This window comes from Schistocerca serialis, chromosome 2, assembly GCF_023864345.2.
Source record: "Schistocerca serialis cubense isolate TAMUIC-IGC-003099 chromosome 2, iqSchSeri2.2, whole genome shotgun sequence".
Taxonomy (NCBI): Eukaryota; Metazoa; Arthropoda; class Insecta; order Orthoptera; family Acrididae; genus Schistocerca; species Schistocerca serialis.
The window spans coordinates 263,747,235-263,891,413 of record NC_064639.1 but is presented as its reverse complement, the minus strand read 5'-3'; positions in this window follow the sequence as shown (position 1 = coordinate 263,891,413).

The window sequence follows — 144,179 nt, the reverse complement described above, 5'->3', positions numbered from 1 at the left end:
GAAGGGGACCAACGACAACTGAAGAGAATCGTTCAACGTGACAGAAGTGTAACCCTTACGCAAATCGCTGCAGATTTCGATGCTGGACCATCAACAAGTATCCGAGTGCGAATCATTCAAGGAAATATCATTGATATGAGTTTTCGGAGCCGAAGGCCCAATCGTGTACCCTTGATGACTGCACGACACAAAGCTTTATGCCTCGCCTGGGCCCGTCGACACCGACATTGGACTGTTGATGACTGGAAACATGTCGCCTGGTCGGTTGAACCTCGTTTCAAGTTTTATCAAGCGGATGGACTAGTACGGGTATGCCGGCCGGAGTAGCCGTGCGGTTCTAGGCTCTACAGTCTGGAACCGCGAGACCGCTTCGGTCGCAGGTTCGAATCCTGTTCTAAATTCTAGGGGACTGATGACCTCAGAAGTTGAGTCCCATAGTGCTCAGACCCATTTGAATCCTTTCTGTACGGGTATAGAGACTACGTCATGAATCCATGGACCCTGCATGTCTGCAGGGGACTGTTAAAGCTGGTGAAGGCACTAAAATGGTATGGAGCTTGTGGAGTTAGAGTGATATGGGACCTCTGATACATCTAGATAAGACTCTGACAGGTGACACGTAAGCATCCTGTCTGACCACCTGTATCCATTTATGTCCAGTCTGCATTACGAAGGACCTGGGCAATTCCAGCAGGACAAAGCGACACCCCACACGTCCAGAATTGCTACAAAGTGGCTCCAGGAACACGCTTCCGAGTTTAAACACTCCCTCAGACCATCAAACTCCCAAGACATGAACATTATTCAGAATATTTGGAATGCCTTGCAACGTACTGTTCAGATGAGATCTCCAATTCCTCGTACTCTTACGGATTGATGTACAGCCCAGTACAATACATAGTACTACTTCAGACGTTAGTCGAGTCAATGCCACGTCGTGTTGTGGCACTTTTGCTTGCCCACGGGGCCCCTACACGTTAGTGTACCAGTGCATGAGGTGTCAGGCGCGAGACACCGGGCTATACGCTTCGCGGAGGCGTGGGTGTGAATTGACACAGATTCGCACAGGCTCACGCATCTGACTGCGCTGACTTCATCAATGCGACGTTCTTCTCTGAGAGTGCAGTGGCTAACCAATTACACCAGGTAATTACTCTCCTGTTCAATGAATTGCGTGTTAAGACGTGCTAGAAAAATATGCATCATGATCTTGTTTAAGGTCATGATGCATAAGTAAAAGTTAAAAAGTTCCCAAACACGTTTTTGCTACATCGCTGTTTCGATGTGAACAGCAATTGCTGGTTAGCATACTGGACTCGCATAAGGGTGGACGACGGTTCAAGTCCACGTCCGGTCATCCTGATTTAGGTTTCCGTGATTTCTCTAAATCACTTCACGCAAATTATGGGAGGGTTCCTTTGAAAGTGCACGATCTACTACCTTCCGCATTCTTCCCTAATGCGATGGGACCGATGACCTCATGTTTGGTCCCCTCCCCTGAAGCAATCAACCAACGAATAGTAATTGCTATCACTCTTCATTAATGATGTAGTTGCCACTACCTGCACTATGTTTTCTAATTGTAATTCCCTTTCATGTCTTCCTCTCCCTTTATTTCTTTGCAGTGTTCCTTCTACAACTTCACAAGGAGCATGTTGTGGTGCACTGTGTTACCTATCCACTCATGTTCTCTTCCACTGCTTTTCCCTAATGTTCTGTCTTACGGAATGAGAAAATCTGTAACATCTACGAAACTCAAAAGCTGGAATCTATGTATGTTTTGCCGAGACAAAGCATGTTACTGTGTTAAATTCCTTGAGGACAGACGTACGGCAAGACGCATTCTTGTACGTAAACATATATCTCTTCAAAAATATTACAGGTAAAATATTAAAACTAGACACTATTTTTGCAACATATCCTGTGCTATTTTTGTTTGAAAATGCGCATCGACATACGTCTTATAAGGATTTAAATCTTTAATTACCATTGTTTCTATAATGTACCTTTTTTCGTAAACTAATCGAGCATATGATTGCTCTGAAATTAATTTTTCACTTTTGTGTTACCCAGGACTTCTCTACTTTTCTCAAATTTAAAAGGAAAACTTTCCTCAGAGTAAAGATAAAGGAAAAATGCTCCAAAGATTCATTCAGTAAGTAATTCTTAAGAACTATACCGAATTTCACGATGTTGAGCTTTATAGTCCCTGAGAAATGATACGTTATATCTCAAACAATTCAGATTGCGGCAGTTCTCATTCAAAGTTTTTATTTCAAATTTTGACAATATTTCCATCCCTCTAGTGACTAATGCTGCCCATATTCATAATATTTATCTCTTTCTCGTCTTCCTGAAGTAAACTCTTCCCCTGCCTCCTTTGCTTAGTTGCATTTTTTTCTTCTACTGCCTGAGATTTGTACAGTCGCACTTCATCGAAGCTTCTGAGTATTTTCAGTGTGAATGCATCTGGATGGAAGCCTAGTCCCTGCAAGCACTTTATCCTAATTACATTTCCACTCTTGAACACTAGACAGGCATCACAACCAGCTGCCTTCAGAACAAATGAGGACACAAATACGGTTTTTGAACAACACATCCATATAAGGTGATTATAGCTCTCATTTGTATTCTGTGTTTACCTGTGTACACACTTTTTCAGTAGTTAATGAATGGCTAAGCACCTGAAAGTTGGTTTTATAACATCTAAAACAGCAAGTGGTAAACGATGTTTGTGGGTGTATGGCTTTCCACTGGCTTCTGCCTGAAGATGTACGTCACAAAGGGAATATTGAGGATCATCATCGGTGGGAAGTTTGTGAAAGAATATTGCCCACACAGCTTGCTGCATTGTTTTCGCATTATGTAGTAGTCCCTGATAGCTTTTCCATAATATAGTTGTAAAGTGTGAATTTCCTTGTCAGTCAGTTGTTAACACCTCCTAGTGGCTATCCATCTCCTAATTTTTGCCCTTCATTTTTCTTCAGTCTGAGAAGTCTGCGTCCCATTCGCATTTTATCATGCCCCACACATTCCAGTTTTCAGTTTTAGTTTATGAGCCATAAGGAGTGCTCTCTAAAACAGTCTTAAAAACACTGGAATCTCCATCACCAAGATACTACAAGTTTATGAAAGAATATTGCCCACACAGCTTGCTGCATTGTTTTCGCATTATGTAGTAGTCCCTGATAGCTTTTCCATAATATAGTTGTAAAGTGTGAATTTCCTTGTCAGTCAGTTGTTAACACCTCCTAGTGGCTATCCATCTCCTAATTTTTGCCCTTCATTTTTTCTTCAGTCTGAGAAGTCTGCCTCCCATTCGCATTTTATCATGCCCCACACATTCCAGTTTTCAGTTTTAGTTTATGGGCCATAAGGAGTGCTCTCTAAAACAGTCTTAAAAACACTGGAATCTCCATCACCAAGATACTTCAAATACCTAATATTGTTCAACTGACTTTTGGAATATTAGTTTCATCCCAGCTGCTTCCATCCCACTACCTGACCCCTGGTAATTCTTGCTACACAGTTTCTTGTGTTCCTGCTGTCGCCTTTCTTCTTCACTGCCATCATTGTTCTTTCTTTGTCACACTGAGATAAATATTTGCTCATTACTTGTAAGTACAAGATTTTCCCTGTTTACACAATAAAGACATATTGTACACCATGAAGTGATGTATGGCCCCTATTCATCAAAGTTATGTTACAAGAGGCACACAGATCTGTCTTCAGTACTTAGTGTCCTTCTTCCCCTACAATGTTAATACCTACAGCTTCCTCAAGTGCTGCTTTCATGTCCTTCTTGCAAACAACTTAACAAGCCCACTGAGGAGTGCTTTCTTGTAATCACTGGTGTAGGCACGTTTATCAAGTCACAAAACAAATTTGTGCCTTCTCTGCCTACACCTAAGCATCTCATGGCGTAACACAGTCTCGTATTTGCCTCACACATCTTGCCATGGAGAGCAGAAGTCTTGAACTGAACATCATATTTACAAACTTTACACAGAATATGTATATTACTTAATTACAGTGCCTATTCTGTCACTGCCATCATGCAATCTGAGGCCCTTTGACCCACAGTTATCACGTGCACATGAAACATTAATCATAAGGGCAAGCAATTCTAACTCGGCTAACCTAAATCCACAGGAATACTCGTCTTTGGCACTGTATATAGCATCACCAATTTCTTCACTAATTTTCTTCTACGATGAACTCAGTGACTTCGTCGAAAATAGGCGTCCACTATTACGACTCATTTCGAGCAAAACAGGTTAATATGTGGAAAACTAAAAACTGAAATAAATTTGTAGCAAGTACCATTAAAAAAACATGTTGCAACTAGAGTAACAAGCAAAGATAATGTTTCTCACACCCTTCTGGATTCATTTGTGGTTCATTTCGATTGTGTTAATGAATAATTAACGCCCAAAAAATTGCTATTGTATAGAAGGTGTGGATCACAGCATAGAAAGAGGGGGGCGTGGCAGGCGCAGGCACCCAAGCAAGCTTTTTTGAAACATATTTCTAGCCAGAATTCGGTTAGGAAACTTCGCGATGTTGTTATTCTTAAATCATCAATCCAATAAATTACGTAACAAAAAAAATCTAATTTTTTTAATAATTTTGCCCTACATCTCCATTTACAGTACTAGCGAGTAGCGACAATAGGTTACAGAGTTATGAACAACGTTCCGCTTATCTGGAAGCTAACATTAAAGCTCAACATTGAAGATATCGTTAGGGGTAAGCTATCGTGACGTAACTGGTGGCAGTTCGGTCGAGACAACAAACGAAGACGGAAGGGGGAGTGGTTGCGAATCTCATCTTAGCACGAGCCGATGTTGAAGATGGCTTACAACCTCCAGGAGGCTGCTACAACGCTCCTGCCGGGAAGAAGCACTCACTGATTTTTCTGTGAGGGAGAACACAACTAAGGAAACCTATAGCATGAACAGATGGGATGGCTACAAGTTTCCGAACGGCTTGGCTACCAGAAGTCTCAATATGACGTGCCGCGTATATTTGCGGACTGGCAGCCGCAGAACATAAAGGTTCAAAAATTTTCATATGTGTGTGAATTCCTAAGGGACCAAACTGTTTAGGTCATCGGTCCCTAGAATTACACATTACTTAAACTAACTTATGCTTTTATTTACTTAATCGTATGGCTAGGGCAGGCTGTTCGCCGGGTGCCGGTCTTTCAATTTGACGCCACTTCGGCGACCTGCAGTCGATGAGGATGATAGGGTGATGGTGAGGACAGCACAACACCCAGTCCCTGGGCGGAGAAAATTCCCCGACCCAGCCGGGAATCGGACCGGAGCCCAGAGGATTGACAATCCGCCACGCTGACCATTCAGCTACCGGGGGTGGACAACTTATGCTAATAACAACACACACACCCATGCCCGAGGGAGGACTCGAACCCCCGCCGGGAATAACAGCGCAGTTTGTGACATGACGCCACAAACCGCGCGGCCACTCCGCGCGGAGCATACAAGTTCAAACGTTTTGAAACTGTGTAAATAAACGACCGCAAAACAACTGCCCTTCAGCATCAACGTCTGGCTGCAGGAAAATACTATGCCCAGTTATATAAGCTGATGAATCACTCTTGCGTACCAAATCACCTGCTAGAGTACGCCCACCCTCTCATAGAAATCTACATTTAGAACTGCTCGTTGACGTCCCTGAAAATGTGAAGTCGTTAATAACCCGACAACCGCCATAACAGCAAGTACACGGAAGACTACCCCCAGACTCTAGCACCTAATAGCTAGATTACCACTGTCCAGACATTGACGGTATAGTTGGATAATGTTTTTTAGTGACATGGCGTACACCCAAAATTACTTTATTAAAATCCATAAAATGTATTATGAGATGGTAAGTCTGTTGGCGTACAATATCGATTACGATAGTTGACTGGACCAACATTTGTGAAAATAAAAGTATGTTAAGTACCATCACACATTATTTTTAGTTTAGTAAGTTTTAGTTTAGTTTACACACAGAAAGAAAGATTTATTTGATTATTGTGGAATAATGAGGAGAGTATATTCTGTTCGTTTGGCTACTGACAAAAATGCTCACTTCTGGCAACACAAAAGTTTGTCACTCTCTCATTCCAATGGTCCCTCGAACTACCTCACGCCACAACCTGACCACAAAATCTAACAAAAGCCTCAGCCATCATAAACCTCACAACCCACAAAAAAGCAAAATATATCTAGTAATACGTTCCACACCCATTTCTGCTCGAAACCTCTCTCAATCCCACTCAATCCCACTCAACCTCAATCTCATTGACTCCACTCATTTTCGCCGATGTCAAGCAGGTGGGTGAATGTGACGTACAGTGGAGCACGTTAAGCAGGAATTAAGTTCCCCGCCGATCATCCAGTTACACAAAACCTTCCTTATCCCAAATAATCCTTATGCGCTTACTGAATCCTCATCCACAATAGACCATCACATCAATGACAGAGCCTTGATCTGCTATAGCTGCAATTGTGTTGAATCATCTAAATCGCAACCAAAAGCTTACCGAAGTCAAAATGTTTCCAGTGTGTCGATTATCTGACCCAGAATGGCAAAAACCATCTGGCCTGTCCCAAGTCCAAAAAAAGTCACCCATGTAAACTGTGCACAAATGTACAGTCCTTGCAGAAAAGTGTCACCTACACAGCCCCTATTCATATGTTGCAAAAAAAAAGGAAAGTAAAGGCAACATTCACTACATTGATCTTACCATCCTTACCTTGACAACTCCATGCATTGCATCCCCATCAACAAAGATGTAGAGTTCAGAACCACAGTCTTCAACACCATCCAGCCGAACTTGTGTTGCATCCACACCATCAAAGACATCCAGTTTAAAACCACTGTCCTCCACGACATCCAGTCTCTTTGAACGACCACGTATCGTCCAATACATAACCATAACAGACCCAATAACCTTCCATGTTAACATCTAAGTCACCTTCTCCTAAAACCAATTATTCTTTGTCTTCAGTAAGGCCAAAACATTAGCTTAAAAGCCTTACCTAACCCTATTTCATCACATAATACATCAAGACATACCAGCAGCATAACATGCTATCCATTTGTCTGTTCTCTCAGCTACAACAGACCTTCGTCACCCGCATGTTATCTCAGTTCTACATCCACATCTTAATAAAAGTTGGTACAGTGACGCTACAGAATACCATTGTCTCCCTAGACTCTCCAAAACACACATAATTCCTACAACATACCATTAGGTAAGGTTGACATTGCTTGCATGTGAGATAACCTGATTCCAGCACCTCGTCCTAACCATTTACTTGAAGAATCCAATATCAATTTGTGAAACTACCCATAGCTGACCCTACGACATCCTCACCCACATTCGCCACATCATCTTTACCCACAGTACTACCACACACCTTAATGTCCATAGCTGCTGCTCTGCCAAACTTGTGTGGTGGTGTCAGTTTGTTAACAGCCTGAAAAAATTTCTAAGTGACATTATGTCAACACACCGAACCTGAAAGCTACACCATCCTCCCTACTGTACTTGCCTAACCCAACTTCCTTGGGTGCATCACTGCACCTACCTTCAAACCAACTGGAAGTGATCATCCCCTCCCAGCAATCCTCTGCATCAAACCCAACAGACTCAAACCCATCCAAACACTCCTAAAATTCACGTAACACATTTTACACATCAATTGCATCGCTTACTGGGACTCCACGCATGCCCACTTTGAAAGCCCCCTGCTACCTAGTGCCGTATCTCACCACATTCACCATTCAGGTTAATTGTTTCGGTCCACAATTCCCACACTCCCCTCAAATACTACAGTCCTCTTACAAGAACCCCGTCGGCTCCACCGACTCTTTCGCGATGTCAGATGACTAGATAGTCTTAAACAGCATTGCTAACTCCAGCGAAACACCTGTATCCCTCTACAGGCCAGTAAATCCTGAGATTGTTGACGTACATTAACAATACCTACACCACACTTCCCCTAAACTCAACAATGTATTGAAAAGCATTACTTGTCCCCATTATCCTCTCACTTATAACAATCACAGATTCCCAAACAACCTCATCAAGGCAAAGTCAGTGTCTCATATCTCAGTGTTCTCACTGTACCTAGTGACTGCTTGAAAATTCGGTAAATACAATGGCGCATAAATGCGACCACCGCATCTCTTGCTCACAGTTTACAAGACCTGTCGATAACTCTACAAAACGAATTCAACAAAGCATTTACAACGGAAGACTGTAAAACGTCATATTCCAGAAAATACAGTTCATAATCCGCTCGGGACTCCATTACTTTCAGATTAAGTCACTTACGTTGTATGACGGCATACTATATACGAGTTTCTGTCACTGGGTTCATCCATGATCGATTCCCACTTCTCACGCCTGGCGTGAAGGTTCCACCTGTTCCCGCCTCTATCGTTGCGCTGCGAGAGCTTCGTTATTTGTCATCATTGTCGTGTGAGTCGTTGTAAGTGTCACATTGTTGTTTGTCTCTTGGCGCCTCAAATTTGTGATTCCATTTTGACGCCCCATTGTCTTGCACCGTGATGTCTGCGACTTGCGACTTGACTCCCGAGTCCCAGACCACCTCTCCGGAATCACATGAGGTTAGACCGTTTCCGGAGCTCCGTACAATAATTACGGACTTACCGGACATCCCTGAATCTGTAGCGTATTACCATCCTTCTTCTGCGTCCCCGGATGAAGAATGCTTACCACAAGCCGCTGCTGATAGAACCCCGATCGGCCCAAGTGTGCCAGCGGCACATGTGGTGATGGTAAAAGACGTACCGTCAATTCCCGATTCCGTTGAATCACAGGACCCGTACCGCCCACCCCGTACTTGAAAATGGAATTTCCGCAAGACAACGCCCCCCCCTTAGCACCGTTCTCCCATGCGGCAGTGGCCTTTCCGCACACCCGCGACAAAGAACGTTTTAACCTGAGCGCGCGGCATAGCGAAAAAAACAAAAACCAGAAAGAGGCGAGTATACAGAGATCCGCTTCTTTACGTTCAGATTCATCACTTGTCTCTGCCATGGATTGTTAACGGGCATTTGCAAGTAATCAACTGAATATTTTTGGTAATCGATGGATGCAAGCCTATACCTGTCTTACCTTGAATTTTAACGGAATTGGTTCCGAACTTAGACTTGCGTCGCTGCGACAATTTATTTACGATTCGGATGCTGATATGATATTTTTTGCAACTAGTGTTACTTGAAATTCTGTCTATTCCGGAGTTTTCTACGTTCTTTAATGTGGCTCTTGAACTATCTACTGGTACTTTGTTGTTTTACGGAAAGGGAATACCGCTGACTGATTTCGACTTCCTTGATAACGTCCGAGGACTAGGCTGCACTTTTTGTGACCTTACTTTGATTCTTCTACAAGCCCCTCCAGGGTCTGGTCGTTCCACGGATCGTGTCGCCTGCCTTGGATGTTGAACTCTTCCCTCTTAAAGGGTCCTTCCCTCGAGATTATCGTTCGAGAGGTTAGGCCCGTAGCTTGTGTTCGCTGGACCGCTATCCTTCTCTTCTGGAATGGTGATCAGGGCACGCCAGATATTTGCTCTGGAAAGCGTTAATGCGGTATGGCGCTGAAAGGACGAGGGATCTCGGTCGGACCCAGGAATTTTATTATTCCGTGTTCATTCAACTTCTTGGCTGTGCAAGACTAGCTCCCTTACGGATTAGTAATGTCCGCCATGTTAAGGCGAAACTTCTTCAGTTAAACAGGCGTCAACTGGAGGGTCTCTGGGTGGGATCAAAAGTCCGCTCATTCCTACAGTTCCCAACTTGTATCACATTATCCGGTTGCGGACGCGTCGCAGACGAGAATGTATCACGTCCCTTACTCACACCTATGGTCACATACTGACGTCGCAACATGACATCTCCACTGCGATCTATAGTTACTTTACTCACCTTTACGATGACCGTGATACTGATACAATTGTCCCTGATAGGTTTACTCATCTCTTCGATTGCGTGGTTACTCCGGCATTAAACGATTACTTTCTAACTAACTTCAGTTGCCATAATATACAGGGTTATTATAATAAAAGTTAAAGTTTCAAACTGCTGTAGATATAACATCACTCGTCAGAGTGACGTCAAATGACAACGGAATATTATCGGAGAAGGCGGGAAACGTATGGCAGAAGAAAACTAAATAGTTACAAAATGCAGCAATAGATGACGCTGTAAGCATCATAATTTAATAGTGGTCAACTACAAATGAGAAATGAAACGTACAACAATGCCTAAGGTGTACGTTCGACGTCAAGCAAACTGTACTGCTTAGTTTGTATGGGTGTACAGGTGTGATGCTGTTAATTACGTAAGTCCACCACGGCGGCAAGGTCATATGGCATCGGATTATTAATTTCCGTGCGACTGAAGCTAAACATGTTCAGTATGCTGTTTAGTATGCATGAGTAATTTCGAACAGATAGCAAAGAAGGATGTTTCGTGGGATTTTACTCACTGTGCTCACGGGTATGTCCAATGTTCGAGCAATTCTCCTTGCATTTCATGTTTGCACACCACCACCCTTCTCCTCCTACACTGCTGTGACTACTGCTTCCACTAACGACGAATCTTTCGTTTCCTCCCTCTACCAGGCTGCACACTAAAAGAACCCGTCTTTTCGAAGTTTCGAATCATTTTCTCCAGACCCCACAGCAGTCACCGGACCAACGCCTTTTTTCAAACCCTTCAGTGTTCGGAACTTTTGCAGAGCGCCGTGTGAACAGTCATCATTCCTGTAATACAGCTTTACAAGCAGAGCGCGATCCTGCATTGGGACAGTCATGGCAAACGTCGCAGACGCGAAAGAAGGTTACGCCGTGTACCCGGCTTGTTTATAGTAACTTGAAATGGGTCATGCGCATGACAGGTGTTTTCGTTTACGCATCCTGAGACATCGAACGCCATCTATTGATCAATTTTCACACTATTTTTTTTCTTCTGCCATACGTTTTCCCCTTCTCCGATAATATTCCGTTGCAATTTGACGACATTCTGCCCAGTGGTGTTATTTCTACAGCTTTTTGAAAGTTTAACTTTAATTATAATCACCCTGTGTATTGCCTTGTTGTTGATACACCAACGGAAAAATCGCCGGCACTTTTTGTACATTTTAGCCTCTTATAGGTGATACCATTACGTCACTGGTAAATGAGGTGATCCAGGGGGGTTTGATTTCGGACCCCTCCTGGTTTGGTAAAATCATTCTAATTCCGAAGAAAACAAGAGTCCAGACATTGATAATTTCCGCGCGATCACACTACATAATTTCCATTATAAAACTGTCACCCGGGTGTTCATTGGCCGTACGTTGAGACTGCTAGAGAGAATTCTTGCTGTCCAGTAAAGATGTGTGCCTGGGTAAAGGATTCTGATTTCCCGGTGGCGGCAACGACTGTTGTCTCTGGAGCCTTGCATTTTGTTGATTTTAGTACGGCATTCGACAGGGTCAGTCGCGGTTTCTTGATGCAGGTGCGCAAGGCGACCGGCCTCAATCATAATGCGTGTCAGGTATTATCCAATCTTTTTACTGATATTCACGTATCTGTCGTAGTGAATGGACAACTTACTAGCCCAGATGACCATGCGGCGGGGCTTACCGCAGGGGAGCCCCTTCTCCATGTCGCGTTATTCTTGTCCTTAGAACCTCTACTTCACCGTGTTGTGTCGCTGATTAATTAAGTAGCTGGAAGGTATTAGGAGAAACCCTCTCGGTATGAGAGGACGTGGATGATGTTATGGTAATGCTACGTCATGTCGATAATATGTCATTGCTCAAGGACATATTAGATTCATATTGTTTTCTCTGGGTTCCGCAAAAATGAACGGAAGTGTATCGTATTACCATTGCAGGGTTTTCAACACGCTATCATTCCACACATTCCACGGGCAACGGTCGTTGCTTTCCACAAATCGTTGATAATTACCTTGGATCGTTGTCCTATGAAAATGGCTGCACTCAGTTGGCGGGAGGAGACGATTCGAATTTGACGAGAAATTCGTGATCACGAACGCCATTCCCTTAGTCTTCTTCACAAAGTGCGGATCATAGATTGCTGCATTTTGTGCAAAGTGTACCATGTTGCACAGATATTCCCTCTCCCCGCGATGATGGCGCGCAAATTGATGCTGCTGTCAGTCGTTTCCTTTGGAAATGTCATATTTTTTGACTTTGGTATCAAGTGGTTGCAAGGCCCCGTCCCATTGGAGGGTTGGCTTCAGTACTGTTTATACAGCGTATCGTTTTAAAATCTACTCGAGCAACTCATTCTCATATAGCCCGCTTATTTAAGTGTCTTCGACTGGCCATTCTGATTCCATCTGCCGATGTTGGCCGCATCAACTATAAATTGGGGCACTTCCGTGGATTTTATGATACATTAAGCGTTCTGGGAGCCGACATTTTATCAGTGACAAACCTTACCACCAATTCCTTGCTTTCTGATTGGAGAGTTCATCATCCCTCTCCCCAATTGAAATGGCTGCGCCATTGGTATCCTGGAACACAGTGTGATTTCACATTAGCCTTCCTATCCTCCAGATGGAAGTCGCCTCATCGTGGTGTAGGGTCATTCGCAATCTGACCCCGACCACCAAACGCCTCCATTGCATTGGTCTTAATCCCACTGGTCTTTGCGATACATATCAGCAATCTGATACATTGCCACATAAATTTGACTGTTGTGGACGAGAACACTGGCACTGGATACTCCGACAACTGGCTTTCCTTATCCGATCAGTTGAAGCTGCATTCTCCTACTCCGTCGGACCAAGACTAATTTGATCACATGGTTCTTCGGACATTATGCCAGCTATGTAGTAGCGCGTGACAACGATTGCGACCCCTTTCTTTTTCACCAATATATGGTGAATGCTCATTCGATGCGGCAGAGGCTTCAACGTTACTGGATGATTGGCTGATCTGGCCTTCTAACAATAACAAAAACGGCCTTGATGTGCTGGTACTGCGAACAGATGAAAGCAGGGGTGAACTACAGCCGTAATTTTTCCCGACGGCTTGCATCTTTACTGTATGTTTAAATTACGATAGCATACTCTTGGGTAAAATATCCCGGAGGTAAATTAGCCTTCAATTCGGATCTCCGGGCGGGGACTATTCAGGAGGACGTCGTTATCAGGAGAAACAAAACTGGAGTTCTACAGATCGGAGTGTGGAATGTCAGATTACTTAATAGGGCAGGAAGGTTAGAAAATTTGGAAAGGGAAATGGATAGGTTAAAGTTAGATGTAGTGAGAATTAGCGAAATTCGGTGGCAGGAATAACGAGACTTCTGGTCAAGTGAATACAGGGTTATAAATACAAAATCAAATAGGGATAATACAGGAATAGGTTTCATAATTAATTAAAAAATAGGAGCTCGGGTAAGCTACTACGAACAGCATAGTGAACGCACTATTGTAGCCAGGACAGACACGAAACTCACGCCTACTACAGTAGTACAAGTTTATGTGCCAACTAGACCCGCAGATGATTAAAAGATGTAAGATATCTACGATGGGATAAAAGGAATTATTCTGATAGTGAATGGTGACGAAAATTTAATTGTCACGGAGGACTGGAATTCGATAGTAGGAAAAGGAACAGAAGGAAAAGTAGTAGGTGAATACGGAATGGGGGTAAGTAATGAAAGAGGAAGCCGCCTGGTAGAATTTCCCACAGACCATGACTTAATCATAGCTAACGCTTGGTTTAAGAATCATTAAAGAAGGTTGTATACGTGGAAGAGGCCTGGAGACGCTGCAAGGTTTAAGATAGAGTATATAAATAGTAAGACAGAGATTTAGGTTCAAAATGGTTCTAATGGCACCAAGCATTATGGACTTAACATCTGAGGTCATCAGTCCCCTAGACTTAGAGAACTACTTAAACCTAACTAACCTAAGGACATCACACACAGCCATGCCTGAGGTAGGATTCGAACCTACGAGCGTAGCAGCAGCGCGGTTCCGGACTGAAGCGCCTAGAACCGCTCGGCCACAGCGGATGGCAAAGATTTAGCAACCAGGTTTTAAATTGAAAGACATTTCCAGGGTTAGATGTGGACTCTGAACACAATATGTTGGTTATGAACTGTAAATTAAAATTGAAGAAACTGCAGAAACGTGGTAATTTAAGGAGATGGTATCTGGAAAAACTGAAAGAACCAGAGGTTGTAGAGAGTTTCAGTGAGAGCATTAGGGAACGATTGACAAGAAGAGGGGAAAGAAGTACAGTAGTAAAAAAAAAACGTAGGTTTGAGAGATGTAATAGGGAAGGCAGCAAAGGATCACGTAAATAAAAATACGAGGGCTAGTGAAAATCATCGGGTAACAAAAGAGATATTGAATTAAATTGGTAAAAGGAGGAAATATAAAAACGCAGTAAATGAAGCAGGCAAAAAAGAATACAAGTGTCTGAAAAATGAGATCTACAGAAGTGCAAAATGGCTAAGCAGTGATGACTACGGGACAAATGTAAGGATGTAGAGGCATATATCACCAGGGGTATGATAGACACTACCTACACGAAAATTAAAGAGACCTTTGGAGAATAGAGAACCACTTGTATGAATATCAAGAGCTCAGATGGAAAGCCATTTCTAAGCGAAGAAGGGAAAGCAGAAAGGTGAAAGGAGTATATAGAGGGTGTGTACAAGGGCGATGTACTCGAGGACTATATTATGGAAACGGAAGACAGTGTAGGTGAAGATTAAAAGGGAGATACGATACTGAGTTAAGAATTTGACAGAGCACTGAAAAACGTACGTCGATACAAGGCCCCGGGAGTAGAGAACATTCCATTAGAAATACTGATAGCCTTGGGGAGTCAGCCTTGACAAAACTCTATCATCTGGTGAGCAACATGTATGAGATAGGAGAAATACCCTCAGACTTCAAGAAGAATGTAGTAATTCCAATCCCGAAGAAAGCAGGTCTTGACAGGTGTGAAAATTATCGAACTATCAGTTTAATAAGCGACAACTGTAATATACTGACAACAATCTTCACAGACGAATAGAAAAACTGGTAGAAGCCAAACTTGGTGAACATCAGTTTGGATTCCGTAGAAATGTTGGAACACGTGAGGCAATACTGAATCTACGGCTTATCTTAGAAAATAGATTAACGAAACGCAAACCTACGTTTCTAGCATTTGTAGACTTAGAGAAAGCTTTTGACAATGTTGACTGGAATACTCTCTTTCAAATTCTGAAGGTGTAAGGGGTAAAATACATGGAGCGAAAGGCTATTTATAATTTGTTCAGAAGCCAGATGGCAGTTATAAGAGTCGAGGGGCATGAAAGGGAAGCAGTGGTTGGGAGGGGAGTGAGACAGGGTTGTAGCCTATCCCCGATGTTAATCAATCTGTATATTGAGCAAGCAATAAAAGAAACATAAAAATTTGGAGTAGTAATTACAGTCCATTGAGAAGAAATAAAAAAACTTTGAGGTGTTCCCATGACATTGTAATTCTGTCAGACACAGCGAAGGACACGGAAGAGCAGTTGAACGGAATGGACAGTGTCTTGAAAGAAGGATATAAGATGAACATCAACAAAATCAAAACGAGGATAATGGAATGTGGTCGAATTAAATCAGGCGATGCTGAGGAAATTGGGTTAGGAAATGAGACACTTAATGTCGTACATGAGTTTTGCTATTTAGGTAGCAAAATAACTGGTGATGGTCAAAGCAGAGAGGATAGAAAATGTAGACTGGCCATGGTAACAAAAGCATTTCTGAAGAAGAGCAATTTGTTAACATCGACTATAGATTCAAGTGCCAGGCAGTCTTTTGTAAAAGTATTTGTATGGAGTGCTGCTATGTATGGATGTGAAACGTGGACGATAAATAGTTTAGACAAGAAGAGATTAGAATCTTTAGAAATGTGGTGATACAGAAGAATGCTGAAGATTGGATGTGTAGCTCACATAACTAATCAGGAGTCACTGAATAGAATTGGGGAGAAGAGGAATTTGTGGCACAACTTGACTAGGAGAAGGGATCGGTTGGTAGGACATGTTCTCAGGCATCAAGGGATCACGAAGTTAGCATTGAAGTGCAGCGTGGAGCGTAAAAATCATCGAGGGATACCAAGAGATTGATTCACTAAGCAGATTCAGAAGGATGTAGGGTCCTGTAGTTACTTATAGGTGAAGAAGCTCGCACAGGATAGAGTAGCATGGAGAGCTGCATCAAACCAGTCTCTGAAATGAGGACCACAACAACAACATGTTGCACCTTGTCTTTAATCGTCAAGAAATATGGTAGCTTTTTTTTTTCTTCTCTGGATGCTTCTCTCATTGTGTTCCTCCCAGAGAAAGTATTTGTTCCTTTTGAGTCCAGGAACTGTCGAATTTTTGTGTATCAGTTTTTCTTTTCAGAAATCAAATAACAACAAAAATGAAGAAGAAATTTAAGAAAATACAAAAGAAAGAAAAGTGAAATAAAAACAATCCACCCTAGTACCATGTGTATGTGAGGGAACAGTACAGTGACAGGTGTGGTCGTGGGGAGGGGTGGGGGTGGGGGAATGGACATCGTGGCCAGGATTCACATTTCGACCCCTGCCCACCTAGCCTCCACCTGAGTTGAAGCTGACTGTTTGCACTAATAAAAAAAGTGTATGTCCTTGTTTACCACGTTAGAAACTTTGTTAAGACAAGGACAAGCTTGTGTATCATGCCTAGCGAAAAAAATAGGTTGTAAGGGTAACGTATTTGATTATTAATCAAAACGTCCTGGTACCTGAGTTCGAACCTCGTTACTGCTTAAATTTAGAATAAAAATCATCACTAATGGCGGATGAGGGAACTGGGAACTGTTTTGCCTTTGGGGTGAGAAACTATTTCTAAAAGTCAGAAGAGTCGGCAATGCTCAAAGGCATGAGGATGCATAAGATAATGGAGACCACAGCATTAAAGACACGCCAAGTGTATCCATAGGATATGTGTTCCGTAACTAAGCGTGTTGTAACGATTTCTCTATTGGTAAAAAATTCAAGACTAGTCCCCCATTTGGATCAACGGGAGGGGACTACCAACGGGCAAGTGACCACGAGAAAAAGACTGAATAACCAACGAAAGGATGTTGTTGTTGTTGTGGTCTTCAGTCCTGAGACTGGTTTGATGCAGCTCTCCATGCTACTCTATCCTGTCCAAGCTTCTTCATCTCCCAGTACCTACTGCAACCTACATCTTTCTGAATCTGCTTAGTGTATTGATCTCTTGGTCTCCCCCTATGATTTTTACCCTCCACGCTGCCCTCCAATACTAAATTGGTGATCCCTTGATGCCTCAGAACATGTCCTACCAACCGATCCCTTCTTCTGGTCAAGTTGTGCCACAAACTTCTCTTCTCCCCAATCCTATTCAATACTTCATCATTAGTTATGTGATCTACCCATCTAATCTTCAGCATTCTTCTGTAGCACCACATTTCAAAAGCTTCTATTCTCTTCTTGTCCAAACTATTTACCGTCCACGTTTCACTTCCATACATGGCTACACTCCATACAAATACTTTCAGAAATAACTTCCTGACACTTAAATCTATACTTGATGTTAACAAATTTCTCTTCTTCAGAAACGCTTTCCTTGCCATTGCCAGTCTACATTTTATATCCTCTCTACTTCGTCCATCATCAGTTATTTTGCTCCCCAAATAGCAAAACTCCTTTACTACTTTAAGTGTCTCATTTCCTAATCTAATCCCCTCAGCATCACCCGACTTAACTCGACTACATTCCATTATCCTCGTTTTGCTTTTGTTGATGTTCATCTTATATCCTCCCTTCAAGACACCGTCCATTCCGTTCAACTGCTCTTCCAAGTCCTTTGCTGTCTCTGACAGAATTACAATGTCATCGGCGAACCTCAAAGTTTTTATTTCTTCTCCATGGATTTTAATACCTACTCCAAATTTTTCTTTTGTTTCCTTTACTGCTTGCTCAATATACAGATTGAATAACATCGGGGAGAGGCTACAACCCTGTCTTACTCCCTTCCCAACCACTGCTTCCCTTTCATGTCCCTCAACTCTTATAACTGCCATCTGGTTTCTGTACAAGTTGTAAATAGCCTTTCGCTCCCTGTATTTTACCCCTGCCACCTTTAGAATTTGAAAGAGAGTATTCCAGTCAACATTGTCAAAAGCTTTCTCTAAGTCTACAAATGCTAGAAACGTAGGTTTGCCTTTCCTTAATCTTTCTTCTAAGATAAGTCGTAAGGTCAGTATTGCCTCACGTGTTCCAGTATTTCTACGGAATCCAAACTGATCTTCCCCGAAAGGATAACGTTCTACAAATTGAGTTGTGGAATGTCAGAAGTCTGAATGGGTTAGGAAGCTATAAAATAGGAAATAGGAAATTCTAAGGCTCTGTCTAGATGCAGTGGGTGTCAGTGAAGTGAAATGGAAAAATGACAAACATCTTTGCTCTGCGAGTGTAGAATAATATCAACAGCATCAGAAAACGGTGCAATAGGAGCAGGATTCGTTATGAATAGGAACGTGAGGCAGAGAGTGAGTTACTGTGAACAGTTCAGTAACATGGTTATTCTCATCAGAATCGACAGCAAACCAACACCGAAAACGTAGGTTCCTGCATACATGCCGACGTTGCAGGCCAAAGATGAAGAGACGCAGAAAGCATATGGGGATACTGATGGGTAATTTAGTACGTAAAGTGAGATAAAGGTCTAATAGCCATGGGGGACTGGGATGTGGTTGTAGGGTAAGGAGCAGAAGAAGCGGTTACGGGAGTATATGGGGTTCGTGCTAGGAATGAGAGAGGAGAAAGTAAGTTTTGTAATATATTTCACTAGTAATAGCGAATATTCTGTTCACAAATCACAAGAGGAGGAGGTGTCCGTAGAACGGACCGGGATACATACGAAGACTCCAGTTAGATTACTTCATAGTGAGGCAGAGATTACAAAATCTGGTATGGGGTCGTAAGGCGCACCCAGGGGCAGAAGTAGATTCAAATCACAATTTAGGAATAATCAAGCGAAGGCTGACTGTTAACAGACTAATTAGGAAGAATCAGTGCGCCATGAAGTGCGACATGAAAGTATTAACGATTGAAGAGATATGCTTGTAGCTCTCTGAGACTATAAACTCTACGATAAGGAAAAGCCTAGTAGGCAGCTCAGATGAGGAAGAATGTTTAACTCAAATAAAGACAATCACAAAAAATTGGGAAGAAAAACATAGGTATAAGGAAGGTCACAATGGATAAAAGAAGAAATACTTCAGTAGATCGACGAAAGAAGGAAGTACAAACAGGTTCAGGGAAACTGAGAAATAAAAGTCACTTAAGAATAAAATAAATGGTACGTGCACGGAAACTAGGGGGACATGGCTACCTGAAAACTGTGAAGAAAGGAAAAAAAAGATGCGATTGCGGGAAGGAGTGTCTCAGCATTTACAAAATAACCTTCAGTGAAACCAAATTAGAGTGCAATGTGAATTTCACTGTTAAATACAATGGAGAGAGCGGATAGGTGATAAGATTAAACTGAAGACCTCTATGAGGATAAGGACATGTTTAATGACTTGACAGGAGTAGAAACAGGAGTCGATAGGTATGAGATAGGGGATTCAGTATTAGACTCATAACTTAATAGAGCTTTGAGCGAATAGAGCTTTGGGCGACGTGAGATCGAATAACGCAGGAGGGATAGAATGCGTGAGATTGGCAATATACCAGCAGACTTTCACAGAAACATCATCCGCACAATTCCGAAGTCAGTAAGACCCGACAGATACGATAATTATCGTACAATCAGCTTAATAGTTGATGCATCCAAGTTGATGACAAGAATAATATACAGAAGAACGAAAAATAAAATCTAGGACCTGTTAGACGTCGATCATTTTGGCAGTTAGGAAAGATAAAGGCATCAGAGATGCAGTTATGACATTGTAGGTGAAACTGGAAGAAAGGCTGAGCAAAATCAAGACACGTTCATGGGATCTGTCAACATGAAAAAAGCAATCGACGATCAAACATGCTGCAAGGAGTTCGAAACTCTACGAAAAATGGGGGTAAACTGTAGGGAAAGACGGGTATTATAGAATATGCACAAGAACCAAGAGCGAACAATAACACTGGAACACCAGGAGCGAAGTGCTCACATAGAAAGGTGTAAGACAGGGGTATAGTCTTTTGCCGCCACCGTTCACTCTATACATCTCTATTCATCAAAATGGTTCAAGTGGCTCTGAGCACTATGGGACTTAACATCTATGGTCATCAGTCCCCTAGAACTTAGAACTACTTAAACCTAACTAACCTAAGGACAGCACACAACACCCAGTCATCACGAGGCAGACAAAATCCCTAACCCCGCCGGGAATCGAACCCGGGAACCCGGGCGCGGGAAGCGAGAACGATACCGCACGACCACGAGCTGCGGACTTCTATTCATCAAATAAGCAATGGTGAAAATGAAGGAAAGGCTCAAGAATAGGATGAAAATTCAGGGTGAAAGGATATCAGTGGTAAGATTAGCTGATGAGATGAGATTACCACCCTCAGTGAAATTCAAGAAGAATTACAGCATCTGTTGAAAGGAATGGACCATCTGATGAATACTGAATATGGCTTGAGAGTGAATCGAAGAACGGCGAAAGTAATGAGAAGTGGCAGAAATGAGAACAGCGTGAAACTTTACAATTGGGGATCACAAAGTAGATGGAATTAAAGAATTCTGCTACTCAGGCAACAAAATAATCCATCATAAACGGAGCAAGGTCATAAAAAGCAGAGTCGCACTAGCAAAGAGTGCATTCTCCACCAAGAGAAGTCTATTAGCCTCAAACATGGGGCTTAGTTTTAGGAAGCAATTACTGAGAATTTACGTTTGTAGCACAGAACTGTAAGGCAGTGAAACATGAACTGTGGGATAACCGGAACAGAAGAGAATCGAACCGTTGGAGATATGGTGCTACAAAAGAATGCTGAAAATTTGGTGGACTGATAAGGTGAAAAATGAGAAATTTCTTTGTAGAAATCGGGAGGTAAGAAATACATGGAAAACGCTAACAAGAAGAAGGGACAGTATGATTGTACATCAGTTAAGACATCAGAGAACAGCCTCTGCTGTACAAGAGGGTACTGCAAAGGGAAAAAACTATAGAGGAAGGCAGACGTTGGAATACATCCAGCAAGTAATTGGGGATGTAGGTTGCAACTACTACACTGTGATGAAGGTCATGGAAAGCAGAGTCGCACTAGCAAAGAGTGCATTCTCGACTGAGAGAAGCCTTAACAACATCCAGTATGGTCACGTTCACAAGTATCTGCTTTTCCTATAAGGAGCAAAAGCGGTTGTGCTCATTTTTCATTCACCAGAAAACGAAAAACTTTTGATGAAATATGGCAAGGAAGTCGCATATTTACACTCCAAATCTATATTGTCCCGATCAATTATCTCTGCCGCATTGCTTCTTGTCTGACACCTCACTCATCTTTTGTCACTGTAAATTTTGCCCAACAGCATATCTTGATCTGTCTACAGGAATGCGTCAAGAATCAAATCTGTACGTTCTCTATGTCCTCTTCAAAGATGAAATACACCAGCCAGCTGCTCTGTCAGCTCCATGATGCCGACAACATTGCCTTCCTTACCCCAAACCAGACTTCCAAGTTTCCTTAGTTCTCTCCGAAACTTCACCTCTTGGTGTAGCCCCTGCTGCATCAAAATCATTTATGTTAGAAACACAGTCAGTTTTGGTGGTAAATACTGCCAGTCATTTCTCTCACCCTGTCTCCCACCGTACCACACACAAAGATGCCTCCCTGGTGGCATCCGATTCGAAGGTAAGCTGGTTCAAATCCAGGTGGTGAAAGATATTTCCAACGCTAGTATTTCCCCAGTAAAGGGATGGGGCTGGAAGTACTAAGTTTCCCATCACCACCTCCTCCGTCAGTGTCCTAGATTAAATTATATCTCCTCAGTGTCTTATGCCATGTGAGCCTGTGACGCTGTTGAAGGTGACATGTGTGGTGTCATGATTGCGGCAAATCCTTAATCAGCCTCCGCAGACGTGCTGTATTTCTAAGTGGCATCGTCAGTCGCCAGTGATAAAGAAGCAGTAAGGCACTCCTCCCACAGCCACGAGGCACCGTGCGGAACGAGTGTTTCCTGTTCTGCCGGTGTCTGGTAAGAGATCTGTCGGAGTCCACTCTGAGTACTGTTCTATCTACGAGTGTATGGGAGTTCCATCACGAGTGCAGATAAGCGACGAAGTTCCACTTCTGCCTTCAGAGGGCAGTGTCATCGTAACATTGCTCAGTCAAACCTAGTCCCGGCATGCAGGTACAGAAATGTCGAGGACCATCAACAGTCACGTATCCGTCACGGCTGCAGTAAACGTTCAGTGTTCATTAGCTGCAGACTCATACTGTAATGCTACTCAGTGTTTTCAGCTACTCATGTGTAAATGAATCTCAATTAATACCACACGTGCCCCCAAAGCCACAGCAGCGAGAAGCTAAAACCCAGTACATCGCTTTTGAATCAGTAAGGCGTTCTGCTCATTGACTGTTTCATTTATTTGCTTGTAATCGTAGGACGCAAAAACATGTCTCTCAATTGCGGACGTTGAGCTGTTAACGCATCCATTACAGCCACCTACATTCAACAGATACATTATAGTCACAATTCTCGCATAATACAAGGTTAGTGCCCAATGTACGAGGAGGAAGATAAGCGTTTTTAGTTGGGTGGCAGACCTGCCCTCCACTTCTCCCAGCCAACATGGACACACGATTCTCACGCTCTTCCTAATATCTTGGACTAATCAAACATCCCCAGTCTATAACAGACTCGAATTAAGACAACAGCAAATTGGCCGTATGTGGAAATCCCATAATTCAACCATCCCTTATACATAGGAAAACCCACTGAACGAGGCGATGCTGTTGTACAACGGTGGCTTAAAAACCATTTTTCCATCAAAATTAATTTCCCTGTATGTCCCTAAACAGCTTAATGTTAATGATACGACGGTTCCTTTGGAGGTACACAGGGACCTACTTCCCCGCTCGTCCCAATTTCTGCTGATGCTCTGTCATCAACAGGACGTTAGCCCATAATCTCGTTTCTTCCTTCGTTTTTCCAAAACCTTTAACTGTCCCAGCCTTACTTCCACCAACATAGCTTGGATATCTGTAGCCCCAAGAATTGACCTTACAGATCTAGGACTCCATGCACTCTGTATCATCTTTCCCCTCTCAAACGCAGTACTTACTAGATAATTAGATTGCCCTCTCTTCTCAAGTTCCGCAAACTTTCTCACAAACTCTGTACAATCCATAAACGTCTGGTTCAAAACCATATTTTTCTCCTCAGTCGTCTGCATACCTGGGCTTCTTCTGCGCCTATACCAACATGTTACACCCTCCTCCAACCGCCCCCTTTCCATATCCTGTTCAATGAAAAGTTAGCTGGCTGATTCTGCTAATATCATAGCAACATCCTAACACTCACACTTGCAGCCAGCTATAAACCTAGCTTCTATACATTCTCCCTAGATGAAGGCTTCCAGTTCCAGTTTCCTGACCACTACAATCCCTCCTTCACACTTCCCTTTTACACACAGCTTGTGAGTTGAATTTCCCAGTCGACTCCCACATCATGTAATTCACACACCCTTCCTTGCCCACACCTCCCTCATACTAAGTTACCCTCTTAGTAGTTATTGGGACCGGCCTCCCAATGATTTGCCAGAAGCACTAGCTTCATCTTCACCATAGCACCATCATCAACATCCACGTCTGTATGTTTTTTAAATTTATTTGAAACCTTTCATTTTATTCGTTCTGTCTATTAAAAATATACAGGTATTTTGAACGTCAATAGTCTGAAGAGAAACAACATATTTGCAGCTTGACCAGCACCCCATCGTATGGTGGGAGTGAAATGAATAATAAAGAAAATGAATTGTCAACGTCAAAGTCGTGTTTTCGGCCTTTCACAGAATCTACCTGTGTATAAGTATGTTTTGGAACCTGTTCATCCTACTGGGTCTACGCTTGCGCTCAACGTGCCAGTGAACTATCTATAGTGGATGGTGTATGGTGTATCAGTAGCATTTTTCTTTGAGTTGCATTCTGAACGTGAATGGTGCTCGAGAAAAACGACGATGAGGACTTCTCAGAGTGTAGCAGGTAACGAAGATCTCAAGCTGAATATTGGTTTGGTCACTGCAGTGCTTCGCCAGCCATGGTGCTACTGCTGGTAGTGATCACTGGCCATCTTCCTACATTTGAAGTGGCCGACCCAGTTAATTGTTGTGAGACTCGGTGCATTATTGCGTCTCCGAACCAGGCTGCAGTTCCGACATTTTCGACTTCGATGAATCAGTGTCGCAGGTGGAAGAAGTGATAAGCAACAGAAGAAATGTCAGGAGGAATCCCTGAATCCCAGATCTCTGGAATTGTAATCCCACCTTCATCCACTCAGAATCCGAGCAAGATGTGTCCGAATTGCAATAATTATTGTTGCGTTATTCTTATTACACAAGGAGTATGAGAGATACAGTAATACTTTTCCATTGCTCTGCTTGCTTTTTTTAATTTATGCTAACAGAATATTAAGAGTACACCGTTCATTGTGGTAAAAGATATTTCCTGAGTCGTCAGCTACTGGAGTTTATTATGCTTTTCCTCGACAACCTCGCACTGACGAAACAAACTGGTGACGCATCTGCTCCATCACTTCTCTTAACTCTGCGTGATGGGGTCACTAGTTTATTGGAAAAAACTGAAACATCATAAAGACGGGAGTTCGGCCTACATCGTCTTTCTTTGTACAGCACGACCGTAAGTCCCCGAGTGCTTAGGTCAAAACAATGTGTTCTATATTTAAGTGCTTAGACATAAAAACTACGTATCCAGCGCATCAGTATAGGAACGATCACGCCTTACAAAGAGATCTATGTGTCTATATATCTTCCTTGATATGTAGAGGATTCGAAAGGCTTCCTCAACACTTACGTTCAATTTTCTATTAATCTTGTAGCGTTGAGCCACATGGGACTTAATTATTCCTCATATTGAGATGCTGGCGCGATAAGGTCCGAAATTTGTCTTGGCCATTTCCAAGGGTTGTTGACATGGGAATTCGTGGTCACCATTTTAATGTGGCTTGAAATGTCCCTCACCCGATCCGATGCCACGATGTTCGTAAAGTAACTCACGCACTTGGGGAGTAGCAAAACGTACTCAGGCTTCGTCCTGTTGTAACCACACACGATCCGTGACTGCCTTGTCATCACACTGAGGTACTAAACACTTCTGCTGGACAGTCAAATGGAAGTGCCCATTCACGTATGCTTCAAAAAAGAAGTGGTCCAACCAGGTATCGTGAGTCCACCCTGGCCCACATAACATGAGGTTGGTTCCTTTACTACTCTTGCCGATAATGAGGTTTTTCCCGAGACCAGAAAACAATGTTTCACTTGTGCAAACTGCGAAAAATCGCACATTTATTAGAAAACTATGCTCTTAAGCGAGGCTTGGCAGACTTTGTCACAACGATGTACGGTAGGATGAAACTTGTTGCTTCATATTTTTGTCAGATAACTCAGTAACAAACTACCGCCTAAATCCTTTCGTGTGGTCGTGCATTGTTTACCGCCATACTTGAACTCCCACTGCAATTTTGGACAGGGCTTTCATTGGAGACTGCTCAGTTGATCAAGAGTTTCCTCTCACGTTTTATTGCTTCCAATACGTGGCATGTCTTTGAGACTGTCTGAAAAAAGGAAGAAAAAAAAAAAGAAAAACATTTCTCTCAATCAGGCAGAGCTGCTGTACGAGGTGGACGGTGGCAAATGCTCTCGTCCTCTCTTTCACAGTTTTTCCTAGCTGTGGATGTTCATTCCCCCACAGACACTCCACTTATCTCTGCTTTAAAATGTAACCGTTTGCCGACCGGAGTGGCCGAGCGTTTCTAGGCGCTACGGTCTGGAATCGCGCGACCGCTACGGTAGCAGGTTCGAATCCTGCCTCGGGCATGGATGTGTGTGAAGTCCGTAGGTTAGTTAGGTTTAAGTAGTTCTAAGCTCTAGGGGACTGATGACCAAAGCAGTTAAGTCCCATAGTGCTCAGAGCCATTTGAACAATTTTGTAACCGTTTGACAATTGATCCACAACTCAAAGAGTACAGTACAAAATAATACAATGTTTTTGTCGGCTTCAAAGCAGAGGTATCAATAAAACCTATTTATTTCCTCAAATGATCTAAGTCAAGAGCGATGCAGGGTTTTCTTGGAAACCCCGCAGATGAAATAGACTTGCATATTATTCACTCAATGAAACTCTGATATCTGTCTTTCTCAGTACTCTTAACTTGTGTTGACATGCCGCCTTACGTTATTCCGGATAGTGAACACTGGATATTTGTTGGTTGTGACCATTTCTAATCACTGATCCTCGACGATTTAGGTAAACAATGCCCAATCATATCATCCAGTGGACACTTTCAGTTCAGCTACGTTTAGTGTATGAGCATGACCTACTTACTGTAATTTTTTTTGCAGATGAGGAGTGGCAGCTGGAGGACAGAAGCAACATTACGCTCTCGGTGGATACTAACTGCATGTACCTGTTGGCGAACGCCCTGGACCACCCCACGTGTCCGCTGGAAGACCTGCAATTGGAAGCCGTTAAGCAGTCCGAGCAGTGCCGTGTGCAGCTGTGGGACGACATGGTTCAGAGGTCGCCCGACATACCTGTGACCAGCTACCTGGCTTACACGCAAAGGGCAAACGTCAACCTCTGTTTGCTGGCCTGGATGGCAGTCACTTCATTCAGCATTTGTCAGGATATCCCATTTAGTATGATACAATCCGTGCACGATGCTCGCTGCTATTTCGATTGTCCTGACGACCAATCGTGTCTGGAATCTAACGCTACAGATGCCATCTGCGCTGTTTCCAGAGCTATTCTGTTGCTGAAGTGTCGCGACTTTTCCTCGTTTAAGCCTCCAGAGAAGTGTGGCGTCAGACTTTACCCAGATGAATCGTACTCAGTGATGTTTAATATAACGAACCTTTTTGGCCGCGAAGAACATCAAAAGCCAACAGAAATAGCTCTGAACTACAAAAACAGTTTAATCAGCGCCACCTTGAAATACAAGGATTTCAAAATAGACCGCTTAAAGCCTTTAGAAATCTCATTTATATCGGTAAATATTATTTTCCGCTTTTTGACTGCCGCAGTATATTTGTACCTTCCCAACTTTGCCAGGAAAGATATTTTTGGCGTTTCAGATAACCGGTATAATCCAGATTCTGTGTTCTGAGGTCGTGTATCGTATGGCTGGTTTCCCTGACTTATCTACAGCAGTGCTGATCGATAGCGCCCTCACACTTCTCAGCTGTATCTGGCTAAACTCATTCTGCTACCAAATGTATGCTTGTGTTCGTCACCTTAAGCTTCCTAACGACCTACTGCCTGCCGAAGTAACGAAGGTATTCCGTCTTCAGGTGCTGTGTGCACTAATACCATGGAGTTTAGCATGTGCAGCAACTTCTGCTTTGGAAAAGGTTAACAAATATTATCTGATGTACAGTCGGATAATATTCCTCGTAGGGATTTCACTCTCAGTAGCTTTGAATTTGGTTTTTATTGGACTGGTGGGATACATTTACTTACGTAATAAGAAATCCATGACTCGACTCAGAATCTACAGTAACAAAAAATATGGCTCAAAAAAAGAAATCGTTTTTATGTTAGTTAAGAGTGTGTTCTTGAGCGGGATAGGTGTGATTATTAGGATAGGATTTCATCAGGCACAAGGAGTAGCACAGTTTGTGTACTATGTACACATAACTACGATGATGCAGGGACCACTCCTGTTCGTATTTTTCATTTGCAACGGTACAACGCTACCTGTACTCAAGAATAGGTTACTAGCGTGGCTGAACCCAAACATCACCATTCCAGAGCATGAGCTGTGTTCGGCAGCTGAGAGAAATCTGGAAAGGAGGAGAAATGAACATTCTCTGGCTGCGAGACCCACGTTGTAGTCTCCATGAGTATTCATCTCTTCATTGTAGACCATGCTAAGGCCTGTGATTAGCTATAAATATAGAATCTGTCTGAAGTGACAAAATTAACAGCGTCCGCTAACAAATAACAAGTGACTCGGTTTTCCAATTTACCCTTTATATAAAATCATGTGCTTATTTGAACATGGTAGCATCTGTTTGTGTATAGTAAAGGACTCTAGTAATTAATTAGTTGTGTGAAATATAACCCGAAGTGAATGCAAAGTGTTAAAGGACGATGTTCCACGAGACTAGAGTAATGGCGTTAATGAGTCGGGATGTTGACTTGATGAGTGAGAGATACATGAAGGTACTGTATCGTACGTTAAAAAGTAATGTGTAATCTGTCTGCTAGTCTTAAACAGGGAAGAACATTATGTAAAAAGGCATTTATACAAACAGTATTCTGATAGGAAGGACTTGTGCCGGAATTTGAACTATAAGGGCTTATGTTCTTCCAGAAGTTAAACTATAATGGAATATTATGTACAGCTTACACCGAGGTGAGAGAAGTCATGGGATGCTTTACAATATCGTGCCGTACCTCCTTTTATCCGGCATAGTGCAGCAACTTGCGTGGCATGAACTCAACAAGTCTTGGGAAGTACACTGCAGAAATGATGAGTAATATTGCGTCTACAGCCGTCCATAACTGCAGAAGTGTTGGCAGTGCAGGATTTTTTGCACAAACAGACCTCTCCATGATGTCCCAAACATGTTCAATGGGATTCACGTCGGGCGATGTGGGTGGCTAAATCATTCGCTAGAAATGTCCAGAACTTCCCTTAAACCAGTCGTCAACAAATGTGACCCGGTGACGTGGCGCACTGTCATCCATGTAAATTGCATCGTTGTTTGCGAACATGAAGTCCACGAATGGCTGTAGATGGTCTCCATGTACGAGGGTCAGTCAAAAAGTAATGCCTCCTATTTTTTTTTTCTACGTTTAATTGTCAGGAAATTTAAATGCAATTACATAGGTTGAAAACCACAACATTGAGGATCATTTTGTCATTTTTCAATGTAATCTCCGCCCATCTCTACAGTTTTGGTCCATCTTTGAACAAGGGCATGTATCCCAGCACGGTAAAAATCACAGCTCTGCTTCCTAAGCCATTGACGCATGGATGTTTTGACGGCCTCCTCATCTTCAAAATGAATCCCACGATGAGCTTCTTTTAGTGGCCCGAACAGATGGAAGTCTGATGGTGCCAGGTCAGGGCTGTATGGGGGATGAGGCAAAACTTCCCATCCAATTTTGAAAATCTCGTCAGAGGTGTGACGACTGGTGTGTGGTCTTGCATTGTCATGCAAAAGAAGAACATCTGCCATTGATTTTGTTGGGCGAACTCGCTGAAGACATGCTTTAAGTTTGTTGAGGGTTGTGACGTATTGAACAGAATTTATTGTGCATCCCTGCTCCAAAAAATCAACCAGAATCACACCCTCTGTATCCCAGAAAACTGTTGCCATAACTTTCCCTGCCAATCGCACAGTTTTGAATTTTTTCTTCCTCGGCGAGCTTGTGTGACGCCACTCCATTGACTGCCTCTTTGATTCGGGTTCAAAAAAATGCACCCATGTTTCGTCCCCGGTCACAATTTTTTTCAGAAACTCATCTCCCTCCAAACGGAAGCGCTGCAAGTGTTGGGAGGCTATTGTTTTCCTTGCCTCTTTATTCTGATCGGTTAACATTCTTGGAACCCACCGTGCACAAACTTTTGAGTACCCCAATTGTTTAATAATCGTGATCACACTGCCTTTACTAAGAGAAATAATGCGACACACTTCATCTGCAGTCACCCGACGGTCACCACGAATGATGTCATTAACTTGCTGAATGTTGTGTGGAGTCACTGCACTCACCGGCCTGCCGCTCCGCTTTTCGTCAGTCAACGGTGTTTGCCCTTCAGCTTCCTTACAACGACGAACCCATCGTCTAACAGTGCTGACATCCACTGTTACAACACCATACACCTTCTTCAGTCTTTCATGAATGCGTATGGGCGTTTCACCTTCTGCATTCAAGAATTCAATCACACAACGCTGTCTCAAACGAACATCGATGTCGGCCATCTTACAAACTTCTGCTGTGCTGCCACCTGTTGACACAGAAAGTTACTACTGCAGTGGATTGCAGAAGAAGGTTTGAGGAATGGCGCCAAATTCAAATTTTTCACTTAACTTAATTTCTTTAAGTAGAAAAAAAATGGGAGGCATTACTTTTTGACCGACCCTCGTAGTCGTACACAACCATGTCCCATGTACACACAGCCCATACCATTATGAAGACACAAACAGTATTCACCGTGCCTTGTTGACAACTTGGGACCATGGCATCGTGGGGTTTGCGCATCCTCGAACCCTACCATCAGCTCTTACGAACTGAAATCGGGACTCATCTGATCAGGCCACGGTATGGCAGTCGTCTACAATCCAACCCAAATGGTCACGAACCCAAGAGAGGCTGTACAGACGATGTCGTTCTATTACTAAAGTCAATCGCTGCACTGTCTTAACACATATGTTTATCATCCGTCCTACATTCTCTTCTGCGATTTTTTCAAGCCCTTTCGCTTGTCTTTTAGCACTGTAACTCTACACAAAACCGTGCGAGGTAGAGCAGTGGTTAGCACACTGGACTCGAATTCGGGAGGATGACGGTTCAATCCCGCGTCCGGCCATCCTGATTTAGGTTTTCCGTGATTTCCCTAAATCGTTTCAGGCAAATGCCGCGATAGTTCCTTTGAAAGGGCACAGCCGACTTCCTTCCCCGCCCTTCCCTAATCCAATGAGACCGATGACCTCGCAGTTTGGTCTCTTCCCCCAAACAACCCAACGAACCCCTATGCAAACGTCGCTGCTCTCGGTCCTTAAGTGAAGGTCGCTGGCCATAGCCTTGTCTATGGTGAGAGGCAATGCCTGAAATTTGCTACTCTCGGTACACTATCGACACTGCGAATCTTGGAATTGTTGAATTCCCAAACGATCTCCGAAACAGAATGTCCCATGCCTCTAGCTCTAATTACCATTCCGCTTTCAACGTCTTTTAATCCCAGTCGTGCTGCTGAAATCACGTCGGAAACGTTTACACATGAATCACCTAAGTAGCGCCAATGCACTGCCCTTTTTTTACCTTGCGTACGCGCTGCTACCGTCATCTGGGCAAGTGCGATACTGCTATCCCATGACTTTGTCACCTCAGTGAAGTGTGACATGTTATCAATAAAATATCTCACATTTGTCCAAATAAAAACTGAGTGAGAGAGTTATGAAAATGAAACTTGTGTCAATGAGAATTTATTATCCATCCCAAATAAATACCTTGCCATAAACAGTACAACATATATCTGATTTACCGACCACTCATAATCTTAATAGCAAGTTTCGATACGGAGGAGTTGCCATATTGGACGCAGTGGAACCGCAGATCATAACGTCATTCGCCATCTTCTTACGTCACAAGGTAGGTGTCAGGAGGATCTTATGACAACAGAGCTGAACGACACTGAGACTCGCTGAACCGTTCCTTCTGTCCGTTCTTTGGAGCTTCTGCAGCGTCACGCAGTCACATTCGGGACCGCCGCCAGACTCCAAAACACTCTAGGTAATGTGCGGAATGCTAAACAGATTATGTGACGAACTGCCTTGAGGATTTAGGTGGAAACGTTTACTGGCACGCTCGCATGAGTTTTCTAGACTGCTATACATGTAAAATAAGTGCAAAATAAGGAGGATGAGAAAAGAATACCTACAGCCTGCTGCAGGAAACTGGCCGCGGTGACTACAAAATTGAAAAATTCAGTCCACGTTGGTGGGCAAAAATGATTGTTTACAATGTGTGCACCCAGAGTGCAGCGTCGTGAACAATTACTATTTTAATTGCAAATCACAACTAACACGAGAGACGATATCACATGTTGTAAAGATTCAGTAGGTACTCGTGAGTAGCTTGAGCCTCATGCGCCACCTACCGACTTGGAACTAGACGGTCAGGAAACGTGGGGAGGCGAGGTCTACAGAGGTATACACTGTGGGCCACCTAAGGTTAAAGTCCCGGACCATTATGTACATGTAGAAAGATTCCGAGCAGGATCTCTGGCGGACAGAAGTAAGTCAATGTGGTTCTGTAGCGACGGAATATTCCTAAAACACCGACAAGTAGGCTAGAGAAAGCTGCATTTACATAGGAACGTCCTTTGAATGGTGTACGAAGGAGAAGCCACACGCCGTAGAATGTCAGTATCGAATTAGTACTCACGCAGTAGTCAACGAGCACCCAGCGACACGCCATTGTGCAGTGACGCCTAGCAATAGCTACTGATGCGGCAGTGGAACCCTCAGCTACGAGATGACGGTAATGTTCTGGTGGACACAGAGACAACTGTTAGATAAGTAGCACTTTATGTTTTTGTTTTCATTGAAATATCGCTGAACGGAGACTACCAGGATTTGACAGTTAATAGTAGGAACAAGACACTGATTGCTGCTTGTCCCCTGTAAGCTCAATGTCTGTTAAGGACCCAACGACCATTAGTGACTTAGATCAAGGAGCAGTGATCGAATATTTAGACAAAGGGCCCAGTGATCGATAATTTAGGCTAAGGTCCCATTGAGTGAATAGTTAGACCAATGGGCCAATGATTCAGTAGTTAGTAGAAGAAGCGATAGCAAATGCACTTGCCACTGATAAAAGTTATGGACTTCATGTATTAAGAGAAGTACTCTTAGAAGAGGTGCCGACAATCCGTAAGAATTTACACCTCTTTATGCGTTGTGAATGTAGTCAAATTAAATCGGGTGATGCTGAGGGGATTAGATTAGGAAATGAGACACTTAAAGTAGTAAAGGAGTTTTGCTATTTAGGGAGTAAAATAACTGATGATGGTCGAAGTAGAGAGGATATAAAATGTAGACTGGCAATGGCAAGGAAATTGTTTCTGAAGAAGAGAAATTTGTTAACATCGAGTATAGATTTAAGTGTCAGGAAGTCGTTTCTGAAAGTATTTGTATGGAGTGTAGCTATGTATGGAAGTGAAACATGGACGATAACTAGTTTGGACAAGAAGAGAATAGAAGCTTTCGAAATGTGGTGCTACAGAAGAATGCTGAAGATAAGGTGGGTAGATCACGTAACTAATGAGGAGGTATTGAATAGAATTGGGGAGAAGAGAAGTTTGTGGCACAACTTGACTAGAAGAAGGGATCGGCTGGTAGGACATGTTTTGAGGCATCAAGGGATCACAAATTTAGCATTGGAGGGCAGCGTGGAGGGTAAAAATCGCAGAGGGAGACCAAGAGATCAATACACTAAGCAGATTCAGAAGGATGTAGGTTGCAGTAGGTACTGGGAGATGAAGAAGATTGCACGGGATAGAGTAGCATGGAGAGCTGCATCAAACCAGTCTCAGGACTGAAGACCACAACAACAACATGCGTTTATCAAGGGGTAACTAGTCAAATGACTTCGTATTTAAATGTGTTCAGATTTGAATGGATCTAATTAAAAGAAGAATATGACCTAGATTTTTCGGTAAAATTTTCCTGCAAAACTCAATCCCTGTTCTCGGGCATTCTAAGCAACAAAGGAAGTTCTTCTTCGTCTCATCTCCACTGCAAAGGTAAGTTAGAATAGCACCACGACCTCCAAATGTTGTCAACGTCCATACTTTTGCCACAGGGGCCATACCAACACTACATCGGTGGACAGGGCTTGTGCCGGACGCGGCAGTAGCGAGCATTGACATTTTGAACCATAATACATATTAAAGACTTCCCTCTCGTATTTAATGAACAAATTATTTTAGAAACAATCTCGCAGGTGAAATTATTTGATCAGATAATATATTTCCGTAGTAGGAGTCCCCAACCAACACAGCTAAACCGCAATAGACCGGTGATGCTGTAATGTAACATATCACTAAAACAATAAAAGGCAACTGTGTGTGAATGTGCTTCAGGTTGGATCCCTGAAAGTGCCATACTGCCTCAGCAACACAATTAGACCGCAATAGAACGGTGATGCCGTAATGTAACATATCACCAAAAAAAAAAAAAACTGTGTGTGGGTGTGCTTCAGGTTGAATCCCTGAAAGTGTTATAATTTATACGAGTGCGTTACCGTGTCGTATCGTTATAGTTTTTGCACCGCCTAACACCGTTCGTATATCTACTATTTCGGCGTTGGTTTTTTGGTAGTTATTACCCCAGGATAGCTGGTAAGTTTTTGGTGCGCGCAGTCCTCTCGTGCCGAGCCCCTGGCCATGTCAGGCGGACCCGCGTCCACAATGGAGAAATTCGCGGAGCAGCCTTCGCGACCCTCCGACTCTTGCACCGCCGCCCTTCGGGGAGAAGTGCGTCGGAAACGCCGCTCGTCCCGGCCCCCGTCGCGCATAATGCCCTGCCCACCTCGCAACGGGCGAAGGATCGCTTGAATCGCGCCAACCGCCACAAATCGCCGTTGGACACCACCGGCACTGAAACCGATCATCATGAAGACTGTCCACCGTCGCGTGTCAGGGTCCGTTCATCCGCGTCGTCGTCGTCGTCCGACGATTCACCTGACCGCCCAGTAATTGATCCTTCTCGTAGTGAGGCGGCGAACACATCGGCTCTGTCTGACCACCACCCGGCTGTACCTGCACCTCTTTCTACGCCGCCCCGCCACCGTGGCGAGTCTTCTAGACACCCCGACCCAGTCGGAAAGTCCTCTGGCCGTCGCTCCAGACGCCCCTCCGCCCACGCGGGCTGTGGTGGCAGCGGATCGTGTTCCGATACCCCCCTGCCGGGGGACGCCGCACCGGATGGTCCTGTGGATGAGGAAATGACTCATGCTCCCAACCCTCCCTCTCACGAGATCCCGTCAAGCCCTCTGAAGAAAGAGAGGATAACCCCCATTGTGGTATATAATGTCACTAATTACACGAAACCGAACACTGAGCTCCAGCGGCTCATTGTCGGCCAATTGAGAGCTGTTTACCAAAAAGATCACGTGAAATACCTGCTTGACAGTAGGGACGACTATCTTACCATTCTCGATTTCGTAAAATCAAAGGCGATGCCTTACTTTACCCACCAGACGTCGGGTAATCGCCGCACCAAAATCGTCATCAAGGACTTGCCACCAGAGTTTACGGCAGAGGAGGTCAAGGAGGAACTGCTTCGACTCGATTTCGAAGATCCTTTGGTCCACCAGTATAGCAAGAGGAATCCTGAGACCAGGGCATTGATCCCCTGCCCTACCCACGTCGTCTCCCTTTCCCAGAGGGAGGACATAGAGCGCATTTACCAAATCCGGTATCTTCTGTACACGAAAGTCCGGATTGAATCGTACGAGGGCCGCAACGGGCCAGCCATCTGTCGCAAATGCCAACGTTTACGACATACTGGGAGTTACTGCTCCCTGCCGTTGCGGTGTGTTAAATGTGCTGGCCCACATTTAGTGGAGAACTGCACACTCCCTGCTTTGGAGAAACCTACCTGTGCCAGATGTTTGGGAACGACGCATGATCCCCACCACATGGCATCCTGGAGGAGGTGCCCTGTTTACCAGAAGGCACTGAAGTCTTCTCGTCCACCCAAAAAGAAACCAAGAACAAATCGACCTTCCCCACCGCTACGGGACATGACCAACTACCCTGTTTTTCGGGGTCAGCCTGGTGCACTGTCCTCAGCAGCCACTCTGGTACCAGCCACTCAGGCACCAGATGGTTCGGTGTCTCCTGTGCCCCTTCCTGCCCAGACTCCCACGACATCCTTTGCTGCTGCAGCCCGGTCTCCTCCTCATTGTCTGTCTTCTGTAAAGGCTCCCACTGCTCAACAACTACAGGAGCCAGCTGCAGCTCCCACCAGTCCATCTGTGGCTCTGTCTCAGCCCTCTGCCCCTACCCCCACTCTGCCTACTACTACACCTGCTCCTGCGCGCCGTAGGGGCAAGCAGACCACCCGGGACCCTGCCCCAGTGGTGGAGGCTGATGCGTCCTTTCGGGCGGACATGCCTGAAATCCTCCAGGTCATCTCCTTTTTCACGAAACCCCACATCCGGGCTGTTATTCGTGACACTGCACAAAAAATCCGTCAGTCGGAGGATGGGCTCTCCAAGATCATCGCCCTAGTGGAGGGGCTTTGTCAAATATTGTTGTAATGGCGAATGGACCTCCACACCACCACCAGCCCCCTCGGGATCTTGTCACTTGCATTTTTAATGCCAATGGCATAAAACGTATGAAGATGGAATTGAACACCTTCCTCCATGACTATCGTGTGGATGTTTTACTGGTCACAGAAACACACCTCAAACCGGCAGACGATTTCCGCCTTCACAACATGGTGTGTTACCGCTCTGACCGCCTCGACCGCCGTGGTGGAGGCACAGCTGTATTCCTCAACAAAGCTCTTGTCCATACCCAAGAGACTCTCCAGCCAATGGAACACATAGAGGCCACAGCAGTTACCATTTCCACACACCTTGGTGCCATTACCTTTGCAGCAGCGTATTTGAGCCCAAACAAGCCACTGCTGGAAGCAGACCTCCGCACATTGTCATCCTTTGACAGGCTCATCATTGGGGCAGATCTCAATGCCAAGCACCCAGCTTGGCATTCTCGTGTGTCTAACCCCAAAGGCCGGCTCCTCCTTGACTTGGAGGATACTTTAGCACTATCAGTCTATGGCCCCCAAGAACCTACCCATATCCCAGTCCGTACTAACTGCCAGCCAGACGTTCTGGATGTGGCCATCTTCAAAAACATCACCGCTCAGTTTTCGCTGAAAGTTCTCCACGAACTGGCCTCTGACCATGAGCCAGTACTCTTACACCTCACCAATGCTGCCCTTTCATTTGATGCTCGTTCCACTGTGACCCTCACCAATTGGGACAAGTTTACCAGGGTACTTAATAACACCACTCGACACGACCTCGATTTGACAACACCGGCCAATATAGTCCGTGCTGTGGATTACCTTACCGCCAAAATACAGAAAGCAGTGAAACTCTCCACCTCCACTGCACCTCGAAATTTAACACCCCTGGACGACTTGCCCCCTCTGTTACGAGAGCTGAAGGTGCAAAAGAACCGCTACCGCCGGAGGTGGAAGCAGTTTCGTGACCCCCAGGACAAACGCCAAATGAGACGCCTCCAACGTGAATTCAGCCACCGGCTCGCCGAATGGAGGTCTGAACAGTGGGAGGACAGGATGTCCACTTTCCTGCTCCACCAAAAATCTGACTGGGCTGTCATTCGCACCCTGCAGCGTTCTAAGCCAGCGACTGCCCATCCTATTCGCACAGCAGCAGGCTTGTCATATGATACCCTGCAAATTGTGGAAACGCTGGCAGATGCGTTCGAGGCCCAAAACCGCCCTCTGGTCCAGGACCTTTCTCCGAACGAACTACAGGAAGAACATGAAGTCCTGACAGCTGTTGCTGCTTTCCGCAACCGGCCACCCGAGTCTGCTCCCCTTCTTACGTCCATGGCAGAAATTCAGCGCAACCGTCGACGGAAACGTGGCCGGTCGGCCCCTGGATTGGACGGAATTTTAAATTAACATCTTTGCCACCTTCCCCGCACACCACTCATCTTGTTCACCAAGATTTTAAACTGTTGTCTCACGTCTGGCCTTTTCCCCCACTCAGTGGAAACAAGCCAAGCTGACTGCGATCCCCAAGAGGTTCAAAGACCCTACAGTCCCCACCAACAACAGGCCCATCAGCCTCCTAAACACTATGGCGAAGGTCCTTGAATCTGTGATCCTTCACCGACTTTCCCAACCTCTTGCAGCAGCTGGGACGATCCGTCCTGAACAATTTGGATTCACTTCGCACCTCTCTGCTGAACTTCAGGTCCTACGAATCACTGAACACATCAGCAAAGGCTTCAACACTGCCAAGTCGACAGCTGCCGTTTTTCTGGACTTGCAAAACGCCTACGATAAGATCTGGCAAGACAACCTCGTACACAAGATGCTGACACAGACCCCTATACCAGATATTTATATGAAGATCGTGGATGACTTCCTCCGTGGTAGGACTTCCCTAGTGGCTCAACGGGGAATGCGTTCTGGCATTCGCCAGTTGTCGGCAGGCACTCCGCAAGGATCGGTGCTATCTCCCATCCTATTTAATATCTATGTCAATGATATGCCGGTCATCCCCGAGTGCCACCTTGGACAATACGCTGACGACACAGCGCTATACACCACTGGCCGCATTACTGACGCCGTCGTCGCCCGCCTCCAGCGACAGGTGGACGCCACTATCACCTGGTGCCGGACAAACAAAATAGCTCTCAATGCCGCCAAAACTACGGCAGTTTACTTCACGAAACGGCGCCCAGTCCTCCGCCGCAATATCTCGATTGCAGGTGTGCAGGTGCCCTGGTCCCCGACAACCGCCTATCTCGGGGTCCAGATGGACCACAAGTTGCTCTTCCACTGTCATGCGGAGTATGTCACCAACAAGGGGAAAAAGCTAACAAGGGCTTTGTACCCGCTCTTTCGCAGTAGGGAACTTAACCTGCGTACCAAGATCCGCATATACCGAACAGTGATCCTGCCTGCCCTCACGTATGGATCTGCTGCATGGGCCACGATTAGTGTCACCAGGATGCGGACATTGCAGCGCCTGCAGAACAAGGTGCTCAGGTGGAGCCTGCACGTCCCGCCACTCACGAGAATTGTTACTCTCCACGAGGAAGCGGATATCGTCCCCCTAAAGACGACCATACGCAACAACGCGCGGCGGCTCTATGAGAAAGTGGATGTCTTGCGGGACACTGTCCATGGGTTACACCACGTTGGGACCACACTTCCACGCCGCTGGCATCGACATCCGGTTCCCCTAACCATCCTAGAGGAAACGGATTCCGACCATGGCTAACGATAGGTCTGACACGCCCACCACGGACGCATCCTTTGGCGGGACTAGCCCCCATTCTACGTCCAATACTTTCCAATCATACCTGCCCATGTTAGGCTAAATTTTTCTGCCTGACTCATGCAGTACTGTCACCGTCAGAGGGTGGTACGGGACTACAAGTCCCACCGCCACACCTCCAAAGTGAATTGCAGTGACGCAGTCACTGCCCCGTGGAAATTTACTGCCTCACCAACACAGTTAGACCGCAATAGACCGGTGATGCTGTATTGTAACATACCACAAAAAAAAAAAAAAAAAAAAAAAAAAAAAAAAAAAAAAAAAAACTCTTTGTGTTCTGCCAGACCACATCTCACCCCAAAGCCATGATGGATCTTCAGGCATTCCTAGGAAAGATAGCCTACTATCATAAATTCCTGCCGGCGGCAGCCACATTGACCTACACATTACATGCCTTGTAAAGCAAGAATGTACCTTCTTGCTGAGGACTGGATTGCGAACGTGCGTTTTGAAATCCAAACTACTCTCGGTCCCTTGTTAAGCACACAATACGTTTGGCGGTTGACATCTCGCAATATTGCCTTGACGCAGCTCTAGTGCAACGATATGCCGACGGCTCTGAATGTTCCTTTCGCCTCTAAATCTCTCACCCCGTCACAGTAGCGTCACTCTCAGATAGAAAAGGAGGCTCTTGCCATAGACAATACTACCCAGAAATTTGATGTTATTTTTTATTGGTTCCAAGATTCACCTTATTACTGACCGTAAGCCATTGGCTTCCTTGTTTAACCCTCGAATTTCCTTATCTGGAAAGGCAGCACACGACTTACAACGCTGGGCGCTATTGTTGTCTTGCTGCAATTACGAAATCCATTTTCGACTGACATCTAAACATGTCAATGCAGACGCCTTGTTCCACATTTGTGTGGGTCCTGATTGAGACTTTGATTGTGAACAATTGATTTGCTTCCATTTTGATATGGAAACTCAGGTTGCGCTGCCACCATTCCGGTTCTCCGCCTGGTGGATTGGTTTGTTCAACAGAAATGGCCAGATAAACCACTGGGTCGGGCTCCAGACAGCCTGTGCAATTATTTTTCCTCTGATGGTGTTTTTCTGTTGCCTACAGAAGACCTGTCTCCCCGAGTAGCCATTCCCGCCACGTTACAGTATGAGGTTCTACGCCCTTTCCACCAGGACCTTTGGTGAGTTTCGTACACTAGACTGTTAGTTAGGATATATGTTATTTGGCCAAGTACTGATGGCGAAATTGTCCGTTTTGTCGTGGCTTGTGACGAATATGCCGGACAACAGGCATCTCCCAGACCATCTCTGTATCCCTGGCCTGCTCCACACGAGCCATGGGGAATCATTTTGAAGACTTTATGGGTACCTTCTTGAATTCCTATTGGCTCTTGGTTATAGATGCATTTTGAAAACATTGTGACAAAAGCTGGGGTCACAATTCATATAACTTTCAGAGTTTTTTCTACGAAGGGGTTTCTTTGCACCTTAGTTTCTAATAATGGTCCCCAGATCGTTTCTCACACCTTTAAATTGTTTTGTTCACGTCATGGCATTCGTGATATTATGGTCTGCCATTCCACCCTTAATCAAATGAAGAGGCAGAACGACTAGTGGTATGTTCAAGTCCCAAATGGAAAAGTTTGTTGTTGATTCTTCGTTGGACGTCACCCTTCTCCGTTTTTTGAGCACCTATCACTTCACGCCTGTGGGGGAGCGGAGACCGGGTGAGTTGCTTCACGGCCAGTGGCCACATATCCTACTCCACTTTCTGCAGCCTGCACCCCATCTATGTTTGTCCAGCAGCTTTGTGTGTGGCTCGCCAGAGTGTGAGCGAGGATTTGGCCACTGGCACAAGTGGATATTGGCCACTGATGTCCAACACCAGGTACGCTGTCTTGTGACATGCGTATGGCCAACTGGATGTTGGCGCGCCACTTTGGTCAATGAAGCCCCCACTCGCCACCAGAAGTTACCAGTTTGTCTATGTGGCCCCCAATGCTGCAGCCCACCATGCTGCCGTCCGCTTCGAGCCCGTTGTCGCCTGCTGTGGAAGCGCCCCTGTCCCACTGGCGGCCTCCTTCACATGTAGCATCCTGCAGCTCCACCTTCCCGGCACTGGGCTCCAGTCTGTCTCTAGCCTTGTGTCCATTGCTTGGGCATGCTGCTCTGGTTGGGCCACCTCCCCTGGCCTCCGTCATCAATGCTGGTTGGTTCAGCTCGTCTCCTCCACTGGGACCTGCCTGCTGAAGACGACAGAGAGATGACGATGGCATCCTCCTCATCGAAGCTGTCATGTGCATTGCAGGTCCTTGTGCATGTCTGCGTCTCTGCATGTTCTGGCCGTATGCTCTGGTGGCCACCCAGCATAGTTTTCCTCCTCTGGCAGTGGCACCAGTTGCCACAGCTCTGGATCAGATGGATGTCCCCCTCACCAGATCAGTGGCGTCTCCTCTGTCCATGGGCGCATTCTTCACACAGGGGAGAGATGTGCTGTACACGACTACTATTGCGTCTGAGAGTGAGAGTGCCGAGTGTAGTATCGGCGCGAGTGTGTACTTAAATCAAACGCCAACCATATCAGAGTGGGCCTGCCACTAAATGCCATCTACAGGAAGTGCGTACATGTCACGGTTTCTGGCGCACCGTCTGCTGGCGACCCGCGCCTGCAAACGCGTGGATCATAGCTGACACACTATGTTCTTTTAGTTTGTACCACTGACATTAGTTGTTCCGTGTATCGCTTACGTTGCAACTCGTGTGTGATTTTTTTGTCTTGTTGCGTGTGGAATCACTAGAGGATTCTTTCTGTTACTGTTCAGAGGCTTATGAACAAAGCCGTACTTGTGTTACTTTGATTGGTTTGATGCATTGCTTGTTTACTACTGTTTTTATGTGTGAAATCTTACGGGTCTTAACTGCTAAGGCCATCAGTCCCTAAGCTTACACACTACTTAAGCTAAATTATCCTAAGGACAAATACACACACACACACCCATGCTCGAGGGAGGACTCGAACCTCTGCCGGGACCAGCCTCACAGTCCATGACTGCAGCGCCTGAGACCGCTCGGCTAATCCCGCACGGCTACTGAATTTGTGACTCATTTGTTCTAACTTATATGTTTCTACATTTAGAGCTAGCTGTCATGTTTATAGTAACGGCTGCACTACGCTAGGTTGCGGATATTAGCAGTCGCTGCATGGGGGCTCCATCAAATTGTGTTGGCAGGGTATTACGATGTCTTACTCACAGTACCCTACCTACCACTAGATGGTCTGAAGTCAGCTGTGTCGTTCGAGTTGTTTTGTTGACTACGTTAGTTTTCGTCGCATTTTTGTGCCTTATTGTACACTATTGTTAACCCTGCTTACATATCACAGTATTTTTCTACCTTCTTCCAAACGCAGATTCACTTATGTGTTTAGTGTTATTTAGTCGTGCTCAAAAGTATCCGAACGACCTGAATTTCATTTCACCTGATTCCGATAGAACCCTCATAACGCAGCTGTCTAGCAGCTCCTCTAATCGGTCCTTGGTACAGTCGTTTTACTATTGAAAATGGTTCCAACAAATCACCACTAGGAAACACTGCTCTGTACCGCAATAACTCAAGATGAAGAGTAATACCACGAGACTACAAATAGCAGGAAACACCTTATCACAGATAAGACTGTCCTTAAGCTCACATTTGTTACAATAAATGACATACCTGAAATGTTACCACTCTCATTATTACATCACATAAGTAATGCACGTAGAAAGTTCGTCGTATTCATGATTTCCTCTTCAAAGTAACATACCGTACTTATTATTTAACACAAAATGAACAATACGAGACTGGAATAGAAGGGAGAACCGATAGAGGTACTCAAGGTACCCTCCGCCACACACCTTCAGGTGGCTTGCGGAGTATGGATGTAGATGTAGATGTAGACATTAAAAATTTAGGTTGATCACGAGCTTCTAGTTGAGAATATGTATGAATTTCAAATGACAGGACGAACCGCCTCGTTCTGCATATGGATTCAAACCCAGGTCATGCAGACTAAGAAATGATTTCGTGACTGACGGAAACTAACAGTCATTCCTGACAAGGCACACAGAGAGTGATATACCTCGATTTTAGACAGTATCAGTTAGGAAATATCAACTTTAAATTACATATCGTAAACATTTTTAACGGACGCGAATTCCTACCCAGTATCTATTGTCCCTGTTAAAAAACTACGAGACATGTCAAATATTGTTTCTTCACAAGTAGCTTACTTGAAATGCCGAGAGGTAAAGCTTTGTGTTGGACAGGGATTAGAACCCATAACCTAATCGGATTGATATCGAAGCACAATCAACTGTGATAGATCGGATTTCCTCGGCAGTAGCAACATGTTTTAACTGAAATGACGAGACGAAACATAATTTTTTTTCCTTCCCAGGACTCCAACCCGGCACCTATCGCTGTTATATTCTAGAGAAAACGAACGTTAAATATGGGTTTGTTACACCAGCAGCGACATGTGCGCATGTTTGAACTACAAATAATATGACGAAGAGTTCAGTGCTGACTGGTAATCGAACCCCATACATATCGTTGTTGACTGCACACAAAGAGACGTAGGTTACCGAATTTTTCTCCATCAACAACTCGCAATAACATCCTTGTACTTACAGTGATCTCGCAAATATTTCTGTGTCTCACTGGGAGTGAGAAACGTCAGATATCGCTTGTGTTGACAACGAATGAAAATACATCAAAAATCAAAATTACACTCCTGGAAATTGAAATAAGAACACCGTGAATTCATTGTCCCAGGAAGGGGAAACTTTATTGACACATTCCTGGGGTCAGATACATCACATGATCACACTGACAGAACCACAGGCACATAGACACAGGCAACAGAACATGCACAATGTCGGCACTAGTACAGTGTATATCCACCTTTCGCAGCAACGCAGGCTGCTATTCTCCCATGGAGACGATCGTAGAGATGCTGGATGTAGTCCTGTGGAACGGCTTCCCGTGCCATTTCCACCTGGCGCCTCAGTTGGACCAGCGTTCGTGCTGGACGTGCAGACTGCGTGAGACGACGCTTCATCCAGTCCCAAACATGCTCAATGGGGGACAGATCCGGAGATCTTGCTGGCCAGGGTAGTTGACTTACACCTTCTAGAGCACGTTGGGTGGCACGGGATACATGCGGACGTGCATTGTCCTGTTGGAACAGCAAGTTACCTTGCCGGTCTAGGAATGGTAGATCGATGGGTTCGATGACGGTTTGGATGTACCGTGCACTATTCAGTGTCCCCTCGACGATCACCAGTGGTGTACGGCCAGTGTAGGAGATCGCTCCCCACACCATGATGCCGGGTGTTGGCCCTGTGTGCCTCGGTCGTATGCAGTCCTGATTGTGGCGCTCACCTGCACGGCGCCAAACACGCATACGACCATCATTGGCACCAAGGCAGAAGCGACTCTCATCGCTGAAGACGACACGTCTCCATTCGTCCCTCCATTCACGCCTGTCGCGACACCACTGGAGGCGGGCTGCACGATGTTGGGGCGTGAGCGGAAGACGGCCTAACGGTGTGCGGGACCGTAGCCCAGCTTCATGGAGACGGTTGCGAATGGTCCTCGCCGATATCCCAGGAGCAACAGTGTCCCTAATTTGCTGGGAAGTGGCGGTGCGGTCCCCTACGGCACTGCGTAGGATCCTACGGTCTTGGCGTGCATCCGTGCGTCGCTGCGGTCCGGTCCCAGGTCGACGGGCACGTGCACCTTCCACCGACCACTGGCGACAACATCGATGTACTGTGGAGACCTCACGCCCCACGTGTTGAGCAATTCGGCGGTACGTCCACCCGGCCTCCCGCATGCCCACTATACGCCCTCGCTCAAAGTCCGTCAACTGCACATACGGTTCACGTCCACGCTGTCGCGGCATGCTACCAGTGTTAAAGACTGCGATGGAGCTCCGTATGCGACGGCAAACTGGCTGACACTGACGGCGGCGGTGCACAAATGCTGCGGCCAACACCGCGCTTCCTGGTGTGTCCGCTGTGCCGTGCGTGTGATCATTGTTTGAACAGCCCTCTCGCAGTGTCCGCAGCAAGTATGGTGGGTCTGACACACCGGTGTCAATGTGTTCTTTTTTCCATTTCCAGGAGTATATTATCCGCCAGCACATAGGTGTTCTCATGCTAGAGCCTGGTAACACATAATAAAACTTGAGTGTCGGGCCAGGATTCGAACCCATTCACGTGCAATATGTGAAGATGTTGAGGAATCTGCAGTTTTGAACAAACAACAAATTGTAGTCGAGCTGTATTGTCACGAAGCGATCAAGTTGCGCGTTAAGGGCGGTCTGAGTTGCATTCCCAGTTCAGAACCAATTTTATCGACATACAGAAGCTCAAATAAAAGATGGAATAAGTGTCCTGTGACCCTACATAGCGTTTGTTTCGTCACTAGAAATAAATAACTAGTATAAGAAGGGTTACTGCTGATGGAGTTTCTACATGTCGCCATTCATGACTTTATTGTGGTTCAATCTAATGTCTACTTGGTAGAGAAGGAATATCATGTTTAATGGGAATCTCAGACCACAATGCCATTATACCTTCTTCACTTGGAGTAGAATCTTTTTCTCCCTATCAAAAATCATCAGCAGAGGTTGGAATCGAACCCAGATCACGTTTGTATGAACCTATCAGCAATCCAACAGACCACCAAATCCTCTTCTCTGTGGCACAGTTTTCTATTGTAAAGGCATTGCACCACACTGGATAAGAATTCGGACACACAGGCTCCTTGTAGTGTTTTGCAGCTTGTTCAGTACATTCATTTACTTGGTTGACCAAATCACCATGAACTACCTGCCTCGGCTACCCAGGGCATACATTCGATTCTATTCTGTAATCAGTGAAATAACATCACGTATCTGCCACCTACACAGAACTGCCAACAGTGTAGGATGCAGAAATTTAAATAAGCTGTGTTCCTTTTCACTTGAGATACTCTATTGCGCAATCTGTTTGTTGAAAACGTCGTGCAGTGCAAAAGAAAAGCTGTAACTGTCTGTCTCTCAGAAGTCTACAGCCAGCCTTATGCATTATCTCACAACACTGTGGAATGCGGAAGTTCTGGATGGATTGTGTTCGACTTCTGGAGATGCTGTAGTTACGGTTCAGCTAGTAGTGTAACGATAAATGCAGTGCACCGTAGACAAAACGTCGCGAGTTCAAATACATTCAGTGCTACATTTTTTAAAACGCAAGTCTGCTGCCTGCTGAAGTTATCAATCTAGTGGAACTTTGAACATAATACCCTTCACTTCGCAACCCAGAAAAGGGCCAACTATTGCGACATTTTGTTCTTTTCGGGTTTAATAGAAGGCCAGGCAGCAGATGCATCTCGAAACATTTGCATTACGTATGGGGAGAGCGCATCGTGCCAAAATACGCCAGGAAAGTATTTTCTACATTTGCTGTCGTGTGGTAGTGGCATTTTATTCTTCTTCAAACTTTGACAGCTTTAACTCAGAACAAGTTTTCTACATGCATGTAATCAATAAACTGCATGTGCATTGTCAGACTGTTACAGATAACATCAGAGATTCGCAATTATCGTTGATGATTCATTTCTCTCTCATGTTTACTATTGTTTAAACACCACTAAAAGAAACCCTACGAAAATTGTGCACTGTATTATAAGAAATGAAATTAAACTACCCACGATAACCTGACGACAAAAGTCGGTTTCAATACAGCTGAGTATCTGTACACATGCGTGCCTCTATCGAACCGAATTAGTAAAATACTACTCACTTAGATTTCGATTTTTAATTGGTATGGTCTGTCATACTCAAGAGGTATGCAAATGTAGCATTTCATACATAAAGTTGTTGCTGTTGTTGTGGTCTTCAGTCCTGAGACTGGTTTGATGCAGCTCTCCATGCTACTCTATCCTGTGCATGCGTCTTCATCTCCCAATACGTACTGCAGCCTACATCCTTCTGAATCTGTTTACTGTATTCATCTCTTGGTCTCCCTCTATGATTTTTACCCTTCACGCTGCCTTCCAATACTAAATTGGTGATCCCTTGATGCCTCAGAACATGTCCTACCAACCGGTCCCTTCTTCTTGTCAAGTAGTGCTACAAACTCCTCTTCTTCATTGGTTACGTGATCTACCCATCTAATCTTCAGCATTCTTCTGTAGCACCACATTTCAAAAGCTTCTATTCTTTTCTTGTCCAAACTATTATCGTCCATGTTTCACTTCCATACATGGCTACTTTCCAAACAAATACATTCAGAAACGACTTCCTGACATTTAAATCTATACTCGATGTTAACAAATTTTTCTTCTTCAGAAACACTTTCCTTGCCATTGCCAGTCTGCATTTTATGTGTTCCTAAAAACCCAAAATTTGCTTGTCAGCAACGGAAAGAGGCGTTACCGCTAGTGCAGCATTGTAATCTTTTCACCATTGCACTATGAGCCGAAAGTATTCCCTTGCGTTTTCCTTATCGATGTTTGATCTGACTGCTTGTAGCTCTTTCACAGAAGGGATAAAAACGTCACAGTCAGGGGGACTGGAACCGCGAACCACAACAGACGAAAATCGCTGTTTAAAGGACTAGATTATTTGCGATTTCCACGTGCAACGACTTTCCTTGTTTGAAAACCGTTAATTCACAATCTTTTGTTACACCTCAACCGATAATAACTCAGATTGTTCAATGGAAATGACAGGAAAAATCTAGTGGACTTTGAGGCTTAATTCCGTGCATATCAGGAAGTAAATCGTCGAGCACAGAGTTGCCAAACATACCTTGCCTTGCTGCCAAATCTCAGTTACAGTACCAGCAGGAAGAAAACAAACTGATGTGTTCCTTCAGTGCGTTGGGAAGTCATCATAGCTGGCATCTCAAAGACGCGGCTGGCACGGCGTGGAATACGCAATGCGTCTGATTCGCATTTCTGTAACCAGGTTTAGGGACTGGAACGTATTTACTAATAATATTCAGAACTGACTGTAAACTAAACATCATAAGTCAGTAACTTTTATGGTTGTTTTATATTTCTTTCGTAAGTGTACTCAAAACTAAGAAACTCATTCATGGACGTTTTCGTGCCTGGCCGATAGTCGAGCACAACAAGGAAATAAAAATAAAAAACAATGTTTGTGTGTGTGTGAGGGGGGGGGGGAGAGAGAGAGAAGAGAGAGATAGAGATAAATATAAAAAAGAATGAGAGAGTAAATAATTGTTGTAAAGAAATTGCATCATGGTATGTAAAGAAATATTTCATTAAAATGACATGTTCCACACCATTACGAAATGTCGTATTCATGATCTATGGAACAAATATTAATCTAATCTAATCTAATCATATTGCTGACTTGCCATGAAGAGTCATGAATTAGCGAAATTTTCGCCAATATCAGTAACCAAATCTGAACATGAAAATAAAAGACCACAGTTTTTGTAATAAACCAGGACTCCTATCAAGATCCTTTCGTCCCTGTTAACTAATCACGAAAGATGTCTGATAACAAAGTGTGCATGCATTTAAAGATGAAGCGCATGATGTGAAATTCTGTGACACTTAATCGGATATTTAACTAAATAAAATCAAATGTTATGTATCGGTTTTTCTTACCAGCTGCTAGGTGTTTGAATCTAAAATAAGGATACAAATTTTTGTGCCTGAGCGAGAATCGAACGGCACATCTACCGTCCTTCTTTATCATCCACGAATATAGCTTAAGTATCAGTTGGTTACTCACCAACAGTCAGATGTGTGTGTTTTTGACCAGAAATAACTACACCTATTGCGAATGTTGGCAACACATGAACAGACATTAAAAATGCATGTTAATTTCCACTAGCTGGCCGGTGTGCAAGTGATAGGGCTTGAAATGAAATTATGAATATTTTTGCACTGGATCAGTATTCGGACCCACAGACTTAAGTTTGGAAGAGACCTAGAGAAGATTGCAGTCTTGGGAAAAGGAACGAAATGATTGAGCTATATTGTTCCGAGAGACTGAGATCCTCGAGAGAGGAGATACGAATTCAAATCACAGTCCAGCACCACAATTTTCAACATCTGAAGTTCAATAAACTGCAAGTAAAGTAAGAGCCCTGGTCCTTGAAATGGCTATCGGTTCATCAAGTAAAATAAAATTTTCTAATGTAAGTAAGTTTAATGACGACAGTATTTCTGTTTACCACGACTTCCGCCTTTGTCACTTCCCAACGTAAACCGACTCTGCCCAGTTGGTAATGAAGGAACGTCATGTTTAATGCGGATTAGGAATTATAAAGTATTTCTCTTGAGGTAACCAGAGGTAAAGTAAATCTGTTTGTGCCATTTAAAAGTAAATGCCTGAACCCACGCATTTCACCTGTGATAGTTCGTTACATCAGGCCATTGTGGCCACATTTTCCAGCCCAAGGAGTGTGCTGTAATGGATCATATGATTACCTTACAAAACTAGCCACTATGAAAAAAATGCGAGTCTATTAAATGGTTAAGTAGAAGCAAGCTTCTGACACGGAGATTCTGCTATTCTCATGTCAGCAGGATGTAAAGACTCTTCTAGGCATCATATACTCGATGTGAGCCATTTTGCAATTTTCACTAATTCAGCACATTTCTTTGTTCGAGAAAATCCAATGTGAAGTGTGAAGTTACCGCATAATCCGACTATTACCTGCATTATTACGATAATTTTCTGCATAGCGCTGCTGGAACATATGTGCTTGAAGATAATTTAATGCCTTTCGGTCGTTACAGAAGTATTTGCCCAAGAACAGGTTCTTTCCCTGTCTACGGAATTCTTTTCATGTTAATATCAAACATTAACAATTACTCGTAGATTACATTAAAACTGAAGTAATTGATGAATATGTCACTTTATAACAAAAACGCGCTGTCTTTCTTAGTTTACTTGTGCATAGAAATGGCTGCCGAATAGTGCCAAACCAAAAGCCAAGGTATCTTACTGCTTTCTGATATACGTCGCTGTCAGTTCTTCAATATGATTTGGTCGACGTGACCTGTTTCAAGTTGTGTGTGACAGAGAATGTTTTAGAAAATCAATTGTTTTCCTTTGCAATAAACAGAAAGATGTTCATTGTAAGCTATCCAAGTTGAAAATTTTCGCAATACTAGTTCAAATTTAAAATTCGCTCCTGTAACGTGGGAAAGTGTTTCACAGTTGCAAAACCCAGATCCGACCCATTGACCTTACACTTAGTCGCTAACCATAAATTCTAGCCCAGAGTGACACCAGTTTAAGGAACCTAATGTAGTGAAGACTGTTTGCCAGTGCTCTTTCTCACCGGAAAATAAGCAATTAACCCATTGGGCTCCATAAGTATACTGTAACAGAAATTTCTGTGTGTATGCCGTGCATATGGATTGTAGAATTTAGTGGTGCTCTCTCTTCCATCTCTGTGTACAACATGTCTGATCTAAACGGGCCCTTTATCATTACAGGCCCTGGGCAGTGCAACATCATACTGACAACAGTAATGTGTTCTTACCGGCAATCCCACTGTTCGTTTTACCTGATTTTGTAATCATTTAAATAAAACAACGTGGCCTTCCAGTGTATGTTTTTTTCTCGTAAGACGCATAGTGCAATGAAGACTGAGGCATCAAAGAGAGACCATTTATGTTGTTTAATTTTTCTCCTTTTCTGTTTATGCCAACTGGAAGACACTACATTCAATTCAGTTCTCTTTACTTTGGTGCAGGGACGCGCAAGTGAGAATGCAGGCACAAACAAGAGATACTTAATTGTAATGCCAAGCGGAAGCAACAGTGGTGGCTACATGGCGGCAAAGTGATAAATAGTTAGTGTACGTGTACGAATGTCTCGGGTTCGATACCTGGCCAGTCCCACGAATTTTATCTACCATTTTACACTTATTTCCCCTCGGGCAGTGTTTGTTGAAGTGAAAAATGCCGAGTTGCACTGTGGTCCGAAAGCCACGTTAAACTGTAGGTTCCCCTATTAACTGTCTAGGCAAGTCAACTCAAAGGTCGGGGGAAAGCAACAGCATACCACCTCCAAGAGGACTGTGCCTATTAAAGCACCCTAGTGTTCAAACCCATCTTCTAACTGATGACTGATTTACTTTACTATGGGTTCCAAAGTTGATGATCTTCAGGTTACTAACATTTCTGTGTTTTCACGCTGCAGCTTTGATACCAGTAAACGTAAGTAACCGGTCGTGCACTGTCACCGTTCTAGTTGTCGAGGTGGTAGACGACGATGCTGTCGACCCCAGTTAAAATCTCGTTCATGGCTATGTATCAGTAGAATACCCCTTTGTGCCTTTCTGTGTGTTTCAAGATATACTTTTATACACTTGGTACGCATCCACATAGATATCTGATAGAGCTGTATTAAGCAACATGAATCAGATATATTTTCCGAACAATATATCTGACAATGCGTCAGTGCAGCGTGATTTCGTTTGTGTGTTGCGCATGGTGCAAGAAATATTTGTGTTTTGCTTGCTTCTGTGATAGGCTTCACCCCACTGAATGCGCGCAAGCTCACGAATATACTATCAATAATTGGAATTACGCAATAATACACTTAAAGGATGTATTTTTCCATTATATAACCCGATGAAAATAACTGTAAATAGATTATATGCCTGCTTGCCTATTACTCGCGCTTCTTGGTGCTTTCCTCATAAAATTAAAAGAAAAAGAGAGAAATAGAGACAGAGAGAGAAAACAGAAATGTATTTCAGATATCAGCTCGGTGACGCCATGTTCGTCTCAAGATGTAAAGCAAGGATAGTTGAGAGTTAATATCTCGTTGTACTACCGATATGTATTGCTGCAGGGTTATCTCTCTTTCCCCTCTGCAAACAACCAGAACAGAATTCAGTAACAAAGTGGTAAGAACACCTATGCAGTGCGCCAATTGAACACTCAGCCTTTATTGGTTATTTTGTTAATCGTTAACAATTGTCTGTAATGCGGTAAATATCCTTGATTACTGATTTGTTACTACTACCTTCGTTATTGTTATTCGTCATCTCACAACAACTTTCCTATCACTGATTGCTGCCGATGCACGTAACGAATGGATCAGGATTAATGGATTGTGGGATGTTTCGTCACGGAGAATATACACATTTATCTCGGCGTCTTGTGTTCAGGGTAATATGAAAATCTCAGTAAGAGCAGACGACAATGGGATGTCGGTGATGCAGGCAATAATACCCGACTAAGTCTGTCAACTTAATAGCACGACGACGGACAAACTGGTGTCTCAATGTATTTTGATTATACCTCGTTAGCTTTCATGCGACCTCGTTCTAATACCTCGTGGGAGCAGGCATTACATTTTGCTTTTTGAACACCGAACAATAACACACAAGGATGGTAGATGGAAGGATACAAATAAACAGCCAGACTCATGGGTGTGGATCCAGTTCATTATCAGAAGACTAAACAAGAGGGAAACAGTACGAAAGCAGTGAATACGCTGGTTAGTATGCATTATTTGTATAGATCTGAAGATGAAAAAGCGCAGATCTGCACAGTCCCCGCATCTGCACTTTAGTTTCTGTCTTAATGGGCTTAATTTTTAGTTTCTTCTCTTCTGAATTTTCAAATGTATTGATTATTACGTGGCACAGTATAATTAGTTAACTGTGTTTCTCATAGCTCCCATTCCAACCAACATTTTTCTGCATTCTCGTGCAATTCATGAAATTCTACTTGTATGATTACAAGACTGCACATAGATGCCATCGATTTCGAGATGCTAAGTGTTTGTTGTCTTACTTTACGTGACAGTTGGACAAAGTTGATTTCCAAAGACCTTTTATTGTACTATCACAAAGTAACAGGGTAAGTGATTTATTCGTATATATTTTGTGGGAAACTGTAATCGTGATGCAAGTTTATACACCTGAATGTTTGACGCGACTGGTAGGGATAAACGCTGCATATTAACCAAACCCTGAGCCTCCTCTCCGTATCCTGCTATGACACGAGCACAGGATTCTCCTTGCATACTTCTACAGAGCTGTTCCTAGCACGATTGAGAATTGGCAACATAGTCACAAAAATTTGGCAATACTGTGACAGTGCAATCACTTCCAAGTATGGTACTGAACTGACTCACTAAATTCACTTGATATTCCCTTTCCATTTGAATTACTCGAGGTATACAATCCTCATGTATACTAAGACACTGAGACTGAAAATTAAAATTTTTGGCTAAAGAAATGCTATTCTTCACATAAGTGACAGGTTTTATTATCTTTCACGATGTGTTATGAGGCTGAGTGACCAATACCATTATGAGAGTGGAGTGCTGGCAGCAGTGTGTTCGTAGCCCCGTGCCCCACCTGTATCTCGTGTCACACCGGTTCAATGAGTCGTCAGTTCTAACTGTGGCAGGGATCAGTATGTGCGACCTTTTTTCCTGATTTATTTTATGGAGCTGCGAATTTCCAGAAAAAATTCTGTTACGAAATCGGAAGAAAACCTTTACACATCGAGTGCTCTTGGTAGCTCGACACAGCAAGTTGTGTTAATGGTCATAGATCTCGGCCTTCTCACTGCCAAGATGCTTCGCAATACAAGCGTCTCTGAAGAAATTCGAATCGACCGTCAATGATACGAATTTCAATATTTTTCTTCACTTAAGACTCACATGCCGGGGTGATAAGTATGAAGGAAGTGAACTTCTTGATTACTACAGGGCCTGTATGCTACATTTCCACAGTAGCAATTAGGAATTCTCTGCAGACATTTGCTAACGGCGGCTCTAGCAACTTACTTTTTCTCTGGGTAACTTCAAATATGGGCAATTTTGTCGCCTTAAATCCAATTCAATATTTTAAATATCACTTTTGAACAGCGTTCACTTCTCAATTAATTAATGTATGGACCTCAAAACCAGAAATTTGCCTGAGTAGCTATAGAGCGGGTTCTGAAAGATATTGACACAGTGTTTTTACATCCATTTCCCATAGGGAATCAAAGAAAGAAACCAAACACATTACTTTGCATTTACTCTCTGTGCCTTGACTAACACATATGAATCCATGACAAAAATGAATTATTTGAAGAATCTCATATGAAAGGAAAAAGAACAGGATGTGATGCTTTAATTACAACACACTTGATCAGGATCAATGAAATTATTTATGTGCCACACTGATGTATTGCACACTAGTGTAATACATCAAATGAAAACGGTTTTGTGCCTCCGTTGCAATCGAGTGTGAAACACGAATTGCAGACAAATTTTATGGGTCACAACACATCAACATTAAAGCATGTTCCACCATCAAGAGTGAGGAGTGGAGCATACATTGTGGGCAGAAGGCGAGGCAGCGCAGTGCTTCAGCCTCCGCCGGTAGGCATCAAACGGGTCCCAGAGAACTCAGACACATGCGGTGTTCAGAGGCAGACTGCCGGCCAAGAAATCTCTCGCTAAAATAGTGTTGAACCAAACTGTTATTACCAATGTGACAGAAACTGAAATATATTGTAGATTCGCTTGAATTACACTCATAGATTCAGCACCGAGAGGAAAGGGACGATAAAAGTTTTGTCAACATATGCTTTCTGTTGACAGATGTCGTATTAGCTAGTCTCGTGTTTTACCTCAAGACTATGGTCGAAGTCAAGACTGATGTACTCAGAAAGCAGACAAGACTTCCTCCAGGAAGTGCCGTAGCCAACAATGTTGACAGATCGAGCATATTGCTGAACATACAATTCTGTGGGGCGCACGACTGTGTTGTCCACCCTACTTGAACGACTCGATGGTCAATTTTTTTGTCTAAGACTGTATCTAGAACACATATTGCACTCTGATACCCAGAAGAATTTAAAAAAAAAATTAATTTATGAGAGCAACGTTAACTATATCGTTTGAAGTTTTCATATTATTGTATAAATGTGTACGCCTTCCAGTGCCCACTCAAGGAAGAAAAGGATATACAGTCTAGTTCAATATTATGAACACGCCTCAGTTTGTGAATGAACTCAGTCTTAGATTGATAATCATTTTGAATACTTAGCAGTTACTGTTGTCAGTCTGATGTTCCACTGCCCAGGGCCTGTAATGATAAAGGGCCGGTTTAAATCAGGCATATTGTATACAGAAGTGGAAGAGAGAGAACCAATAAATTCTACAATCCATATGCATTGCATACACACAGAAATTACTGTTACAGTGTACTTATGGACCCCAATGGGTTAAATGCGTATTTTCCGGTGAGAAAGAGTACTGGCAAAAAGTCTTCACTACATTAGGTTACTTAAACTGGTGTCACTCTGAGCTAGAATTTACGGTCAGTGACTAAGTGTAAGGTCAATGGATCAATCTGGGTTTTGCAACTGTGAAATACTTTCCCACATTACAGAAACGAATATTAAATTTGAACTAGTATTGCGTAAATTTTGAACTTGGATAGCTTACAGTGAACATCTTTCTGTTTATTGCAAAGGAAAACAATTGATTTTCTAAAACATTCTCTGTCACACACAACTTGAAACAGGTCACGTCGACCAAATCATATGGAAGAACTGACAGCGACGTATATCAGAAGGCAGTAAGATACCTTGGCTTTTGGTTTGGCACTATTCGGCAGCGATTTCTATGCACAAGTTAACTAAGAAAGACAGCGCGTTTTTGTTATAAAGTGACATATTCATCAATTACTTTCGTTTTAATGTCATCTACGAGTAATTGTTAATGTTTGATATTAACATGAAAAGAATTCCGTAGACAGGGAAAAAACCTGTTCTTGGGCAAATAGTTCTATAACGACCGAAAGGCATTAAATTAACTTCAAGCACATATGTTCCAGCAGCGCTATGCAGAAAATGATCGTAATAATGTAGGTAATAATCGAATTATGCGGTAGCTTCACACTTCACAGTGGATTTTCTCGAACTACAAAATGTGCTGAATTAGTGAAAATTACAAAATGGCTCACATCGAGGACATCATGCCTAGAAGAGACTTTACATCCTGCTGACGTGAGAATAGCAGAATCTCCGTGTCAGAAGCTTGCTTCTACTTAACCTTTAATAGACTCGCATTATTTTCATAGTGGCTAGTGTTTGTAAGGTAATCATATGATACATTACAGCACACTCCTTGGGCTGGAAAATGTGGCCACAATGGCCTGGTGGAACGAACTATCACAGGTGAAATGCATGGGTTCAGCCATTTACTTTTAAGTGGCACAAACAGATTTACTTTACCTCTAGTTACCTCAAGAGAAAGACGTTGTATTTCAGAATCCGCATTAAACATGACGTTCCTTCATTACCAACTGGGCAGAGCCGGTTTACGTTGGTAAGTGACAAAGGCGGAAGTCGTGGTAAACAGAAATACTGTCGTCATTAAACTTACTTACATTAGAAAATGTTATTTTACTTGATGAACCGATAGCCATTTCAAGGACCAGGGCTCTTACTTTACTTGCGCTTGATTGAACTTCAGATGTTGAAAAATGTGGTGCTGGAATGTTATTTGAATTCGTATCTCCTCTCTCGAGGATCTGAGTCTCTCGGAACAATATAGCTGAATCATTTCGTCCCTTTTCCCAAGACTGCAATCTTCTCTAGGTCTCATCCAAACTTAAGTCTGTGGGTCCGAATACTGATCCAGTACGAAAATATTCATAATTTCATTTCAAACCCTATCACGTGCACACCAGCCTGCTAGTGAAAACTAATATGCATTTTTAATGTCTGTTCATGTGTTGCCAACATTCGCAATAGGTGTCGTTATTTCTGGTCAAACACGCACACATCTGATTGTTGGTGAGTAACCAATTGATACTTAAGCTATATTCGCGGATGATAAAGAAGAACGGTAGGTGTGCCGTTCGATTGTCGCTCAGGCACAAAAATTTGTATCCTTATTTTAGTTTCAAACACCTAGCAGCTGGTAAGAAAAACCGATACATAACATTTGATTTTATTTAGTTAAATATCCAATTAAGTGTTGGGTTCGTACCTTCATCACAGAACTTCACACCATGCGCTTCATCTTTAAATGCATGCACACTTTGTTCCTTCTGAATCGAAGTATATCTGACATCTTTTGTGATTAGTTAACAGGGACGAAAGGATCTTGATAGGAGTCCTGGTTTATTACAAAAACTGTGATCTTTTATTTTCATGTTTAGATTTGGTTACTGATATTGGCGAAAATTTCGTTAATTCATGACTCTTTATGGCAAGTCAGCAATATGATTAGATTAGATTAGATTAATATTTGTTCCATAGATCATGAATACGTCATTTCGTAATGGTGTGGAACATGTCATTGTAATGAAATATTTCTTTACATACCATGATGCCATTTCTTTACAACAATTATTTACTCTCTCATTCTTTTTTATATTTATCTCTATCTCTCTCTTCTCTCTCTCTCTCTCTCTCTCTCTCTCTCTCTCTCTCTGTCTCCCCTCACACACACACAAACATTGTTTTTTATTTTTATTTCTTTGTTGTGCTCGACTATCGGCTAGGCACGAAAACGTCCATGAATGAGTTTCTTAGTTTTGAGTACACTTACGAAAGAAATATAAAACAACTATGAAAGTTACTGACTTATGATGTTTAGTTTGCAGTCAGTTCTGAATAATATTAGTAACTACGCTCCAGTCCCTAAACCTGGTTACAGAAATGCGAATCAGACGCATTACGTATTCCACGCCGTTCCAGCCGCGTCTTTGAGATGCCAGCTATGATCACTTCCCAACGCACTGAAGGAACACATCGGTTCGTCTTCTTCCTGCTGGTACTGCAACTGAGATTTGGCAGCGAGGCAAGGTATGTTTGGCAACTCTGTGATCGACGATTTACTTCCTGGTATGCACGGAATTAAGCATCAAAGTTCACTTGTTTTTTCCTGTCATTTCCATTGAATACTCTGAGTTATCGCTCGAGGTGTAACAAAAGATTGTGAATTTACGGTTTACAGCCAAGGAAAGTCGTTGCACGTGGAAATCGCAAACAGTCTTGTCCTTTAAATAGCGATTTTTGAGTTCTAGCCACTATTAGCCCAGTAATAGGAATTCCTGGAACATACCACTCCGCTAGCTCTATAGTAACACGTGTACATGTAAAAAAAAAAAAAAAGTGTTGCGGTTCGCGGTTCCAGTCTCCTTGACCGTGACGTTTTTATCCCTTCTGTGAAAGCGCTACAAGCAGTCAGATCAAACATCGATAAGGAAAACGCAAGGAAATACTTTGGCAATGCTGAAAAAATTACAATGCTGCGGAACAGGTAACGCCTCTTTCCGTTGCTGACAAGCAAATTTTGGGTTTTTAGGAATACATAACTTTATGTATGAAATGCTACATTTGCATACCTCGTGAGTATGACAGAGTATACCAATTAAAAATCGAAATCTAAGTGAGTAGTATTGTACTAATTATGTTCGATAGAGGCACGCATGTGTACAGATACTCAGCAGTATTAAAACCAACTTTCGTCGTCAGGTTATCGTGGGTAGTATTATTTCATTTCTTATAATACAGTGCACAATTTTCGTGGGGTTTCTTTTAGTGTTGTTTAAGCAATAGTAAACATGAGAGAGAAATTAATCATCAACGATAATTGCTAATCTCTTATGTTATCTGTAACAGTCTGACAATGCACATGCAGTTTATTGATTACATGCATGTAAAAAACTTGTTCTGAGTTAAAGCTGTCAAAGTTTGAAGAAGAATAAAATGCCACTACCACACGACAGCAAATGTAGAAAATACACTCCCAGAAATTGAAAAAAGAACACATTGACACCGGTGTGTCAGACCCACCATACTTGCTCCGGACACTGCGAGAGGGCTGTACAAGCAATGATCACACGCACGGCACAGCGGACACACCAGGAACCGCGGTGTTGGCCGTCGAATGGCGCTAGCTGCGCAGCATTTGTGCACCGCCGCCGTCAGTGTCAGCCAGTTTGCCGTGGCATACGGAGCTCCATCGCAGTCTTTAACACTGGTAGCATGCCGTGACAGCGTGGACGTGAACCGTATGTGCAGTTGACGGACTTTGAGCGAGGCCGTATAGTGGGCATGCGGGAGGCCGGATGGACGTACCGCCGAATTGCTCAACACGTGGGGCGTGAGGTCTCCACAGTACATCGATGTTGTCGCCAGTGGTCGGCGGAAGGTGCACGTGCCCGTCGACCTGGGACCGGACCGCAGCGACGCACGGATGCACGCCAAGACCGTAGGATCCTACGCAGTGCCGTAGGGGACCGCACCGCCACTTCCCAGCAAATTAGGGACACTGTTGCTCCTGAGGTATCGGCGAGGACCATTCGCAGCCGTCTCCATGAAGCTGGGCTACGGTCCCGCACACCTTTAGGCCGTCTTCCGCTCACGCCCCAACATCGTGCAGCCCGCCTCCAGTGGTGTCGCGACAGGCGTGAATGGAGGGACGAATGGAGACGTGTCGTCTTCAGCGATGAGAGTCGCTTCTGCCTTGGTGCCAATGATGGTCGTATGCGTGTTTGGCGCCGTGCAGGTGAGCGCCACAATCAGGACTGCATACGACCGAGGCACACAGGGCCAACACCCGGCATCATGGTGTGGGGAGCGATCTCCTACACTGGCCGTACACCACTGGTGATCGTCGAGGGGACACTGAATAGTGCACGGTACATCCAAACCGTCATCGAACCCATCGTTCTACCATTCCTAGACCGGCAAGGGAACTTGCTGTTCCAACAGGACAATGCACGTCCGCATGTATCCCGTGTCACCCAACGTGCTCTAGAAGGTGTAAGTCAACTACCCTGGCCAGCAAGATCTCCGGATCTGTCCCCCATTGAGCATGTTTGGGACTGGATGAAGCGTCGTCTCACGCGGTCTGCACGTCCAGCACGAACGCTGGTCCAACTGAGGCGCCAGGTGGAAATGGCATGGCAAGCCGTTCCACAGGACTACATCCAGCATCTCTACGATCGTCTCCATGGGAGAATAGCAGCCTGCATTGCTGCGAAAGGTAGATATACACTGTACTAGTGCCGACATTGTGCATGCTCTGTTGCCTGTGTCTATGTGCCTGTGGTTCTGTCAGTGTGACCATGTGATGTATCTGACCCCAGGAATGTGTCAATAAAGTTTCCCCTTCCTGGAACAATGAATTCACGGTGTTCTTATTTCAATTTCCAGGAGTGTATTTTTGCAGAATCTGGAATTACAGTTAACTTGGAAAAGTCCGAATTTGGTAGGACAAAGGTGAAGTTTTTGGGACATATTATTTCTTCTGAAGGCATTCAGCCGGATCCTGAAAAGTTAGAAGCAATCAGAGCCATTCCAGTTCCATCCGCAAAAAAACAAGTCCGCAGTTCTCTAGGTCTCGTAAATTTTTACCGTCGTTTTCTGAATATGCAAATTCTAGTTACACCAAAACTTTGTTCTCTCACTGGAAAAAATACTATTTGGAACTGGGACGAACAAGCACAGTTGGAATTCAATTCTTTGAAAGAAGCGTTACTTAACGCGCGAATACTAGCTAATCCAGATCTGTCACAAGATTTCTGCCTTAGCACGAACTCTTCTAAAGTCGGTCTTGGTGCCCATTTATTTCAAGAAGCCATAGAAAATGACACTACTGTTCCGAAAACCATTGCTTTTGCTAGCCGAGTGCTAACAAAATCTGAAAAAAATTATTCTGTTACTGAATTAGAAGCTTTAGCTATCGTTTGGGCATTTAACAAATTCCGTTTCTTTCTTTCTGGTAGGCACGTAAAATTATTCAGTGATCATCGTGCATTACAATTTCTTAAGTCTTCAAAATTAAATCATGACAGGTTAAAACGTTGGACATTGTTTCTGCAAGAATTCCACTTCACAATAGTCTACATTCCCGGCAAGGAGAACATTGTTGCGGACGCACTGTCACGCGCACCGGCTGGGCTTGAGAAATGTAACACAGAAGGCAACCTCGAGAAAAATTTCAGTATTCTTTACATTCAGAAAGTCGCCTTTGAAAACTTCATCACCACATCTTTAAAGGACATTGCTCATGAAAAAGATAAAGATCCGATTTGGAAAGACATCAAAAGTAAATGGCATGAAAAGACACACACACAGATTCGGCATTATTATCTGGTTAGAAACAACATACTGTTCAAACGCTGCACTGTTGATGACAAGCTATGGGTACTTTGCATTCCAGATGATTTTGTTAATAAGCTCATTTGGTACATTCATTTCAGCTACGCACATTTTGGTCCACGAAAATGTTATCATATTCTTCGGACGACTTGTTATTTTAACCATATGGAAAAGAGAATTCGAAGAGTCTTGTCTATTTGTAAACTTTGTCAAAAGGCGAAACCATCTACTATCTCACATCGTGCTCCCTTGTTTCCTATCATTCCTTCTAAATTAAAAGAATTTGCTGCTGTTTATCTCTTGGGACCCCTTGTCAGAACATCGAATGGCTTTTCGTACGTTCTAGTCGCTGTTGAACTTACTTCAAAATTTGTTTCTTTCACTCCGTTATGTAAGGCCACTGGACGGTCTGTATCCAACGCCTTTGTTAAAAATTTCTTACGTGAAGTTGGCCACGTTGCTAAAGTCATTTCAGTTAATGGACCGCAATTCAGATCTGCTGTTTGGTCACGCATGCTTCGGAACCATAAAATCAAACCTGTTTTTATTTCGTTGTACTCACCACATTGTAACCCGTCTGAACGGATTATGAAAGAAATCAATAAGCTTTGTAGACTTTATTGTCACAGAAAGCATCAGCATTGGGACAGATATTTACACTTATTTCAAAATGTGCTGAATGAAATGCCTCATGACTCCACTGCTTTACCACCTACTCTTGTACTGAAGAATGAAGAACCACCGAACAGAATCAGAGAGCTTGTACCTTTCCCGAATACACGTAAACTCCGACACAAAGACATAATTGATTTGGCTATTAAAATATAAAATCTGTAGCAGACAAAAGGAGAAAACTACACGGTAAAGCAAATGCAAAGAAATTATATTTTGGTCAGAAAGTTCTCATTAAAGCTCATTCACTGTCACATAAGAAGAAACACTTGAGTCACAAATTCTTTTTAGTTTGCAATGGACCTTACAGAATCCGACGTATACCACATGATAATTGCGTTGAAGTTGAAACTCTGCGTACTAGGAAGAGTAAAGGTTTACACCACATTTCACATGTAAAACCGTTGGTTGAGAGATAATCTGCTTTTTAACTTTGTTTTTGCCATAAAACTTTTCACTTCACATTTCTAGTATGTTTTGTCAGACTTAAGAAACTGTTACCATGCAACAATGTTTGAAGTTAAATATCCAGTCAAGAACCTGGGCTACTTATTTAGACAGTAATTACGAATGCATTGTTATAGTGAACAGACGACACAGTGTTATACATTCTAGCAACAAGTTGCACGATTACATAACGACTACAGGCTTACATACTTACAACTTATGCTGCTAATGAGATTTTAGTGTAACATTTTGGTTTACTTGAAAAGATACTCTTTATTTGAAGTACATTCGGTGAGATTAAAGAAGACTTAGCATTTGATTTTTTTGATAGTTACACGATTATATCATGATGCTATTAATATGTGACACAATTTACATTGTTGCTTTTGCAGTGTATCTGTTTTATATCTGCACAGTTTTTCTGTATTATTCTGGAAAGTAAAACATGTTTTAGTAGTTACTTTTGTTGTATAGCTACAATGAGACAGCCTTTTTCGTAGCACAACAATACATCACATTATAGTACTTCCTTGATCACAGTAAGGTGTGTAATAACTACGATATATATACGCAAAGCATTTCACTTTCGTTTATGATGAGGTAAGTACATTGACTTCAGCAGAACTTTGCTTAAATTTTTAATGTCATTTTGTGTTAAATAATAAGTACGGTATGTTACTTTGAAGAGGAAATCATGAATACGACGAACTTTCTACGTGCATTACTTATGTGACGTAATAATGAGAGTGGTAACATTTCAGGTATGTCATTTATTGTAATAAATGTGAGCTTAAGGACAGTCTTATCTGCGATAAGGTGTTTCCTGCTATTGGTAGTCTCGTGGTATTACTCTTCATCTTGAGTTATTGTGATACAGAGCAGTGTTTTCTAGTGGTGATTTGTTGGAACCATTTGCAATAGTAAAACGGCTGTACCAAGGATCGATTAGAGGATCTGCTAGACAGCTGCGTTATGAGGGTTCTATCGGAATCAGGCGAAATGAAATTCAGGTCGTTCTGATACTTTTGAGCACGACTGTACCTACAAGCGGTGGAACACTGAGAGGCCCGCTAAACCTGCAGGGCAGAACAGGTGATTAGGATTGTGGAAAGGGCGGAATAAGGAGTCGGTCAAGTTCACTCAAATTTAGTAACACCTTTAAACCAAAACGAGACATATCCGAACCTTTAGAACTAACAGTTTCAGAAAGGCACGTATTTCACGGCTGAGGACTTCCAGATAAATTTAAAAGTCAGCAAAATAAAAATGCAGTTAAATGGCTCTGAGCACTATGGGACTCAACTGCTGAGGTCATTAGTCCCCTAGAACCTAGAACTAGTTAAACCTAACTAACCTAAGGACATCACAAACATCCATGCCCGAGGCAGGATTCGATCCTGCGACCGTAGCGGTCTTGCGGTTCCAGACTGCAGTGCCTTTAACCGCACGGCCACTTCGGCCGGCAATGCAGTTAAAATAGCAAATAAAATAATTAAAATATAAATGGTATCAGAGCTAGGCTGAAAGCCTCGAGACAAAAGTAGATATTACAAACATATGCAAGGTGGAATACAAGCGGTTGAGGGCCACAATTAAATATATTACCATAATTTTTTAAGGCAGAAGGCCGCAATGTTTTTGCTTAAAGGGTAATTTCAAGAATAAGGTTTTAAGCGGCTTAAGGTCAACAATTGATTTTTCAAAATTCTAAGTAGGTACATAAAGTGCAGTAAAAACAATAATTTTTAAATCATTAGCTATGATACACTACTAAAAGACAGTTAAACACCGGTGAGACGGACAATAAAGAAAACAACACTCAGAAGGCTCCAAGGAGGTCAAACCTGCCCTCGTTCACTTAGGTGAGTCAGGTGGTGAGCTCAACTATACTTAATCCGTCGGAACCGAACCAGGGGACAGCGACGGACCGACTGACACAACAAATTGCTTGCCACCAATCAATACATGAGAACTCAAACACAAAAGTTACGAACGTGATTATCCACAGTGAAATATGTATTAGCTGTCAAAACTACACACCATGTTAGACAGCGAGAACAGGTGAATAAAGGACGCTGCCTGAAATTACACTAACGGCCACAAGGCAGAGAATTCTGCTGGTGCACTTGGATTGTAGTCAACCAATATAGTTAACTGCACCGCATGGCGGCTAAATTTCAGCAATAGAAACACTCGGTGTTGCTCACAGGAAAACCTCCCCAACAGCGAACCAGCGAAACGAACCACACAACATGAATGGACGTGCCTTGGGTAGTTGAAACCACTACTCAACTTTGACGTCCTGTATCGGTGAACCATGAAGCTCGTAGCGATCGGACAGCTAAGTTCGAACACTGCGCAGAGACCGCCAAAGGACCCAGTCGACGGCACCGCACCGAGATATACTCCGTGGTCCACACCAACCGACCGATTCCTCTCAGAATGCCGACAACATCTAAAATGGTCTTCACTGGAAATAACGCTAACTACACACACAACCTGACAAACACTTGCACAAAGACCTGAACGATACCCAACAGTAATTAAGCACCCACTAAGACAAATTGGGAATCGATGCACGCACAGACAGGCGACTCATGAACGATCGGCGAGCCAAAACGCGTCGTCCGGTAGAACGACACACCGACGATCCATCAAGTCCGTGGCCCGGCTCAAGTGACGCGTGGCGGCGATGGTCGGGCGAGCCATGTCGACGCAGACCTCACTGCTCCAACCCGACTGCACTACAGACTGCGCTACAGACACCTTCCAACTGACTGGCAGCCCGAACTCGCGACCCGAACTCCTTACGACAGACAACGACCGGGAAGTAATAGCAGTCGAGCAAAGATACTACGACAGGGGATATATCGATACGCGCTGCTAACGCGGCTCACGGTCACGCAAAGCAGCAACTCAGTGACAGTAGTAATTTAAATTAACATAGTGAGGTGGAAGTACGTTAAAAACCGGAAGTAAAATACGTGATAGCGGGAACACGAACCACGCACGGCTCAAAGACATTCACATTTTCTCTCTTGCACCACTTGTTAACGACGGAAGCTCGCTACCGGACAAGTGAAGTGGCAGATACCTGTATAATATTTTGCAATGGTTTAGCAAATTGACATAGTCTGTAAGCCCGTACCCTCTACGACGAGAAACATTCACGGCGCAGAGTGCACTCTGATAAGATATTCGGCAGACTTTCCCTGCGTCTGAGGGACACAGATGCCTTTGTACTTCGGAAGACCGACAATGGAAGGCTCCTTTTAGTCCTAACGTCTGACGTGGAGGAGCGTGTGCTACGTTTGGTAGGAGAACCTGCTGGGGCCAGTGCGCGACGAATATCAGCAGCAGAATGCGTGTTTCGCTCTCTTATCTGAGGGTACTTCACGGGAAATTGCTGTCCAAGGCCGAACGGTGTATTCGCGCGGTTTAGGGCTTCTTGTCATGGTTCTCGCGGTTCCCCCCGTCGGCGGTTCGAGTCCTCCCTCGGGCGGTGTCGTTAGCATAAGTTAGTTTAAGTTTGATTAAGTTGTGTGTAAACTTAGGGACCGTTGACCTTAACAGTTTGGTCCCATGAGATCTTACCGCAAATTTCCAAAAACTGCTGTCCACAGCGCATTCAGGCCTTTAGGTCACAGGATCATCATGGCAGATGGTGGTTCTGTCAATGGCTGTTGCAGAAGTATGCAGCAGATCCACAAGTCAGATTCTACATTTTATTTTCCGATGAGGTTGGATTCACAGGGCATTGTGTTGTGAATTTTCATAACCATCATGTATAAAGCATATGTAAATCCCCAAGGAAATCAGGAAAGAGGCCATCAACACCTATTACCGATCAACATATGGGCAGGAATACTTGGTGTTAGATTAATAGGGCCATACGTGTTACCACATATGTTAACTGGGGCGCATGATTTGGACTTTCTCATTAACGTATTGCCTACCTTGCTGGAGGCTGCGCCATTGTAGGAACGAATACAAATATCGTCAATGCATGATGGTCCACCAGCACACTTTCGTCACAATGTGCGCGAACATCAGACGCAGACGTTCCAGGACCGTTGGATTGGTCGGGGTCCCCACACCTTGGCCTTCTCGTTCCCCAGACGTCACTCCCCTAGACTTTTGGTTATGGAGGCACTTGAAGGAATTTGTCTATGCCATGCCAATCAACGATGTGCAGACACTCCATGGTAGCGTCTTCAATATGTTCCAGCAGGTACAACAACAACTGGATGTACTTCAAAGGGTGTGTCATTTCTTACGCCGGAGGGCAGAGGGGTGCATTGTGATGAATGGACGCTACGTTGAATACCTTCGGTAACCTGGTTTTTAACGCAAAAAGTACGCATTTCCAGACCCGTGTTTATTCTACTTATCTCAGAAAGTGTGAATTTCCGGGCCCACGTTTACGGGATTCACGTTTCGATGGGTACTAACACCTCTAAAAGTATTCGACTTTTTTTTTCAACGCCCTGTATAGAGAATAATAGCGGTCCTATCACACTTGTCTGCGGTACACCTCACGATACCCTTGTCTCTGACGACACTCGTCATGGAGGACAATGTGCGGGGTTCTCTTGCTTAAGGAGTCTTCGAGTCACTCACATCTCTGGAAAGCTATTCCGTGTACTCATACCTTCCTTAACAGTCTGCTTTGGGGTACCGTGTCAAATGCTTTTCGGAAGTATAGGGATGTGGAATCTGCCTGTTTCCCTTCATCCATACTTCGCAGGATATCGTGTGAGAAAAGGTCAAGCTCAATTTCGCACTATTGATAGTTTCTAAATATGTGTCAGTTCGTGGACAGAATCGAATTAATAATATTTTCACGAATTCTGCAGCAAACTGATGTTAAGGATTTGGTCTGTAATTTTGCAAGTCAATTCATTTAGTCTTCTTATACACAGGAATGACCTGCGCTTTTTTCCAATCGCTTAGACTTTGCGCTGGGCAAGAGAATCACGATGATTGCAAGCTAAGAAACGGGTGACCGTTTTTGCAGTACTCCTTGTAAAACCGAGTTGGAAGTCCATCCCGATCTGGTGACTCTCTTGTTTTCAACTCCTCCAGTTGTTTATCTACGCGAAGGACGCCTGTTACTGTGTCATCCCTAAGGGGTTCTGTGTGATGCTCAAAGGACTTGCTGCGAACTACATTGTGTGTGTCATTTTCCTCTCCCTTTAAATCGAAGACCGTCGTGTGCATCGTCACGGCACTTCGTGTCGAGGATCATCTGTCGGTACAGTCATACTGAGGGGGAGACAGCGGGGAAAGACCAGCCCACGTCTGCCGAGGCTGAGGTGCGTATCCCAGGCAAGACTGCAGGGATTCGCGATTAGGCCGCAGGAAATCTAGATCGTCACGTTCCCAACGTACAACAACAACTGTCAACACACTAATATCAAGCAAAGGACTCTACCTTCACCAAATCTCCAGCAACAAAACGAACTAGCCAAGAACAGATAACAAAATACCTACAAACAATACATGCGACATTCTAAATGTCATAATGATCCACCTACGTCCTGCCTCGAACATCTAAGCGAAGACCTTTCCACTAGTGAAACCTCCTAGTCTCACCATCAAGAATATTTACAAGCGGTTACGTACCAATGTAAATCCATCCCGCCTAACACATCTTGCAGCACTCTGACAAACCTTGCAATAAGCAACAAACCGAGAGTAATTATTTTAGGAAATGTAGGCGCAAAAAAAAAAAAAAAAACAAAAAAAAACGCCAAATCAGCGTACACCGCACCAGGAAAATTTAGTCAGATTTCGAAACACAAGAAGACAACTGGTGCTACTTGCCGACCTGAAGCAACCACAAGAGCTATCACATCGCGTAGCAAACTGCAAGCAGAAGAGAAACCACAGTGGATCAGTCTCGGTGTCCTGATAACCGACTTTGACCGTTGATATCACAAACGAAGTAATAGAAGGGGAACTAAAACTACAGCTGCACTATATAGAAAAGGCACTGCTCATCACTTCGCACGTCGTCACAAGATCTATTAAAAACACGAGTCACGAGGGTTGTTCGGAAAGTAAGGAACGATCGGTTGCGAAATTGAAACCACGGTGAAATCCGATGACGTATTGCACAGGTGTGTTGAGCAGTGTCTTTAGTTTGCTCGTCGATCGCGTTACGTCGTTCTTTTTAGTTCTGAGCACACAGGGATCACGTATAGATACCTACAACAGTAGTGTCTCCCGCCAAGTATGAGGGCCTGGTGAGAAATTTCGCCTGAAGCAATGCAGCCAACATTACATGACTGCCGTGCGTTTTGTTCTTCAAGACAATTCCCAGTCGCATTCTGCAGGGCCAATGAAGATGCTCCTGCACCTTTTTCATTTGGAGATGCTTGGTTACCCAGAATACTGACCATAATTGTCTCCCTCTGAGTTTCATCTCTGCTCACATTGAAACGTCCCCTTAGAAAAATTACTGACACACAATATTTTTTGGCGCAACGCAATCTGACTTTCAAAAATCCATACAAAAGAATGGCCCTGACTAACATTAACCTATACCTTTCACAAATCATTTACCTCACAAAAAGCTTCGTTACTCGAACTACTGCAATACAACGAGCGCCACTACTGCCAGCTAAATAAAAGATTCAGACTACGGAAGGCACTAACTACTGATAGGCACAGTTAGCATATGAAAGATTTTAATAGAGAACAAACAATGTACTTACCTTAATAGTCATCAAAAGTCATAATATATATAGCAGTTCATGACATCCAGTCTTACAAATTTCAAAATTCCGCCATTTCTCTCCCCACATCCACCACTGCTGGCGGCTCACCTCCAACTGCGCAACGCTATGCGCTGTTCGCATCCAGCTGCCCAACACTACAATGGCAGACAACAATGCAAACTAGCCACAGACTGCACACAGCACAGCCAGTGATTTTCATACAGAGCGCAACGTAACATTGACAATAAGAAAATATTAACAGCCTACTTACATAGCCCCCATGCTCCCCACAAAAAATTTTACAAATTGTTTTGGGCAGTGGCCAATACAGATCTGTTAAAAAAATTTTTCACAATTACAATAACAAAGAAATCATATGCACACACTTATTTTCTCAAAGTCTGAGCAGTAAAAGACAATGCACACGGAAGTAGTGGATTTCAATGCAGTCTTGAAGAAGCAGTGTTGTCCTTCCAACAGAAAGACAGTGCTAACCCTTGACATGCAGACAGGGAATGGTCCACAACAGAGCAAACCCACAACAGAGTCAGTCGAAGTTTTGAAGAATATTGGTAGGTGCCTCATCACTGAGCAGACCCATTGCAGTCCTGGTAGAGATTATGGTATTGTTGGGCCATCAGAGGTGCAGACCCACTGCGGTCCTTGTAGAAATAATGGTATTGGTGGGCCATCAAAGATGCAGACCCACTGTAGTCCTCGTAGAGACGTCCAGCAACCATCTGTTGCGACTGTGCAGGTGCACAATCACCATCGAAGACTCTTGTGGACAATATAGCAAGTCCATAAACCACCACTTGTGCACTCACAATTTTTTTTAAATGTCCTCAGAACCAGCAATGCTGTTATCCAGTCCATTGCTGAATTATTAAAACACGTGCAAACACTAACAGTCCCTACTTCTCACATATTGTCCATATACTATGACCATCAGAAACGTGTGCAGTGAAATGTAACTTACAAGTTAACAATATGATGAACTGGTGTCAATTACAATTTTATAACATGAGAATACAATAACAATGGTACAAAATAAATCATTAAAGAACATAAAAATACAGATAACATTTGTAGTAATAGGGGCTTTACAAAAGAATAGAAATAAACATATACATCAGTGTTACAGGAATTATGACATAAGTACATACATAAAATAATGAGAATAGTTTTCGAAACATTAATTTCACACATGACAATTGAAACAGAACAGAATAAATAATGTCTAAACATCATTACAAAGAAAATAACATAATGTTTGAAAAATTCTGCAACATAAATCTTATTAGCTAAACACGTAAAGACAGGAAAAAAGAAATACACAAGGGTACATAAACACATAGCGGAATAATACAATAGGTAAGACAGGGTTCGTTTTCTGTGTAACATTTGGTGCTGCAGTCCAACCCAAAACTTCATTCCATAGATCATTCCTCTTATTTCAATATCTGTTTCCACCAAAAAAATCCTATCCAAGAATGCTTTCTGTATTTATATGTTCACATATTTCTTACCTCATTATTTATTTTGCGTTATCTTACCTCATCATGTATTTCCAAGAAAATCCTACCTAAACCTGTTGTCCGTAAACCCTACTTTTTTTGTTCATATCCTCCTTCAAAAATACTTTTTTGGCCAAACCATTTTCTTATAGATTCTCAATGCATTTCTTCCAATTCATCCCAGCTTGTTCTCTTATAGGGCCTACCCCATCTTAAGCTAACTTAAATCTACTGAGCTCAGATGCTAAACTAAGGGACGAGGCAATGCAGCAGCACAAATCAATTAACACAAACAGCAATGACAAAAAATGCCAATTGGCAAAGCAAGCAGCAGTAAATCTAAATTACCAAGCAAATGCAACATTACAACTAAGATGAGCCAATGTGCAGCAACAAGAAAAATAAATCAGTAGTAAAACTGGTTTAACAGAGTAATACAAAGAAATTTAGTAGCGCTATGCCTGGCAAACATCAGCAGCAAATGCAATAACTTTTACCTAAACATGACAAAGCTCAAGCAGAAAAAATATTAAAGTAAAAGTGGCCATGTTTAACACCTGTCACATCTTAACACTAGAGTGATGCATCACAATAACTTAATCTACCAAAAAAATTACCAAGTAGTTGAAAAGAAAATTATGTATGCAGTTATTGTTATTAATCCCTTCTTATTGTTATTTCCATTCCAAGTGCTCCTTTTTCGAAGAATATGGATCATAAAATTGTTATTTAATAGATCTGTTGGCAGAAAGGGTTCACATTAGCAAATGCACTTAATTTTATTTTATAAAGCCAATGCTGCAACACAGCTGGAAACCAGATATTAAACAAAATGAGCAATCTCTCAACTAGAAAGACAATAGATGTAAAATGTTTCTCATCATTTCATTAGGCATTTTAGTAAATATCATAAATTAAGAGCTTCACTGTTTAATCATATGTTTTCGAGTTTGAGTGTGTCGTATTTGCCATGCTTTTGACAAAGAAATGTCAATAGCGAGGAAAATGGCCTCTTTTTTTTCCACCTAATGGCTTTCTTTTGTCGGATGACTATCTCTCAGCTGGGCGCCCAAAACGCATTACGTCAAGTTCACTTACCTTTCTTAACGAAATATTTACAACAGCAGTTTCCGCTACTGTGACAGTCTCACATAAAATTTCACAGGTTGAGAATTTTCGTTACAAATGTGTAGAAACAAAATCCTGTAAATATAACAGTGTCCAAAAAATTTTCGTCAGCATTGTGGTACATTCACGCATTTACACATTTCATAACTCTTATTGTACGATTCTTGGTTTCCAACATCATTTTTCACAAGTCAGAGTCCCTAACCACTACTCATTATTCCTTACCTTGTTACACATATAAATATTCGTCGACACTTCTTCAATATTTCATCATAATAAATAGATAGCATAATCAAATTCCTCATATAGCATCAGCTTATTGATAATAAACATACCTCAACAGCATAATACACATCGTCGTTGTAAAAATAACATCATTACACCTCAGTCAAATCTCAAAAACGTCGAAACTTTCTGCAATAATTTTAAAACCTAAAATAAATTCTCTGCTCATTTCAGTAGTGTCATCTACCTCAAACATACTTTAAAAATCGTGATCCCACACCAAATACATCATTCAAAGCTCTCATAGTATCACAATGGTTCCGAAAAAATATGAACAGTTCACAAAGTACAGACAAAATACAGTTTCATAAGTGTGAAGTTATTCAACTGTGTAACTACGTAAACATCTGTCACTGATGTAGTAAAATAAATATTTCTCTCTCCCAGTTATACGATCAGATAGCTGTGTAATCTATGTGTTAGAGAAATATGGTACCGATGTGTAAAGTTGTATAAGCAAATACCATATTAGCTAGGGCTCCTTGTGCTTGCCAAACACATGATACACAAAGTAAGCGTGTACCTCCCTAGGATTAATGTTATTATACCCTCAGGTGTTACAGATTACACCAATGGAATGAAATGTATCACAGAAAACTTTCTTTGTAATTCAAAAATCTTAAAAAATAAATGGTTTAAGTACAAAATTAGTCACTCAAATGCGTGTCCTGTAGCGCTAAATGTGCCTCTTGCTGTAAGATAATTCTGTGGAAGTGTCGTAGTTATCGTCCTCTGTAAGCAAAGTTCTGCTGAAGTCAATGTACTTACCTCATCATAAACGAAAGTGAAATGCTTTGCGTATATATATCGTAGTTATTACATACCTTACTGTGATCAAGAAAGTACTATAATGTGATGTATTGTTGTGCTACGAAAAAGGCTGTCTCATTGTAGCTATACAACAAAAGTAACTACTAAAACATGTTTTACTTTCCAGAATAATACAGAAAATCTGTGCAGATATAAAACAGATACACTGCAAAAGCAACAATGTAAATTGTGTCACATATTAATAGCATCATGATATAATCGTGTAACTATCAAAAAAATCAAATGCTAAGTCATCTTTAATCTCACCGAATGTACTTCTAATAAAGAGTATCTCTTCAAGTAAACCAAAATGTTACACTAAAATCTCATTAGCAGTATAAGTTCTAAGTATGTAAGCCTGTAGTCGTTACGTAATCGTGCAACTTGTTGCTAGAATGTATAACACTGTGTCGTCTGTTCACTATAACAATGCATTCGTAATTACTGTCTAAATAAGTTGACCAGGTTCTTGACTGGATATTTAACTTCAAACATTGTTGCATGGTAACAGTTTCTTAAGTCTGACAAAGCATACTAGAAATGTGAAGTGAAAAGTTTTATGGCAAAAACAAAGTTAAAAAGCAGATTATCTTTCAAACAACGGTTTTACATGTGAAATGTGGTGTAAACCTTTACTCTTCCTAGTACGCAGAGTTTCAACTTCAACGCAATTATCATGTGGTATACGTCGGATTCTGTAAGGTCCATTGTAAACTAAAAAGAATTTGTGACTCAAGTGTTTCTTCTTATGTGACAGTGAATGAGCTTTAATGAGAACTTTCTGACCAATATATAATTTCTTTGCATTTGCTTTACCGTGTAGTTTTCTCCATTTGTCTGCTGCAGATTTTATATTTTAATAGCCAAATCAATTATGTCTTTGTGTCGAAGTTTACGTGTATTCGGGAAAGGTACAAGCTCTCTGATTCTGTTCGGTGGTTCTTCATTCTTCAGTACAAGAGTAGGTGGTAAAGCAGTGGAGTCATGAGGCATTTCATTCAGCACATTTTGAAATAAGTGTAAATATCTGTCCCAATGCTGATGCTTTCTGTGACAATAAAGTCTGCAAAGCTTATTGATTTCTTTCATAATCCGTTCAGACGGGTTACACTGTGGTGAGTACAATGAAATAAAAACAGGTTTGATTTTATGGTTCCGAAGCATGCGTGACCAAACAGCAGATCTGAATTGCGGTCCATTAACTGAAATTACTTTAGAAACGTGGCCAACTTCACGTAAGAAATTTTTAACAAAGGCGTTGGATACAGACCGTCCGGTGGCTTTACGTAACGGAGTGAAAGAAACAAATTTTGAAGTAAGTTCAACAGCGACTAGAACGTACGAAAATCCATTCGATGTTCTGACAAGGGGTCCCAAGAGATCAACAGCAGCAAATTCTTTTAATTTAGAAGGAATGGTGGGAAACAACGGAGCACGATGTGAGATAGTAGATGGTTTCGCCTTTTGACAAAGTTTACAAATAGACAAGACTCTTCGAATTCTCTTTTCCATATGGTTAAAATAACAAGTCGTCCAAAGAATATGATAACATTTTCGTGGACCAAAATGTGTGTAGCTGAAATGAATGTACCAAATGAGCTTATTAACAAAATCATCTGGAATGCAAAGTACCCATAGCTTGTCATCAACAGTGCAGCGTTTGAACAGTATGTTGTTTCTAACCAGATAATAATGCCGAATCTGTGTGTGTGTCTTTTCATGCCATTTACTTTTGATGTCTTTCCAAATCGGATCTTTATCTTGTTCATGAGCAATGTCCTTTAAAGATGTGGTGATGAAGTTTTCAAAGGCGACTTTCTGAATGTAAAGAATACTGAAATTTTTCGCGAGGTTGCCTTCTGTGTTACTTTTCACAAGCCCAGCCGGTGCGCGTGACAGTGCGTCCGCAACAATGTTCTCCTTGCCGGGAATGTAGACTATTGTGAAGCGGAATTCTTGCAGAAACAATGCCCAACGTTTTAACCTGTCATGATTTAATTTTGAAGACATAAGAAATTGTAATGCACGATGATCACTGAATAATTTTACGTGCTTACCAGAAAGAAAGAAAGAAACGGAATTTGTTAAATGCCCAAACGATAGCTAAAGCTTCTAATTCAGTAACAGAATAATTTTTTTCAGATTTTGTTAGCACTCAGCTAGCAAAAGCAATGGTTTTCTGAACAGTAGTGTCATTTTCTATGGCTTCTTGAAATAAATGGGCACCAAGACCGACTTTAGAAGAATCCGTGCTAAGGCAGAAATCTTGTGACAGATCCGGATGAGCTAGTATTGGCGCGTTAAGTAACGCTTCTTTCAAAGAATTGAATTCCAACTGTGCTTGTTCGTCCCAGTTCCAAATAGTATTTTTTCCAGTGAGAGAACAAAGTTTTGGTGTAACTAGAATTTGCATATTCAGAAAACGACGGTAAAAATTTACGAGACCTAGAAAACTGCGGACTTGTTTTTTTGCGGATGGAATTGGAATGGCTCTGATTGCTTCTAACTTTTCAGGATCCGGCTGAATGCCTTCAGAAGAAATAATATGTCCCAAAAACTTTACCTTTGTCCTACCAAATTCGGACTTTTCCAAGTTAACTGTAATTCCAGATTCTGCAAAAATATGTAACATGCTGTTGAGGATGCGATTATGTTGTTTCCATGAGGCTTCTGCTATCAGAATATCGTCCACATATAAGGTGATGTGACGTTTTAAGAACTCAGGTAATATGGAATTTAGCCCGCGAATGAATGCTGCCGAAGAAATGTTCAAACCAAAAGGAAGTTTCCGAAACTGATAACAAACGCCGAAACAAAGGAAAGCTGTGTATTTTCTACATTCTGGATGAAGTTCGATCTGATAAAAGCTGGATCTGAGATCAATAGAAGACAACACTTTTACACCATTAAAATTTTGAAGAAGTTCTTCCAACGTTTGCGGCCTGTCTGTTTCAGGAATGATGATAGCATTGATTTGTCTCGAATCTAAGACAAGCCTGATCGATCCATTTTTCTTCTCAACAACATGTAATGGATTGTTGTATGAGCTTACTGCAGGCTCATCAATGCCCTCGTCAAGCGTAGATTGTATTTCTGTTCTAACACGGTCCCTATAATGTGCCGAAATTACATATGGTCTAACACAAAATTTAGTATGCTCATGAACACGAAATTGGTATTGAAATCCCTTGATTGTTCCTGTTTTGTGAGTAAAAACTGTGGAATGTGCTTGTAAAATCTCAAAAAGGTCTTCCCTATCAGTGTCATTACAATTCTCAATTGTGTGAATTTTATTCTGAATTAACTCATTAGTATCAAATGCGCCATCGAAATCATCTCTGTCAGTACTTGCAGAGTGATTGTTAGTGTCAAGTTCCGTCGATAATTCCATACTGTTGTCTAACAGGAGGTAAAGCCGATTAATTTCTTCGTCATGGTTTGAGAGCCAATCTTCAAATTTCAAAGCTATTGACTTACCTTCTTTCTCTAAACTTATTTCAGCATCGTGAAAGTTTAAGATTGCTTTGTACTCATTAAAAAAGTCTAGTCCCAATATAATTTCCGTCGACAATAATGGGACAATAAGAAAGTTCATAGAGAAGCTGTGGCTTTGACAACAGAATTCTAAGTTGGTTTGTTGGCGTACATCTACACTTTTTCCAAAGATTGCACCTTGTAATTTAATCTTACATAACGGAAGTGTAGGGCAATCGTTCGATTTGTTGCATTTGCTAAAGACTGTTTCACTAATTACTGAAATTGGACTGCCAGAGTCAAGTACTGCCGTAAATTTCACATAATTTACTGTAATGTGAATCACAGGATATGCAATGTTGTTATGTTTTACGTCGTGTTCCTGGAGTAAGATGTCTCTAATGTCTTCCATTTTTACGTAATTACTATCTACGGCAGCTGCGTTGTAAGTTTCATAAGTACGTTTTGTGGCTGCCAGCGGTATGAGTCATTGCCTATTGTCTCTTTGATGGCGCGCGTCGATATTGGGATTTGGAGACCTAACTTCTATAAATTCACCTTGTCGAGAGGGCCATGCCCTGTTGGAATCCCGCCAGTTCTGATGCAATTCAGGTCTGTCGTTACGATCATATCGTCTGTCGTCATGTCGATAGATTCCATAGTTTCTTTCTTGTCGGTCACATGGTGGAGAATTTCTCCCAGAATCGTAACTATGCCCTGGACCGTTGCATCTAAAGTTATTCTGTCTCCCTTGGTAATAATTATTTTGGTTCCCATATTGTCTGTTTCTCTGATTGTCTCTGTGATAGTCACTACCACGGAGAGGTGATATTTCCCTGTAATTATTACTACTCTGCCAACGGTTGTCATACGGGTGGTGTCTGTTTTGGTCGTCGTGTCCAGTTATTATTTCTTTCATCGCGGAATTGCGGCGGATGTTACCTGTAATTGTTGTGTTCCTGTTTTCGCGTTCCGCGATTGTCAGTGTCAATTTCTAATTCTTGTAAGAGTCCCTGAAAAGCCTCAATGTCGTCTTTGCAACGTCCTGCTACAATAATCTGTCGCAAATGTTCAGGTAATTTGATTAAGCAAATGCGGATGAGTTCTGAGGGGCTGTATGGGTTTGACAGGTACTGATTCTTGTGCAACATGTCTTCAAAATATTTCACAAGACTGGAAAATTCAGATTGTTCGAAATGTTTCATCATTATGATGCTATGTTTTACTCGGTCTTGTGTAGCTTGAGACCAATATGCTGAGAGACAGGCATGATAAAATTCTCCTTCACTGTGGCAATCGCGAATGACCGATCGCATTCTTACAGCTGGTTCATTCTCTAAATAGCCACACATAAATTCTAATCTGTGCTCTAATGACCAGTTGGGAGGAAAACAACGAGAGAATTGATGGAGCCACGCTTGTGGATGAAGGTCGTTGCCAGAATTCTTAAATGTTTTGAATTTACGTGTAGTAATGAACAGCTTATAGTCAAAATCATCATGTCGGCGAGTCGCATGTCGGTCATTGTTACGTCCTTTCGGCGGTTCCATCTCAAAATTCGGTGTACCTTGCGAATTTCTTTCATAATTTCCGAAGTGCCCTGAATTATTATTTTGTGGCTGTTCCGTATTTCTATGTCCCTCTTCCCATATTGGAGCGCGAGTAGCCTCTAACATATGTAATTCCTGTATTACCTGTGTCAACTGATCTTGTATTTCCCGGATTTCTCTTTGGTGTTGCGTATTAATTTGATTCTGATTTTGTTTGAATTTCCCAATTTGTTTGCACTCTTCTGTGTCATTAAAGACTACCGGTTTTGGGTCATTCAGATTATCATCTACCTTCGTAGATAAATTATTTAGCGGATCCGAAAGTTCAACTACTTTCTCTGATAATGAACTAATTTCGTCCATGTGTCTTTCTGAACCAATTTTCAGAGTATCTACTGTGTCCTTTAAGTTTTCCTGAGTTTTTTCAAGTTGCGTAACGGAATCGGTAGATGCAACTGAGTTAATTTTAGCTTGCAAGGTGTCGTGATTTTCATGAACTATAGTTTGCAGTTCCTTTATGGCTGCTTCGTGATTCTGTAATGCATTTTCATGACACGAAAAAATAGGCTGGAAATGCTCACAAATTTGTGTTTTTACGTCATTACAGACTTTTTGACATTTCGATTCGATTTTATGTAACTCAGTAGTTAAATCTTCTCGTGTTTGTTCAAGTGTGGTGTCTAACTTTTGAAGATTTTGTTCCATTGCGTCTAAATGTTGCTGTGTTTGTCTCTGGTGTTGTTCCAATGTGTCTAACTTTTGAAGATTTTGTTCCATTGTGTCTAACTTTTGAAGATTTTGTCCCATTTGTTTCCGATTTTGTTCAAGCGTTGTGTCTAACTTTTGAAGATTTTGTTTCATTGTGTCTAACTTTTGTAGGCTTTGTCCCATTTGTTGCATTAACTGTAATAACAATGCACTGGTGTCTGAAACATGTTCCTCAGTGCTTTTCGGCAGTGAAGTTGCACCGGCAACATTCACGTTTTGACAAGCAGAAAATGTGTCTTGACTTATTTGAGAAAACGGTGAGGTCCCAAAACCTGAATCTGCAGTATTTGCAAAATTGCAAAATTCCCGATTCCTGAGGCTGGCTGTTGCCGACAGATCGATCGATAATGCTTCCCTGTTCACTAATTCTTTCACTGTCTACACCATTGTTTGCTGTCCGCTCCATTTCCCTATGCACAATTACCAAATTACTACTTTGAACATTAGTTAATTCATTACACGGTGGCGCTAACACACTGCTTTCGTCTTCACTGTCATTTCTCAGTTTACTTTGGAGTCTAGTATTACGTTTTTCACACGCCATTATTGGCACAATATTTCACACGCAACACAGGAAAGCACAATTTGAAGAGCAAAATAAGAAAACACATTAACATAGCATTGAAAATGATATCTCGTTAATTGCTAGCGCAGCTGCGAAATACTTGGTGCAAATCTACATGCATGTCACAACTGTTTTACTGTACAAGAATGAAAAACTACAACTACAAAGGAAATTCTCTCTACAATTACGCGCTAGCAATAAACAAAAGCTACACTAATTACACAAACTACAAGAAAAAATCAGAAGATTCCAGTCAGATATCCTCGGCTAAGGGTCGACATATAAAACGTCCCCTTAGAAAAATTACTGACACACAATATTTTTTGGCGCAACGCAATCTGACTTTCAAAAATCCCTACAAAAGAATGGCCCTGACTAACATTAACCTATACATTTCACAAATCACTTACCTCACAAAAATCTTGGTTACTCGAACTACTGCAATACAGCGAGCGCTACTACTGCCAGCTAAATAAAAGATTCAAACTGCGGAGGGCACTAACTACTGATAGGCACAGTTAGCAAACGAAAGATTTTAATAGAGAACAAACAATTTATTTACCTTAATAGTCATCAAAAGTCATAATATATATAGCATTTCATGACATCCAGTCTTACAAATTTCAAAATTCCGCCATTTCTCTCTCCACATCCACCACTGCTGGCGGCTCACCTCCAACTGCGCAACGCTACGCGCTGTTCGTATCCAGCTGCCCAACACTACAATGGCAGACAACAATGCAAGCTAGCCACAGACTGCACACAGCACAGCCAGTGATTTTCATACAGAGCGCTACGTAACGTTGCCAATAAGAAAACATAAACAGCCTACTTACAACATGAACCGCTGGCTATGAAGACAACGAGCTGTAGGCCAGCGTAGAGAATTGGTGGAAAGCACTGGCGGTTGCCTTCTATAACTAGGGTATTGCAAAGTTCGTACCACGCTACGACAAACGTCTAAGTCGGATTGGCGACTACGGATATAAGCAGCTGGAAGTTGTAGCTAACTGTTGCAAATAAAACAGTTTAGATTTTCACTGTGGTTTCCATTTCGTGACCTGTCATTCCTTACTTTCCCAATAGCCCTCGTATATCTAATCGCAAGTAGTAAATTTGCTAACTGTTTCAAAATACACTCTGTATCTCATAAGGTAGAACCATCTAAAACCCTACCCCATCAACCAAGGCAACACAGGAGTTGCAGAAGTTAGAGACGCACCTCGAAAATCTGCTGATATAGACGCAGTGGTGGGAAATTCAGTGGACTACACATAATTTTTAATTGCAAAGTTTATCTGTAAAAAGACACACCAAAATGCAGCAACTGCAGCGATGGTCACTCTGCTACCAAAGTGAAATGCAAAGAAAGATCCGAACAGCACATCATTGCCCCCAAAACTGTAATAGTTAATTGTACTGACGAAACTATCACTCCCTGGGATCCACAACAGCAGGAATGTAATCAGACGGAAGACTTTCTGCGCGCTTTCACAAGAGCTCTTCCCGGCATTATACTATAATGTATGACAGTTATAACGGAAAGAATAAAACCAATTTCTAAAAACTTCGTGCGACGTTATTTGAAGATCATGCACTTCTTGAATATCATCCAGGTCTATGTCTGCAAGCCGACAGATAAAGAGGCCTAAACCTAATCCTACACGGGACATCAAGAAACAAGACTTAATATTTTCGGTCACTGCCACTTCGTGTTTTATCAACGCTAAGGATTTCTGCACGAAAAAAGAAATTCTTTGAAGACCTAATAAGAGAAAAAGTCATTGCCGCTATACAGGGTGCTGTGCGTAAATCCTGACAAATGAAACATTATTTATAAGAAAATTTATTAAAACAAAGTATAAATGAAAACGAAAATCCTTTTACATAAAAGTAGTAGCGTTACTCGAGTTAGAGTAACATTACTCGGTGTATCCCCCTTCAGCCACAATGAACACCTCCAATCTCGTCCTGAACCGATTGTACACTCTCTTCAAAACTGGGCCGTTCATTCTCGCGAATGCCGTTTCTGTAACGGCACGTAGAGATGTGACATCAGAGTGCCTCGTCTTTTTGGTAACTCATTCGACTACGCTCCGAACACAGTAGCCGATGGAATTCAAATATGTGCTGTTTGGGGGCCGGCACTCCTTTGACCGGAAAATGTCAACGTTTTCCGAGAGCCAGTTTTGGACTAAATGGCCCGTATCGGGTATATCTGTGCCATGCGACGCGTTATTTGCTCACTGACATTCAATATTGACGCCAATGTCCTCTGCAATTGCCCCGGGTCCTCCGAAATGAGTGCCTAAGCCTTTTCGATGACTGCCTCAATTCGTGACACGCGTTTCCTCGAATGAGGTTTCCGCGAATGAGGTTTCCTCGCCATGTCAGATGAAGCTTCCCCAGACTTCTCTGAAGCGTTGCACTTGGCCACAACATCGTAAACAATTGATCTCGATTACACGAGGAATCGGACTATTTCGGTGGGTGAAAGTCCAGAGCGAAGATTCGATAATCGCTGTTCTTCGGTTGTACTTCGCACTTGCCCGTAATTTCTCCGACATTTTGTGATTCTGACTGTTAACTAGGTGCCTATGGACTTTCAAGAACGCCAATCGTGACCTACGGTATGGCGAGAAATTCAAACAGAAATTTGTCCGGATTTAAGCGCCACACCCTGTAAGCACTATAGGCATCAGATGCACAGGTAGGGAAATCAAATTCCGCAACTACATCTGTCACCGACTTGACCAACCCAAGTAGGCCGTAGCAGATTCTGAAATGAAGTTGATGCCTTCTTTCGAATCAAAACACACAGCTGCAGTACGACTCAGCCTGCAAGAAAATTTAAATAGCCATGAAGCCACTGCATTAAATATCACAGTAAGACGTAAAGGACATAACAACATATGTGCCTGCAAAAGAGAGACTGCCAATTGATCTCATTAACTACATGTTCTCAATTGGCCCATCTAAAACGATCGCAGACTCAGCGTAGATCCAGATTATTTGGTGCGAAAAACCAAAATCTTGAACTTCGTGTAACCATTTTGAATCTCGTCCGACTCAGTAATGACTCGTCGACTTTTACGAATGACTAAATCACATGTATTCCAGATCAGATAACGTGTCACCGCAAGTACACTGAGGCGATATTGAAATTGGGTGCAGCAAATCTACTGAGAAACTGGCAGTTCTTATAGGGACTGCAACTGAAAACGACAAAAAAAATGAAAAATGGAAACTAAAATGGTGATAGATTCACGAAATCTGATCATCAGAAGATCAGAGTATTCATGCGCAAAACCGAAAGTAACAACTACTGCAAACACACATGAACTAACATATTATAACTAATAAACAGAACAAGGAATAAAATCTGCCGTGGAAGGAAAACGTGCGTAAAAAGAAAATAACGCAAAACGTATAACGAGTTACATAGCAACCAAAATTGAAGAGAAAAGAAATGTCTACAGAGAATTACAGCATCAACCAAACGGACACGCTAAAATAAGTGGAACACACTCGATGACCTTACAAGAAGAGAAGCTCACCAACTTGGAGCTAACAGATGGGCGAGGGAAGCACAAGAAGTAGACCCTCACAGTTCTGATTGTTTCTATTAAATTCAGTTAAGCCATACGACACATCATTAGTGCAGAGCCGTAGTTGTAAAGTATTATTACTGACGACCTCGAGAAAGTTCCGCTAAGTGCTAGACAAAATTCATTTTCATTGATAACATCAACAGTCTACAAAACGTACAAAGAAATGATACCTCAGACTCCGTGCAGAACCGCTTCGTAAAATTAAGGGACCTGAGAAGGTTTCTGCTATACTGAAGGGGAGGAACACAGCCCAGAGAAGACAAAGTGCCCTCACCGCATGACAACCCAAACACATTAAAACCATTTATCAGTCCGATCTTAAAACTAAAAACAGTTTCTCTTCGATGGAAGTGAGCTAAAATCAGGATGATTTCAAAAGCTGATAAACCAAATAACAATCCCAACTCAGACAGATGGATTATATTGCTCACATGACTAACTTTCGAAACACTTATGTTTGACAGGTTACCAAAATTCGCGGAAGAAGGCAATATGACGTCACAAGAACAAAGTGGATTCAGCGGCAACCACAGTACAGCCAACCCAGTCCTAGGCTCAACCAGCAAAGCCGGTCGGAGTGGCCGAGCGGTTCTAGGCGCTACAGTCTGAAAGCGTACGAGCGCTACGGTCGCAGGTTCGGATCCTGCCTCGGGCATGGATGTGTGTGATGTCCTTAGGTTAGTTATGTTTAAGTAGTTCTAAGTTCTAGGGGCCTGATGACTCATAGTGCTCAGAGCCATTTGAATCATTTATTGTTTTTTTGTCAACCAGCAAAGCGACAGAGGCTCAGCGCGACACGACAGATGCAAAAGCAGAACTCCTCTTGGGCAGCGAACGCGCGTTCATCAAGGAGTGGATCGCTGGGCTGCCCTACATTACATTTAAGCGTCCCATGCCAATTTCTATAGTTAGCAAGAAGCCATGATGAGGACAGGAAAGTGTAAGTCCAACTGTCGAAAAGTTTTGCTGTGGCCGCAGGGGTACCACACGTAAGTCACACCTCCACTATTAGCCACAGTCTACACAGCTGACATCTCTAAACTCCGGTTGTGGTATGAAGGAATAATCTTATACACAGGTGGTACGTCCGCAGCTAGTATTCGTGCGGTATCGTTCTCGCTTCCCACGCCCGGATTCCCGGGTTCGATTCCCGGCGGGGTCGGGGATTTTCTCTGCCTCATGATCACAGGGTGTTGTGTGCTGTCCTTAGGTTTGTTAGGTTTAAGTAGTTCTAAGTTCTAGGGGACTGATGGCCATAGATGTTAAGTCCCATAGTGCTCAGAGCCATTTGAACAGCTTGTACTGCGTAACTGGATTCATGGTCCAGCATGCGGCAGAACTGACGAGCGGGTGAAGTTGCCAGTTCAACTCAAGACGTGTGGTGTATAATGCTGTATACAGCAGATTGAGAAGAACCTGTCGTGTGCCGAATTATGTGGTATTTCTTTCTTCACTATTCACGTGTTCGGTTCCTTTTAAATTACTGGCCTTGGATTATACCTGTGTCTTTAGACCTTACGTTCGTCATCCTGTCCGCCCAAGTTAGCTGAGTGGTCAGCGCCACAGAATGTGAATCCCAAGAGCCCAGGTTCGATTCCCGGATGGGTTAGAGGTTTTCTCCGGTCAGGGACTGGGTGTTGTGTTGTCCTAATCATCTTAATTTCATCCCCATAGACGCGCAAGTCGCCGGTGGCGTCAAATCGAGACTTCCTACCGGCGCATGATCTACCAGACGGGCGGCCCTAGTGAGACGACATTTATTTTACTTATACTTTAAACGCATCCTCAGGTGGCATTTTCTCTGCCACCAGTATCGGACACTTCATTAATATACTTTCTTCTGTCGCATTTAGCACACTCGTTACAAATTTCTTACCATTTCTTTCTGTGTCTCGTACACAGGCCTCTGGTCTTATTTCTTGCTTAGGACTGATCGCTCCCGACACGTTCCTTATGTCTACCTGGTGCGTTGACCCCAGGTCTTACTTCTAGCTTAGGAACGATCGCTTCCGATACATTACTTATGTTTATCTGCAGTCTGAAAATTCTTTCCTCTCTGGGACCTGTGTCCAGAATCTGACATGTCCTTATCTCCCTCCCGCACTGCCATTCCCTTGCTTTTGCGGCTCCAAGCACGACCGAATTAGTACTCTGTTTAGCAGCTTCTACTGCCATCGTCTACTTTTCTGTCTTGCGCCTCCGAACGCAACCGAACCTAAGCCTCGCTGTCTCGCGTCTCCTACCGCCATCGAATCTGCTTCTACCGCGTTCAATACAACTCGTCACCGTTTCGCGGTTCCAACTCCACACTTTACCAGTTTCACATCGCTTCTCCGCGGCTCCTGCCGTCATTGAACCGGCTCCGCCGTTCGACCAAACTTGCCATTTCGCAGCCCCTTCGCCCTACTGACGCAACACATTTCTGTCTCACAACCCCTACAGCACTTTCGCTAACATAACTGTTTCCCAGGTTCTCTGCCCCTCTACCATTAACACCTTTTCCACAAAATTCTCCCCCTGGGAGCTGACGCTCCCATGCTTGCAGCACCTTGATTCGCTTTCCACGAATCCATACACTTCTTGCACCACAATATATCACAACATTATGTCTAATTAGGAAACCTCTTCCTAACAGATCCTCGAACGGCAAGTCTACCTCTGCCGCAATAATATGAATTTTTTGTCTCATCTCTTGTGACCTGTAACTCGATATCTACAGCACCTTCTGTGTTAGCAACAGTATTAGCGATCTCTTTGATCCTAATACTTTCGCCTGGATCACACATTCCAGTATTCCATCAACTTTTCCTTTTACGTAAAATTGTTTGGGCACCACTACCTATCAAAAGCCACACTGGATATCGTTTCGTCGTTTTACACATTTGACCACCCAACAGTAAATATTTTGCCTGGATACGCATAATGCGACCACCTGTTTTTATTTTTCAGGCGTTTCACTCATTGTTTTCGTCGCCCATGCTTATTCATTACATTGCCTTGTGTAGTGGCCTTCGGGATTACAGTTATATTATGTCACTTGATTCTGCACATGATGCATTGTGGGCAAATATCTTACAGTGTCTGATTCTCTAAACTGCCCTTTAAATTCCCAGTTTAATTTTGCCAGTCTTTCCTCACTATTCCTTTCCAATTTTGTTAGCCTATCTGCTTTTCCCTTTTCCTCGTTGTGTATTCTATCTGATTCTGTTTCAAATAATCGTACCCATCTATGTGTATGAGTCTCCTGCCATATGCACAGGCTTATCACAAGTATAACATTTTAGGCTTTTAGGTCTGTCTGTCCTCAGAACTCCAACTACTTTTCTCTCCATCTGTTTCATCAGTGCAATGCACATTCCTCCGTAGAGGCGAAATCAGTGGCTTCAGAGATTGTTACTCTCCCAACTAGCTTGTACGAACATATTTCAGAATCACAGTAATACATCCAGCAACGTCAGCTTCAGTCATTACAGTCTTCATGTCTTCCCTAAAATGTTGCTGCAAGGCTTTAATGTGTGAATCCATCTGTGCAATGCTTTCGCTGCATTCCTGTCTATTTGCAAACATCTTTCAAGTGTAGTAATCCAACGTCCATTTACTAGCATAACTTTTCTCTTAAACAATACATACTGCAGGCCAGGTGGTTGTCAAGTCCTTCATTAACGAATTATTACTGGTAGCTACAATTGTTTGTAACTTAACAAACTTAAACAGAATGTCATTCTCATCTGGGGGCACTACTTAAAAACTCATTCGGTTGTACTTTGTTGCCGCGCGGGATTAGCCGAGCGGTCTAAGGCGCTGCAGTCATGGACTGTGCGGCTGGTCCCAGCGCAGGTTCGAGTCCTCCCTCGGGCATGGGTGTGTGTGTTTGTCCTTAGGATAGTTTAGGTTAAGTAGTGTGTAAGGTTAGGGACTGATGACCTTAGCAGTTAAGTCCCATCAGATTTCCCACACATTTGAACATTTTTTGTACTTTGTTTCTGTCAAATAGTTGTGGTGGTAACGTTAACGCATCACTTAAACTAATGTACTGCCCGATTTGAGACAAGTGCGCAACATTACTATCAGTTGTTTCTACCTGCTCATTTGACTGCATGCTGTACCAGCAAGTTTTCTCATGTCATCTTAATGTCTCTGCTGTCTGCGCTGCCATCTGTGTCGCCTCTCAGCCACTGCCACTCCTCACTGCCAATCAGTCCAGGCAGCCATGAGCCTTCTATTACGCTGTCTGTTTCCCTGTAACCAGAGCACCTCTCTGGCCTGTCCGTGGATAGATGTCACAGCCTCCCTCTGGATTGGTGTGCTCTGCGCCTCGCTGCCGACTTGCCTCCAGAGCAGTCGTCCCCACGCCGTGGTGGACATTCCCAGCTCGTCAGAATCGTATTCATCTTTCTTCTCTCTTCGCCTCAAGACACCTACCACCTTACGTTTCAGTCATAACTCACAAATCTGTCAGTCCTCTCCTGAGTTCGCGCATAGTTAAAAACTGAATAAATATTTGTTTTAACTATATAATATATATATTTGTTAATAATTCGAAAAAACACCAACTTCCAAGATTTCTGTATTTATTACAGAGCAAATAAACCCAAAGGTTACTCAAATTTAAAGTAAAGCAGGACCCCTTTCTTTATTATTTAACTATTATGTTAATGACTTGAATCATAAAATTATAAAAGAGTTCTGAAAAATTAGGAAAACTAAAAATAAAAAAAATTCAGAACTTTCTTGGCAATAATTAATTAAACTTATTGAAAATAATATAGATAATACTAAGAATAAAGAGGAATTGGAGAATAAAACTTTAAATGACTTCAAAATATTAGCAAATCTATAAATTTAAGAGGGTATTATAAACAAGAATTTATTAATTTTATTGAAAATATTAAAGACAGTATTACTAATAATAATAAAGAACTGGCGAATAACATTTTAAAATCTTCTAGAATTTACTACATCAAAAAATTTGAAAACAATTCTGAACTTTGAAAACAACCATTCACTAACCTTTTTAAAAATAATAAGAATAATATCAGTAACAAGGATAATGGAATAGAGAATAAAATATTAAAAGAACATCAATTTATCTCCAAAACAAAAAATTTTTAAAGATAGTCTACACAAACTAAATAAGAGTTACTCACTCTAACTGAAATATTTTAAAATAATAGCTCGAATAATAATGCTAATACTCATAACAACAATGAAATGAGTTTCCCAAACATTGCAATAGATAACTAGACGAAACAAAATAGGAAGACTAGCAGAAAATTTTTTCTGTTTGTGCTTTATAAACTATTGTGACATGAGATCAAAAACAACTACAAGGGAATGGACAAAATACAGCTACAAAATCTAGAATGATAATTGACAATTTTACTTATATTAATAATATTGCAGAACCTCAACTTTTTAATGAAACTGGAACTACAATAAATAAATTTTAAAATATTATGATAGAAAGGTGTTCGATTTAAGTTAATATGAGATTTCATTGCAATTTTAAGAGACATGACAGATCACAACCATTTAATTTTAAAATAAAAAAAAGAAGTCTTATTGGAAAACTATTATCAAAGATAACAAGAAAAAGTAACTGTTATGTAAGAAATGTGAAGAAGACAATAAGGTTGTCTTTTATATTCTGTAAATAGCATATATTTAAATTTTAACAGTCACAATCAAACTTTTTGTTCTTCATGTATCGATTTACCCAAAAGTAATCAAAGATTAACAAGTAACAGTCAAAATGTTTTCTATATTGTATTAAATGTGCTTTAAATCAAGCAGACAGAGATACAGAAATAGTTAACACATACGAACATATTGGTCTAGAAGTAGAAGATGATCTTGAAAGAGAAAAAAATTATTTTCCTGTGGAATTAACAGATACTAAAAAATGGAAAAGAAGTTATACATATTTAATTAAAAGTTTATGCATAAGAGAAAACTTGAAATATATCCTCTTTACCATGGAAACACAATCAAGAAAAATATGTTAATCTTCAGTTAATGTAAAGTCGAAAAATTTTATTGTTGTAGGATAAAGGCCTTGTCTACATTGTTTAGTAAACATATAACTAAGCAAAATAGGAAAATATATCTTTGTGGCAGATCTTTAGGAACTTTTTCTTGTCAATAAAAGTTAGACAACCAGGACAACGATTATAACCAGCAACAAGGAAAAATAGAAATGTCTAGAGAAAGACACTAAATAAGATTTAAAAATTATAAAAATTCGTTAAGCATACCTTTTATTAACTATGTCAGTTTCGAATGATAGTTAAGAAAATATTGGTACTTGTGAAGAAAATCTAATATTAACAAACATCAAAAATTTTTATGAAATTCTTTTTATTATATAAAATAGTCTAATGGAGATGATAAACCACACATGGAATATGTCGATAGCCATATACCACAAACATTAGTAGGAATGTTAAAATAAGAACCTAGAAAAATTAGAGTATTATGTGATCATAATGTAAAAATAATAGTAAGTAAAGAAGGAAAAAGAATTTAAACATTCTGAGAAATATTTTATTTGTGAAGGCAAATATACTGTCATAGGAGAAAAGGGATTATTGTCATTTAATATGAAAATTTCTATAGGCTGCCCACAAAGTTTATAATATTAATTATCGAAATTCTTGTATTCTAAAAGTTTATAATTGTAAGTTAAAAATTATCATGTTCACTTGTGTATTACAGAGTTATGTATGGATACTAAGGACATTGACACTCTTCTGAGTAATGAATAAAAACATATTTCATTGATTTAAGTGAATCAAGATCGATTAGCTGCAAGATTTTTAGATACTTTTATATTTATTCCATCTAGTGTTGACAAAATTATCATCAAATCTTAAAAGAGAGCAAGTTACAAGTACATAAAAATATTTCAGAGATGAAACATTAGAACTAATCATTAAAAAAGGCATTTATCCAGACATGTATTTAGATTCTGAAGGAAAATTTAGAGAAACAAAGCTACCAAAAAGTAAGAACACTTTTACTCAAGACTTAATAAATCAAATATTTTTGATAAAGATTATCATGGAGAATTAGTTTGGGTACAATTTAGAAGAATATACAACAATATATAATGTAGCAGATATTGTAATATGAGTCAATATTAATCAAAATTTTCACTGAATTATCTTAAATCTTAGTAACTCGATCCTTCTTGGTATTTACTGCTCCAGATTTATAGTGGGATACTATATCAAAAATTAATAAAATGGAGCTAGATTTATTAATCCATTATGGTATGATTTTAATGCTAGAAAAAGCAATTTAAGGAGTTATTTCTTGATGTATTAAATGGTATATGAAAAATATTAAATGAACAGGAAATCTTAATGCAGGAAAAGAGTAGCATTATTTAGCAAATTTAGACACTAATAAATTTTATGGTTAGGCTATGTATAAATTTTGACCATTTGAAGTTTTGATAGGTTTGATCCAATATGTTTTTATTCTAAAAAAATACTCAGAGTGAAAACCGATATTAATGATGGACATACTTTCAAAGTTGATTTAGAATTTTAAAAACTTATATGATTAACATACAGACATACTTTTGGTGATGGAAGGACGTAAATTAATAACAACATTAAATAATAAAGGGAATATGTTTTATACTGTTGAAGTGGTGTCTAAATCTTTGATAAACATTAACAACAACCTGTAAAATTTTAAGTTTCGAACACTAAGATACCACTCAAAAATATATTGATTTTAACACAAATTTGAGAAACAGGTGACTATGATTTTGAAAAAGGTTTTTTTACAAATGAATGAATAATGCTGATTTGGTAAAATGATGGAAGATATTAGAAATACACAAAACAATTAAAATATTTTAACAGCCTGAGAAAATACGCAATCTGTTGCAAAATCAAATTATGTACATACAGTAACATTTTCAGAAAAATTAGTACCAGTCCAAAAACTAGAATAAAAATGTACGATTTTCAATATAATGTAATAAAAACAAACTATGGAGAAAATACCTATTTGTATATTATGATGCTGAATAATTGACAGATGATATAAGATACAACAGCAGATTGATAATAAATGAACTTGATACAAGTGCATATCCAAACATTAAAGCTATGGATTGCCACAACTGAACAAAAAAGTCTTAGGAAAAATGAAAGATGGGAATCACAGTAGAATTATGTTAGAATGCATTAGTTTAAAACCGAGAATACATTGTTATAGAGTAAAGGATACATGAAATCTAAAGGGCTTAAAAGATCTGCAGTAAAATACGAAATTACTTTTTCTGTTTATACAAATGTTAGAAAGAAAAAGAAGAGCAATATGAAAAATGAATTTAATTGGAAATAATAAACACAAATTATATAGTGTTAAATGCAATAAAAGAGGTTTCACTGCCAGCAACGATAAAAGATTTATGTTACAAAATGGAATCGATAATATATCACATGGACTTTATAGAACAAAACAATAAACAACAAAAAATTTTCGTGATTATTCTCATAATGAATTTTCCACAAGAACAAAATTTTTTTATAATATTTCTGTTCTGATTTTTAATAATGATCTTTGGTGGACTCTTGACAATGGTTATTGCTACAATTTAAACATTTTCTTCCCTTTTTTTGAAAGGCTGTATCACATATATGTTCAGATTCAGAACAACAATTTACCTCTTTATTTACACATTTCAAAAATATGTGTTGTAGACTGCATTTTTAATATAACATTTTGTATTTTCTAAATAATTTCTTATATTCACTTTGTTTCTTTTGTATACATTGAATACAACCCATTTTTGAGGTCAAATTGTTTTTTGTTATACTTATCTCTTTACTGATTTTTTTCTCTTGTTTGCACTAGGACAGACCAAATTAATTGGACTTTCAATTGATATAAGAAGATGGTAAACAAATAAAAAAATTAACACTTATATTAAAAAAATTTCTGATAAATGAACTGATACATAGACCTAGTTAATATCAATCTTAAATATCAGAACTATTGATGAAAAAATTGTCACTGTTTTATGTAAATCAAGTTGCTTCTCTTTTAGGGTAAGCTTATTCTAAGGATGCAATCAAAGATTGTGTAGATAATGGAGAAACATTTAGCACATAATATATATAACCTTCCCCCCACCCCCCCATAAACCATGGACCTTGACATAGACCTAGTTAATATCAATCTTAAATATCAGAATTATTGATGAAAAAATTGTCACTGTTTTATGTAAATCAAGTTGCTTCTCTTTTAGGGTATGCTTATTCTAAGGATGCAATCAAAGATTGTGTAGATAATGGAGAAACATTTAGCACATAATATATATAACCTTCCCCCCACCCCCCATAAACCATGGACCTTGACATTGGCGGGGAGGCTTGCGTGCCTCAGCGATACAAATAGCTGTACCATAGGTGCAACAACAACGGAAGGGTATCTGTTGAGAGGCCAGACAAACGTGTGGTTCCTGAAGAGGGGCAGCAGCCTTTTCAGTAGTTGCAAGGGCAACAGTCAGGATGTTTGACTGATCTGGCCTTGTAACACTAACCAAAATGGCCTTGCTGTGCTGGTACTGCGAACGGCTGAAAGCAAGGAGAAACTACAGCTGTAAATTTTCCCGAGGGCATTCAACTTTACTGTACGGTTAAATGATGACGGCGTCCTCTTGGGTAAAATATTCCAGAGGTAAAATATCCCCCATTCTGATCTCCGGGCGGGGACTACTCAAGAGGACGTCATTATCAGGAGAAAGAAAATTGGCGTTCTACAGATTGGAGTGTGGAATGTCAGATCCCGTAATCAGTCAGGTAGGTTAGAAAATTTAAAAAGGGAAATGGATAGGTTAAAGTTAGATATAGTGGGAATTAGTGAAGATCGGTGGCAGGAGGAACAAGACTTTTGGTCAGGCGAATACAGGGTTATAAATACAAAGTCAAATAGGGGTAATGCAGGAGTAGGTTTAATAATAAATAGGAAAATAGGAATACGGGTAAGCTACAACAAACAGCATAGTGAACGCATTAATGCAGCCAAGATAGATAGGAAGCCCACGCCTACTACAGTAGTACAAGTTCATATGCCAACTAGCTCGGCAGATGACGAAGAAATTGAAGAAATGTACGATGAAATAAAAGAAATTATTCAGATAGTGAAGGGTGACGAAAATTTAATAGTCATGGGTGACTGGAATTCGGTAGTAGGAAAAGGGATAGAAGGAAATGTAGTAGGTGAATATGGATTGGGGCTAAGAAATGAAATAGCAAGCAACCTGGTAGAATTTTGCAGAGAGCACAACTTAATCATAGCTAACACTTGGTTCAAGAATCATAAAAGAAGGCAGTATACATGGAAGAAGCGTGGAGATACTGACAGGTTTCTGATAGACTATTTAATGGTAAGACAGAGATGTAGGAACCAGGTTTTAAATTGTAAGACATTTCCAGGTGCAGATGTGGACTCTGACCACAATCTATTGATTATGACCTGCAGATTGAAACTGAAGAAACTGCAAAATGGTGGGAATTTAAGCAGATGGGACCTCGATAAACGGAAAGAACCAGAGGTTGTACAGAGTTTCAGGGAGAGCATAAGGGAACAATTGACAGGAATCGGGGAAAGAAATACAGTAGAAGAAGAATGGGTAGCTTTTAGGGATGAAGTAGTGAAGGCAGCAGAGGATCAAGTAGGTAAAAAGACGAGGGATAGTAGAAATCCTTGGGTAACAGAAGATAAATTGAATTTAATTGATGAAAGGAGAAAATATGAAAATGCAGTAAATGAAGCAGGCAAAAAGCAATACAAACGCCTCAAAAATAAGATCGACAGGAAGTGCAAAATGGCTAAGCAGGGATGGCTAGAGGACAAATGTAAGTATATAGAGGCTTATCTCACGAGGGGTAAGATAGATACTGCCTACAGGAAGATTAAAGAGACCTTTGGAGATAAGAGAACTGCTTGCATTAAGATCAAGAGTTCTGATGGAAACCCAGTTCTAGGCAAAGAAGGGAAAGCAGAAAGGTGGAAGGAGTATATGGAAGGTCTATACATGGGCGATATACTTGAGGACAATATTACGGAAATGGAAGAGGATGTAGATGAAGCTGAAATGGGAGATACGATACTGTGTGAAGAGTTTGACAGAGCACTGAAAGACCTGAGGCGAAACAAGGCCCCCGGAGTAGACAACATTCCATTGGAACTACTGACGCCCTTGGGAGAGCCAGTCCTGACAAAACTCTACCATCTGGTGAGCAAGATGTATGAAACAGACGAAATACCCTCAGACTTCAAGAAGAATATAATAATTCCAATCCCAAAGAAAGCAGGTGTTGACAAATGTGAAAATTACCGAATAATCAGTATAATAACTCACAGCTGCAAAATACTAACAAGAATTCTTTACAGAAGAATGGAAAAACTAGTAGAAGCCGACCTCAGGGAAGATCAGTTTGGATTCAGTAGAAGTATTGGAACACGGGAGGCAATACTGACCCTGCGACTTATCTTAGAACCTAGATTAAGGAAAGGCAAACCTACGTTTCTAGCATTTGTAGACTTAGAGAAAGCTTTTGACACTGTTGACTTGAATACTCTCTCTCAAATTCTGAAGGTGGCTGGGGTAAAATACAGGGAGCGAAATGCTATTTACAATTTTTACAGAAACCAGATGGCAGTTATAAGAGTCGAGGGCCATGTAAGGGAAGCAGTGGTTGGGAAGGGAGTCAGACAGTGTTGTAGCCTTTCCCTGATGTTATTCAATCTGTATATTGAGCAAGCAGTGAAGGAAACAAAAGAAAAATTCGGAGTAGGTTTTAAAATCCATGGAGAAGAAATAAAAACTTTGAGGTTCGCCGATGAGATTGTAATTCTGTCAGAGACAGCAAAGGACTTGGAAGAGCAGTTGAACGGAATGGATAGTGTCTTGAAGGGAGGATATAAGATGAACATCAACAAAAGCAAATCGAGAATAATGGAATGTAGTCGAATTAAGTCGGGTGATGCTGAGGGAATTAGATTAGTAAATGAGACACTTAAAGTAGTAAAGGAGTTTTGATATTTGGGGAACAAAATAACTGATGATGGTCGAAGTAGAGAGGATATAAAATGTAGACTGGCAATGGCAAGGAAAGCAGCTGAACGGAATGGATAGTGTCTTGAAAGGAAGATATAAGATGAGCATCAACAAAAGCAAATCAAGAATAATGGAATGCAGTAGAATTAAGTCGGGTGATGCTGAGGGAATTAGATTAGGAAATGAGACACTTAAAGTAGTAAAGGAGTTCTGCTATTTGGGGAGCAAAATAACTGATGATGTTCGAAGCAGAGAGGATATAAAATGTAGACTGGCAATGGCAAGGAAAGCGTTTCTGAAGAAGAGTAATTTGTTAACATCGAGTATAGGTTTAAATGTCAGGAAGTCGTTTCTGAAAGTATTTGAATGGAGTGTAGCCATGTATGGAAGTCAAAACATGGATGATAAATAGTTTGGACAAGAAGAGAATAGAAGCTTTTGAAATGTGGTGCTATAGAAGAATGCTGAAGATTAGATGGGTAGATCACATAACTAACGAGGAAGTATTGAATAGGATTGAGGAGAAGAGAAGTTTGTGGCACGATAGAGTAGCATAGAGAGCTGTATCAAACCAGTCTCAGGACTGAAGACCACAACAACAACATATATAACCTTATCAACTAGAGGCTGGCATTGAAAAGGAAATATGAATTTGTAATTATTGCTCAAAAGAACAACGCATGGTTTGAAGCAAAAGATGAGGTGCAAGATTTAGTGTTTACAAACACAAAAAAGGCAATATCACATCTAAGAGAAAAATATGAAAAAAAGTATATGGATCTGTAGGGTAACGATTCATTACTTTTGCATTCAAAGATAAGTTTTATTAATGAAACTGGTCTTTGCCCATTAATCATGAAACAAAAAATGTTATTAGCAGAAGACTTTCGAGATTGGATTTGTGAAGAAGTTTTATATTCGATTTATAAACATTGTAAACATATAAAATTAAAAAGGAAATAAATTTTTTTTAAATGAATTATATTATTCACAAAATTTAAGTAGAAATCTTAATAATGAAATTGATTGTTTGAATAATACTATTAATACTTCAATGGGTCCTTCAAATTTCATGAGACAAAATGTTGCTCCTCTGCTGTGAAATAAACACAGAGATAAGCATCGAAGAAAGCTTAGAGACATTACATTTTGCCGAAAGAGGAATACAGATGAACCTGTTAGAGGAATTAGAAACATATAACCACATTCACAATAAACCTGACTGCATGTTGAATGACCACGCAGAAAAAAAAAATTCGTATCTTCAAAATTTCATACACTTCCTATAACCTAAAATGATTGAAATAATAGTTAACTGACAGAGAGAAAATTCTACATAGGCAGTTACCAGTACCTTTCACACCATAATAATTAAATATATAACTGTATTAAAACTATCTGTATTACGAAGAAGTTTGTTGGCAATAATCCCAGTAGTGAACCACATCTGTACACACATCACGGTCTTCGTCACATCAAATCAGTAGCCGATGTAAACAAATGTATCCGCCATCTTGTATTTAGTTCAGTTCATTGATCAGCATGTACCGCAAAAGAAAAGCATACGTCTTTCTTATAATACGTATCAGAGGGCTTTTCAGGAAGTAAGTGAAATGCGTAGAGCGTATATAAGAGTAAAGCTACGTAACCACAAAATTTAGGACGCAAATGAAAAATCTTTTGTAAACAAAGCGGGCACAGAAACTTTGTTACATTATGGTCACAAATGTAAAACTTGCAAAAAAGTCGACGTTACCATCTGACGAAGGGTTCAAGGCTGGAACTAGTAATAGTACAATAAAAACATTTCAAAATTGTTGTGGCTGGTAGTAGTATTTCAAACAGTGCAATTTACGAAAACGGCTGCGGTGTTCTCTTACCAGAATGGATAAGATAATAGTATTTGTCGACGTACAGTAGACCACAAGAAAACTGAAAGTAGTTTTACTTCAAATCACGAGCAGCAATGGGCATGAACGAAGAGAGTGAATGGAAGTGATTGTGTAAGAAAAGAATGGAAAGGGAAGCATAACGGGGAGAAGACGGGAGCATTTAATTACTGTTTCACAGCAAGAAACTGAGTATATTTGTTCCTTATTTTTAGGTGCACCAAAGGAAGTGATTCAGTTTCTTCGTAAATACAAGGGGACACTGAGTTGTGTGGAGCGTGTAGCGTAGCTTGTTGAAGAGGCAGGCAGCAGCAACAGAGAATGAGTTTGCGGATGATTTTGTTTTATAGGCACACACCGCTGGCGTTCTAGATCAGTTACTCCTTGTATAATATGGCTATGATGATGTGACAGGTAGCTGACCTTTGATGCAAAGAAGTATCGGGTTTCATTCACTCTGAAGAGTCGAAGATGTACGGACAGCTTACGGTAGTCACGTAATACTAGTCCTCTCTGAGAGTGCGAGAAAAATACGTGGATATTGACGAATGTTGGAGACGTAATGCACACAGTTATTCACAGTTTGTTCTAAACGTGTAGATTTTACAGTCTCGCGCCATACTGGATTATATCGCAGTAGCGGAGGTTCAGGAGATCGGATGACTGCAAGCGGGAGTCTTTCTGCGCGTGGCGGCAGTGATCTCTGCCCAGCGGAATTGCCCACTCAAGTCTCACCCGTAACGTTCGCGTTTACTGACATCGGTTTTGGATACCGGAGCTGAACATACAATTTGGAACTAATTAATTTCTGGTAGTGTACTGAAAGTAGTTAGGATTTCATCATATTTAGTACTCGGTCTTGCACCACCGAAGATAAATCGCTATTCATCTGGACAGTGGCTGCATTGAAATCTACTGGTGTGGCTCTCGAGTGAAGCTGGAGGACGTCTGCACAGAAAGGAAAGTTAACAGGCCGACAGAACAGATGAGAAGACGTTGACACGCAAGGAGAATAAAAGTTAGCCTAGGACTGAGCTCTGGGAAACTCCTGTGAGAACATGCCTCCAGTAAGGCTCTCCACTCCCACAGACCACACGCTATTCTCTGGTTCTCAGGTAGCTTTCAGTTCACTTTAGTATGGTACCGGAGTATTTTATCTGCCTCGGCAGTGTATCAATTTTGATGGCATTCTGTTACGTGTGACATATTTCAGCTCATCCAGTACTCCAATTTGCCCACGAGTTGTGCTCTAGTATTTACGAATCCGAACTTATGTATGACATAAGTGTTGTATTTACATAAACATTCAGTCAGTTGATCGTGATCAATATATTCCCATACTCTGGATACAGTGGGTGATATATTGTAAGGATGTACCCGTTGGCTGTTACATTCTAACTGGGTCTTAATGTCGACAACGGCTGGGGAAACCACACACCATGTCATATGAAGGTGCTACTATTGCGTTCCTACCGCTTACTTCTAAAATTGATTGAAATTTAAGAGCAGGGTCGCCACCAGCCCATACCCCACTCTGTACGTAAACAAAGAGAAAGCTGGACTGGAAAAGGTTACACAATTGCAGTCATTGGTTTCAAGGTTCTCTTCGCGAATAATCAACAAAGCTTAAACTATGCAGCCACACAGAATTAATAAAACAGAATAATTTCAAATAAAGTGGTTCAGTAGAGGAGCTTTGACTAAGTATGCAGAACACATGGGGATTAAACGTTAACAAAATTATTTATTAATGAAGCCAAGGTGGTGTGCTCATGGAAGGACAATGTACACAAAATTTTTGTGGTGCCTTAACGTAAAACCACACGATAATTTAATCATGACCTAGTAACTCACAATTTCAGATCGCACATTCATTCGCAGAAATATAGAATAAGACATGCTGGGATGAGAGCTCTGCCAACGCTAAATAAATGAAACTGCAGCAAGGAGGTTGGTACCGACTCCGTGGTTATCGTCAAATATGAATCGAAAGCAAGATAATTTGTACACAATTTGGTAAATAGGAAAACAGCATACGAGTTCCCGCCGAAAGTACAACGGATCCCAGGAAACGCAACTGAAATGAAAATACGGTCAAATTTATTCGCGAAAGCCAACTGCTTCAGCAAACCAGGCTAATATTCAATTACATATATATTTCAACACTAAAACACCCGGTAACTGTGGGTTCGCCGTGTAAATGTCACGTGATTCTACTAACATATGAGCTCGCTAAACACGAACAAATCACGCAGATTATCATTCACAAAAGTTGCAAAATAGCTATCAATCACGGAAATATGAAAAACAAGAAAGAGTTTCCCCATTCAGTAAAGGAATTCATTAATTCTGAGCTGGTACCTCGTTACAAGAGACACGTGGAGACAGTTCAAGTGGTAGACACTTATACACAACGAAAACAACGGAGACGGCACATGCATACGAAGACACAATTATTTACACATTCACACAAATTAAAAAATGCTTACACTGTCCTTCTCATCACGTACTGGGCCGTTCTCCACCATGTAATGTTCTGAAGCGACAATTTTACTTCGAAGTAATTATTAAATCCGACACTCCTAACATTTCCCCCAAATGTACAAGCACAACGCTTCACTGTTAATGACTGGAAGAGAAAATTAGAGCACTTCAGTTGGTCTGAATAAAGCTTACACATTTCAAAAGCGAAATTAACAAGACCAAGACCATGCTTAACGATTACGGAGTAAATGTCGTGTGACTAGGACCCCCCCGTCGGATAGACAGTTCGCCGGGTGCAAGTCTTTTGATCTGACGCCACTTCGGCGACTTGCGGGTCGGTGGGGATGAAATGATGATGATTAGGACAACACAACACCCACTCCCTGAGCGGAGAATATCTCCGATCCAGCCTGGAATCGAACCCGTGTCCTTAGGAGTGACATTCTGTCGCGCTGACCATTTAACTACCGTGGGCGGACGATTACGAGGTGAACTCGCCAAAAGCCCAAGATACAGTGTCTTCAGCACAGTCGCAGGCAGGGGAGCTCCCAGGTAAACGGAAGTGACCAGAGTATTCATTCCGCCGCCAACTTAGCACAAAACCTACACTCGGACAGTGGGGATAAAACTCTCTGTTTGCTGACAGGACACCAAAGTTGGTTAAACTGCACCTAGGTAGTAGACCCGCACCAACAGTAGACGAAAAGCAGCAAGACAACGCTATCCCTTATAACCAAGATTAGTATGCATTCACCCAAACATAATCGCGTCATGAGGGATGGGAAAGGAAACATGGTAATGTAGAGTGCAGAGGGTAAAATACGATGCACATGGTATACATATGAATAGAAAGTGATCGTAAAATGAATCTTAATAAAGATGCAGAGTACAAGTTGCTTGCATTAATCTGCCAAATGTGAAAAATTGCTAATAAAGATGCAGAGCACAAGTTGCTTGCATTATATTCATCTGTCAGGTTTGAAACAGCTCCACTGCTCAATCCTGTCACAGGAAAAAGAGAACAGCACCAACTTCGTGGCCCGGAGTTTGATTCAGAATATTATTTAAAGGGAAAGGATGCCACAAAACGGCTCTTGATGTTGTGCCAAGAAACGGCTCTTCTAGAGATATTTCACAGTTTATGACATGGTGATTCGGGGTTATCGATTTTAGGAGCATGTCGGGGTACACTCACGTTCCATTGAAAAGGATGTATCCCATTCACGAAGGAAATAATAAATATGCCTATCAAGGCTGATACTGTGCCGTCAGGAACATTCTTGAATATGGTAATGCTAAGACAGTCGTTGCCTGTCGGTTAAGAAAGGATTCTCGTTATTTTATTGCTTTTATTATTGTGTTTATTGTAACATAGCAATGTGATAAATATCAGCATTTTGTATCTTCGTATTCTTCCAGGTGACGATTCGTCTCAGCATGGGAGGTGAATAGAGCTGAAAGGAGTTCATTCACTTCGTCATCTGACTGTGTTCCCTTCACCCAAGCTCCGGAGATTCTTCCACAGGACCGCGTAGCTCGTATTTGGTATTTCTGAGCGGGATGCAACTAGTATGACTTACTCAGGCGTTCGGAACGTATTGCTCTTCGCCATTTCAACAGTTTTCTCTATTCCTAGTAGCACTGAGGCGCCGGGTTTGACTCGAAACGCATTTGAACGTTATACATATTGATCAACATTTGACGTAGTTCTGAGTTTGCCCTGTTCTTGTTGTTGAAAGCCGTGATCTTGTCAGTAAGTTTCTGAATTTCCCCTCAATTGTTGTTCACTGATTATTTGATTCGATGCCATTGGGTTTCTGGGAAGTCCGCTTTGAAGAGCCACGTTCGACATACCGTAACTAACGTTGGTACAGGATGCGTGACGCAACTTGAGCCACAGGGGCTGGTAGGAGTGAACCACGGAAATAGCTACATCCAGTGAGATGTGTGGGGTCCACCTTTCACCGACATCTCAAACACTGTCAATCTTTCTTTAGTGCCATGACATCGACAACAGTAGGATGGTACGCAGTGTGGGGCGCAATGAGAGAATGTTCGTACGGTAACTCAAGAATCTTCTTTGCACGTTGTGTAGAGACTGTGTCACTAAGATCCTGTTTATGTCTCCAGTTCCGATGATGTGCTCGTATTCGCATTGAAGTGAACCTAATTCCGTTAGTGTGCTAAATTTTTGCGGTTATCTGTATTCATATAACTCCGACATTATTTCATAACGCTAAATACAGTACTGAGTTGTCGTATCGTGAAACTTTTCAATCAGATAGTAAAAATTAAAATCCATTTTAGGTCTCGTAGACAAACAAACACTCTTTTCTGTGGTGTATTGTGAATGACATATACAATACATATGTAATGCATATTTACTTGCAGCATTGTTTCTTTTCGCAGGAGCCAGCTTCGCACAGGTGACGTGTTCTGATCATTGCCTAGACCTGGCAGAAAAGGCTAACTATGCGCGAGACCACTATTCGTACCGTATGTATATTACTGGTACACGTATCTGAACAATTCATGAATGAAATTTTTTAATTAATTAATTGTAATAACATTCTAAAAGTTTTAAACGTTTTTGGCCATAATGTTTTTACTTCTAGGTCTCTCACGTATATAACATTGAGAAGACCTGAATTTGTTGATTCTTACAATAGTATCAAAAAATTACGTTTACGTTTTAAAGGTGGCTACAAGTGCATGGTTGCTATTTTTACAATGAAAAAATACAAAAGTTTATTTCCTTGTAAGCTGCGTTGCTATTTTTGATGGATTATGTCAATCCACACAACTTAAAGAACATGTTAAGTATTAGTGAAACGCAAAGTGCCTTTGAAAGTATTGATAGAAATTGATGGACTATGTATTTTAATAAGGAGGGAGCTATTATTTCGTGGGCATGGAATCCAGTGAAATGAAAGGAGCAGTACACAGTACTGTTCATAATACAGAACTTAGAGAACTTAAGATCCACATATATATCTTCCACTAACTGAAAGACATTGAAATAAGCGGGTAAGCAATAGCCTTTCGGATAACCCGGTTTCAAGTGATTACGTTATATTTGTGAACTTCGCTCACTGACACAAAAAATTAATGGATATTAAATAAATGCAAGAACTTATTTTTATACGCGTTATACAAAGTGATCAAGAATATTTAAATCAAATGTCCGTGCTGAAGTATCAACATATTAAGAACGTTCAGTGTCATTTCAGTGCCCGATGTTTCCCTGCATCTTCGATGCTGATAGGCTGCCAACTTTTGATGTTCCAGTGGGCAGGATCGTTCGCGACAGTAATTAATAGAAACAGTTTTGTGTTCCAATAATTAACGTGTTTGGGGGAGACATTGAAACATGTGGCAGAAGTAATAGTATAGCGGCTTGGTAATAGGCCTAATCATACGTTTATGTCAGATTAATTACAACGTATTTTATGACTGAATTGTTTTTTGGTATTCTGAATACAAACAGTTTGTAAAGTGTTTTGTTTTTCTTATGCAGAAGACCTAATTGACGAATTTCACGGAGATGGCTGCGACGACGGTTGCCTACTGTATCAGGTAAGTTGAAAAAAGGGGACAAAGTGCGTCTTTGTTAGGGAGCGGTTTGGGAGTTATAGGACTGGACTGATTAAGCTGTATGTTTCACAAAACTGTTAAAATCCCCGCAAATATAAAATGAACATTTCAGCCATTTAATTCATGAATGAGACAGGCATTTAAGGTAATAAAAGGTCTCGTCACAGGCATACCTCTCGAAGAGCATAATATAATAATTATTACCCAAATTTCATTTAAATGTCTCATGTTGAATCAAATCAATATATTCAAATTCTATTCGTCAAGAAATAGTCGGTCAAAATAAATGTTGTCTTCGCAGTGTTAGCAGCTGATCTTGCGGTCGAGTTCGAACAACAAATGCTAGTACACTGGTGTCCAAAATTAAAGCAACAAATTGCTGTTTCCCTGTGCTGTGTCTAATTCACGATATAATCACACAAACTGTAGACAGATGTCGTTACGATCGAATTCTGCACGGAAGATGGCATTCCGCTCAACGAATAACCACGCCGACTATGACGTCAGGGCATCTATCAAGCGACGTAATGTTTTCAGGGTAGTCCAACATCCACAACTGCTGTGTACACAGTCACAGACGGCGCACTTTGGCACAGAGAAGACGCCTACATACTATGTGCTACGGAGGGTCGTATGAAGAATGGAAGCTGGAGAGTCGCAAACTGATGTGGCCCGGTGGCTTCATATGAATGGTTCTATGGTTTCTTCGGTGAAGCGACAGTTTATAGAGACGGAAACTGTATCCCGGAGACCAGAACAAGGCCGACCACGTGTGATATCAGAAGGAATGGACCATTATTTGGCAGTAAGGGCACGACGGTCCCACCTTAGCACTGCACTGCATCTGGCATCTGACATCGCAGCATCCCATGGACGTGATGCATCGAGGCAAACGGTGTACAGAAGGCTTCAACCGAGTGGCCTTCATTGTTGGGGGACCTGATGTCTGTCTACGTCTGGCGTCTGGCGTGTCTTCACAGATGGGAACGTCTATAGTTGAGCCATCAACATACCATGCTAAACAGTCGAACTGTGTGCCAATGTTCTTTTCACAGATGATTCCCGATTAGGTTTGGAGAGTGATTGTCGACGGATTTGCATCTGGAGGGCACGTGCAACACGATTTCAGGATCCAGACATTGTATAAAGCTACCTGTATCGAGGAGAATTTCCAATGGTAAGGGCAGGGATTATGTTGACCACTCGAACACCTCCTCATGATATTGTGCGGGTGAATCAGCAAGATTTAACTGCTGTCAGATACAGTGAGGAGATCTTGGGATCTCACGCACGGTTGTTGCGAGGGGCTGTGGGCCCAGACTTCGTATTGATGGACGATAATGTTCGAATGCTCGACCTCATACGGCACGGGTGGTTTTTTTTTTTTTTTAAATTGAAGGTACTGCACGCATGGCATTGCCTCTTTGCCCTCCTTACTTGAATTCCAAGGAGGATGCCTGGGAAGCACTAGGGAGATGGGTTGCATCGTGTCAGCATCCACCAACCACTCTCCACGACTTGTGAGAATCCCTCCAGGAAGAATGGGCGTTATTGTCTCAACATGAGATAAGTGACATCATTCACAGCATGTCCCGTATTTGTCAGGCCAGTATTGGTGCTAAAGGCGGTCATACCTCGCACTGAGCACATTAACCAGCTGTCGCAATGTGTGTGTAAATCTGTTTTTTTTTTTTTTTTTTGGTCATCAGTCTACTGACTGGTTTGATGCGCCCCGCCACGAATTCCTTTCCCGTGCTAACCTCTTCATCTCAGAGTAGCACTTGCAACCTACGTCCTCAATTATTTGCTTGACGTATTTCAATCTCTGTCTTCCTCTACAGTTTTTGCCCTCTACAGCTCCCTCTAGTACCATGGAAGTCATTCCCTCATGTCTTAGCAATGTCCTATCATCCTGTCCCTTCTCCTTATCAGTGTTTTCCACATATTCCTTTCCTCTCCGATTCTGCGTAGAACCTCCTCATTCCTTACCTTATCAGTCCACCTAATTTTCAACATTCGTCTATAGCACCACATCTCAAATGCTTCGATTCTCTTCTGTTCCGGTTTTCCCACAGTCCATGTTTACTACCATACAATGCTGTACTCCAGACGTACGTCCTCAGAAATTTCTTCCTGAAATTAAGCCCATTATTTGATATTAGTAGACTTCTCTTGGCCAGAAATGCCTTTTTTGCCATAGCGAGTCTGCTTTTGATGTCCTCCTTGCTCCGTCCGTCACTGGTTATTTTACTGTCTAGGTAGCAGAATTCCTTAACTTCATTGACTTCGTGACCATCAATCCTGATGTTAAGTTTCTCGCTGTTCTCATTTCTACTACTTCTCATTACCTTCGTCTTTCTCCGATTTACTCTCAAACCATACTGAGTACTCATTAGACTGTTCATTCCGTTCAGCAGATCATTTAATTCTTCTTCACTTTCACTCAGGATAGCAATGTCATCAGCGAATCGTATCATTGATATCCTTTCACCTTGTATTTTAATTCCACTCCTGAACCTTTCTTTTATTTCCATCATTGCTTTCTCGATGTACAGATTGAAGAGTAGGGGCGAAAGGCTACAGCCTTGTCTTACACCCTTCTTAATACGAGCACTTCGTTCTTGATCGTCCACTCTTATTATTCCCTCTTGAATGTTGTACATATTGTATATGACCCGTCTCTCCCTATAGCTTACCCCTACTTTTTTCAGAATCTCAAACAGCTTGCATCATTTTATATTGTCGAACGCTTTTTCCAGGTCGACAAATCCTATGAAAGTGTCGTGATTTTTCTTTAGCCTTGCTTCCATTATTAGCCGTAACGTCAGAATTGCCTCTCTCGTCCCTTTCCTTTTCCTAAAGCCAAACTGATCGGCACCTAGCGCATTCTTAATTTTCTTTTCCATTCTTCTGTATATTATTCTTGTAAGCAGCTTCGATGCATGAGCTGTTAAGCTGATTGTGCGATAATTCTCGCACTTGTCAGCTCTTGCCGTCTTCGGAATTGTGTGGATGATGCTTTTCCGAAAGTCAGATGGTATATCGCCAGAGTCGTATGTTCTACACACCAACGTGAATAGTCGTTTTGTTGCCACTTCCCCCAATGATTTTAGAAATTTTGATGGAATGTTATCTATCCCTTCTGCCTTATTTGACCGTAAGTCCTCCAAAGCTCTTTTATATTCCGATTCTAATACTGGATCCCCTATCTCTTCTAAATCGACCCCTGTTTCTTCTTCTATCACATCAGACAAATCTTCACCCTCATAGAGGCTTTCAATGTATTCTTTCTACCTATCTGCTCTCTCCTCTGCATTTAACAGTGGAATTCCCGTTGCACTCTTAATGTTACCACCGTTGCTTTTAATGTCACCAAAGGTTGTTTTGACTTTCCTGTATGCTGAGTCTGTCCTTCCGACAATCATATCTTTTTCGATGTCTTCACATTTTTCCTGCAGCCATTTCGTCTTAGCTTCTCTGCACTTCATATTTATTTCATTCCTCAGCGACTTGGGTGTCTGTATTCCTGATCATCCCGGAACATGTTTGTACTTCCTCCTTTCATCAATCAACTGAAGTATATCTTTTCTTACCCATGGTTTCTTCGCAGCAACCTTCTTTGTACCTATGCTTTCCTTCCCAATTTTTGTGATGGCCCTTTTTAGAGATGTCCATTCCTCTTCAACTGTACTGCCTACTGCGCTATTCCTTATTGCTGTATCTATAGCGTTAGAGAACTTCAAACGTATCTCGTCATTCCTTAGTACTACCGTATCCCACTCCTTTGCGTATTGATTCTTCCTGACTAATGTCTTGAACTTCAGCCTACTCTTCATCACTACTATATTGTGATCTGAGTCGATATCTGCTCCTGGGTACGCCTTACAATCCAGTATCTGATTTCGGAATCTCTGTCTGACCATGATGTAATCTAATTGAAATCTTCCCGTATCTCCCGGCCTTTTCCGAGGGTATTCGCTATTACTAGCTGAAACTTGTTACAGAACTCAATTAGTCTTTCTCCTCTTTCATTCCTTATCCCAAGCCCATATTCTCCTATAACCTTCTCTTCTACTCCTTCCCCTACAACTGCATTCCAGTCGCCCATGACTATTAGATTTTCGTCCCCCTTTACAAACTGCATTACCCTATCAATATCCTCATATACTTTCTCTATCTGTTCATCTTCAGCTTGCGACGTCGGCATGTATACCTGAACTATCGTTGTCGGAGTTGGTCTGCTGTCGATTCTGATTAGAACAACCCGGTCACTGAACTGTCCACAGTAACACACCCTCTCCCCTACCTTCCTATTCGTAACGAATCCTACACCTGTTATACCATTTTCTGCTGCTGTTGACATTACCCGATACTCATCTGACCAGAAATTCTTGTCTTCCTTCCACTTCACTTCACTGACCCCTACTATATCTAGACTGAGCCTTTGCATTTCCCTTTTCAGATTTTCTAGTTTCCCTACCACGTTCAAGCTTCTGACATTCCACGCCCCGACTTGTAGAACGTTATCCTTCCGTTGATTATTCATTCTTTTTCTCATGGTAACCTCCCCCTTGGCAGTCCCCTCCCGGAGATCCAAATGGGGGACTATTCCGGAATCTTTTGCCAATGGAGAGATCATCATGACACTTCTTCAATTACAGGCCACATGTCCCGTGGATACACGTTACGTGTCTTTAATGCAGTGGTTTCTATTGCCTTCTGCATCCTCATGTCGTTGATCATTGTTGATTCTTCTGCCTTTAGGAGCAATTTCCCACCCCTAGGACAAGAGAGTGCCCTGAACCTCTATCCGCTCCTCCACCCTCTTTGACAAGACCGTTGGCAGAATGAAGCTGACTTCTTATGCCGGAAGTCTTCGGCCGCCAATGGTGATTATTTATCAAAACTCAGGCAGTGGCGGGGATCGAACCCGGGACCGAATACGTTTTGATTATGAATCAAAGACGCTACCCCTAGACCACGTGTAAATCTGTAAAGTGGGGAAAAACGAAGAACATTTTTGTCTACCGTTATGCATGTTGCAGTTGGTTACGTACTGTATTCTTTACATTGTTTCTACTTTACTGTCACCTGTTTATACAGTTTTGTGGCAATATAAACACAACCTTGTAAAATTTTTGTTTGTTGCTTTAATTTTGAACACCAGTCTCTACCAAGTGACACGACTCAGCTGCTAGGAACACTTCTCGGAAGGAGCCTCGCTGGCAGCTGCACCGCAGCTGGTGATACCACCTGCAACAAGACGCACACGGCAGCGGTGGTGGAGAATTCGAACCCGCCTTCATCCGCCTGCTCCACTGACTCGGGTCCGCCGTGTCCGTCACGGCACAGTCCAGGACCTTAATGTTTGATGAATGTAAATCATGGGCTTTCGTCTGTCGTCTCTTCGAAACAGTAACTACACGCTCGTCACTTACGACAAAACCATAACACTTACTTCGACCTTATTACTGTTTCTGTCACCACTCGTCTATAAAAAAAAGCTTTTTTTGGGCGCAAACTATACCGCCATTGTGGATGACTAGTCTCTCGTTGCGATAAGCAATCCCATTTACAACGCCTTTCGCACTTGACATATACGGCGTGTCTTGCTCTACAAGTTCCAAAAGGTGACGTTAGCTCAAACGATATACGCTTTCCAGAATGAGATTTTCACTCTGCAGCGGAGTGTGTGCTGATATGAAACTTCGTGGCAGATTAAAACTGTGTGCCCGACCGAGACTCGAACTCGGGACCTTTGCCTTTCGTGGGTAAGTGCTCTACCATCTGAGCTACCGAAGCACGACTCACGTCCGGTACTCACAGCCTTACTTCTGCCAGTACCTCGTCTCCTACCTTCCAAACTTTACAGAAGCTCTCCTGCGAACCTAGCAGAACTAGCACTCCTGAAAGAGTACCGGACGTGAGTCGTGCTTCGGTAGCTCAGATGGTAGAGCACTTGCCCGCGAAAGGCAAAGGTCCCGAGTTCGAGTCTCGGTCGGGCACACAGTTTTAATCTGCCAGGAAGTTTGATATACGCTTTCATAACAAAGGTGCGCGGAAACTTTGCAAATGTCATCAAACGACAGCTGTGAGCTATGAGCGTACAGACAGGTCATCGATTTCCCTATATGCATACAATTCCCGTGCACAGAACCTAGCTTGTCTAACGACGTACCCACCGATGACGCCACAAAGATATCGTTATACCGTGACTGGGAGGTGGTTTATTTTCTGTAAATTATGTGGTACTTTAGCAGTAACGTGATGTTAAGCGTGAAATGTGACGTTGGCTCCAGATTTCGAAACAACGTGACACAGCACTTGCTTCTTCTCCTCCTGTCTAGCTGACATCGAGCGTAACTCCTTTAACTGAGGACGAAACTACAGCAGAAGACGGTGGATCGGCTCGTATTAGAGGGAGATCCCACTCACGTGGAGCGGCTGCGTCTCACGCTAGACTCACCGCTCTTCATCACCGCCGTAATCACCAGTAGAAGCAGAAATTTGGGTCAAAAACTCGAGTAAGAACAGCACCGTGTATGGAAATAAACTGGACAAAAATTAAAAAATTTTGGCAAATTGCTTGTGTATTAACTGGTACCTTTCCTTTCCAGACAGCCGTAACAAAAATCTGCTTTACAGCAAAGTATCCTCTCTTTCAGGTAAATTCAGTCAAAACTGGCATGGTTATTATTCTGTACAGTACGAGAATTATGGGAGAAAAACTTTGTCTATGACTAACAATAACACTAGTAATCCCGCCATTAAAGTAGCCTTCTCGCGGGGTTTGGGAGATATATCAGTCGACCACAACATTATTGCATCTGCTGGTGAGGGCGCTTCGATCGGTTTACCGAGGGTTTTTATCGCGACATTTCACGAGGACGCGCTGAACCACTTGGCAGAATCTGCGCAGCTGTCCTGAAATCATTCGTAGTACGGTATGTTTTCCTTAGTTACCACTGTACTTGTTTAGTGAAATGTCACCGCCTGTTTCCGATAACAACCAAGGAAGGCCAAGTGCAGTAACATCGTGGTCGCGTTCCTACAATACTTATCACTCACGGTGTATATTTACTGCGTTGTAGGGAATGTTCTGCACCGCTTCTGAACGCTCGTGGCATCTAACGGCAGTCCGTTGCACCAGCTGCAACTTCTGTTTGTTTTGGAACATAGACGCGAGACACATCGGTACCACCAAATAACGTTATTTTCAAGGCCTTTCTGAAATAAGCTTACCACAAAAGTAGTTTCTTCATGACACATGGCAATTAGACTTACCACAAAATCAACATTTCTTTTGACGACTTTGGGAGCAGTACATTCCACTGACATAGTCGTTTTAAAATGTTCATGGTATAACGACCCTAATTTCCTTTCACTGCTTCCTATTGTCGTTCCTATCGGTTAAGACCGTTATATGAAAATTTAATATTGCTGTAACACTGCTGTGCGTCCTATTCTACAGAGGTCGACAAGCAAGCAAACATCTGTCATTGCTCTACATTTCGTCAACTCATTTGACCGAGATGGTGGACACAAAACACAAATACCGCACACAAAATCAATACATGTGAGTTATTCACACAAGTAGGTAAATTGTACATCAAAAACTGAGAGTAAGTGTTGATACGGGAATGTGGGTTGGCAGTGTTCCAAAGTATCAGTAAAGCAAGGAAGCAATTTACTTCAAATAATCTTGTAAAAACTGTTCTTTACACTCCAGTTTTGTGACATAGCTGAATTATTCCTGTTTACCATCAGTTGTCTCTGACACATTCTGAGGCTCTAATATGTTCAAAGTACATACCTAAACAGCGTTGTGCCCCACGTCCAGAAAAGGGCTCAACCAATATTCTCCTCTTTTAGTTGTGCAATATTCGGAAACTCGTCTGCTTATGAAAAGAAATTTGTCTCAAAAAATCCTACTGTACTGTAATTCAGTTTACCACAGCAGAATAATAAAATGACATATTATACCAGACTTAGACATGAGATATCAGTGTCTATGTTATGGCGTTTCGAATCCAGGGCTGTTCCACTCTGACGCCTGGGAGAACAAAGACGGATGTGATCAGGCTTACTCGTGCAGCAGCTGTCCCACGGATAAGAAATTTTGCCACCTGAGGAAGCACCGATTACACTGGTCAACACTCATTTTCTTGCCAAGGATATTTGAGTGGCTTTAGGATGGGTTAGTGGTGCTGAGGACGAATATAGCAACCATTTATGCAGTTTGGCTCTAGTTTTTGAGATAATGCATGATTTATTCAAAAAATTAGAAAAAATTGCTAATACTGAACTCGAGCGCTACAAACTACAATCAAAAAAGAAAATAATCTTTATAAATAGCTTCTATGAAAACCTGATAGGCATTTGTCCACGTATAAAACATAATTGAAAAGTTTCTCTATAAGTATATCATTTTCCGTCCATGACGAACCGCTTCCTGCACGCTTTCCTTTTATAGGTCTCTTCAGAACAGTCACGTTGCAGATTCCAGCAATAATCTGCCATCATATGCCTGTCCCATCTTCCTTTATATCTTTCCTCTATTCCTTTCATATCTTGATGGAACCGCTCTCCTTGTTCCTCACTGAAATCACCTAGATTACGAGGAAATCGATCCAAGTGGCTGTGAAGGAAGTGCAATTTTATGCTCATGTTAGCTCCTAAGTTTTGAAAGTTAGTGAGCATGTTTTTGACCAGTTCCTCGTAATTGGGAGCTTTATGATTGCCCAAAAAACATTTTACAACAGCGACAAAACTGTTCCAGGCCGATGCTTCAGTGACAGTCATGACACTTGTAAAATTGGTATCGTTGATGAGCCTGCGAATTTGAGGACCATCAAATATTCCTGCCTTAAGTTTTTCACTACTGAGTCCAGGGAACGTATTGCAGATGTATGTGAAGCAATTAACATTTCTGTCTAAAGCTTTGGTGAATTGCTTCATTATTCCTAACTTAATATGTAATGGTGGAAGAACAATCTTGTCCCTACTAACCAGAGGTTCATTAATGATGTTTGCTTCACCAATAGCCATATGTTCCCTTGGAGGCCATGTTTTCTGCTTCCAATGTTCGTGCTTTGCCCTACTATCCCACATGCAGGTAAAACATGGGTGCTTTGTGTATCCACTTTGTTGTCCAAGCAAGAAGTTCACCATTTTCAAATCAACACAAATCAACTACTGGTGCTGCATATACTGAATTTTCTGCAGAACCATCTTGATGTTAGCATATGCTTCACAAAGTTTTGTTGAATGGGCAATTGGAATAGATGCGTAACGATTGCCATTGTGTAGGAGAACACATTTTAAACTTCTAGTGGAACTGTCTATGAAGAGACGCCAGTCCTCTGGTCTATATTCCGGCAGCCCCAATTCAAGTAAAAGTCCAGGTATATTGCTGCAATACACTATAACCTCTTCTTGGTTGAAGTATGGATGAAGGTTTTCTTCTCTCGTCCGGTAAGCTGTTATTTTAACACTTGGATGAAGACAGTTCTTTTCCTTAAGCCTGGATGCTAAGAGTTCTGATGCTTGCTTTGAAAGATTGAGTTCTCGTATCAAGTCACTGAGCTCCTTCTGGTCGAACTGCTGGGGTTGTGTCTCACGTCCTTCGTATTCCGAACCACTACTTGTACAGTCCTCGCCGTGCACATCGTCATCTGATGATGTTAGCGTGGGTAATGTTGTGAAGGTTGGTACAGGAACATCGTTGCTGTGCACCACCGGTCTTCTTGCTGACTCCAAATTGGGATATTCCCACTTTCGTTTTTTGAACCTATTAAAACCTTTCACATTAACAATGCGAAAATAGCAATCATCTGTATGGTTCTTCTGCTCTCGCCATACCATAGGCACTCCGAAGTTTAAGCTTTTCCTTTTTCGTTTTGTCCACTGCCGTAAGCACTCCACACAGCATTTACAAACTTTATGGGGTGCCCACGCCTTGTCTTGATCTCCAAGTTTAATTCCGAAATATGCCAGATACGCTTCCTTCACAAAAGGAGTGATATTCTTCCTGTTCTTTCGAAGAACGTATTCACCACAAATGTAGCAGAACTCATCTGGATGGTTCACGCAAAGACGGCGTGAAGAACTCATGTTTTCCTAAAACAAAATTGCACAAATACTACATATTATGCAGAACTTTCTTGTATTTGCATGTCAATCACATCCAACAAACATCATTAATTGTTTTGTGTGAAATGAATACTCACCTCTTATTTGCTACGTCACGATGAAAAGGTTCCATCTCCTTGAAGCTGCACTGCACATGTGTGTGACTTTCGACCATCGCCATTTTTCTTGTTTACGCTGAACGCTACCTATCGGCTGTTGCGGGGATTACCTCGGCCAACAAATGAATGTTGAGTACCGCCGAATTCAAATCTGCACAACCCTCAATATCTTCAACACACGCACCGCACAACAGGACTAAACACATGCTGACAGTGTGATGTTTGCATGATGTAATCCTCAACCACACAGATGAACTCCCTGAGCACAATTGTTTAATAAAGATAGTACAATATCACTAATTAAAAAACAGGTAGCAAATACATTACACCATATATGGACCCTGCAGTCCATATTATCCACATGAAACTCTCATTTCCACAAATAACCTATGTCTCAAAAACCAGAGCCAATTTGGAAAAAGTACAAATATACTCGGAATGAGTATCATAACAATATCCCATTTTCGTTCAAACTTCCCTGGCAACGAAAAAAAAATTTTATTTTGTAGAGCTGTGTTATAATAGCCATACAATGATGGCTTCTAAATGCCGAGAAGAAATTGAATCGTCAAGGGGTCATCTTCTATGATTCGAGATGAGTACTTGAATATATGAGATCCTTCACAGTAGGTGAAACAAGCAACTCATGGCATACGACAGCAAGAACATGATATTCACGGTCAGAAGTAGTAATGATGGAGTTACATTGTGCTGAATGAAAGACCAATGTGGATTTCCTGGAAATGAAACAGAAGAGGACCTGGCGAAAGCAGCCACTACTGGCAGACGAAACTTGTAAGAGCACCAGCTGAAGAGCTTTTATAAATGTTCACGCTAGCTGTCAGACAGAAGCGGAAAACAGAAAGGAATGATTCATGCAAATATACAAACAGAGATTATGAGGAGATTACGATGGTAATGATGGCCAGTTTCTGCCTTGAATACCAGCAATGCTTCAAAAGACTCGAGAAAACTACAGCACGTTTCACTATCAGCCACAGCTGCTGAGGAAACACCACAACGCGGGAGGACTGCTGGTATACCCATTGTGAAGGGAGTAACGCGAGTGAATAGGTAGCTCTAAAGTCACACACTTACAGTATGTGCAGTGGTGCAAGTTATGTATGCTTGTGCTTGTACAATTCCCCATACAGAGGAAAAAACAGTTTTTAAAATGGTCGCGTCAGCAGAAGAGACGTCACGAGCTGACAACAGCTATCCTATCAGCAACAAGTCCACTCATTAGTTAGCTATGACAGCTGATAAGGCATATCGTGTGCTGATAGAAACTAATTACAGCATGCTCAGCTAAGCTAGTCAACGCAATAGCGATATGGTTGTAAGGATGTCATGTCCTAAAGTCCACTTGGGAACAAAAACAGCGACTCCGAATTATCAGTTATGAAACACAGGGCACATACCGGGTGTGGGCATGAGAAACTCATTGCAGCAAAAGAGTAAACAGTGTCAAAAAGTGACATCTCTTTTGATATGATGGATTAGTGTAGAGTATGTCAAAAACTAATCGTGTTGTCACAGTACCCACTCTGTGAAACATTATCTACAGTTTTGTACTAATAAGGAAATTAGAATAGTTAATAAACATATAGAAACCACAGTTTACTCCGATGTCACAAATCATGATAGAAAATGGTGTTGCTCGTCTTTAAATAACGCAAGCAACCACAAGAATACACTATCTAATTGCAAGTATCTTGACAGTTTTTACTGAACATTAATATGGGATATGTCCATGCTTCGGTTTTATGGCAGGTTGAACTGCACCAGGCGACACAGTGAATGAAGCGTTTGAATGTGTGTGGAGGAATGGCAATGCATTCTTCTTCATGAGTCAAAACCAGAGAAGGTCGTGATCTTAGACGCTGAGATCTAGACGGAACTCAATGTTCTAACTAGTACCGAAGATGTTCCGTTGGGCGGCAAGCCAATCCATTGTAGGGATGGTATTGTCTACATACCACTGTCTCCCAAAGAAAGCAGGTGTTGACAGATGTGAAAATTACCGAACTATTAGTTTAATAAGCCACTGCTGCAAAATACTAACACGAATTCTTCACAGACGAATGGAAAAACTGGTAGAAACCGACCTCGGGTAAGATCAGATTGGATTCCGTAGAAACGTTGGATCACGTAAGGCAATACTGGCTATACGACTTATCTTAGAAAATAGAATGAGGAAAGGCAAACCTACGTTTCTAGCATTTGTAGACTTAGAGAAAGCTTTTGACAATGTTGACTGGAATACTGTCTTTCAAATTCTAAAGGTGGTAGGGGTAAAATACAGGGAGCGAAAGGCTATTTATAATTTGTACAGAAACCAGATGGTAGTTATAAGAGTCGAGGGGCATGAAAGGGAAGCAGCGGTTGGGAAGGGAGTGAGACAGGGTTGTAGCCTCTCCCCGATGTGATTCAATCTGTATACTGAGCAAGCAGTAAAGGAAACAAAAGAAAAATTCGGAGTAGGAATTAAAATCCACGGAGAAGAAATATAAACTTTGAGGTTCGCCGATGACATTGTAATTCCGTCAGAGTCAGCAGAGGACTTGGAAGAGCAGCTGAACGGAATGGACAGTGTCTTGAAAGAAGGATATAAGGTGAACATCAACATAAGCAAAACGAGAATAATGGAATGTAGTCGAATTAAATCGGGTGATGCTGCGGGAATTAGATTAGGAAATGAGACGCTTAAAGTAGTAAATGAGTATTGCTACTTGGGGAGCAAAATAACTGATAATGGTTGAAGCAGAGTGGATATAAAATGTAGACTGGCAATGGCAAGGAAAGCATTTCTGAAGAAGAGAAATTTGTTAACATCAAGTATAGATTTAAGTGTCAGGAAGTGAAATATGGACAATAAATAGTTTAGACAAGAAACGAATAGAAGCTTTCAAAATGTGGTGGTACAAAAGAATGCTGAAGATTGGATGGGTAGATCACATAACTAATGAGGAGGTACCGAATAGAATTAATAGAATTGGAGAGAAGAGATATTTGTGGCACAACTCGACTAGAAGGAGGGATCGGTTGGTATGGCATATTCTGTGGCATCAAGGGATCACCAAATTAGTATTGGAGGGCAGCGTGGAGGGTAAAAATTGCAGAAGGAGACCAAGAGATGAATACACTAAACAGATTCAGAAGGATGTAGGTTGCAGTAGGTACTGGGAGATGAAGAATCTTGAACAGGATAGAGTAGCATGGAGAGCTGCAACAAACCAGTCTCTGGACTGAAGACCAAAACAACAAGAACAACCATTGTCTCACAGATGTTGCTCTATGGAACGTTGCATTGTCATGCTGACGCAACAATCATCATCTCCGACCCGTCACACTACTGTAGGCAGATTACAATACTGTAAAATGTGATCATATCCTTCTGGATTTCGTCTCTCTTAAATTCAATAAGGAGGTGACATGCTAACCACAGAAAACAAAGTGGTCGACAGCCTTCACATAACGACCAAAGGCAGCGGCGTTTGTGTGGAATTGTCAGTGCTAACAAACAAGAAACACTTGGTGAAGTAACCGCAAAAATCAATGTGGGACGTACGACGAACATACGCGTTAGGAGAGTGTGGCAAAATTTGGCGTTAACGTGCTAAGGCAGCAGACGACCTAGGCGTGTGCCTTTGTTAACACCACGACATCGCCTGCAGCGAGTCTTGTGGGCTCCCGACCATATCCGTTGGATATATTGAAAACCGTGGCCTGGTCAGATGAGTGCAGATTTCATTTGGTAGGAGCTGTTGGTAGGATTCGAATGTGGCACAGACCCCACGAAACCATGGACCCAAGTCGTCAATAAGCCACTTTGGAAGCCGGTGATGGTTCCATAATCGTGTGGGCTGTGTTTACATGGAATGGACTCGGTCCTCTGGTCCTACGGAACCGATATTTGACTGGAAATGGTTATGTTCCGCTACTTGGAGACGTTACCCGTCGTTTACGACGTCTTGGCCCCAAATAACGATCGAATTTTTATGGACAATAATGTGCCATGTCACCGGGCCACAACATCGTTCGAGACTGGTTTGAACAACATTCTGGACAATTCGAGTCAATGGTCAGCCAGCCAGATCGCCCGACATGAATCCTATCAAAAATGTATGGGACGTAATCGAGAGGTTACTCCGTGCAAAAAATCCTGGACCAGTAACACTTTTATTGTTATGGACGGCAATAGAGGTAAAATGCCTCAATATTTCTACTGGGCATTTTCAACGACTTTCTGAGTCCATGCCACGTTGAGTTGCTGCACTAAGGCGAGCTAAAGGTGGTCCGACACGATATTAGGAGGTATCCCATGACTTTTGTCACCTCAGTGTATTTTTTATTGCAATTTGACATGATAGCTCTCACTCTATGTGTGCTGCAGTCAATTTATGAAAGTACAAAAGTAACTCTGGTGATCTACCTAAGAACAAATATCCCATTCAAACTTAAAACTGCTGCAATAGAGAAAGATCTTGTCAGTACCGTATTTAGTAGTCTGTGTCTTACATTATTACTCTACTACATTCCAATAATCAGTAAGTGAAATCAAGTTAAGGAGAAGTACTTTTAAAGCCCACTCGCAAGCTAAAAGCGCTCTGTAATAGAAACTCTTAGCAACTAACACAAATTTCCATTTTCAAGATTGGTGAAATTGATGGGGCTTTACTGAAAGGCAGTTCATTTGAAAATATAACGTGAGCCATGTCAGCGTACAACATGTTGTACGGGTAACGAAGTCTGGATTAACCGTCTACACTTTATGTAATTAGTTTTAAAAATTAAAACAATGTTGACTGAAGAACTAACAGTATGCTGAAACTAGCTTTAAAATTTTATACTACACTTAAAAGCACAGCCTCTCCCCGATGTAATTCAATCTGTATATTGAGCAAGCAGTAAAGGAAACAAAAGAGAAATTCGGAGTAGGTATTAAAATTCATGGAGAAGAAGTAAAAACTTTGAGGTTCGCCGATGACATTGTAATTCTGTCAGAGACAGCAAAGGACTTGGAAGAGCAGTTGAAAGGAATGGACAGTGTCTTGAAAGGAGGATATAAGATGAACATCAACAAAAGCAAAACGAGGATAATGGAATGTAGTCAAATTAAATCAGGTGATGCTGAGGGAATTAGAGTAGGAAATGAGACACTTCAAGTAGTAAAGGAGTTTTGCTATTTGGGTAGCAAAATAACTGATGATGGTCGAAGTAGAGAGGATATAAAATGTAGACTGGCAATGGGAAGGAAAGCGTTTCTGAAGAAGAGAAATTTGTTAACATCGAGTATAGATTCAAGCGTCAGGAAGTCGTTTATGAAAGTATTTGTATGGAGTGTAGCCATGTATGGAAGTGAAACATGGACGATAACTAGTTTGGACAAGAAGAGAATAGAAGCTTTCGAAATGTGGTGCTACAGAAGAATGCTGAAGATAAGGTGGGTAGATCACGTAACTAATGAGGAGGTATTGAATAGAATTGGGGAGAAGAGATATTTGTGGCACAACTTGACTAGAAGAAGGGATCGGTTGGTAGTACATGTTCTGAGGCATCAAGGGATCACAAATTTAGCAATGGAGGGCACCGTGGAGGGTAAAAGTCGTAGAGGGAGACCAAGAGATGAATACACTAAGCAGATTCAGAAGAATGTAGGTTGCAGTAGGTATTGGGAGATGAAGGAGCTTGCACAGGATAGAGTAGCATGGAGAGCTGCATCAAACCAGTCTCAGGACTGAAGACCACAACAACAACAACTTAAAAGCAGAGAACTCGTGATATCTACAAACACTGCAGAAAACATAACCTCATGTCTCACAACAACAAAAATAGTAGACAATGCTGGAAATCGCACGTGGCGGTCTCTAGTGTGCGTTCCGTCACGTGAACCCAAAATCAGCCACTACATTGAAACAACGACCAGGAAACATCACGTGTTCTTAACTACACTATCCGGCAAGTACGACACTCTCATACACAAGACACTTTATACTGAAAATATTTCATTTTGTGTAGCAGATCCTCACGACAATGGAAACACTCGTTGATTTCGCTCTGCATATCGTAGCATGGTCACAGCCACCGAACGACTGGGGCTGACACTTGGCTCGTGAGTGGTGCCCTTGAAGGACGTGACTCGAGCTGCGTTGTATGGACGCGCTTTGTGATACGGCGTGTTTCCCCGTGTCCCCTCACTTATTATCGCTCCGTCCAGCCGTGTGCTCTACAAGGCCACAGTGGGACGCAAGGGAGCCAACACACCGTCCCAGCAGCGACAACTCCTCGTCTTCAGCCGTGCAATGCTTCGTCGCACTCACAGAAATGTTGCTAAGTTGCTGAACACTACGGTTCAGTGAATCACAGGACTCTTTGAGGTGGTGGGCCACATACCGTCTGTCTTTCAAGAAAAGACAACGTCATACAGGAAGTTTACTAGTTCAATGGGCAAAGAAAGGAAAACAGGAGTGCGACTGTGGCTGATATTTTAGCTCTTGCGTAGTGGTAACAGACACGGAGGTATTCTGTACTACCCTTAGTGGTGGCAGGAAATTCTATCACCAGTTTTCAACCGGACAGAGAATGATACTTAATGATGCAAATTTCCTTGTCACCATACGTCAGACTGGTGTCCTGGCTGCTGGACTACATTCCAAACCTCTGTCGAGGGGGAGCATTTAGAACAGTGGTCCGTTCTTCGCATAAGGACTAAGGTTAATTGTTGATATTGATCAATCATTACCTGCCCACACTGGGTCTCCTCACCTTCGCTGTTCTCCTCAGAAGCGTTACTGGATTCAACATTCATTTATCATCTCTTTCACAAATTAAAAAAAAATGGCTCTGAGCACTATGGGACTCAACTTCTCAGGTCATCAGTCCCCCAGAACTTAGAACTACTTAAACCTAACTAACCAAGGGACATCACACACATCCATGCCCGAGGCAGGATTCGAACCTGCGACCGCAGCGGTCTCGCAGTTCCTGACTGTAACGCCTAGAACCGCTCGGCCACTCCGGCCAGCCCACAAATTAAAATTTCACGAACTAGTGGCTAAGAAAAATAAAGGAAGGAAGCAAAGATACACTTTTATGGTTTAGGTACCTTAATCGCTAATGACGTTTCCAGCTTTACGAAATTTACATAAATGTGCTTATGTGGAATCTATGAGTCTGCATGTTGTATCTTGGCTGTTTAGTCTGTCATGCGTAATTTTGCAACGAAGAGAAGGGGAATTTCGTAATATCGTCTACTTGGTGGACCCCAGACTTTTGCAAAAATATCAACTACAAAATTCGGTAGACAGAAAGACAGTTAAGTGCGAGGATTAAGGCACAGTCAGTTTAGTAGCTTATGCGTTAAAAGTTGCTGTCAAGATTAATATACAGAAGAGTGTGAAAAATCAATATCTGTTAACGATTAGTTTGGCTATCACAAAGGTAAAGCCACGAGAGAGGCAGTTCTGTCGCTGCGACTGGTAATGGATACAAAAATAAAAAAAAATATAAAAAAACAAGAAACCGTACATTCGAAAGTAAAAATGGCACAAGTTGTTCGAAATTCTCAGAAAAAAAGTTTTGAGTTACGTGGACAAATCAGAATGAAGGACCTTGCACGAAGTGGACGGACTAAAACGGCTGTAAGGCAGGGATGCAACTTTCTGTCCCTACTCTTCAATCTCTACATCTGTGGAACAGTGACGGACATAAAAGAAACGTTCAAGAATGTGGTTAAAATTCAGGGTGAAAGGCAATCAATGATAAGATTCACTGATGAAATTGTTGTCTTCAGCGAAAGTGAAGAAGAATTGCTGCACTTGTTGAACGCAATGTGCAGCGCTATTGGCACACAATATGGGTTTAGACTGAACCGAAGGAAGACGCAAGTAAAGAGCATTACCTGAAATGAGATTAGCAATAAACTAAACATCGAAACTGGGGTCCACCAAGTAGACGAAATTACAAAGTTCCCCTTCCCTTTGTTGCAAAATTACGCATGACGGACGAAGCAGCCAAGATACAACACGCAATATATTATGGGCGAGGACGAAGCAGCCAAGATATAACACGCAATATATTATGGGCGAGAAGACCTAACGTTAAACGTATGACTTAATTTGGGAGAGAAATTTTTGAGAATGTGCGTGTGGGGCACAGCGTTATATAGAAGTGAGCCATGGACTGTGGGAAACTGGAAAAGAGGAAAATCGTAGCATTTGAGATGTGGTGCTATAGGATGCAGTAGAAAGTTGCATGGACTGATATGAAACGATGAGATTCTCCGTAGGAGCAGCGAGGAGAAGAATATGTGGAAAATTCTATAGCAAGTGCGACTACAATCAAGTGTCAATAATAGAATCATTGTTTTATATTCCATAAAGTAGCTAAGTATCTGGCACTGAACGAGTGTGTATTTATTCGAATCTTCTATTAGCCCCCTGAATCCCTGTCCATCTCCTCCTGCTCTTTCCTTTGGCCGTCTGCTGCTCCCCCCTCTCTCATTTCCTCTGGCCCTGCTCCTGCCTCATTCCATTTCTCTCCCCCCTTCCCCCACTGCTTACCTCCTCTTTCCATCTCCTCTTTTCCTCCTGACGTTTTCATCCTTCCCCTATAAGTCCATCTCCTCCCCCATCGCCCTCCAAACCCACACTTCTCCTTCTTCCACTCTGTCTCCTCATCCTCTCCATCTGTCCATTCCTTTATTTTCTCTGTCCATGTCATCCACCTCTTCTCTACTTCTGTCCATTCCTCCCTCCTCTTCTCCAGGTCATCTCCCTGTCCTGTTATGTGTTTCCATCTACTCCTTCCCTTTGTCTCTCCACATTATCAACTCCACCACAGTAGGAGGTTGCTGGTTCTTAACCCCACAGTATTTCTTACAAATACTGACTTATACATGTACTGAGTTTGATTGTTATCTATCCATTTGTTGGACAGTAGCTTTTTACCTGCGGGTTTAACCATATAAGCACTTGTCTTATATATTTCACACATATTTAACATATTTCACTCATATTTGTACGTATATTTCACCTGTGTATCTAGCTACTTTTCTCCTTGTAGTTTCGTTTTCACACAGCTCAACGTTTATTACGTCATGGCTCATGAATTCAGTGTTGCACAATGACATAATTTGGCAAGCACATTCAGTATCAGATACGAATACCGTCTGAAAAATTTGTTGGTAATAGGAAATCGATAATTAATATACCCCTGGATGCTAGCAGTACAGGAAAAATTTCCGTAACACTTGTTTCAGTCTGCTGTCACACTGAGCATACGACTCGATGCTGACGCGGTGGACTTGTTGTTTAATTTATTTGACAGTTCATGGAACACAATGCATGACATAAAGTTTAACAGTTCCCGTCTACAGCAGTAGAACGACGTAAGAGAGGTACGTGGACACACGTACATTCAATCCATCAGCTCTCCTTTGAGTGTTGTAGCAGGATAGTGGGTGGCCTTATAATGCGTAGCTACCTCCGCGAAATGTTCTGCACTATAAAGGTTTTATACACTGTATAATGAAAGACTGCGATAGCACTGCTTCATTTACCGTGTGATAGCCCCCGACCTCATTAAGGTTAGTTCTTTCCTTACATGTCAGTTAAGTTATGGTAAGCGAAATATTTCTTCCAGTACTTATATTATAGTTTATTCCATGTTGTAATGACCGTAAATTTATGTGTACCTTTTTCATTTACTTATTACTGCTAACCCATGTATCTTCTGAGGTAAACTTTTGTGTTCTTCAATGTTGCCTGTTACAAAACACCTGAATAATGAAGAGAATGGTGTATCGTTCACGATACTCGTTTTTCCTCAATTCATTTACTCATAAATGGTTACCCACGTAGCTTCTGAGGTCGGCATTTGTGTTCTTCAATATTGCCTGTTATATTTGTCGTTAAGTCGATCAGTGTCACAAAACACCTGAATAATAAATGGAATGATGTATCATTTACGAAACTTTTTTTCATTCCATTATAGAATCAAGAAAACGGGTAACTTATTTTCATTAGAAGAATAAAAATAGTACTGAAAAGATGTGTGTGAATAAATAAACAGGAAGAACTACATGGAATGCTGTGAATTTCGGAAATCATTTTCGATGTTGTTTCCCCTTGACGAGTTTCCTTGCCACAAATTTTTGTAATACACAGATGACATGAGATAATGGTACCGGTAACAGATATTTTCTTCGATTTGCTTTTAGAAGGAAGTAATGGTGATTACGATTTAATATTCTATAAGAGAAAAGATCGTTAGTGAGGGAGTTCAAGTTGAGAGCGAATGAAGGTGAGGAATGATATATACTGTGTCGTTCTCAAAAGGACCAAGCAGTTTGCGCTGTAAACAATTTAGTCTGAAAACCTGAATGTGGGGGGCCGCTACGTTTCGAAGCCCTCTTCTCGAGGACTAGAGTCTCTTAAACTCGTTCAGTTGCTCTTTGAAGGAAAATCGTGATTTGGAACGTGTATTTCCGAAAGTCGTACCGCCGATATAAAAGTTACAGGCACAAAGTAATTTTGCTGAGAGATGTGGTTCTGCATTCAGATGAGTTACTTCCTTGTATGGCCACGGCGCTGCTTGACGCAGCCGGTTCGTGTTGCGGCATATACATCAGAGATGGCGCGGTAGTCGGTTTCGACCGTTAGACAGCAGGTGGCACCAGCTGCTTCAACATTGCTTCGTGTGAGAGTCGTTGATCATGCGCGCTAGGTGCCGCTTCTCTTTTGTATAGCAGTACAGGGATTGCGCGCGCTCGCAAATTACTTCTGTTCTCTATTGAAGCTTCTGAAACGAAGCAAACAAAATATCAGTTTAATACTTTCATTATCATTGTCTCAGTACTGAAAGAAATATTCCCCTGACGTATGTGATCATTAGGTCCTGGATTTGAAGCTATTACCTCTTTATAACCTAAAAAGGGCTAAATCGTACTTAAAAGACTAAAAGGGACTAAATAGCACTTACACAGAAGAATCAGGGAATAAAGAAGCCTTTAGCAGGTAAAAGTGTTTTTTAAATACATTTTCTGAATGAATACTCAGGAAAACCAATACTATAAATGAACACTTTTTATAAAAAGACGTGATAAATGAATTTCTACGCTACACTGAAATGAAGAAATTAAGCGCAATGTCGCTTGTCTTTACAACACGATAATGTATCACCACGATGCTGCATCAATAGGAACAAGTTGGTGCTAGTGAACTTATTTTTGTAGAAACAAATTTGCGTAGTGTGTTGACTATCATTGGGTAGTGAGCTGTAAACGTAATTTTGTCACGTCCAAACAGAAATCGTCAAAAGCTGAATTGGGGAAGAGTCCAATTTCACAACTGACGGCCCAGTAAGCTTTTACTCAGCCTGCCAAAAACAAGTAATTAAACACAACTTGTTTTTATAATTCATTTTATCTCTCACTCTTTTTCCTAGCCTTCCTCCCTCTTATTTTCAAACTGAAACCTAAAATTAGTTTAGTGTCAAGCTTGTATGAGTCAAACGAAGCTTAGATTTCACGTATTAACGTTCATAGTTGGTTACTACGTCACTTGGTGTTCTTTTGTTTTAATTTTAGGTAAGCCATGATAAAAGTCACATTTCCTTGAACAAAAAGATGCTTTAGCTCACATTACTGGCGTCATTGGGAAGAAGAACGAACATCAGATTCAACCATTAATTCCTCTATAAGTAATGTAGTGGGCAGCAGTAATCTTGACATTAGAGTCGGCTAATGTGTTACGCAACGTACTAAAGAATCCTGTTTTTATGGGGTTTCCGGGAGATTATCAGTGGCCGCAATATACCTGATGAGTTGACAACGGGCAAAAATTATGCCGTTGACGAGACCGCTGACAGTTGTAGCAGATTTATAGACAAAGTCACGGAGGGGAAATTAGATCCCATTGCACCACGAAAACCCCACATATTCTTATGTAGAGAATTGGAGAAGACGAATCACAGTGCTGTAGCCCGCACAATCTAAGTTGCTACACATCCTATGAAAGGAGAAGATGGTGATCAGAAATTTTTGCTGTTAGTGACAAGCAACAATGAAATAAATCAATCCCAGTAGTATCTGTTGCACCTTCCCTTGACCATTGCTATCACAGTGTAACAGAGGCAATAAGAATTTTTTTTTTTTTTTTTTTTTTTTGTTGTTGTTGAGATTAACCGCATCATTTCAGCTGTTAAGGAGGCACTTCTCAATGCTCCCGCCCGATTTCAGTCCATTAAAGGAATAGCACCAAATACTATCCTCCCACGTGAACCCATGCTTACACGCTGGTGCATCTGACTCCTGGCACCTTTATATTATAACAAAATTTAAGAGGTAATAGAAATGTTCAGTTCTAGTAAACCAGCTTCTATCGCGAAAGAAATCAAGACGCCAGTTAAGATTAACATCTACCCGTTGCAATTCAATGCCTAGAGTCCTCATCTACAGCGCGGGATTAGCCGAGCGGTCTGAGGCGCTGCGGTCATGGACTATGCGGCTGGTCCAGGCGGAGGTTCGAGTCCTCCCTCGGGTATAGGTGTGTGTGTTTGTCCTTAGGATAATTTAGGTTTAGTAGTGTGTAAGCTTAGGGACTGATGACCTTAGCAGTTAAGTCCCATAAGATTTCACACACATATGAACATTTTTTGAACAGTCCGTATCTACACCACTGAAAAATGCTGCAGATTCCAAGGTGCACATGTCTCCGAAGAAAATGCCTGGTTCAGTGGGTAAAGCATGCGTCATTAAGTTAAGGAATATTCTGCTCAATAATTCCGGATATGAAGAAAGTGTCCACCACTATTCAGGGGGAAAAGTTCGAAAGTAGATTGCGTTGGGCGCCACTAGTAATTGCGTCGATGCTATAACCATCCTAAAAGGATTAGGATAAAAAATATTTTAATACTGTTCAGATAGTAATATTTTATGTTTTCTTGTAGGTAAAGCCGTTAAAATTATGCTCTGACATCTTGTACTGTAGAGAGCTCTCCCTCAGCCTAAAAAATTTACGTTAGGCGACGCATTGCTGTCATACGCAGGGACACGTCTTGAATACGAGTTCTTATATGAGTGGCACGACAAAATAATATTTCAGTGAAAGACTTCTCATTCAAACATTACAAATAGAGAAACTACTTGTAGCACGTGTAAATATCTCAGTTGGTTATGCACTTTCTCCAGTGCGGATATAAGGAATACTTAACTGTTTATTCTCCACAAATAAATAGAATGACTTTGTCAAAATTTGAATAAACTTTTCGTGGCTAATATTAGTATTCATCATATTTTTCACTAAAAGTCTTCAGTAAATGGTTTGTTTAAAGGTAAAAAAGACTTTTCCAGGTAAATAAAGTTTCAGTATTTTCAATATATTGATATATTTATTGATGTTAAACAACTTCGCAACCAAGACTGTTTTTACTCTGAAATAATTCGAAACTGGCTTCTGTAGCACCCTGCCACAACGGAATGGAATTTTTTTTTTTAAGGAAATGAAGGTCTGAAATCTATTTTATAAAAACATAAAAATCCGAGTCCTAGTGATCACTGGTACTTTCTGCATCTCAACTACACTCCTGGAAATTGAAATAAGAACACCGTGAATTCATTGTCCCAGGAAGGGGAAACTTTATTGACACATTCCTGGGGTCAGATACATCACATGATCACACTGACAGAACCACAGGCACATAGACACAGGCAACAGAGCATGCACAATGTCGGCACTAGTACAGTGTATATCCACCTTTCGCAGCAATGCAGGCTGCTATTCTCCCATGGAGACGATCGTAGAGATGCTGGATGTAGTCCTGTGGAACGGCTTGCCATGCCATTTCCACCTGGCGCCTCAGTTGGACCAGCGTTCGTGCTGGACGTGCAGACCGCGTGAGACGACGCTTCATCCAGTCCCAAACATGCTCAATGGGGGACAGATCCGGAGATCTTGCTGGCCAGGGTAGTTGACTTACACCTTCTAGAGCACGTTGGGTGGCACGGGATACATGCGGACGTGCATTGTCCTGTTGGAACAGCAAGTTCCCTTGCCGGTCTAGGAATGGTAGAACGATGGGTTCGATGACGGTTTGGATGTACCGTGCACTATTCAGTATCCCCTCGACGATCACCAGTGGTGTACGGCCAGTGTAGGAGATCGCTCCCCACACCATGATGCCGGGTGTTGGCCCTGTGTGCCTCGGTCGTATGCAGTCCTGATTGTGGCGCTCACCCGCACGGCGCCAAACACGCATACGACCATCATTGGCAACAAGGCAGAAGCGACTCTCATCGCTGAAGACGACACGTCTCCATTCGTCCCTCCATTCACGCCTGTCGCGACACCACTGGAGGCGGGCTGCACGATGTTGGAGCGTGAGCGGAAGACGGCCTAACGGTGTGCGGGACCGTAGCCCAGCTTCATGGAGACGGTTGCGAATGATCCTCGCCGATACCCCAGGAGCAACAGTGTCCCTAATTTGCTGGGAAGTGGCGGTGCGGTCCCCTACGGCACTGCGTAGGATCCTACGGTCTTGGCGTGCATCCGTGCGTCGCTGCGGTCCGGTCCCAGGTCGACGGGCACGTGCACCTTCCGCCGACCATTGGCGACAACATCGATGTACTGTGGAGACCTCACGCCCCACGTGTTGAGCAATTCGGCGGTACGTCCACCCGGCCTCCCGCATGCCCACTATACGCCCTCGCTCAAAGTCCGTCAACTGCACATACGGTTCACGTCCACGCTGTCGCGGCATGCTACCAGTGTTAAAGACTGCGATGGAGCTCCGTATGCCACGGCAAACTGGCTGACACTGACGGCGGCGGTGCACAAATGCTGCGCAGCTAGCGCCATTCGCCGGCCAACACCGCGGTTCCTGGTGTGTCCGCTGTGCCGTGCGTGTGATCATTGCTTGTACAGCCCTCTCGCAGTGTCCGGAGCAAGTATGGTGGGTCTGACACAAAGGTGTCAATGTGTTCTTTTTTCCATTTCCAGGAGTGTATATTAGTAAACGATTAACTCAGTAGACAGCCACCCATTCCAGCGGCAACAGAAACAAGTGAATTATTCATATAATTATTCACCGAATTAAAAATTATTGTATCCGGACATAATCAAATCACTAAAAGTATAAAATGATGAAAAGAAAGAAGTTAATCACTAAATAAATTTTCACAGTTTCAGCATGAGACTTCGATGTACTAATTCATTAGGTGGTTACTTATAATTCTACTTGCATGATATTTTAAAAATTGTATCAGCTTTTTTTTTTTAGTCATCTGTCTTCTGACTGATTTGATGCGGCCCGCCAGGAATTCCTCTCATATTCCAACGTCTTCATCTCAGACTAGCATTTGCAGCCTACGTCCATATATAATAATGAGTACACCTGCGAAATTATTTGATTGTACGGCACATAGTTTGGGATGTATGATGTTATAAATATAGAGATGGGTAAAAAACTAGCTTTCCTTATAACAGAGCCAATTTACCCAGATTACACTCATCTAGTATTCGATAAGGAGAAACTGCAACGAACTTTAAACATAGTTTCAAACCTTTTCCAAACTTTAACTCCCTTTGAAACGGCCCTAACTTCTTCCTTACTTTGATTCGGACTTATGACTGCTGCTCAGTCAAGAACATTTATTAAGAAGCTGATGGGACTGTCATTCGGCTAAGTGTTCTGTAATCATTTCTACAGTATCTATGTAAAAATAAATACGCAGATGAGACCTTCCCCCACCTTGTCAAAGAGCTTGCAAAAATTGAAAGTGATTTATTTCAAAAACGTAAGGCTTCTGTAGGAAAACGTTTACCAAGAAACCTCGCGAACTGTTGGGGTTAAAGCGCCACACACCTGTCCCTATCACTAAGTAGAATGTTTCTATGCCGAACTAATAAGTCTCTGACATTATCTGGTAGCAGCGTCTGTTTCTAAGAAGGATTGACTGAGGTCGCAGTTACGTAACACAAGAACACTTCAGTCACACACCAAACAAATACATCTAAGTGACACACATGAACAATTAAAGTTTCAACAATATTATTTAGCAAGACTTGCTATAATAATGAATAACTCTGGGTTATTGTTTGCAATTGAAAATGGATATGTGGATAGGCAGTGCAACTACGAGGTGCATTCAAGTTCTAAGGCCTCCGATTTTTTTTCTAATTAACTACTCACCCGAAATCGATCAAACTGGCGTTACTTGTCGACGTAACCGCCCTGCAGACGTACACATTTTTCACAACGCTGACGCCATGATTCCATGGCAGCGGTGAAGGCTTCCTTAGGAGTCTGTTTTGACCACTGGAAAATCGCTGAGGCAGTAGCAGCACAGCTGGTGAATGTGCGGCCACGGAGAGTGTCTTTCATTGTTGGAAAAAGCCAAAAGCCACTAGGAGCCATGTAAGGTGAGTAGAGACCATGAGTAATCACTTCAAAGTTGTTATCACGAAGAAACTGTTGCGTAACGTTAGCTCAACGTGCGGGTGCGTTGTCTTGGTGAAACAGCTCATGCGCAGCCCTTCCCGGACGTTTTTGTTGCAGTGCAGGAAGGAATTTGTTCTTCAAAACGTTTTCGTAGGATGCACCTGTTACCGTAGTGCCCTTTGGAACGCAATCGGTAAGGATTACGCCCTCACTGTCCCAGAACATGGACACCATCATTTTTTCAGCACTGGCGGTTACCCGAAATTTTTTTGGTGGCGGTGAATCTGTGTGCTTCCATTGAGCTGACTGGCGCTTTGTTTCAGGATTGAAAAATGGCATCCACGTCTCATCCATTGTCACAACCGACGAAAAGAAAGTCCCATTCCTGCTGTCGTTGCACGTCAACATTGCTTGGCAACATGCCACACGGGCAGCCATGTGGTCGTCCGTCAGCATTCGTGGCACCCACCTGGATGACACTTTTCGCATTTTCAGGTCGTCATGCAGGATTGTGTGCACAGAACCCACAGAAATGCCAACTCTGGAGGCGATATGTTCAACAGTCATTCGGTGATCCCCCAAAACAATTCTCTCCACTTTCTCGATCATGTCGTCAGACCGGCTTGTGCGAGCCCAAGGTTGTTTTGGTTTGTTGTCACACGATGTTCTACCTTCATTAAACTGTCGCACCCACGAACGCACTTTTGACACATCCATAACTCCATCACCACATGTCTCCCTCAACTGTCGATGAATTTCAATAGGTTTCACACCACGCAAATTCAGAAAACGAATGATTACACGCTGTTCAAGTAAGGAAAAGTCGCCATTTTAAGTATTTAAAACAGTTCTCATTCTCGCCGCTGGCGGTAAAATTTCATCTGCCGTACGTTGCTATCTCTGGGACGTATTGACAATGAACGCGGCCTCATTTTAAAACAATGTGCATGTTTCTATCTCTTTCCAGTCCGGAGAAAAAAAACCGGAGGCCTTAGAACTTGAATGCACCTCGTATGTCATACAAAAATGTCTTTGACCAAACAAGTTAATTTGATGCATTTTGGCTTATGACTGTTAGCACCTTAGATCTGTTAGTATTCAGAATATTCTCGGTGGGAAACATTAATTATTAATCAGTGCAATCAACATAAAAGTAAATGATAACTTATTGATGGGCGACTCCATGGAGTGCTGTGTGCACAACGACCATATACGTTAAATTAAAAGGAAGGTCAGCGTTGGCCGTAATATTGATGTTTTATTGATAGCAGAATCGATTTTCGATCACAGAGTGATCATCTTCTCTGCTGGAAGTTTAAAATTTTACATAGCAATCAGTGAGTAAAAACAAAAAACCACAAATACACCTGAGTATAAACCAACTGTTGGAAAGAACATACCTGTGGTGTACAAATTAAACTCAGACACTGGTATCAAGTTATCAATACCCAAAACTGAGAAGCAATCACAATAACTGAAGCCACTGTTTACATTCACCTATACAGCAGACCTCGGTATGACAGGGTCTTGGAAAGCCCTCTATGTGGCGTGTGTCACGTGAAGATTTAACAATTCTTTATTTGCCAAGAGATTACCATAAAATACCAACGTGCACTTTCAAATCATTAATTCAATATTTCAATTTTAAAATTGTACATTTTTAAAAATTAGCTTTTATGTTATAAGGATTCCCACTGCTGCCAGAAGACACGTAATAAAATTATCTCCTTTATATGAGTATCTAAAACCGTTTGCTTGACAGTTTTCATTTCTGTTTTATCAACTGTAAATGTATGATGGGTTCTGACCCAGCGCAGTGCAAAAAAAAGGGTATAGCTTGAGTGTGATGTATTTATTTGGGACAAAGCCTTTATAGTTTAAATAGAACACTGTTTCCTTATACCCAGGTTCTGTTTGTATCATACGATAAATTTTTCTATAAATAACAGGTGTGATAGTGAAGGTATCTACTAAGCTAGCGTATTTCGTACACTTGTCCCTATCCAACATATAATTTATTCTTTGCAATTTGTAACAGTAGTTTTCACTCACGAATGCGCTAAACGATCTCTGCATCCACAATGTGCTTTTAAAACATACTGCTTTCATAATTACTACGACTTTTTAATTTATATAAAGTGTTCACATGTCCCAATGGAATAAAAAGATGTGTGTTTCATCACGTCGTTAAATACTATAAAAAATTGTTAATCTTCACCCTTTAAAATTTTTTTTATTATACATAATGAGTTTCATGGCATTTTGATTTGCTATATTGTGACATACATTGTATAATTACATTTATGTATTTGACTTCTTGGTTTCAATGTAATATTTTACGTAAATTAAGAACTTTATATCTCTGACTGCCTATGCCAGATGGTGGATACTGTGTTATTACAAATTCTGTTATATTTGATGTCATTTTACTTGTATATTTTTTTCTTCTTTTCTAGTCCTGTAATCTGACACCTTTTAACACCACCTGTTGGTTTTTATTCTGACATGTGTTTTAAGTTGTTTGAAAATAACACGCCAGCGTATGTTAGCAAGATATGGATCTCCCCCCTGTCTTTTATTTTTGCTATGCGTTTTTTAATGTACAATTTTAAAATTGAAATATTTAATTAATGATTTGAAAGTGCACGTTGGTATTCTGTGGTAATCTCTTGGCAAATAAGGAATTGTTAAGTCTTCACATGACACACGCCACATAGAGGGCGTTCCAAGACCCTGTCATACTAAGGTCTGCTGTATAGGTGAATGTAAACAGCGGCTTCAGTTATTGTGATCGCTTCTCAGTTTTGGGTACTGGTAACTTGATACCAGTGTCTGAGTTTAATTTGTACACCACAGGTATGTTCTTTCCAACAGTTGGTTTGTACTCAGGTGTATTTGTGGTTTTTTGTTTTTACTCACTCATCGCTATGTAAAATTTTTAACTTTCAGCACTGAAGATGATCACTCTGTGACTGAAAATCGATTCTGCTATCAATAAAACATCAATATTACGGCCAACGCTGACCTTCCTTTTAATTTAAATGATAACTGATTGGAATAAAAAAAATATCAGCAATAAAGAACTGGCGATAACTTGGCTTGAAATGACGCAGCTGTAAACAGCTTCCACTTCAAGACGTTATTAACTAATTATAAATTCCTTTGCTGCTTCATGAGCGCTAGCTTTAACAACGTTGGTTCACAGTTTCAGCAGGGCAAAATCGTTCAGTCTTCATCACCAATGTCTTCAAAATATCGCTAGTGAAACTATGGCTTTTGTATTACCACGAATTAACAAAATAATGTAGTGCTAGGCTCTTCAACCCGACCACTTTCAACACGCTTATTTCTGACACTGATGCACAAATGCAATTTCAACGTGAGGTGTTACTGAAGGAGAACTTGTGAATGGTAAATCTAAATCTGACTTCAATCTACGTGATGTACTTTAATAGTATTTATCAGAGAGAGTTTATTTTAACACTCCGCAGCAATGGAAAATCGAGAGTGTGATTACAGAGATCTGTGTGCCGCAGTTTCCTACCTGAGACGACTGCTGTGGGATCTGTGGTGTAGACGCTCCGTTGTCTCGTTGTTCGTTGGTCTACCAGAATACACCGTAAATAAACCTCCACAGGTTCAGAAACAGGACGGGATAAGTGAATCGAGTTAATTTAATATTAAGAACACGAAGTTATTTCCAGAAGTAAGAGTGAATGGCTAACCGAATATCCAACCTAACGTGCAGTCCGCCCATTTATTCTTCTGATCACCAAAATTAAACTGCTCGGGAGTTCGACCCCTACGTAGATTCCAATACGGCTTTGAGCATAGTAAACCATACCATAGACAGTTCACTGTCCCATATGTCGACAGTCCGTTTCACTCTTCATATTCCGCCTTACTCGTAGCTGCAACGCAACGCAGTTCATCATCGCTGCTCAATATTATTCACAGATATTACGTTCCCAACGGGCCGAAGATCCCACAATTATAAGGAAGCTACACACATACACGGAAATAATGTTACTCATTAAATAAAAATATTGTTTCTACATAACACATTACTTTGCGTCTGTACATGCAAAATTAATAGAATCCAAGATAAGAAACGTCACCAAAGGAAAGGAGAAAGAATGTAAAAAGTATATACTGACTTCATTAATGTTTTACTGAATCCTTAAAGATTAGTGGTAGTAGTTGTATAACACCGCTACAGGTTATATGCTTAAGGTTAAATATTTAAAACATTAACTATTCGTAAAGCGATCCGACGATTCAAGCTGTTTTAAACGTGAGTGTTCGATTATTTGCACCCTCGGGGATTTACTGGTACTGAACTTGAAGTCTAATTAGGTCATTAAGATATATGATTTGCAACTCTAGCGACGATGGGACCTTACATCATAAGGGATCTCCTCAGCTCATGTCGCGTTTACTGCGATATTAAGAAATGCGTGACGTTGACTTGATTTCACGTAAACAACGACAGACAAACAAGATAACTTTTTGGTTCAAATGGCTCTGAGCACTATGGGACTTAACTGCTGAGGTCATCACTCCCCTAGAACTTAGAACTACTTAAACCTAACTATCCTAAGAACATCACACACATCCATGCCCGAGGCAGGATTCGAACCTGCGACCGTAGTGGTCGCCAGGTTCGAGACTGTAGCGCCTAGAGCCGCTCGGTCACCCCACCCGGCGATAACTTTTTAAACAGAAAATCATCGTTCATAGTAAATAGCTCTACTACAGACGATACTCTGAACGTGATCCCTTACGATTATTCGGCTTTAATGTTCAGTGGTGTGCTTACCGCTGTTCAATCGATTTCTTGTTTCCATCTTACGTATAATATTTCGGAAACTGGCACAGTCGTCTTCTTTATGTGATTCAGGTTACGCTGTTATGTGATCTCGTAGCCTGGACTCCAACACAGGTGATTGTGCAGTCGAGTCCTGATGCCTGGAACGCCCTTTGATGCTCGTTTGTTTTACAGAGACAGAAATCCACAGTGCAATCCACAGTGTCTCAGCGGTTCGCCGCTCTGGTGGATGTATAGGCTCGTGCTATTTCAATAAATTGAGTGTCAGACCCAAGGCCTTGCTTAAATTGAAAATTTCTTCCCTGTTTCTTATATTCTCCGACATTTTTATTTCAATAGACTGCTTAATTATGCTGTTGCTGAAACTTGACGTTTGCACGACGCTATTAGTCTCATCATGATTCATGTCATAATTATGTTAGAGGCAGTGCTCGGCGGCATCCGATTTGCAAATCTAGAACATAGCTGACCTATTCCTGCATTTCTTTGTTTTTGTAAACCAAGCACAGAAAAACGGGACACGTATCTTCCTGAACTCGTGGCAGTATTTATTCTCAGTCCGTCTCAATACTCTGGTAGTCTCTCTCCGGACTGTGAAGTAAATTTTACAAGATACGCAACATTACAAGAAGAGTAAATAACGTATTACATTAACCCACGTAAATCTCATGAGCACAACGGCAGATTCGTAGAAATTAAAGGTTCTACCGAGACTTACAGAAAGTGTTTGTTCCTGTTACAGTTCACGAATGGACTGGGAAACAGAGGTAGAGATAGTGGTGCATAAAATAAAGAGATAGTGATACGTAAAGTAACCTCTGGAGTGCAGATTTAGATGTTTGGGAGAGAGATTTCTTGTAGTGTTTTGACTCCATTTTTCTAACGTCGTGCAAAATCTCACTTTCTTCCGGCAGGAAGAGTACTTTACCCTCTTTAATTTGTAGTCTATATATTTACTGTTTCTCATTATCTTTCCCATAAACTCGACTAATTGAAGGGATTTAATTTAGCATTTTAGCCATTGTTCAGGAGGACTACTCAAATGCACTCTTGGAAGATGCAAACAGCCAATTAATGATATATTCGGACACCGCAGACAAAATTTCTGAGGTTTTTGATTGATATTTGCTGGGTATTTTGATATAATGGAGCCTTGGGCTATGATTGCTCGTTACCTCCCATTTATCAACTTTACTGAACTAAAAATACCGAACTCTCTTGTATTAAATAGCTTCAAACGTCGTATTGCTTTACAAATGAGTTAATGTATTAAATATATGAGTTAACCATGTAATGGAGAAAAAGTTTGGAAAATATTCGAAATTATATTTTAAGTTTGTTGGAAGTAGCTAATTTTCTCACTATGAAAGGCTGGATGACTATAGTCTGGGTAACTTGCGCTCCATCTTAAGCAAACCTAGTTTCTTATGTATCTCAATATTTATGACGTATTATCCCCTGAACAATGTATCGTAAAACCAACTAATTTTGCACGTACATTTGACGAAATATGTTGATACCATCTGCAAAGTATGTTGCGAACAGAGTTAGTAGTAAAGGAGTAATAAATTAAAACGTCATGCCTGATGAAGCTTTGCTAAGTGCCATTTAAAGCTGAAGTCAGTTTTTCACCCATTTGAATGTATGTGACGTCATATCTAATTAACTGAGTGTCAAACAGTGCAATCATTTTACTGTACCTTCAGTGGTGTTTGTGGATACAGTCTGCAAACTATTTTGCGAAGAGGTCCGGCAGTAAAGATGTTATAAATTAAAACGTCGTGTCTAATGCTGAAGTGGGACAGCTTGAACAGTGGAAATGTAGTGAACGACAAATTTTTTCCCAGTAATCATTTCTTCAGGGTTTCAGCGAAAAAAAGTATCGTAAAGCTATAAGGACGGGTCGTGAGTCGTGCTTTGGCAGCTCAGTGGCAGAGCACTTGCCCGCGAAAGGTAAAGGTCCCGAGTTTGAGTCACGGTCCGGTACACAGTTCTGATCTGCCAGGAAGTTTCAGTATTGTAAAGGTTTGAAATCATGTGTAAGGCTTTTTGTAAGTCGCTGAATGCCCCCATCTCAAATTTTGTGACATCAAAATTACTAATCAGGTCGCTCCACGTTTGGCTCCAAAATTGTAGTGAGCTCGAGAAATTAAATGAAATAAAACACAAATGGTTAGTAATTAAGGGGTTCATGTATGAATGTAAAAGATTGCATGTATGATCAAGACATGAAAGAAATGTGTTTATTGTTTTGTGCTGTTTATACAAACCAAAACAAAATTATAAATCTCAGGGCCGATTTGACTGGCCTTGGACTCGACACAGTTATTAATAATCTCATGATTATTCATTATCGTTCGTGATGTAATGCTGTCAGAGGCAGGTGCTGCGTCGGTGTGTCACGACGCCTCGGAGCTGTGCTGTGAGTGTTGGCTGACCTCATCAGCAATCGCGGCGTTGCGGCTGGCCCCACATAAGATCTCCCCGTTGTTTGCCCATTGTCAGTTGCGTGGCCGGAGCTGTGCAATCATGGCGTCAAAAGGCGGATGTTCGCGCTGGGTGGGAGACCACCCATGTCTTCCCGCTTCGTCGGTGTTTCCACGACTCCCATTTCGCTTCTCATCCATCTCTCAGCTCAACTCCGCTTAGAAACATTATTCCTTTCAGCGTTGTCATTGGTGCTCGAAATTTTTAATGTATCCCAATGACAGATCACCGTTTCATTGCCACGCCTCTCCGTGCAGGGTGGAAATTTTGTGTCAGGCGTGGGCTGGAATATGGGTCGTGAATCGGCATCTTTCTCGTGATTTCACATTCTTAAGATGTTTTAGTGCATTCCGAGGCTTTTGGGAGAGCACCTACACAACACTTCTTTGTAACCGCTCTTTCTGAATGAGCCCTGGACAGACTCATGTTTGGGCTCCGTCTCAAAATCTGCCAGCGTCCGTCGTTTACAAGGAATTTCCTCACTGTCGAGGAAAGCATCTTCTGAAGATTTCTGGTTTCTTTCACACACCTACTTGCGCCGAATCCCCGCACTTCTTGTATGCTCCTCTCTGTGATCGTGGGGTGCTGGAATTGTTGGCACATCTCTGTTTTACAAGGCAGATAAAATGACTGCCGCGAGGTCAGAAGAACTCATATGCTTTTGCGTGTACATTTTTGGCTTTTCGTCCTAATGGTTCCAGGTGTCTATCAGCTCTCAGCACGCTTGTCATTGTCAGACGGGCCCTTCGCATCGTGTCCCTTCTTGAGAGAGCCGAGGATGTCGGCCCGGTTTCCCCCTGTGTGCTTGAAGAATGAGTGCACCCAGGGGCTAGCCAGAGGGACCCTGGCCGCTTCTTCCTCCACGGCCGTTCGCGGCGACTAGGCGAAAGTGGCTGCGTTATTACAGTTGTTATAGATGCATCGGCGGAATGGATTTCCAGTGTGGGGTGGGAGTTCAATTCCACCAACACCTCCACATCTGTGAACATAGGGCTGTGCTTTGTGATCAGGGTGGTGAGGGTCAGCAGACGACGAGTGGGTTGGGGCTGATGGGGAAAGGAGAAGCTAAGGAAAGATGTGAGATATACATGTGAACTAAAGCTGATACTGGGAAGTTTCCTGAGGAGGTCATTGTGGAATGAGGGACATGGGGATTTGATAAGGATAGAGTCTTCGCAAGGGGAGAAGCTGAGAAGTGGGGGCATTGAAGATATACTTTGTGGATTTCTAGCATGAAGTTGTGGGCATCGAGGAATTTGGAATAGGGATTGGGAAGTACAAATGAATGTAGGGCGGGAGCTGGGGATGCTGAAGGAGGGATGGTGTCCACAGGGGGATCAGAAGGAAGTGAGTGGTTTCTTGGAGGAGTGGGTGGATGCGAGGTTGGCAGTCGCGCATTCGGGATTTTTTTGTGGGTGTTTCCCTGGGAGGAGGGGTGGAGGACTGGTTGGAGTGGAAGGTGATGGGGAGCAGGCCCCTCGTGTGGGGTGGGGGCATTTCAAAGGAAGGGTGTGTGTGTGTGATGTGGTGGGTGGTGACACAGTTAGTGGTAACAGGGGCAGCCATAGCAGAGTGAGTGTAGAGTTGGGGAATGTCATCCTGATGGATGGTAGTGGTGGGGATGGGGACAGGAGCTTGAGGGCTAGCTGAGGGAGGAGCAGGAACAGGGCCAGTATACAGGTGGCGATACATACATGGTAGGGTAGGAGATAGAAGGGGAGGAGACTATGAGAAGGGAGGTAGAGCAGATGAGGGAAGCCCAGAGGAGCACTCCAGGAGGTAATGGTGGGGGCAGGGAATGGGGAGGTGTAAATGATTTTGGTGGTGGTGGTGTCCACGGTAGATCGTGTGGACTACCAGTGACAGGTGTCACCAAGGCAGGGAAAGAGGATGAAGATGAGGAGCAAGATAGTGGCACAGGCGACGGACGGACCGATGGCCTGACGGACGGCAGTAGATGGCGATGGACGGTAGCAGATGACGATGGGCACCAGCCGACGGCGACAGAGGGGGAGGCTTATAAAGTGTCGATTTTGCCCTTGAGGGTAGCCCAGTCAGCGAAAATCTTCTGGCTTTGAAGTTGTGGGACTCAACCAACAGGATGATGAGAGACTGCTAGTTTACAATGTCGACTTTATAGCAAAAATTTTCGCTGAAACGCATGCGCATTAGTGGCCATCACAGGAGCGTACTGTATCGAAATTGGCGCGCTCTGAAAATACTGCTCCATCTGTGGCTCGCAGGCGTATGTGTAAGGGTGAAACTATATGACCATCCCATATCGGAATACACACTTGCCACTAGGAAAACCAATGTATACAGTATGTATGTGTCTGTTCTCTGTTCCGCAACATCTGGTCTGCTTCATTACGAGATTTAGAGGACTGTTTCTTAATTTACTCCACAGGATGCCGGTGTAGCGCTACTGTAGTGGTTGAAGCCAGTTATCGCTGAGTTTACTATTGCTAATTCTTCCTGGCCCAAGTACATTAGTTGCTACTGCTCTTCCACTTCCTTCCTTCTGATCTCAAATTATTTTGCGTCCTGATCGTTTACGTTCCGAATAAAAGTTTGCTTGCCAATCCTGTGAAGTTCATAAGTCCTAACCTAGAACATGATTCACGACAGGCCACCAACGTAATTATAGCCCCCTACTCTCGTAACTTGTCTCTCTACCATTCCACCCTTTACCGCACAGTGTGTCCTCAGACAGTCCCCAGCCCTGCTATCCGGGACCACGTGACCAGACGATCCATTTTCCATGCATATCGTCTCGTCAGATTTTCCTTCCAGTTTCCCTAAACCGATATATGTCACAGTTTTCTACGTTACGCTGATGATCATTAAATTCCCTTGTAGGTCATAGTATACTCGTATGGTGGCGCGGAATTACTGAATCATATAGGCGTCCGGCTTATCATTGTTTAGATCCCGCATACCAAAAGGGTTCTCATCAGCATCGACGTTGGGGTCATCTGTAAAGTTAAAAAGATTATTTTAATCTCTTGATGTCTGAACTTCTGTATTCATGTTTCTCGCTGACATTTTCCTTCTCCTCCCTCTACTACTGTTTGCTACTCCTGCCAGTGTTGGGTTAATAGAGACAAGGGGCCGTGGGTACGCTTATCTCTGAAGACCAATCAGGATGTCTCCGTCACTCATACCCTTGATATTCCAATACATTACAGCCTCTTCAACCAGTTTTAACACATAATGTAGCCTATTTTTTGTAGAAGCACTTATGTTTTGGAACTTTTCAACCCGATTTTCTCACGCTTCACAAAAGTCATACAGCCTATGAAAGTAACTTCATTACTCAAATTGCTCACGTGACGCTTTTCGGATTTTTTTCCATTACCGAATATCTAAAGAGTAAGAGGAGAACAGGTTTGTAGACAGAATATTAAAAAAATATGTAAGAGGCATTAACAAAGTACAAAATGCAATGTATTAAAACCTATCCAAGTGCACGGAGGGTCACAGGACACGAGCATTACTAGATGTGTATGTAATATAAACTGACAGACTACTAACTATCGTAGAAAGAGAGGGAGGGGGGCGGGGGGAGGAAGTAAGACTAGGTTGGCCATGAGAGGTTAGGGCGAGCACAGAAACTCGTTTATCACATGAGTCCTACGACCCACTTCCGTGCATGTTAAACACAGCCGATGGTTGTATCCACACACTGTTATTATATGCTTCAACCAGTTGCCAGAACAAACGGCCATGCCGGCATAACAGCCCATTAGGAATAAGGTACGTACAATAACATCTAAAATGGTACTGCAAACAACACATCATGAAAGGAACTAGTTACTGTTGTTCTGATCCAAGCCTTATGTTCAGTTACACGTCACAGTGGGAGTAACAGTGTTGTATACATAGTTCCGCATAGTCAGCGCCTACACAACTTTTTCCCACTAGAGTGCGCCCCATTAAGCACAACAGCGCAGGCGCAGCGCTCGTCCGTCTCCGCACTACGAGATGGCGCTGCCTCAGAGATGGACCAAATTCTGCTTCCGCCGATCCATGTATTAATATGTAACGAAGGCAATGAGATTGCTGCTTACGTAGAACCTTTTCTCCTCGCGGATCACACTCGCGCAGTGTTACATGAACACGCAAGGTATTTTAATGAGTGTACAGACCTCCAATTAGTCAGTCTGCATTTGTCTGCACCAGTCTGTACGAGTTCTACATTTGTCTGTACCAGTCTATAGTCAAGTTTCAGTCTGCACCTAATAAGATTACCATTTTCCTGTACATAGCCATGAAGATAAATGTATAGACATTTTTGTCAAGTATCAGAGATATATGTGAAAATAAGATTAACGTACCAATACCAAAGGAACTTCAGATTGTCAATTGTAAATAGCATCCAAAACCAAGATAAGTAATTTTAATGCTTGTTAATATTTTAGTAAATGTGTGTGAAAATTAATCAAGTTCTGTTTAAAGTTGGTCACCGTCAATCTGCTACTCTAAGTGTGCAAGTGGCATTTCTATCGTCTGGCCTAACGGCAGAAGATAAACACGCCACGATAAGACCACGAGACATAGTGCTGACACTCGCCTACTTCGTTAGAGAGACTAGTCAAATAATCTGATGGTGTGTGCACCAAAGGTCTTACAGTACGCACACCACAAACAGTTATATGAGGGCTATTCAGAAAATAGGGAACGTTTCCGTCTGACGCCGCTAGGCGCGCCCCGATCGCGTATATCTTTGTATGTGCGTGCTTGGCAGCTCAGTTGGCTTCCCAGTGTCCCATGTACGGCTAATAGCCACATACCTGGAAGGCCGCACCTTCCATGTCAGGATCCCAGATGGGAAATCTACATGACGACGAATCAGAGCAGGAGTACCACAAGGCAGCGTACTTGCACCGCTACTCTACTCCCTCTTTACAGCCGATCTGCCCTCTGCGCCGAGGGTACAATTAGCTCTCTATGCAGATGACACTGCACTCTTCTCTCGTTCTCGGAGTGCGGCAGTTCTTCAACAGCGGCTCCAGGGGGCTACAGATTCCCTAACCGTTTGGGCTAGGACCGGGCGTCTGGCATTTAATCCCTCCAAAACCCAAGCCCTTATCATCTGCCGACGCCATATTCCCATTCGGCTCCCTCAGGTGACGGTCCTTGGTACCCCAGTCCCCTGGACTCGTACTGCAAAGTACTTGAGTGTTACCCTGGACCAACGCCTCACCTGGCGCCCCCACATCGACTAAGTGCGTCGTAAAGCAATGGGGCGGCTATGCCTGCTCTACCCTCTCATCAACCCAACCTCTTCACTCCCCACACACCTTGCTGTTAGACTGTACACCTCCTTTGTTCGTCCCATCCTTGAATACGCGGTGGTGGTGTGGGGCAATGCTGCCCCCACCCACCTCCGCCGACTCCAAACCGTCCAGAACCGGGCTCTCTGGCGTGCCCTCCGCCTCCCCTTCGACTTCCCAACCCACGAGCTCCACCTCCTGGCTGAAGTGCCACTCCTTCGTACCCGCATCCTCTCCGCAGCCCACTCCTTTTACCAACAAACCCGTCTCTCTCCTAATCCCTTAATCCTTTCCCTGGGTACCCGTGTTCACCATCTAGCCACCACCCGAAGGCCTGACCTTTTATTTCGCCCCCCATGACTTCACATACAATAGCCATCTCACCTCATGACAATCACTCTCTCTCACACCATTGACCTTCCCCCCCAACATGTCATGTCATTCACTCCCCCACACGCCACCACCCCACACCCTCAATCCCTACTGTCGGCCTAATTCACGACAGGCCTTTCCTCTTTCACTCCTTCATCTGTCACCCTCTGACTTCTTTCTCTCTCCCCGCCCCCCCAACCCACCACCCCACGACTGACTGCCATCACCATCAAGACGCCGCTGTGGAGAAGAAGAAGAGGCCAGGACAATGGCCTTTCGTTTTCACTATCTCTCACTATTCCTCCTCCTCTCTTTAATTCTGTAACGTAGTCATAAACCCCGGCTAGACTATGGGCCGTTCGTTTTCCCCCACCCTTCTACTGTCCCTTCTACTGTCCTGTCTTCTTTCAAAAAAAAAAAAAAAAAAAAAAAAAGGCCAGTCAATTGGGCCATTCGTTTTCCCACTTCTTACACTATCACTCTCACTATCCTTTCAACTTTATATAAAAAAAAAAAAAAAACAGCACAACAGTCAAGGCCAACAACACCTGTCATGTCACACCCACATTCTCACCACACCAATTAAGAAGGAGAAGCGCATTAAAAGCGCTAGAACTTCGTTCCCAGCTGAGGGTTCAGCCCTCCATCATGTGCGTCGTCGTCAGTCGGCATGCATCCGTCACAATGGGAACGTCTCTGCTCGTCTGGTTTTTTCGATATTCGAATTTGAAATGTTCGCTGCAATCGAAAATCCCACCAGTTGTTAGGTGCGGTCTGTGATACGGTTTTTGTTGGCAAAAAACCTAAAACATGTAGAAATTTATCGTGAACCGTGAGAAGTGTAGGAAAACAACGTAATGAGTGAATGTTCCGTCCGGAAATGGTGCATTCGGTTTAAAAATGACCGAACCAACGTTCATGATGAAGAGAAGAGTGGACGGCCGAGCATTGTGACTGACGATCTTGTCGCTGAAGTTGACGAAACGATTCGTGAAAACCGTCGCTTCACAATAACCGAGCCTTAACTTTTTTGAAATTATCACTCAAAAGCTAGTCTACTACAAATTTTGTGCACGATGAGTGCCCAAAATGCTTACATAGCACTATAAAGAACAGGGAATGGGGGCAACGTTGACATTTCTGGCGGCCTACCACAAACTTGGTTATACGTTACTGTATCGAATCGTAAATGGTGACGAGACTTGGATGAAGCACGTCAATTGCGAGAAAAAATTACAGTCCATGGAGTGGGGGCACACAAGTTCCCCCCAAAAACCAAGAAAATGTTTACAACTCTTGTCATCATGGAAAGTGAAGGCAACAATGTTTTGGGATAGGCAAGGTGTGCTTCTTATTGACTTTCTCGAACGTGGAGCAATCATAAATTCTGCCCAGTACAGCCAAACCTTTCACAGCGTAAGAATAGTTGTCAAAACAAACGCTGAGGAAAGCTGACGTCCAAAATTTTGCTTTTGCACGACAATGCCCGACCTCACACGGCAAACCGCACTAAAGAACTCCTTAAGTCATTCAAATGGGAAATTTTCCCTCATCCGCCCTACGCCCCTGATCTTGCGCCAAGCGACTTCCTCTTGTTTTCCAAGATGAAGAACTGCCTTGTAGCCGGCCGAAGTGGCCGTGCGGTTAAAGGCGCTGCAGTCTGGAACCGCAAGACCGCTACGGTCGCAGGTTCGAATCCTGCCTCGGGCATGGATGTTTGTGATGTCCTT